Raw genomic sequence first — 144,179 nt, forward strand, 5'->3', positions numbered from 1 at the left:
CTTCTTCAGTTGGTAGAGAGCAAAATATGCATCACAAAATAGTTAAGAGTAGTTGCCACAATCATGAGTACATCATAGGTTTAGTTCTTGCTCCATTGTGCAGGAAATTTTAAAAAAGAAAATAGTAAAAAATGAAGATATCCCTAAGTGTTTTGGCCACTCAGGCTGTTGGATAGAGAAGGAGAAATATACCTCTGTTCTCCAGTATGTGAAACATGATAAATATGTTTGCAAGTGCTTTCTGTATTTAGGCCTACAGGTGAAAAAAAAAATACAGGGGAATACCCTGAGAATCCAAGTAGATCTTGGGTTATTGAACAATTGTGACGTATTATGACACAAGCAGGTTTATATATTCCTGTTCACAAAAACATAGGCCCAAGCAATGCTAGGGCAGCAGCTCAAAGGGGATTTTGGGAAGTTGGTAGCAAATAAACATCATTCAAGCTCCTAAATGGAGACCTGGTTTTACTGATTGAGCCTCAGGTGCCTCCCATAGTACTCAAGTAATGGTAGGCACAGACACACTGGGAAGCTGCTGTGCTCTGGGTGGGACAGCACAAATTCTGTCCCAGCTGTTGCCAAGGGCCTGCCGTATTACTTTATACTTGCTGGTAGTTTATTTCTCCTTCAAAAGCAGGAAAACAGGGAGATTTCTGGACCTTTATCATGTTTCCTTCTCTAATTGCTGCATAAGCAGTTTGTCACCCAAAATAAACTGCAAAAACTTGCTTGCCCCAGGGGAGAGGATTCATTTGAGCAGGCATCATCTGTGTGTGCAGCTGGTGCATTCAAATTCATCCTGTGTTCAGAATCAAATTGTGTGCTATAAGAGTTTTGCAAATAGCTTGTAACATGTTTATGAAAGGAGGTTACATAGGTTTCTTGTTTTAAAACCCATTTCTTGGTTCATCCCTGGGGGAGAACACAGCAATTCTGCCCCTGTGCTCGTGCTGTTTATCTTTTGCTAAACAGAGGAAAGCAGATTATGGCTTTTAAGAGCTAAGCTTCAGCTTTTCTGCAGGTCTGTGTGAGGGGGAACACGTTGCTTTGATGCCTTGAGTGCAAAAATGTTCAGCTTGGGAGCATGTCTAAATAAGCTTAATACACTTCCACAGTCACATAGGTAACTATTTTATTTCACTTTAAGTTTGCCAAAATAATGCATACCAAGCAGAAGCAAAAGGGGCCATGCAGCCTTTTGTAAAGTGGATTGGTTTAAATTAAGTTATTGCAGCCTTTTTTAATGCAGGCAAAGGCTGAGGTAACTGCTGTTATCAGCTGGAGAAGGGAGTTGTCAGTATCAGTGTACCTTGCCAGCAGCATGGCTGACTTTATCAAGAAGGGAAGGACTGAGGATTAGAAGAGTCAAAGAAGCTGCACTTCTTCCCACAGCTGTTCTCGTTACTTCAGGAGGGGCTAAACTCAAATCGATTTTTGTCCAGATAGACTTGGAATATTGAACTGTGAGAGGCTACACTAAGCAATTAATTGGAAGGTATTTTTAAGAATTCCCTTCTCAAATCTAGCTCTGAAGTGAGAAGTTCACAGCTTCTCATACATTCCATTCAGTCCAGGAATGAATATTACAGATCACTGCCTTGTAAAAGCACTTCTCCTGGCAGAGCAGTCAGACCATTCTCCTGATAGCTACGGTTACTCACTACCAGTTTGAAAACAAGTCAGCCTGCAATTTCTAGTGCTGATAGTTCCAGCAGGGCTCTTGTAGCCACTGAAAGGAAGCAGTGACAGACCATGCACTATTCTTGAGGCTTTCACTTGGCCTGACATAGAAGAATTCACATTTTTTCAAAGAAGTGTCCTGTGGCATTCAAAACAGCTGTGTTGCTGAGCTTTAATTGTCTCATATTCTTAAAAAATAAACTTTTACAAACTTCTGTTTCAGTTCTTATTACTTTTTTTTTAACGGATCAGTCTAACTTCTGCCTGCAAGCGCTGTTAAACTGCTAATAAAAGAGTGCAATATGTTAGCCAGCAACTTCTCTTTAGCTCACAGAAAATAATTCAACAGTTCCTTTTCTTAAGGCACTTGCTTCTACATTCCCAGAAATATTTCCATCATATATATTTTTGTATTTACATTCAGTTTAGCATAATAAATACCTCTTTAAGGTGGCTTTTCCATTTTAGAGAGAATACATAATTGGACCATACACTTGCATTATAAAATAACTAGAAAAGACAGTTTGTGTGCATGTAAGGTGTGTCTTTGCTTAATCTTATCTAGTAAACAGTTTTCCAGTACAAGATTTGGGGGTTTCATATCTTGTTTACATTCCCATAATGCATATCCCAAGATTTCCTTAGCATGTGCAAAGGATGACAAATATCAGTACTTCATACAACTATATTTAATAAGTTATTACAGAAAAAAATAAAGTTCAAACTACAAAGTTTAAGCAGTTGTAAGCAATAGCAGCATTGAGCTCCATGTTTAGTCACAGTACTGCAGTTCCATACAAGCATTAGTCCAAGCCAAAAAGGAAGAAGCCTTGTTAGAATTACTAGCAAAAAACAATCTAAGAGAACATGTAATAAAAGATACAGTACATTTAAAATTAGTTGAAAAACAAGTACAGAGATCTTAGCTGTGAATGCTCTAAAAGTTATGTCCATTAGTTTGACAGTAAAATTACAAATATCTAATACTTTATACCCCAACAGAACTACATCCAGGAAAGAAAAAAGAGCAAAAATTATCTCGTTAGCACCCTGGTTTTCTACTTACTGATGAACTTTTTGTCTTGTAAATTTGAGTTGTGTCAGACTTAGGTGACCAATGTGATTTCTGACCAGCTACCCATTTGGGGTATAGAGTAGTCACTAACATGTATATAAAATACTCCGTGGTATGATAGAACACTATAGCAGCAGAGATTAAGAAGTTTGTCTGTTTAAAAAAAAAGAAAGAAAGGAAGGAAAAGAAAAAGGGTTTAGCTGACATCATACAAACCAGCATAAAAGCAACTACATACAAGCCAGATTAAACAAAAGAGACATTTCTACAAATCTGTGACTAATCTTTCACTCATACCTTGCAAGTAGAGATGTCACAATACTGAAATATTAACATGGGAGCTTTTCCCAGTTAAGCGCCTTTTTTTTCTTTTTTTTTTTTTCTTTTTTTTTTTTTTTTTTTTTTTTTTACTACTCTAACAGATAGTGAAATCAGCAAAGTTATTTGCTAACTGCATATTTGCAATACAATTTGTTTTAGCCCATGCCTTGCTAGCAGGCTATAAAATACAAGCATGTCGGCAGAAATATAAGCATAAACTTTGTACCACTTAGCAGGAATTTTTTATTCCCTTTTCATTCCTTAATCTCCTTTGTTTGCAATTTGTGTACATTCCAACCAGTAGTACCTAATTTGAGTCTAAATTTTACTTCACTATTTGATCTAGTCTATACATTACTTACAGAACTGAACACACAGAGGATACACAATAGACCAACTCTGGGCATATTTCTTCCCACAAGTCACGGATGAGCCACTCTAACACTCGAGCAGAAGTTAAGTCTAAAAGGTCATCAGCAACTTGTGGAAGCGAGAGTTTTGTCTAGAGAAAGTCATTGTATGCCCTGTTTACGCAACACCAGTTTTAGTCTGGATTGTTTCAGGTGCCAGAACAGAGTCACTGGCTTCAGGAAGGGGTTTCTTCTGGCTGCATAGGGAAACAAAGGTGATGGAAATGGAGGTGAAAAGCGTTTGATACTGGCCCTTGGTATTGCCAATACAAAAGAAAAAAAAGGACAAAAGACACAAAAGAGGCAGAGAAGAACGTAGAAAGACAAAGAAGCTGAACGGATGTTCAGACGTGGTGGCAATATGAGTTACTGCATTGCTACCAGGGGATGGACAGAGAGTGTTTTGCATTAACTTGGCAGCTCCCACCCATGTGGGGTGGCTGGGTTAGGAAATGCTGTGGGCACCGACAGTCTGCTCCACACTGCCACTGAGAAACGCATGCAGAGAGGGACTTGTGCAGGAAAGGGGCAATTTCATCAAATAAATGACACGGTGGCAAAATACAATGAAGAATATATATTTTAGGAGGTTCACTCTAAGGCTATTGAAAAGAGAGTTTATTGAGTTCATGACAAGAAAAGTAATGAAGAGTTATGCTGAATGGGCAGGGTCAAAAACCCATTGTTCAATAGATTTAGTTCCTTATAACGGCAATAGTATTTCATCAACACTGGTGGTGTATAAATCTAGACAGCGAACTGGTACTGTGACATCCCTATTATCTCCCTAAATCATTTTGATAAAGGAAAAGGCTTTTCAAAATATCACGTTTTTTCTGCTTCATTCTGTCATTTTATTGCCCAATTCTTTGTTACAATTTTCCAATCACTTTACATAACCAACCATTTTCATCATTGCCACACTATTGTAAACCACATCAGCAAGTTAATACATAAAGCTTTGCATTTCAAAAAACTAGACACTTTAGTAACAATATTACAAAGATTTTAGCTTCAAAAATAACTGAAAATGAAAAAAATAAACTTTTAAAGAATCAGCATCATAAAATTAATTTATTCCAAGTAAAAATACAAAATAATATTAATGACATTGACCAGATATGAAAGTCTCTCCCAGAAACAACTATATTAATGGTTGAGAAAGCACTCCTTAAAGAAAATACGAAATAAAAATGAAAAATATGTAAATATGTTTAATTTTTTTCTTAGCAAAAAATCTTTCTAAAAATAACAATGAAAATTTGTCTCAGTACAAAGGCTACATTACTATTGAAAAAATACCAGCATGAAGAAAAGGTACATATTTGACAGTAGAAAAATGATTTTAGTGAATCACAATGTCTAAAGTCTGCAATGAAAATAAATCTGCAATAAAGATTTATGCCTTTTTTCTTTTCATTTTTCTTTTTTTTTATACAAACAGTACAAACAGTATTGCACATAACAACAAATAGTCGAGGTTAGGTTAGCCTTCAAAAAAATCGACTAGTTCAAGTCTCACATCAGAAAAGGCCACAATAGGACCTGTTGTACCCAGGGGCTTCTTAGTCAAGTTGCAGTTCAGAACTCCATATTTTAAAAAATAACTTTTTTTGAAGGACCCTCTTTTAATATAACATATTAACAACTCAGGGGCACATTCATTTACAAAACAAAAGGGAGCATGTCATAATTTAATAAACTAAAAAAAGTTCTCTTTAAAAAAATACAAACAGAAGAACTCTCACAATTCTGGTCAGTCGTGCATAATCACACTTGATTATAAATATACAAATTAAGGGAAAATATTTTTTCACCTTCTATTCACAACTTTCAGCACCAAATGGAGTTTGTGTTTACACCTGTTCTTTATGATGATTTTGTTTCAGATTTAATCCAACATTATGCTATATTGTACATTTTCCAGCTTCTCTCGCTCTCGCTCTCTTTCTCTCTGGGAGTATTTTTCTACATGAAAGAGGGGTATTCTTCAAAAAGGTTTACTTCTTTCACATAATTAGGTAGACTTCTGTAGGTTAGCTATGATCTTTAATATTACAGTTATAAAGCTCTAACTTCTTCATTTTCAAAAAAACTCAAATAAGCATGAAAAAAATAAAGTTACCCATCTGTTAAATCATTTTTCTTGCAGAATTAAATTAATATATATTTTTCTGAATAAACTTACTTAGAAAATATCATTTTCTTTCCTATATTTCAAAATTGAGGTATTGCAAAAGATCATGTCAGTCAGAAAGCATGCCTTTTTCTTTAAAAAAAATCATCAGCCAACTGTTGAAAACTGTCTAGATACAAAAAGTAGTGCATAACAAAATGTCTTGTACAGATGAAAAAAAACAAAAAGGACACCTGGGCTGGGAAAGCAATATCACAAAACCGCCCAGAAGTAACTTCAAAAGGGATAATTATAATAAGCATTTTAAACCAGTAAAAAACTATTTTTTCTTTTTTTTTTCTCCAAAAACAGAAAAAAATCCTTTCAAAGCCAATACTTGCAACTAAACATCGGGAAAACCAACTTACTAAATTAGACACAAAGAAGGACATCACAACAAACAAAACCCAGAACATTTAAATCTACTATGCGGTGTCATATCCAGTCAGATTGTCCCCAGAACTGCAAAAACAAAGGAGGAAAAAGAAAAAAAAATAGTGTACACATTCTCACAATCATTAGTATACCAAGTGTGTTTATATTTATATGCTATCTGCAGCCCCATAGTTCATGCTAAAAAAATGTCCACTGTGTTAGCAGGTCTTAATTGTATTCAAGCTTCACAGGATACATCCAGGGATTAGAGAGATAACGCCACATCCACAGAGCAGACATCTCATGTTACTTTAATATGCAGACATTTCTTTAGCACCACTTTGTTTCCTAACTTTCTTAAATGTGCCTAGGTTAGTAGTTTGACAGACTAGCTAATCGGTAGTGTATGTACGCCAGCATGAGCTCTTTGGTTTTCTGGACAAGGTCTGCAGCTACGTAAATGATGCAAGCATTAGGGAAGAGATTGTAACTAAGAGCTCATTTCTGTTTATGTACCTGTTATGAACTGTCAAAAATGTGTTAATGTCAGATACAGAGGCTTTAACAGTTAAGTTTGATCACAGTACTAGACATAATCACTTTACTATATAAAATAAATTGCACGATATATAACAGAGCACCGCAAAGTACTTCATCTACCATCCACAAATTTTTTTTAAGAATATCCTACAGCTAGTTTTTATATTTGTTGTAATATAGGTCATTCTGTAATGGGCTGATCCTAATTTCAGAAGCATTACATTTACTGAGGCATGCCTTCCTCCAGTCAGTAATCAAATTTTTTTTGTTACTGAGCATTTTGTAGCCTACGTAGATTCATAATTTGTGCATTGTGGGCAAGTTTTATATTAGACATATATAAAATTTATTGCATGCAGCAACCTGATTAAGTAAACATGCAGTCAAAAAATATTGACCTTCCTTGGAAGCTTTTCTGTATGCTATACTGATCTCCTTTCAGCAGCCATCACTATTTTAATCACATATTCATTTTTAATTGATACCCTAGCCTGAATAGAGTATTATGGTATTAGTAATACCATTTTAATAGCAGCAAAAGCTATTGCAGCATACATTTACATAACACTAAAAGACCTAACAGAACAAAACAAAAAACCCAACAAAACAGAACAAACAAACAAACAAACAAAAAAAAAACCCTCAGCAAAATAAAAGAAAAAAGTCTGATCCAGCTTATGAGGTATCATCCTTACAAGTCAAAATTGAGAGCAACTAAAGGCTTATTTTCTTTAAGGGTTATTACTATTCTAAATGACCCAAACTAATGATTGCTGAATATCTGTTTAAGTTTTTGCTACATCTGCCACCTACTCGTGAATATTACCTTTGGTAAGTCATCTGCTAGGGGCAAGTCTAAATTTCTGAAAATAAGTGCATGCTCCAGTTTAAAAATAAAAATAATTATAATTACAATAAAAAAATCTTCATCACATACGCATCAGCCCAGGAAGACTGATGAGAATGGCAGTCTACATAATGTCACTAGTGACAAGTCTTGTGTAGGAAATTAAGGTACCAAGCAGATGTTTGTGTGAATCAAAGTGCAAAATCAGTACAGTTACACTCTGCCGGTTTGTATTATACTGGACACTGAGTTCAGTAATGTGACTGTAAATAATAATAATAGTAATAAAAAGACCCATATCTTCATTAAAGTCGAGGACGAATGCACAGATTTCCAGAACACTAAGCCCTGAGGCAGCGCTCTCTTTTCACTCAATTTTATTTACTCCAGTACTTCTTGCTGGGTGCGGCCGGGGTTCAGCTCCAGCGGAACGGGACGTGGCGGGGCCGGTCACCTCCCTCCTTTACCAGTGGTTTGTGGAACTCCCGCCCAGCACGAGAGTGTATGCTGGCCCAGCAGTATTCACAGTAATACTGCAAGCAGGTAACATTGGCACAAAAGAATGGAGCAAATTTTCCACCGCAGCGAGTGCCCTGGCATTCGTCACACATCTGATCATCCAGCACGTATGGCTTCACTTCCACCTGCACCAGGGACAAGAAAACAACTGTAAGAATGTTTCATAGTTTCGCTAAGCAACAACACAAACCCCAATATTTTAATTCTGTCTCTTCTGTGAAGGGTTTCAGCTGATGCAGGATTAATCCAAGAGGTTGGTAGTTAAATTTTCATACCATGCGCTTTACCTGTCAGAAAACCTCAAGAAAGAAGGGTGTGCTTTCGTAACTAATCAATATTCCTTGGAAAAGCTGGGTCTGGGAAAGCACTAATATGGAAGTACAGTAAAAATCTCCAAGGATTTTCCACTAAGAAAGCTCCAGGAATCTGAATAGACTAACAACAGGGGCAGGCCATGTGAGCAGCATTTAGGAAGAAAACTTATAACGAACAAAATTATATTTCTAAACTTCAGAGGTCTAATGAGTTTCAGAAGTTTTTTCCTCAGAAGATTTTTTTTGTCTGTTTTTTTGTAATTTGCAAAATGCAGAACCAGACTAACAAGAAATTCAAATGAAACAAAATTAAATGCACTTGTATTAATACTCTCCATTTTGTTGGCAAAATCACTATCTAGAGATTTTTCGCTCTTGAGGTGGAATAAAATTTCACTGTAGTTCCAACTAGGACCTTGCCATCAATTACAAATAGTCTGGAGAGCTGCTGACTTTAGTCCTACACTCAGCTGTAAACAACTTAGGGCTGGAATGCCTTTTGTTCTTAAAGCATTTGTGCCAAACACAGCAGGACTGATGCATGATTAGGCACTTGCAATAATGCTATTACAGACATTGAATATGTTCCTGTGAATTGTGCCTACACATTTAAATTGAGTGTTCATTCATCACAGGGAAATCATGAGTTCATGCATGTCTAATTCTTATGGCTCTCTGATGCTATTTATAAAGGGGTTTAAGTACAGTCAACTGCACTAGAAAAGACAGAAAAAATTGAAGTATATATTTATTATAAATAATTTTGCTGTAACTGTGCAAGTGCTAGTCCAGCACAATTTGTATATTGCGAGGAAAACCTGAGTCTAGTAACAACACTTAAATACACAGAGATTTAAAGAAACGTAGCATGAGATGTTAAGCTGAAAGTCAAGAAACATTCTACAAAAAACTTTATGCTGAATTTACTTCTGCTTATCCCGATCACACTTCAATAAATTTTACTCCTTTGAAGTAAAGCTTCTATAGTGAGTTGTATTTCTTGCCTAAGGAACAGCTTGGGCTGCCAATCTATTTTTTAATTACACCCTGCTACTAGTATTGCATGGAACAAGTCTGAGGAACTGCCATTTTGCATATCAGATGCCATACCACTAAAATTAGAAGCATCATGTAAAATAAAACAGCACTGTCTCAAATGAAATTGGAAGAAAGCAGGTCCAATGTCCAGCACAGCTCTAGATCCCCACCTACTCAAATTTCCCAAGCATGAATTGTGAAGGTCTCAAATAGAGTCTCTTTCTGTCTCTCTCATCTTTTCTTGCATTGGTTACTAGTGAAATAATTTTAAGAAAGTTGGCTGTGCAGTTCAGGGATTTGAATAGATTAGATTAAAATTTAAGGACTCATTAAGAAACTTCATACTGCTCCAAACTCACACATAAATCTATTTTTGAAATAGACAAAAGATAACTAAATAAACTTAAATTATGAGTCCACCAAATGAAAAAAAGAACAGACTGATGAAAAAAATTACTAGCTAGTGACCTTTTGTGGGTTTAGCCTAAAGCTTAGAAGGCCCCGTATAGCAAGCATGGCTGATATATAAATCTCAAAGGGTTCAATGTGTAATTAAGACTCCAAAAGTAATCTTCTTAATCTCTCTGTAAGATTTTTCAGAATCTAATGGACAAGAAATGCTTAGGAATAGCCTTGTCTTAGTTAATGTAATATGGTGTAAAGCACCATACACAAATTGTTTGAGGACTTATAACTCCATCACCTCCTCAAAACTGACAAAAAGTATAATTCAGATTTGTAAAGACAAAGTCAAAAGTTTGAACTTTGCAGCTGTGCAGATTTATATGCATATTGCACACAATAGACACACCTAGTACCTGTTAAACTGACTTCTGAAGAAATCATTTACACCAGATTAAGGAAAAAACAAGCCATCCCTGTCAGAAAAATACATAGCAGCAGTCCATGCCATGTGTCCTTTTGAATAATTCTAAATGCAGAGCTCTCAAAACAAGGGTGTTGTTTCTATGTGTAATCAGGAGGTGAAGACAGAAGGTCTAAAGGAAAAAAATTTGGAAAGTAAGTAATGCTTTCTTTTAATGTGTTCAAGTCAAATTTCAGTGAATACTGTAACTTCACTCCATATTTGAAAAGCCCTTTAGCGATTTCATATGGACTGAAAAAAATAATCTCATTTCTCACCCTTCTGCCTATCAAGCACCTCTTGGTATTTGGTTTTAGTTAAATAATTCTGAAGACTTTTGAGGTCAGCATTACCTGTTTTAATTACCATAAACCTGTCCTTTAAGGACCTCAACTCTAGACCTACACTACTGACAGAAAATGACCTAATAATAGCAAAACTCTCAGAAACTATAAAAGTAGTCACTAAACTAAAAGCCACTGATGCACAATGAGCAAACATCTAAAGGAGGAGAAAGAAGCCAGGAAATGCTATGGAATTTGACCTATGGAATTCAAAAGAGAACCAAGGACTAACGAGCTTACAATCAGCTATTTGCTGGGTTTAGCACTAAACCCAGTATGTTTAGAGTATTTTTTCACTCTGCTTTAGAGGCTTAAAAAAAGCTTTTAAAAAATTGACAAATGTCATCTGAAGAACAGAACTTAATGTTCTCCAACACAATTCCAATAAGGATTTGTTAAATACCTGTACAGTCTGGTAACAGCCATTCTGCTCCATGCTGCTTTACTTACCCGTTTATCAATGTCATTGTGTTGGAGCTGGACAAAGCGAGCACTGATAGCAGCAATATAGCTCTGCTGATTGGAGAAAGCCACTCTGCCAGCACCTTTGGGGTACTTCAGCTCTGGGTCTGTATCAATGCCAGCATAGCAGACACCTCCATATAAACGGTCCATAATCATTGCCAATTCAACTGCAAGAAGCCAATTTTTAAATATAACAGATTTAACATAAATCATGGCGTTGCATTTGGATTGTTGCATTTAAAAAAGCACCATTTGCCTTATCAGATGTGTCTTCCAAAGTCTAAAATTCCGAAGTGAAACACAGATTCAATCAACCTTACATGAATTATAGTAAAACATAATGGCAAAAACCAGAATCTGTAAAAAGTTGATGTGGCTGAAGTGTGGAAAAAATGCAGAGTTATGCTGTTAAAGTAGGTATCAGATGAACAAGAATTTACAGTATTGCGTATTAAAGCTCTAGTACTTGGTAGGCTTTTTAATGCTAGTTTATATCTAAGATCACTTAGGGATATTCCTGGTTTTAAAATCTGATATTTTCCCCTAAGTACTAAGGTTCAAAAGATATCAAAGATGCATTTCACATTTGAAACAAAAATCTGTGAAACACCCAAAGTTCCTGCAGCTAAAGCAAGCCTATATTATAGATGCGATTTAAAATAGTATTTTGGTAGAACATTATCTTGGTTGTGGAGCTTTTGAAATGGTTTGTTGCTTTTCATGTTATTAACAGTAACTCTAAAGAAGTTATAAATATCATTCATAAAATCAGACAGGTTGAGTGCACGGCTGGGACACAAACAGAAGGAAAGTTAAGGGAAAGAACTGAAGGAAATAGTAAAGAGGCTGAAGAAAGCAGGGAAGAGCCATGTAAATTATGCAAGGTTGTATGGCCACTGAGCCAAGCTCTCTGTAAATCCCCATAGGCCAACAAATTTGTCAGATGGACAATGCAAGAACTGAGACCTGTACAGGCCCTGCCAAGTCAGCCATTTTCTAGTGCTAATATGTGAAAACACTTTCTGTAGCAAGTTACCATTTAACTACCCAAAATAAAATTTAAACTCACAAATACTGAACATTTAAATTCCCCTAGTTGTCCCAAAATTAGTAAATTGACTAGGTATATGTGTTTGTATAAATCTGTGTGCAGGGAAGACTGTATGCTAACTTGTCCATTTGCAACAAGCAAACCAATATCTGACTCATTCTACCAAACCAGGTGATACTTCTGCTCCAAAGAGTAAGGAAAACCTACCCTCATAATGTAGTGATTAATACATTCTTCTGCTTTCTAATGATTTGGAATCATCACTTGGGTAGTGATCTCAGAAGGCAACAGTACAGAATAAACATCATGAATACAATTACTACAGTAGCTCCACTAAGTTAGTCTTGCCAATAGAGAAAGAATATATAGGATTCCAGGGTAAGGAAACCAGGCAGTGTCCAAATATCTTAGGAAAAACTTCTTTACCTGATATTTAAAGCTGCAAACAAAGAAAAAAATGAAACTATTTGTCTGCTTTGGAGAAGTTACCTATTTAAAGGCATCAGTTTTCAAATGTAATCCATTTCAAATGTGATCTATGACAGGCCAAATGGCATACAGTTTTACAAAGGCATTCATTAGGAATGAGCTAAGGTTTAATTGTTACTATTTACATAATTACCACCTTACAAGTTGGGCCTTATTTTAAGACGGTGAGGAAAGTGAAGGCTGCCAAGAAACATGGAATAAGAGAAATCTTACTGTCATCAATGGCTGGGGGATGTTGGTATAGCTTCCCAAAAGATTTAGGATTAGGCAAAATCCAGTTCCAGTGTGCTGGAAAGTGGCTGCTGAAGGAAACTGAGGGCTACAAGGAAAGTCTTTCTTCCAGACAGTGATGGAGTGTAGTGTCTACTACAGTTTCCCAGGATTAGGATTAGGATTGAGAGGATGAGAAAGACAAACCGTGCAGCTGCCTTGGAGTCAGGCTGGAAAGGGAGTATAAACAGAAGTGAGGGCTGCCAAAAGATCTGGCTAGGAGAAATGTTTTAAATTGCTTCATGACTCTGTCGTTGGCTCACCAAAAATGTCAGAATTTAGAAGAAAGAAATTAGGGTTGAGCTACAATTGGGACCAGTGCTCAAATGGGGCCTTCAAAACAAAATGAGGACTGCCAGGAATCCTGGGCTGGGATAAACCTTTCCTCTGGCCAAAAGCTAAGGAGTCTTGTCCATGGCTCTGCAAATAAAAGTGAAGAAAAAGAGCTAAGGGTGAAGAAAAAAAAATTGAGAGAAGTTACATTAGGAGTAAGTCTGGAAAATGCTCTTCCACGTGAGGCCACCAAGAGACCTGGGCTGGAAGAAATTTTTTGGGACAATAGCTAAGAGGCCATGTCCATAGCTCCATGGAAGAATTAAGATAAGGGTTGAATAAAAGGGAAACAGAAGTCATAGGGCTGAGGTTGGAATTGGTTTGGAAAGGCTCTGCTCTTTGTCTTCTAGTCAAAGGAAAAGGAAACTTGTCTGCACCTCAGCAAACAAATCAGGGTTCAGATTAAGATGGTCTACATTACAAAAAATCAGCTAAGTTCTAGGATGTTATGCAAAACTGGGGAAAACTCTTTCTACTGGCAATCCTAATTAGTAATCTATTTAAAAGATAAAAAATGTTCACTGTATTTTGCAAACAGGAAGAGACTCCTTGTATTAGAAAGCAAGCTGTGATCTTTGGAAAACACAGAGTCCATTTTCTGATCTCTTACAGATGCTATTTATCTTTCCTCATTTTTTCTACTTAGTCTGCTTCATGTCCTGTATTTCCTTCTACTCACCAGCTCGGAGAGGCCGTGGAACTCCTCCAACAAAGATTGTTTTTCTTGGATCCAAAGGCTGAGACCCATCCATCACAAAGTCACTGTCACTTAGGTTCCAAGGTCGAATTTGCACCTGTATTAAGGATCATTTTTAGCACAGGAGCTTGGCTACTTAATTAAAATTAAGAAAAACTGGCCAAATCTTCCTATAATTAAAAACAAAATTTGAACATTTCAAAAGCAGTAAGTTGGTTTTATAAGAACCAAGACAATTTGAGAACATACTTATCTAAGTATCTGAAAGAAGGGGGACAACTCATTTATCACCTCTAGAGGCCAGGCTTGAGTTAAATGTCCTCATGACAAACTCCTACGCTCATTAATTCCCTGCCCCTAATCGCCATCATGGGAAGAAACCTGTGAAAGGACTTTCAGAACATTTTACCACATATGTGCATTTACAGTTGCAGTTTGGGCTTCTGGCTTTCCTGAAATGACACACAATGATCCACAAATTTAAAAGCACTGATAGGAGCTGATAAAATTAATTTCTGTGCTTGGATACAAAAGGAGTTTGTATAATATGTGAATGTCTTTTTCTGTTGAGCAGCAAGCAACACAGCTGATAAGAAATCTTTAGATTAAACAGAAAAAAAGCTGCTCAGAAGTTACTTAGATAAAGCTGTTCATCAATCCATTTTTTTGATCCTAGGAATCATACAACCTGCTCACTGTTCTGCAGTCCTGGGTTGTTCATTCATCTCTGCAAGATTTTTAATAATACTTTTAAAAGGCAGCACATTTTTTATCTTATCTTATTTGTCTGCAGTTTTCACCTCAATTGTTTATCTCTATAGGCACAAAAAAGGACCAGCATTAAAGAATGTTAGAGATGTGAACAATAAAAACAGGCTACTGTATGTCTTCTATTCTGGTACAGCTGCCTGCAGTGATTGATTTTACCCCATAGTTTCTATAAGGTAAATGAGGCCTAAATTATAAGTTGATTAGCTATTGAATGCATAAAAAATAATAATTAAAAAACCTAACAAAATACAGGGGATATTTAATGCTATCTCGATCTTAACTTGGCAGGGTTAAGTTTCTTCATTTAATCACATAAGGCTTTCTTCTCTCTCAAATCAAATAGATGAAAAATTACCATTCCATTGTTTTACAGCTAACACTGTAAAAGGATGCACACTCCTAAAGCATACCAGGAGTACCAAATATAAAATTTAATTGAACATGGCATTTATCAGAAAAAATTAAATGTTAAAACCATGTTATACTGATACAGGAAGTCAATTCAATGTAACAGCAAGGTCAGAAACAGGAAACAACAAATAATTAACTCTAAGTATTGTTTATGTATTTATTAACTGAAAACAGTAACAACAAATGGGTTAGCAACCAGCATAAGTGTCATGGCATAAGCTACTTACTGGTTTATCTTTGATTGTGGGACTTGACACACATAGGTAAAGTTTTCCATCTTCTTCCAGACAGGCATCTATGAGAGCTTGTACAGAGCTTTCTTCCTGGAACAGCAGAAAGGCGTAACCTTGGAAAGGACAAGGGCACAAGAAAGAAAAATAACAGATTAATTTATAGAGCATTTTTAAACAAACAAGCCAGAAAAGTGGGTAAAATACACAAATTACAAATAACTGTTGAGGTTGGTAGTTTGTTTTCATAAATTAAATTCACTGAACATATCCCCTCATTACAGAGCCACACAGTACTGATTTCAGAATAGAGATGAGTATTTGCTGCACATGAGGATGTTTATTTGATTAATTAATTATTCTGAGCAGTGAGAATATAGGCTGGTGAATGAGGGTTTCTATTACCCAACAACTGCATTGGAACTATTTATCAGTGGTATCTGCTGGTATCAGTGATTAATATCTTACAATGGAGGCACAAAATGTCTACTAACCATATACAATTAATAAACTCTAGAAGAAAGGACTAAGAAAGTGAACAGGTAAACAGGAAAATATTCTATGCATACATACCTAAATATGAAAAAAATTGTTCACTAAAAACAGCAAGCCCAGTGAAAAAGAACAACATGCTTTGTGCTTTATTATTAATAAAAGACCTGCTGTTGTTACTTGTATTTAAATAAAGCAGTTCAAAAGAAGAAAGTCTACTAAAATTGTTTCATATGATTCAGAATTTTAGGGCTTTACATTAGCCAGTATACCTAAGTGAGTAGCACTCAGTGCTCTGCTGAATGCAGCTGCCAAGAAAACCTTCTTGAGCTTATTTAATGTTGTTAAAGCTGAATGAAGAGTTGACCCAAGCAGCCCATGCTTCTGCTGCCTGAGAAGTGAAACTAATACAGCACTCTGCACTAAGCAAAGCCAGGTAACAACAGGCTGCTGCATCACTGGAGCACTGCTTCTCTGCTCCACGAGCACTACAGCACGGCTTTCACAATGTGAACATGCTGGGTGTGACCTTTGTAATTTCCCACTTGTGTATCTTTCTTCAGGGGATTTCTAGGTCATAGAGAGAGGTTTCATCTGTGGCAGCTGGAGCTGACCACCCTTTGGGGGTACAGTAGATGACATGATTATAATTTCTCCAAACAGTTAAAAGTAACCAAACAGATACTCATTATTTTTCTCTGGTTGCTAGATTAGAAGAGTAGTCCAAGTTGGTGAGGTTTCAGTTTTCTAACCTGGGGCTAGAGCTTGCCATGAAGTTCAGTGAGGTGAAAGCTCCTCACTGCCCTAGAACTCTGCAAATAAACCATTCTCCTGCTGTGGGCAAGGATCCACCAAAGACACGGAGGCTGTTTACAGAGCAGCCTTGTGCTAACCTATAAAAGGAGGAGGCTGGACTAGCATGACATGATGTCCAGCACTATTTCAACACTTGGTAACTGCACATCTATTCCAATCATTTAAGGACTTCTGGTACTGAAGAGTAACAAAGATTACATAAAAATTAAAAAAAAAAAAGAACAGAACTTCAAATAATATTAGGATCATAGAAGTTGACATGGTCAAGAAAGATACCTGCCAAAGTTAAAGGTATTTAACTCATTTTCTAGAAGCACATATGGATGCAGAAACATGAAATTCAGAAAGGTGCAGCTTTTCCCCATGAGCAGTTCTAGGAATTGCTACTACTGAAGACCTTCCCTCTCATCACAATGCCACTGTTTAGAGCTGCATCTGTTTGTTCATCCAGGAAAACGTGTACTTCCATGGATGCACTTCATTTGATTGGCACTCTCTAGCAGAAGATACACTTTGAATTCAGGTTCCAGTATAAAAATAATTAAATTGGAAAATACCTACACCAAAACTGGCATTGAATAAAGAATTATCACACACTAGGTGCAATTTAGCAAATGCTGAAAGTTGCTTCAAATTCCCCAGCATCACGTGCTTTAGCATGTTCTCCTATTGTGCTTCAGAAATACGATATCAATTTTAAAAGTATCCATTTTTTCCCAAGAAGTAAAAGATTTTATAAACCTCAAAATTTTAATGTCCTATGGCAGAATTCTGGTAGCACACTGTGGTAGTAGTTTGCAGTGAAACTTTGGCAGTGCTCCTTTCTTACCTGACCACACACTCGAAGGTTTGAGGGCTCAAGGGACTGCCCCTGACTCACAATCCATAAAGTGAAACAGGCAAGATATTTGAGGCCTCAAAACCCAGCAACCTGACTACAGCTGACTATTCTCTATCCACAGATATTTGGATTCTTGGCAGAGGAGAAGCAATCCAGCTCCTCCTCTGCTGTTGGTGCAACACATCACTGTAATGCTGCCAATAAACATTGGAATTCTCTGTGAAAAGGCAACAACGTATTTTGGTGTAAGAAAAGTCACGGCAACTTTTCAAAGGGTACAGCAGAGGGAGGATAAGGAGAAAATTAATTTCCCTAGTTTATGAAGCCAACCTAGGAGATCCTTGACCCTGAGCTCCAAGATTCATTATTTTATGGAAAGCAATGTAAGAACTAAGCTCCTTTGTACATGTCCTATTCTGACATCTAAACAGTGACACAATTTCCATATGAAAGGGTAATTTAGTCCAGTTGGTCTAATTTCAGTTAACCTTGCTGAGAATAAACTGAAAAAAATCTGGCATATACACTGTGTCCCACAAACTGGAAACAAGGTTGCCACTTGAAATGCAAGATACACTTGGAACTAAATAAAGTTGTTACAGTTTGGCAAAAGCATTTTTGCCAGCTTAAAAAGTCAGGAAAAAAATCTCTATTCAATTAATACAAACATTGGCATATCTCCTCTAATGATGGGAACCTTTCTGTACTACTGAAAGCACAGTTGGTAATAAGGCTTCAGTGACCTCTTTCTTCAAAACAACATGCTAGATGCAAAGCATATTAAGGTGCCTATTCTGCCTTTGTAATAAAAGAAGCTCTTGATATTCATACTTTATGTTAAATACTGGCATGTTGGTACAAATTACAGGCAGTCCTACTGGAGTTTTAGCTAACAGTGCATTATGTTTGTTATTCTGCCCATCTTTCCTCAATGTTATTAGCTGAAAAGAACTACTCATTCACCTTTATTACTGCAGAACATGCATTATATGTATTAGGCATGTGAGAGAAAATAAACTTACTGGCCCTGTGGACACCATTCAACTTAGCAAGCCACAGCTGGCAGAGTTTATGAGGAAAGGCCTAAAGCAAAGTATTTCTCAAGAGTTAAAGATTATCCAGCTTCATGCCTGCCATGGCTTACCAGAAAAAGCCTGACTGCATTTCACAGCATTCATGGAAAGACCATGTTTACAAAAATAAAAGCTTTTCTTTTAGTCTTCTAAATCTGGTAACACCTTCCTTTTACAGCTCCATGGCTGGGCACAGTTTGGTGGAGTAAAAGGAAATCACTGACTGTGTTTTGTAACCCATGGGAGAAGGCAGGAACAAAGTTTGTTATATTATAATTTTTATACTCTGTTCAGTTTAAGTGATTCATTACAAACATTATGAGAGTTAAGGTTATCTGGACAGTTTCTAGTTACTTGGTGGAACAGGAATATTTCTGAAAGGTATTAATGGAGTAAAAGTACAGATCTCTCACTTAATGAAATCCAGAGCAGATTGAGTTTAATCAAGAGTTTTTCTCCAGAATTTCAATTAATTGTGAATTAGTTCAATTTTATTATAATCACTGAAGGGTACCATTTTATGCTATGCTTGTGAATACTCAATGTAATTAATAATTTAAGTTCCTGCATTTGAGAACAACAGTAGATGAATTGTTGTTTAAATGCATCAACCATGAGCTGAATCTTCTGGTACAAAGCCAGCATTTGGCATGCAAATGTTATATAGCCAACAGGGAAGGATTAACCTATTTCTTAGAATCTGGGCTCTTTTCAAACAAAGTGAAATACTGTAATGAAGAGTTATGTATAAGGTCAAGGAGTATTTGAATCTCCATGTCGCATGTCTGCATATAATCTACTGATTTCATATGTAATTGATCTGAAATCCATACTTCCCAAAATTCAGGCCACTTGCAAAATCAGATACAGGAATCATAATCCAAGGGTCTTGTGTTTTCAGCTTTATAACACTGAGGCTGGGTGGCAGAATTAAGAGAATGAAGAGAAGAATGTCCCCTTTACATTGTGCATAGCAAGTCAGAAACATCTTTGGGTAGTCACATGCACTGATTTCATCTGCACAAGGCAAGGACCACTTATGCTTGAAACAAGCTGAGCTACCTTCAAAGCACAGCTTTCATCCACTTAGTGTCTTTCTCATGTTTTTATAAGCTTCAGGATTACAATAAAACCTATTGACCTCAGATTTCTTATAAAAGTGTTTCAATATACAAATCTACCTCATATTAAGTAAAAAAAAGAATGGCAAAAAAATTAATGTTCTAGTCTCATTTCTTTAGGGTTATTTTTAGATGGTTGAGATGGCTGCCTCAAAGAAGTAAATTTAAATAGACTTAACATTTTCATAAACTATATATTTCACTTTCTTTTTTCTTTTTTTTTTTTTTTTTTTTTTTTCACTAGATTTTAAAAAATAGTTTTGATCTGAATTATGGTAGTACTTAGTAGAACTTTTAGAATAAAGTTGTTTTAAAATCCCACAGGAAAGGAACATTTAGAAACAGTGTGAACCAAATTTCTAAATCAGTTAATGTGATGACAAGGGTCATTGCTCAAAGTCACCTTAGTAATCTTATCAGAAGATGCTTTGAACATGAATAAAATACATTTCAAAATCCAAAGATGAAACTACTATTAAAAATTAAATTCATTTTTGAAAAAAAAAAATCTGAGGTGTTAAAAAACTGCAGAGTTTCCTTTAAACACTGCAGTGACATGACTGCTTTTTCAAAAAAACTTCAAAGGCTTTAAATACTTAAGAAACCTCAAAATAGAAAAGGCTGTAATCTCACTTAGCTACTGCAGAAGAGTGAAATTATGTATTAGTCAGGGCTGCAAAGATTAATTTCTTTTAGTCAGTCTAATTTTATATGGCAGTGTTTGACCCTGTCAGCTGATTCTTTTCTCTAAAAAACAAAGGTGTATAAGAAATAGGAACAGTCTAGAATCTTACAGTGACTCCTCTATTTCTGCACATTTACATTTTTACATGTTTTTTATGAATGTCAGACAAAGCCTGGCTGGTGTGATATGTAAGAAATTCCTCATATGCCACATTACAGACAGGTACTGGGGAAGGGTTTGTTTGATTTTAATTAAAGGATTGTACTCCATATCCTCAGTTGCACTGAAAAATAATTGGAGCCTGAATCTTAATAGCAATAAAATGAAGTATACATGTTAAATGGAAGACAGGAGACGTAACAAGAGAAGTCAGCAATGGAGTGGGTCATAGAGAAGAGTTGAATGAAAACTGGGGTTCTGTGCCAGTAGCTTCTGTAAAATAAATTGGATGTCTTCATAATTCCAGTCTTAGCACTAAATAGCCCACATCATGAGATCACCAAAAGAACTGAAACTAACACTTAACCCCTACTAATAATGATCTTACCATATCACCAATAACAGAGAAAACAGAAACCTTCTATTTTGTCATAAATATTACGGAGTGTTTTTCTCCACATCTAGAATTTAAGTGGAAGGAGAAACCCAATGCCCACAGAACCTCTGCTTTCTGGACATGCATTATTTGTGGGACATGGGAGAGGTGCCCCAATGTTTCCTCAGCAGAAAGGACAGCATTTCTGTAGTGCTGTAGTAAATACGTACAGCTAATGATTTATAAAGTCTTTTCAGTTCCAAGACATGCCAAAAAGCAGAAAGATTTTCTAGCCATCATTACTTTACTTTCACCACTTATGGATAAAAAAAGCCCCAAAAGAACAGTATACATATGCCATCTCAGTTTGTCCTGTAGTAAAAATACTCCCACCCACCTGTATTAAAAAAGAAAAGACTGAAATAAATTACTTGGATTTTTTTTGGTCATTTTTTAACCAAAAGAATATTCCACAGGCACACTAAAGCCTGTCTTTATCTGGCATTTTACTTCCAAACTAGTGTAAAACATTGCAACAGCAAATTTATAGTGTTGTCTCCTCTTTCAAAGGTCACAGCCATTTTCAACATCAGACTTCAGACTGCAACATGATCTATAGCAGCTATAAATCAGAATTAAAGGATATAAAAGCATAAAAGAAAGGCTCTAATATACAATTTGGTTACTGTAGTTGTAAGAGTAGTCACATGGATTTCATGTGACAAAAACTAAATATTTGATGAAGTGGAAGCTATCTTTGTGAAATTTACTGAGTCAGCAGCATGAAAAAAAACCCCATTCAAACTAGCAAATATAAAAAACCCATCTAAATTCAGAATTGAATTTTTTAAATTTTGATTTTCAAGGGCAATTTGCAATGGTGACTGCTCTGGGCAGAGCAGCTCATGGTCATCATCTGGAGGGGGTCAGGTCTGCTGCTACTGCTTTTAGTCTGAACAGATGGCTCAAGAGAGATTTGTTTCCAAGTTTGAACAAAACCTGTTACTCTCCTTTGCAAAAAAACCCATTTTCCAGTCCTACTCCAACCAACATTAACATGGGAAAATTCTACAGAAATATAAATGCTCTGCTTGATTTCAGCTTCTATTCCAAGCACAGTATCAGCATGAGGTAAAAAAAATTTTCAGAGGAAGAAAGCACTGGTCCAAAAATCCAGGCTTGCTGAATTTCAGTTATTTTAAATTAAATTTGATATTGGGTTTTACAATAAAAATGGCTTTCACTTTAAATTATATGTTTTTCTTAACAAAGAAAGCAAGCAGCACTTGCTGCTTATCCCAAAATATTTGGGACTGTTGTCAAGAGCTTCAAAAAGTACTTCAATCAAGAAGAAAAGACACCCCATGTCATTTGCACAGTTGAAGCTAGTAACATATTTTCTGATTTTTGGATGGTTGTAACTCTCCTGTGAGCTGCAGAACATTTCTAAAGGCAGAACACAGAGCTTCAGCACTAAGCTTGGACTTCCCTAGTAGTAATCAATTTGTCATCTGCTGCTGTGGTGCTGCTAATAACCAGTTGGAATGTTCACTCACATGTGGATTGTTTTCAGGTTCTGGTTTGTTCAAATTTTGTCTTTGTTTGTTTGTCTTTGTTGATGTAAGAAAAAGATGCAGCTTGAAAAACCCTCCTTAATAACAGAAGGATTTTTTTTCCCAAAACTGGATTATGTTGAACAACAAATTCCTCTCAAAACCAAAGAAAATCCAAAACTGTTTCTCACGAATAAGAGTATGCATGCCCCTGGGAGATCAGATTAGTGTATAAAAAACAAAAATAAAAATACTGGACTTACCAAATCCTCTAAAAAATTATGTGTTTACCTTTATTAATGAAACAGCCCAGCCTCCACTGGCATACAGCTGACTACTTTCACTCTTGGTATAATCAGTGGTCAGATACATTGTAGGTTCCAGAACCAGGTAGGATTTGCAGGGTATGGAGTAGACACAATCTGCCAAGCACAGCACTGAGACAGCTGAGGGAAACAGCAGCTCTGAGCTGCTCCAAGATTTTGAGCCCAGACAGAGGCAGATGCACTGCCTTGGCAGAGGCACCCACAGCACATCCATCCCCTGAAATACTCCCACTGCCAGTCCTAACCTCTGATTTGAGAGGACAAAAGTATAATTAGGGGTATTGCCTTTGATAAATTTATGATGTGTGTATTGCAATGATCTTGCACCAATTTTAGATTACTGCATCATTATTTTAGGGGTAGAATCACTGAAGTGATCCTAGGAACCAAATACATAATTTTATAAATGCCTGTAGGACTTCACGAAAGACTTCAAGTTTTTAATGCATTAAATAATTACAACTGATTGGGGGTGGGAGTAGGGAACAATTTCCTTTTTAGATGACCATCAGAACAATGAATACGCTGCAGTGCTAGTACAGAATCTGTCTCTGCACCACCACCTGCAACAACTCCTTCAACGTATTTCAGATTTGAAAGGATAATTCAGTGCTTCATAAATTATTAGTGAAACAAGATAGCAGAAGTTACTACAAAACACAAAATAATACTAAGTCCTCAACTTAAACACTATTCAAAGGACAGCTTTTATCCTGAAGCCCGTAATACTTACAGATCAATTCATGTATCTCCATTTACAAAACAAAACAAAAGGCAACATTTAATAAAAATAGTATTGGGGAGGGGTGAGACAGATTTAACAACCCACAGTAAAATCTACTTGGGTTTTAGGAGTGGTTAATGAGAATAAGGCAAATATTTAACTCCTTCCATTTGACAACAGTGGTCTGGCTACCTCTACAGATAAACATGGAAAGCTTTTCATGTACTTAGATATGTTCAAATTATTGAAAAAGGGTTAAATACTTGCTAAAAATTGTGGTTTCTTTTATAGCAACCTAACAGCTCTGAAAGAAAGTAGGATCTGTTGAAAGCAACATGAAAGCTGGGAGAGAATAATCCTGCAATGCTACTTCAGAATCAGATTTGCTCTGCCTGGGCTTGGATGGCTCAAAAATACTTTCGTATTTTGCCTCACCAGATTCTTGTTTTCCCCTAGAAAAAGAAGTTGCAAACGGCATCGTTTTAGAGACAGAAATTCACTTACATGAAGCAAGCTCCTTGAATGCTCTTAGATACCTGGCACAGCTGTCTCAAAGACAGACATTTAAAAATCAGCATTATCAGTACACCACCTAGAATCCTCAAACATTTATGACAAGACAGGAAACAGTGTTAAGAGCTTAAAAAAGGGAGGCTCAAACAAAAGTCACCAAAAACCTTAAAGAAAATTCTCTGCAAAGCAAGCTAAAGTCACACAGATACAGAAGAATACATAAGTGTGTACTGCATTTTGCCACCACACATTTTGTGACTTGCATTGATTTGGGATGATGCTGCCCTGCTGTGGGAAGACACAGGGACTACAAATCACAGACATGGCCTCAGATGTCAGTGGGTACAGCAACTGACACTGCACACAGTCCCTGTGTTGGAACATACGTAAACAACATCTAAAAACCCTCCCAGAATCACTCTTTGCCATACAATATATTTCTGGGTAGGGAACGTCAGTTTCCGTTCTAACAAATATTGTGATCTCTGACTTCAGTTCTTTAAATACAAAAATTGGCTCAGCATTGCATGCTGGACTGTGCTGGTATCATATTTGATCAGTTAAGCCAAAGCAGGCAGTTTTCTAGAATAGACTGCTGTATTTGCATAAACCAGATACCTTCTTTGGAACATAACTAATGAAATTGGAATTACGATTCCACACTTTATCCTTGCAACTGTTCACTCTTGTTCCTCTGGCAGAAACTACAACTGCCACTGCAGTGGCAATGGAATTAACCATGGAAATGGTCATCATCCATGAAATCAAGATCAGTGAAAAGACTACAACAACAGTGTTCCCATCTAAACAGTGCTTTGGAGAGAATCAGAGAGGCTCACACTGTCCCACCAATTGTTTTTAAATTAAAGCATGAGAATAATTTCATGTTACTTTGTGCAACTTGGCTTATACTGTTTTGTTTTTCATGAGATCTCCCTCACCCTAGTGTCCCATGTGGAGCAGTAGGGACAAACGTGCTTAATTTTATCAGATAACAGCATAACAAACTGAAGAATAGGGAAAACACAAAAGGATCAGACTGCTGCATCACACATCTGAAGCGACTGTAAAGCCAAGGCATTCCTCCCATTCCAAATCCATCCTATCTTCAAGCTCTGCCATGCTTCATTTTCTAACTCTAATTCTCATTCCTATCCAAATATCAGTGTTTCTAAATGGAAAAAAGGAAAATTTTTGCATAATTTTTGGCATTTTAAAACACATGGTGTTTTAAATTCTTAGTGATTACTAGAAAAATCATAGTTATCACAAGGAAAAAACAGTGAAGAGTTTTTTAAAAGTTGTTTTAAAGCTAGCAATCTGTTAAAGAAAAAACAACTGAAAAAAGTGTTTTTGAAACAGTTGGCACCATCTGTTTAATAAAAAAAGGAAAGAAAAAAATCACTGTAGTTAGCATAAGCATTGCTTAACTCAGCACACCAGCAAATAAGTGAAAACCCCATCAATTTATATTTAAATAAAACATGAATTATCTGGATTTTGCCAGAGATAAATAGACTGTGACATAGTAATGTGCAACTACTTTTGATAGCATCCTCTTTATTTCTCAATGTCTGATAGGTACTCAAAAGATACTTAACCAAAAACCACATTTAATTCCCAAATTCTGGGGTGAAAGCCAAGTAAACACATTATGAAGTGGGCATCTGCTTACCCAAGACCAACACATGGCATTTATAATTTTGCCAGTTCAGTTAGTAACATATCCAAACAGATGCCAAAGGAAGTAATCCAAAGACTTCTCAGGCAACGGGAAGGCAAAGCATTGAAAACCACCTCATGCATGACACAAACATACAAACATGGTGCTAAGCTTACAATGCACAGGAGGGGTAAAAAGAAATGTTAAGGCAACAATGCAGATGCTCAGTACTAGAAATAGGAGCCTCTTCCACACATTGTCAGCTGTTGGCAGCTTCTCTTGTCCAAGTGCACAATATTCATTTTCAGTGACAAGAGCATCCCTGTTCTCTCAGCAATATGGAACTCACTGGCAACCAAGGTAAGTTGTGCTTGATCTACAGAATGATTCTGGGTTTGCTGTTACAATGCACATAACTCAAACACTGACAAAGGCAGACTGCTTTCACAAACACTGATCAGTGTATTCTGTGACATCAGGCAAGATTCAGTAAGGGTAACGAACCCCTAGAATATCTGAGAAAACAGGAAAACCTGGAATATACAGATAGCAATGATGTGCTTGAGGAATATATTGCAGATACATCTGTGTTGCTCTGCCATCCCCCAAGATCCAAAATGGCACCGTTATAAGCACACTGGGATAAGCCTGGAGTAACTCACCATGCTGGAGATCCCAGCTCAGCATCATTTCACACACAAACATTTATGTCCATCAGGCCCAGCACCAATGTGAGGTAATGTGCCTAAGCAGACCTGTGGTGACTCCATCCTGCTCAGGATGCCAAATCCAGGAAAACCTTTGTTCAAGCTCAGTGTTGCAGGAATGTTTTTGGACTCCAACTGGTCCCAATGACAGCTCACATGCCACTACAGCTAAGCTAATCAAGCCCACCAACGAATAAATTAGCTAATAGGGCTTGCTGGAACTGACTACACATCTATGGCCTGACTTGCTCACTAAACTAACCAGATAAAGCCCTCAGGGGGGCTGGGGGTGATGGTGGAGGTCACCAGACTGTAAGCAACATTTTAATCTTTCAGATTTCATGCTCGATCAGATTAGCCATAGTTAATGGTTTCTGCAGCCTTCTCTTCCTAGCCCTAAGAATATCAACAGAGTGCCCCTAATACAGGCCAACTACAGGGAATTCATGTGTTGCATCAGCATAGCAAACATTCCAAAATTCAATAAATTATACCAACAAGTAGATACTGGAAATCTGTATTGATTCACTCAGGACTGCAGGGGATGTTGCTTTACCTGGATGTAACTGAAGACAGAAAACAATGATGTGAAGCAGCTGCAGCATAAAACTTCACTGGCTGTGCTGACCCATGGCATCACCTACTGATGCTGTCTACCCCAAACCTCTCAGTGAACACTTACCAAAGCAAACAGACAAAAATCCTGAACCTTGCTGAAAGACCAGGCACTGCCCAATGACCTGACCCTGCAGTAATGGAAAAGGTCATCCATCAAAAGGACACTGAAGTCCATCTGGAGGTGATGACATATGCTCAGAAAAAGCAGGGCTCAATTTTACTGCCTCTAGGGCACATTCAAGATGCTGGGAGAAGCCTTGAAGGTCAGGCTTTATCAATGTGTGAATAGCCTCTGCATCATGCCCACTTCACTCCAACAATTCATTTTTCTTGTTTTCTTTCAAGATTGCTAGCACACAAACCTCAGCTCATTCTCTCCTCTAGAATTTCATTTGTCCTTTTTTTGGACATGTTTTCCATTTGAAAGACTCATATTCAAAATGTCAGAAAATACACAGACTAGCAATGCAACATGGAAGACAAGACATCTAGAAAAATTAAGGGAGAAAACATTTTCATTCATGAGTACTTGACAGCGGAGTAAGTCTCACTGAATTTTGCACCAAGCATAATTTCGAATCTCTTTTTGTATTTTTTAAGGAAATGTCCAATAATACACCAAAACAGCTTAAAATAAAAAAGTAAAACAAAAACAACCCAAAACCAAAGCCCACCAACTTAAATTTTAGGTCTAAAGGAACTTCTGATCAAAATGAGCGTTGGAGACATTTTATTGTGGTACTTCTGAAAATGATTCCATAATAACTCTGAAAAGTAAGTACTCTTTATTAAAAAAAAAAAAACCAAAAAAAAACCAACCTAAAAGCTGTGAAAAAATTAGAACAGACATTCAAATGTTACCCTCTGACTCCTGGACATAGTATTCTGCCTTCTGCGTAGGTGCTGCCTGTGTGGGATCACAGTAAATCAAGTACATTTTACCTACGCAGCTCACCACGACTGTAAGTGAATGTCAGAGCCAGGCATGCAGGATGTCTGATGCTGCAGCCCTGACTGATAACTAAGAAGTCAGATATAAATAAATCTGGAACAGTTGGGATTGACTGTTATTTAGCACTTTCAGACAGACGTTCAGGGCAACTGGCAGGGGCTTTGAAAGCTGTTTCCTATATTAGAATCATGACAAAAATAGAAGTGAGGCTGCATTCCCTTGTCTTCTGCTAAAATAGATCTTACTCAAAAACATTTGACAAGTTTGTCAAGGCATAACTAGTCCACAGTCAGATAGAGAACAAAATGAAAATTGAAAGTCCCATGTTAATTCAAGAAATAGTTACTTATTGAATTAATAAGAGGAAAAAAAATTAAAAAAGGGGAACAAGTAGAGAATACTAAGAGATAATAAGGACAAGGAGGAGAAGCTAGCTTTTCTACTTTAAAAAAAACAACTTTTAAGTGAAGGCACAAATAGAATTCACTAGCCAGAAAGACGCCAGAGATCTTTAAAAATAACAAAAAGGGAAAAGCATGTATTTTACCAACTCTCCTTAGGAATATTGCAGGGGGGTTGAGGTTTGGGGTGTTTTTTGTTTTTTTTTTTAGGGTTGTTTGATTTGTTTTTAAATTCAAGAACAGATGCTGCATAACTGCTGACAGCAAGACTGAGTGGTGAGAATGGAACAGGAAAGAGGAAGCATGTATGGGCTTCTCTTCTGATTTTAAGTGTCCCAAATACTGTTCACAGGGTAAGTATTTGTCACAGTGTTATCTCACCTCCAGCAATTAAGCTTCTGAATAAATTAAGAGCTTCCAGGGTCAATGAGAAATGGAAATCTTTGCATATAGACCCAAATAAATTAAGTTGGCTTTTATTTGTATGTTTTTACTGTCAAACTATATCTACCAAAATATTTCAGGATTAGCTAGTTCACTGACTGAACAGCCCATAGTTCTGCCAAAATAATCAGTGTCCTTAATGAGCAATTAAGAGCTTCCAGGGTCAATGAGAAATGGAAATCTTTGCATATAGACCAGAAATTTTGTGTACAACTTGCTGCTACTGTTTCAGATCACGAATGAACTCAGGAGCTACATGCAAGAGGCACACGTGAAAGAGAGCAGAATGTATTGCACAAAATCAGAGAGAGCAGCGTACAGGAAGAGCAGTTTGATTTAGCCAATAACCCTCCCAAAGAGATTTCCCACAAGCTGTTCCTTCTCACCCAAAACAGGTGTGCTAATGTTGTGCTGCCCCATCAGAGGTTGCCCCCCTGCTCACACTCTGGCCCTACCCAGGTGCCCTCTGAGCTGAGCCCACTCTGTACCCCAGTGCCTGGGGAGCCCTGATGTGGAGCAGGACCACAGCTCCTGGGTCACAACTGGAGTCACTTCCCTGCAAAACACTGGGTATCCAACCCAGTGACCCAATCCAAGGGACTTCCTCTTACTCCCATGGGTTTGGCAACATGCTAATCACAACAGAATCAGCTATGAAATTTCTGAAACTTGCATTCTACCTACTGCTGGTACAAATTAAGGCATAACTCAAGGGTTCAAGGTGTGCTGAAGAAGTACACACAGAGGAGCACATATCAATAACCAAATTGTGAATTTTTTTTCCCCGTCAGGACAATGGCTGAAAATATGCTTGATGAAAGACAGAAAATTCACCATAAAGAGTAACAATTTTGCTCTACAGTGGATTACTACATGGCAGATGTAATTTCCTTTTACCAGAACAGCCCTCTTAAGTATATTTTAAACTAATTACCTTTAGGTGGAAAATATGACTTGCTTTCAGCTTTGTGAGGCCAGTCCACCACAAGAGGTCCAAACCTACGAAAGCTGGCAGTGATCTCATCTACAAAAAAATGAATGAGGCACCTTAGAGAGAACATAAAAACTGACAAAAAAAACCTGGAAAGGCAAAAAGGTCTTGCTTAATAAGCAAAACAAAACAAGAACAGTGAAAACTGCAATGATGTCCATAGCAGATGCCTAAATATTCTTTAATCTCTGTGCTGTATATGGCTGCTTTAAAAAGTGATTTTACATTCCACTAGTGGAAGTCTGCAGCAGGATTAAATGCAAACATGATCTATCAGAAGTGAATATGCTTCAGCTGCGGTCTATTTCTAATTATAGCCACAAAGCAGGGTCAGATGCAGCCACATGGGACTGATGGAGGAGCTCCATGTCAGCACGGTTGCTCCTTGCAGCTTGCCCTAGAAAGAGGCTGCAGCAAGTGATGCCACTGTGGGCATTTCACCTTCCTCAGGCCCTTCAGGAAATCTGCCTTGAATTACCCAGTTTTTTTCTTCACTTTTAAGCATCAACTTGGAACCACCATGTAACACACATCAGGAGCTATCCTATAGGACAATTTTGTTTTATGTGCAAATCCTTCAGAAAAAAGCATTTTAAATTGTTTTTGAAAAAATCTTATTTTCTCAATACATTTTTAGACATACTTTAAAGAAAGAATTAGTTTAAAATAATGTCTAATGCGATATTAGGTAGATCAGAGTAACAAGCCATCAGGAGAAAAGGCAATGGGGTTTTACAGAGTCTGGATTGCTGTTTGAGATGTGTCCACTTTCTCTGACCCCATGAACTGCATATCAGAATTTCAGTCAGGAGACAGAACACACATATTGTGTACCTGAAGAGCTGAAGGATAAAGGGTTACTGAAGGAGACCTCTCAAGAAAGAGGCTGACAGCTCCCAGGCCACCATGTTACTTCCTCACAGGACAGACTGGGCATATAATTTGACTCTGAGTGAAGCAGAAATGTGCACATCAGTTGGGCTGGTGCTTCTTACAGCTGCAGATCCAGATTAGCCACCAGACCCCATACAACAGCCCTGCAACTCTTGGTGTGATGTGGGCACTGCGTTTGAGGTGTTTGTAAACATAGACTGGCAACTCATACTATTTCTTCATTAAAACTGTACATGGTTTAGGCTTCAGATTAGTAGATTAGAGATCTCCCTCATTTCATTATAAGACATCCTCAAATTCCCTGTGTATGCCCATTGAAGCTAGACAGTGGTGGATTCCAGCTATATTCCAGCCATGAAAAATACACCAAAAACTGTCATGATTTTAGTTTGGGAGTAAGGGTTTGTGGGGATACATGCAAGTAGAGCAGATAATGATGGAGAAAAACTCTGACCATCCTTGCTGAGTAGGTTATTGCTTTGTAACCATACTATTACCCTATATTTATCACCTGAACCCTACATATGTGCTGGGTGCACGAGCTGATTATTTAAAGCCCACAGTATTTTGGCAAGAACTGCATTAATAAAGTCTTTAAAGTCAACCACATCCAAGAATAGGAAAAGACTATGGAGGAGAGACAGTACCCACTAAGTTCCCTTTTTCAGCTTTCCCACTTGACAGTCGTGGGAAGACGTGCAGATCAGAAGACCTGCTAGGCAGCCACTTCTGTCTCCATCTCTTCTGATCTACAGCACACAAGAACATCAGGTAAACTCTTGGGTGTTGCAGGGGGTGGCAGGGTGTGTTTGTTCTAATTAACGCCATGAGCACTACAGGAGACACACCTGGGAAAATCCATTAGCCTCTATGAAAATATCACCTTTTTAATAGAAATTATATGAAAGGCAATTCCCACATCTCAGCAATGCAAGTGATTCACAGTACCTTCATCAATGTCAGGAGGAAGACCTCCAACAAACACCTTTCTAGAATAGCGTTCCACTCGTTCCCCATTTTGACAGCGTGTCGGAGAGCTGAGACCCGAGGACAATGACTGATCCCCATGGCTGTCGTCTAGGAAGCCATCCTCAAAAGGAAACAGCGAAGACCGACCTGGAACAGATTTTGTGGGATCTACAGTTAACACTATTTCCTGGAGAATTAAATATTTAAGTAAAAAACTTTCCCTTTTACTGTTTTACTTTAACAGAACTTGCATTAAAGGACCCAGCTAGGTGGTCCAGGTCTCCAATTCATGTTCATTAGTATTGCTTCTATTTTTCCAAGAGTGTATTACCCTTACAAGACCATAAACCTAATTTAGCTTTAAAACAAACCCTTGCAAAAATGGATAGAAATGAAAAGCAAGTTATCTGATGAAATTATGTGTCATAGCTACAGAAATAACCTTCGCAAGATTTACATTTCAAACCAGTTAGAGATTTGCACTTTCCGTAAGATCATTCTTTCAAGATCTGTTAAGATCCCTCAAGCCACTGCACTGCAGAGCAGGACAGTCCTCTGAGTGCTGTACAGGATCCTGACAGCAAGGGCTGCAGCAGTTTCACCTCCAGGGAACACAGGCCCACGCTGAGCATGGGGGCAAACAGCAAAATAAACATGGAAAAGCTTTGGATTGTGGATATTAAACAGGAAGTGAAGAGATTCAGTGAACAAGAAAAAAAAATCTTTTCAAATAAACAACAAACATGCACTTGAAGGAAAACATTGTTAGCTAGAACAGCCTGTCATCCTGTTTGTTACTGAGTTAAAAGTTTAACTTTCAGTCATGAATGGGCAAAATCAACATAAATGGCTGCTACTCAGTTTGTCAATGAAAAGTAAAGAACTTATTTGTAACAATCTGATGCAATAGTAACTTTTTGCTATTACTAACAAAGTATACACACATTATTCTTAAGAACAGATTTATTAACAAGGAAGATTAAAAAATATTCAAAGACTGCATATAAGCAACACTTGCCATCTTTGGAATTTAACAATTCCCTATACCTGAGTTGAAAAATACATCCTGCAATATAGAGAGATGTATAAATAAGAACCACACGTCAACTCTGAAAAAGCTACTTGTCCCCTCATACCATGGAGGATTTCTCCCAGGGATGGAATTATAATTAATTGATGCAGACAGTTTATGGGGAGGTTGATTACAAATACAAATATATTTATACCTTTGTAAATGCACATAATTAAATTAAAAGGTAATGAATCACATGAAATTGACATAGCAAGACCTACAGTTTAATACCATACTGGTATTAACAGCAGAGGAAGTGAAGGAAATAAAAACAGAGGCAAGGAGAAAAATCAAGACAGAGGGACAGCTGTCAAAAAAACATACACTGAAAATATCAGTAATTGTCTCCAGCAGCAAAGGACAGATTACAAAAAAGAAGCAGTAATCCTGCGTTGGGAAAACGAGCTAACAAAGTCAGGAAAGTCACTGACACACAACACAAGCCTGATCTTTTGTTACAAACATCAGGCACCAGAAAATTGTTAATTGAAAATAATATATTGAATGTTAAACAATGAAAGAGATTACAGATACAAAAATCCACCGAAGTAAAAATCCTACTGTGCATTTACACATCAACATAAAAAATAATGCCACAATCAGAGAAAGATGTAGAGATGCTACCTTTCAAAGACTTGTTGTCAGAAATGGTGGGTTTAGAACATAAAACAGAAGTGACTTTTGATGAATATTCTATTAATGGACAAACACATCATGCACATGTATAAACATATGCATTTCAACATAAAAGAGAACATTTGCATGAAAGAAAAAATAATTAAGAATACTACAACTGTGTAAAAATACCAAATCAGAACACTCATTGAAAAGCAGGAAATCTGAAAATATCCCAGAGATTGACATTACTGGAGAGAAAAATCATCTTTTAATTCCTGCTCATAAACCTACCTTCTTGTAAGAAAGTAAACAAACAACAAACACGAGCCATTAGTAGAAGATGACATATCAAATTAATAACAAGGTGTTCAAATAAAATACAGATCTGCAGAGGAGACTGAGTTCTGAAGGAAATAATAAAAATTCACAGCAACTTAGAAAGCAAGGTATCACATCTAAGCACCATGCCAGACACTTGGCGGTCTACAAGCACCTTAAATAAATGCAAATGATGTTCTGTAAGTTTAGAGCTAAGTCAAGTATAGAGCTAAATGTAAGAATACATTTAAAATAATGGAAAGCACCCAGACAATGGAATAGGGCATGACTGTTCATGGTCTTCTCCAGTATAGGGAAAAATGAACTGCACTGAACACAATCAGTACATGCCAAGGCTGAAAGCAAGGCAAACTTCGGAAACCCTTGCTACAGACTTTTTGGGATGTTTAAAAATTTATGTAGGCTTAGAAAAGGGAATGAGTAAGAACAGGAGAAAAATGCAACCTAAGGTAATAAATATTAAAACATCACCTCAAGACACCCCCCCTGGGCAAATTTCTGGGACAACATTACAGGAAAGCATCACTAAATGCACTTCTTTTGTAACATACTCCTGTACCCCTCCCTGGGCATCTCTGAGTTGTCAGTGTAGCAAAATAGTTTGGGCTGATTTCCGACAGCGGTGCTTACATCTGTACCTGAAAAACTGGTTGTAAAAGTTAAAAAAACAAGGCACCAAGAACATGACTCAACAGCTCTAAGCATGATACCTACAAAGAATTGCTCATCTCTTTTCTCAAAGGAAAAAGAGAATCAAGTAGGGAACTGAGAATTTATGGCAAGTCTCAAGAAGTGTCTGACAAAACTTCTTCTCAGATGCTTAGTCACAAGTGACAGAATCAAACACTAATTAAAATATCCAAGTGTAACAAACATAAAATGAGTCCTTGCACAGACTTGCCTGTGGTTACTCTGCATATTATCCCCATGCAAATGGCAAAAGCAATAATAGAGAGAGATATATGAGAATATTTGATAACCAACACATTTTTTCAACAGACTGTTGTAGAATTTCATGCTTAACGTTAAGGAAGCTCAAAACCAACATCATAAAAGTCAAGGTAATGATAAAGCATGAACATCGCAGACTTCAATATGAATGAGGCAAGTCAAAATCCCTAACATTAATGACAAGACACACACACACACACACACATAAATCTACTTGTTAGTATGGAAAAGCCTGCACTTCACAAAGGAAAAAAAGTCTTGAAAGTCTTGTGGAATGAAACATGCTTCTTGGTAGTGAGAAAAAAAAATCTGAAAAGCCAGCACATTCAGAACTTGTTTGCCCTGTTCTGTCTTCACTAATATTTGTATAAAAGAGCCTAAATTACATTCATCACAATTACTTCTGCATTATTGTATTTTGCTTCTACAAGTAAACAGGAGTTGCCAGTAATTCATAGTATCCCACTGATTCCTACCTCCTTTCCTACTTTGGTACTATTTGATCAACTTGGAAACAGCTGCCACAATCTTAAAATAAAATTAAACAGTGTTCATGTGTACAGAGAGTAAGTTTGTGAGGAAAATCGGAATCTTTTGTTTCAGACTTAGCTATCAAATGAACACTAAAATGTGTCCGCTTTGAACAAAATCAGAGCAAATTCTGTATTACAAACTGTGTTAGTATGGCCTGTACAGCCTACCACTCAACCCATAGAAATTACAAGCCCTTAGACACTATTGGTTTGTGTGATGGATATATCTGTCTCTAAGGTTCTTCACAAATGTGATGCAAATTCTACATTTGGAAAAGGGGACAATGTCACCTGCATAGCTGGCAGAGAACTTAATGGAAAGGAAGATACAATTAAGTTTAATGCTAAAGTACCCCATGCAGATGGCACTGCCTAAACATAATTGTTAAAAGTTGCTATTTTCACTGTTATTTTCTCAATAACAACCAGTCTGTGTAAGCTACAGCACAGGACATAAATGTAAGCTGCATTAGTGGCTTGCTCAGTACAGCTGTTGGACTTGCTATTGTCCTTGTTCCTTCACCTCTCAGAATAAACTGATATGTAGCACTGTACATTTATAAAATATTTTCAGTTTACTTTTATGTTTTAAGGGTTGTCTATGATGAAATACTGTTAAAATGTGCTCAAATACTGTACCTTTTAAAAATTATTATCAATATTCACTGTTGAGGACAGTTACTAGTATTGGTATTCACACATGTTCTATCTGAGGCAATTCATTGTAATGAAGTCTAATATTCAGCAAAAGATGTTTCATGTAAGAAAAAAGTCATTTTCAAATGTTCGATGCAGCAGTTAAACATTGGACTTCTACAAAGCAAACAAACACCAAACATAAACCCAAAACTGATCTTTTTTTGGAACACTATGCATTTCAAGTCACAAACAAATGTCATGAGAATCTTTACATTCAGTCATCCTCCAGTTCTCTAGTAATAGCAACACTTGAAGTTACCAGCTCAGGATCATCACTGCCTTAAGATGCTGTTAAAAGGGAGCGGTTTAGCAAGGGAAGAATGAGAGATTGATTTACACAAAGCAATTGATCAACTAAATAATGTTAAAACTGGTAACATCATCTTACCACAAGAAAACTAAATATTTATTTCTCCCACTATTCAGCAAACAAAACATTTAGTAAATACTTTTACCTCTTCTCCGCCCATAGCTCCTGGCTGCATGTAAACACAGAAGAAAATTGTCGGTACAGCTGTCATTAGATTTAGCTCCAAAAGCAATTAAAATGTAGCTTCTACCTCTTCTCTTTTTCCCCTCCCGCCATAAAGAAGGAAAAGACATTTAAAAGTGCAGGATGAAATTCAAACAACCCAAGACAAGAAATAAAGTTGAAGATGATACAGCCAGGGAAGGAAAAAAAAAAAAAAAAAAAAAAGAACATACCTGCTGTGCAAATTTTCTACATAGCAAAGGGCAAAGGTATTAAAAAAAAATCAAGCATATAGGACAGCATTATAAAACAGTAATTTAGGATTATGGTTTTAAGTGGAAATAAACATCATCAACAGTAACCCTAATTAAAAGAACCAGTTTTGCATTTTATTAAATAGTTGTGGAGAACATATTTTCCAATTATGTTTCAATTTAAATAATTAACCATATGTAAACACTAAAATCCTATTAAAACAATATGAACTCAATAGCCATTACCTTCAGATGAATAAAACTAGATTGACAAAATGCCTTCATAACTACCAGAAGTAACACAGCATTTCAATGAGACATGCATCAATGGCAAATCCATAATGTTGGACAACTTTACAACTGTATTTTGTGATGTAGTGGCAAATGCAAAAATGAGAATTTTTGATCTGAATTTTTAGAAAAACAGAAAATAATCTGGAAAACACATGTCTTCCACACAGGATCTCTATCTATCACAAAAGCCATCTATCCTTCCAAGGTAACCAAATGCAGAAGGCTGGGGATCAAGCAGGTTTTTCAACAGAAGCGAGCTTAGGTAAGAGGTAACAGAGCTTTGTTTTGTTTCCTTCTCTCTTCATTGTAACACTCTCAGTGTTCCTGCTCCTTCCCATCTCCTATTTCTGACACAGTGACTGGCAGTCCTGCCTTACACACCCAGGTGTCCCACCAGACCCCTCAGCATTCCCTGGCTACATTTCTTTTGACCGAGGGGCCCTTGGGCTACTCAGAGCAAGGCTTGCCCTCCTTCAGCACAGGAACCTCTCTTCTACCCAAGCAGCTGCTTCCTCCAGCCCTGAAGAAACACCATGCCCCTACACCTTTTTTCTCCCACTATCAATGAGGTCACAAAAAGGCAACTACATGAGTAGGTCATTGGGGGGTATTAAAATTTTCAAGGGCTATGATGAATTGCTTTGCAATTTATGTTTAACATGAACACAGCAGGGGCTGTTTGTGTGAACAGCTACTCAGCCTCAGTGAGGAGGTTGGTAAGCCCTGAGAGAGACTCTGCTTCTTGCATAGCAGGCAATACTGAGAATTAACACCAGAGCTGGCTTTGCAGCAAGAATAGAATTAGTCCTCCTGCTTTCTAGTTATTGCCCTATATAATGATGGCAAAGAATCATTGTCAGATCTCCTGTAGCAACTCGTTGTCCTGATGAATGCCCACATTCCCAAAAAAAGCATGCTTCAAGGTCTACTTATGGACACATTCTGAGAGCAATTTATCTGAAAGAGGTTTCTCAGAATGTTAATCTAAAAATTAAATAGAGAAGCATTATTTCAGTAAGAGATGAAAGAGACTCTTGTGTTTCTTCTGAAGAAAACAAAGCTTTATATGCTTAATGTTAGGCTGTGATCAAGATTTGTATATGATGGCAGAAATTGACCACAAGCTTCTTTAAATTATAGAATGCCCTACTACTACTCATATATTATAACACTTAATATGCAATAGTGCACTGCAGAATAATATTTTTATCCTATATTTGTATTCACACACAATCTTTAAGTCCATAAAAGTTACTGAAAGTCACTGAAGGTATATTTGCTGGTAAATTCAGGCACAAAATATATTGTGCAATTCACTTAAACAGTAAGACAAGCAAGTCAGTTTTTGCTGATTTAAAAACACTGCATCACATTTAAATACTCAAAGAAGGTGAAGTTTCACCATTGTTGCTTATATTTTGTGTACATATACAAACAATTTGAAAATTATCTCAGTTGTAACTAGTATTTATATTAAAATGTTCATTTTTGCCAAGAGGCTGAGTTCTTCAGCATGAATTTTCAGAATGCCAATGCACACTTTATTATGTTGTTTTCTCAGGATGTGAAGTTTCAATATGTAATTTGAAACAAGTTAAATAAAAAATACCCATCTTGCTCACAAGTCAAAATTCACAGCACAAGAGATGAAATAGCAGGAATAGTTCATCAGGTAAATTTCATAATGTCTCCAGTTTGAGTAAATACTTTAGAAAGTAAACAATTTAGAAATTGCTCTTGAATTAAGACATTTGTGAGAAAATAAGATTACTGCAGTATTACAAACAATGAAATTACCAGAGCTACGTATATGAAGTTACTTTCTCTTTTTGGCAACTCCAACAAAAGACAAAAAGCAACTGGGAGCTCCTTAAACTGCACCCCCACTAATGCATCTGCTCCCCGTGTACTGGTTTTGGTGCCACATCTAAATGTCCTTTTGCACAGAAAACCATCTCCTGAAATGTTTCTAAATTCAACAGAAATGATTCTTTCCTAGGTACCTCCTAGATCATTACATATTAAGGCAAACCCAGGTGCTTTAGGAGGGGATGAGCACATTTTCCCATGTAAAAAGTGCACGGATGGATTGTGCAGCTGGCAGCAGGATCATCTCTGTGTTGGTGTTTGTCCATCCTTAGCAACGTTCTGTAACTGTCAGGTACAAAGTTACATAACTGCAGTGTCCCAAATTGCATGGCCTCAAATGCAAAGGAACAACAGATTCTTTTTCACCTGCTGATAACTCTCCTGAAACTATTAACTCACCTCATCCCAGAAGCCAAGTATACTTTTACAGACATGAAACTGTATCATGAAGGACAGAACTTTAAGCTTTTAACAAACCAGCAGAACAAACTCCCCAAACCTCAAATCTTGCAATGCAATCAAGGAAACTCAGTGTTAATGCCTTGGAATTCCCCAAAGCCTGCAGCTAAGATTGCCCATTGTTGCAGTAAATCAAAACTCACTCAAATTTTAACTGCATCTCAAGGCTACATGAAACTGATGAAAAAGAACTTTTCTGGGATTTTTTGACTCTTTTATTATAATGTGGGACTGAAACTGCACCTTGTATTTGTATCAAATAATTAGCAGTCCTAGGAAACAATAAATTTGTGAATCCATAAAACATTAACTCAAAAGGACTAGATCTACATGCTCTCCATATCATACCTTAAAATGAATTTGGTCATGTAATTTCAAATTTAGAAATAGGCAACAACATTTATTTGTATTATCATATTTTATGGAAGACTTAATAGAAAGTATTTTGAGATTTCTAAGAACATTATTTCTTCACTTCTGGTATTTATCTTGTTCATGCAGTTAAGCGGCCACAATATCAAAGATGCACACTTCAAAGAAATCTTAAAGACAAATCTTAAATTGACATAAAATAGCATTACCTCTATGAAAAAAAAAAAAAAAAAAAAAGACTTCAGCATTTCCAGACTAGAAATTTTGGAGTTATACTGGCTAAAGGAAAGTTTATTTGACAAGACTGGGAACCTCCTTGATTTATAAGGTACCAGAATCTTACTTCTAGCTTGGAACACTCATTTGTATTCTTGAAGCAGTCAGCAGTTCAGAACAATACTTGCTTTAGGACATTATGAGTTATGCAATGATTTTCTAAGATCAGAAAGGAAAATATGTCAAGCTTTTGCTTTTGAACAGAGGGTCTCTGCAGTTCTTAGGATCTGGAAGTTTACAAGTGAATTAAAATACCAGGGAAATGCATTTATGAACTGAGGGAAGGTGACAGAATCAAGTATAATTATGCAATGTGTTTTTCTGCAACAGAGGGATCCAGAAGAATTGCAGAGAGGGTCACTCACCTAACAAGTGGTTGAAAAGGTGGTTCTCAACTTCCACTGATAGATGGGCTGGATGTGCAGATGGGCACTACAATAACTTGGTTATATGAACCTCAACAGTCCCTTGTGGTTGGTTTTTTTCCAATATTAAGAATGCGAGTGTTGTAGCAATCTCCCTTCTAACATATGCTCACATACATATACAACTGAATCCCTTCACCAGAAAAGCACAATCTACATGTAAGCTGTATGCGGCTAATTCCCACACACCGGGCCTCGAACACTTGATCAAACATATGAACTGCAGTCAATATCCAAAATCAGCTTAGGTGTCCTTTCCTGAGGCATACAAGCAGCCAAGCAACTGTGCAAGAGAGAAGGTTTATCTGTTTTCATATTTTCATTTTAGTTTAAAAAATCTGTTACCAATAAAACTCTCATTTTTAACAGCCAGGCTGCTTCATCTCCCCTAGCATCATGTGTAATGCTCTTAGAGTAGCCTGGCAAATCTTAAAATTCAGAGGAAGCAGATGGCACTAACCCACAATAGAGAGGATCACAAAGATGAAAGGAAAGCACATTGGTGAGGTGGTGAGGCAGGAAAAGCAGTGGGGAAAACAAACAAACAAACAAGAAGGTATTAAAAAGCTACCAAGCTGGATTAAAAGGAACACAATTTCAGAAAACTTCCTCTGCTAGAAAAAGCCTTTAGCAGCCACTGATAAGAGATACTGCCTTCAGTAACAGCCAAAATGGATCTCTGGAAGTGCAGATGCCAATATAAAAAACTGAAAGGAAGAAAGAAGAAAAAGCATATACTTACTATTGCTGCCCTGCTTCCCCCCTTCACCCTTTTTAAACTTCAAACAGCTATAGAAGGGACTTGGAGATATCAGTAAGCCCACCTCACAGCTTCCAAGGCAGCATCAATACCAGCTGCTTGTACAGGTGGTTCTGAAAGGCCTAACAAGGTGATGTGCAAAGTGACAGTTCCCACACTCTGGGGCTCCTCTGAACCCCGCTGCCTTTGCTATCTCACACTTCATATCAGGCATTTTTTCCCTCCACTTATAGTCACTCAGATCTCTTCACAACTAAATCAGGTCTAGTTGTGCAAACCTTGTAAGCTTTCTCAGTGTTTGTTATTCCTCTCTGTTATTCTATATATGCCATTAAGATGGTGACACATTAGTAACCCAACCTGGCAACTGGGCTCAGCAAATTCCTATAGGTAAGAACGAAACTATTAAATGAGATGGATGTCTCTTGGAATTTAGTCACACATTTGCCCAGAATATTATCACTACAAAAAGAAAGTTTTTATTAGCTACTAAACTGCCAACCCAAGATCTTGCAAGACAAAAGTAATCCAAGCTTTCAATTTGAAGCAGTTTATTTCAAGGTATAACAGAAGCATTGGCAAAACTTGAAAATATAAAATGCTACTTCAGCAACTTTTATATCTAAACACTATATGTGTTTGAAAACAACACATCAGGAAGAGCTAAGTACAATAGCTCTTAAGGAGACAAGGCAATTTAAAAAACAACACAAAGATGGAAATAAAAAATGAAATAGTTTTGTTGTCATTGCATTTCCTGTCATGGCATGACAACTTCCCCACATAAATGGGATTAATCAAATAAAACCAAAATCTCAACACAGACATCTAAAAAAGTGCCTTAAATCCCTTCCTTAATGTCTTTTCCCAATTATTCTGCTCTGAATAAATAGAACTAAATTACACTAATGAAAAGAAAAGACAGTCAGATGGAGAGCAAATAGTACCAGACCTCACAGATGACACATTTTTGTATGAGACAGGAACGAACAGTGGAAGCAGATGGAACATTTGTAGCCCAACAGGACTGCAAAGTCACTGTGCAGAGGAGCCTTAAAAAAAAAATTCCAGCATTTCACAAAGGGGTTTCATTTAACTGCCTTTAGACTACATTTATTTTACAGAAGATTGTTAGGGATCCCAGCACAACACTTCAGTGCTTCCTTATAGAGATCACGCACCTCATTTATTCCCATCTTCCTTTTCACCTGCCACACTTCTCTCCCACTGAAGTCACTGAGGCTTTCTGGAGTTTCCAAGAAGCCCTAAAGACAGCTCACCACCTGCCATGTAGGTGACTATCCATTCATGCTGATCACTCAGTCCTGGTTACTCAGCTAATTAGAAAGGAGCATATATTCAAGAGAAGCAATGGCTGCAGAAATGTATGGCTACAAATAGTATTGAATATTAGCAAGAGAAAGGATGGAGGACACCTTTGAGTTAAATTTGTGCCACAGTTCCCCTACAAATTACAGTATCAATTATTTTAAAAAGGTTCCGTAGATGAAAGTTTATAAAAATCCTTATAAAAATACCGTTTAGCTCAATATGAACTAAAAAATTACCTTATGACACTAATTGATTCAAAACACTATTTCAAGTAGAGAAATTTCATTTAGATCTAGTACAGACAAAAGCTATACCATTTCCCCTTCAAATATGCTTCCAATATAATATTTGCATCTTCTTTTGTTTAGCTGCTCTTTAGGATTATGCTTGCATGTCTCCAAATATTTCAACATTTCATTCCTCAACAGAAGCCTAATTCTGAACTTCAAGAGCATTTATAATAAAAACATGTTTAAACACATGTGCAACTCTGTATGTACACAAGCATAATACCACTAATGACACTGAGAGATTCATAACAATTATGCATTTAAAAGTAATCTCTTTTATCCTATGGATTTCATCATTTCAGAACTAGGTGTTTTAAGCTGGTGATGATTAAGCCTTGCACAATGCTGAACAGAACAGTGGTGCCACACTCCCCCTGTGCTGCCAGCTAAGCAACACCTTCCCTCAAAGCAAACAATGCCCTCCAACATCTACAGACAGCAGCTCAAGACAGGCAGGCAGGAAAAGCCCCAGATTCAAAAGGCTGTAATGAGTACACAGGGACAACAGCTGAAGTACAGTTGGAAGTTCTGCCAGAGAGGACAAGGAGCTAGAGACAAACATCCCCCAAACCTTCCCCTCTCCCTACAGCATGTGAAGTTTTGCATTGCTGTTGGCATGAGCACATGTTGTCTTCCACCTTCAAAAGACTGCCTACATTGTCAGTGTGAAATTGAGCTCTGAGTAATAAATCTTAAAGATTATTACTGTGTCTTCACAGGAAAAGAGAAAAATGCTTATGAAGCAATGACTTGAAATAGAATGTGAAGGTTGGATTTGCAGACTCAGCAGAGAGCGTTTGGTTTCACAGAAATTAAACAGATATGACAAGTATTATTATTTAAAGACATTACATAAGTTTTCAATATTATTCAAAAAATACTGTAATGAAGTATCTTTTGGGACTTTTTATTTTACTTATTTTATTTTTTTAACCCAAATCACAGCCATTCCAGCACAGAAAAGAATATTTCTTCTTGAACTAATTTTCCTTGGTATATTTCCCTACTAGAGGGAAAAGGTAATGAATGACATGGGAATTACCTAGTTCTAAATTTTTCAAGTTTAGCTACATACAAAAAAGGATTTCAATCACAGAAAATAATTTTTAATCTTGTGTACTTGAATATTTGTTTTTATTCTCAGGTCTTCAAAGATTTAAAAGCAAAACCCAAACAGTTTCACAGTACAATAATTCTAGCTAAGGGGTTTCACTGATGGCCAAAGATGATGTGGCCTTGCCTAGTACAGAAAGGAAGGGAAAAGAGTTGCAGAAGAAGAAAAATAAATGGGAACTTATTCAGACTGTGAATTTGTGCTTTATTTCAAATAAAGCAAACAAATTGCATATTTATGATTCTAGGCTTATTTAAATCTTTATACAGTTAATATTTGAATAAACCAATATTTTAAATAGTGAAAATGCATAAATATATATAGTTTTGATCCCTCAGTTAGCTATGCTGATATGTTAACCATGCAACAGGACTATAGCTATAAAATATTATTGTTTTTTATAAACTGTTAGAGTATATAGTTGTTGTAAAAAGTTCAAATAAATTGGACAGAAAAAACGGGTTTTTTCATTATTTTCATCAAAAAGAAATCAGAATAAAACACAACATTCATTTAAGATAAAAGCAAGTTATCCCAAAATAGTGTAACTTTTTGTTTCAGTTTTTCATTCCCATCTTTCAAAAATCTGTTAGACTTCGTAAGACATGCTACCATATATTTCATTCATAATTGTCAATTTTTATAGGTAACTCAAAATTCAATCATTGTATCCCATTTCACAAATATATTTCTATTGCAGTTAACTTGTTGAAACGGACACTGTAGAACAGCAAATACATTCTGAGCCCAGAATTCATGTCAAACACCTGACACCTGTACTGTGTAGACCTTGTTTACACAGAGAGGCATGAACAGCTTCGTCTTTTAATAAAGTCTTTAATTAAACAAAACATTTCTCCTAGTTAATGATTTGATTTCCTATAATATGCTAACTATGACAACAAAAACTCCCCAAAATATTACCTCACTATTAACAGTGTAAAACTAAGAAGAGGACAAGGAAAGTCTTACAGTTTTCAAAAGCTGGCCTTTAAAGCCAAATGTTAAACACCTTGCATCATATCTATTACAAATTTTTGGTTCTTCACATCTATAAATTATTCTTTGCTTGGTACTACACAAGAACCCCTGCAGTTTTCAGCCATACACAGTCTAACTTACATAGACAGTGCAAAGGCAAAAAAATTTAGAGAAGCTTGTAAGTAATCCTAAAATGTTGAACACAACACTGTAAACAAAAATGGACATTTCAAAACAGTCAGCATTTCTCAGGATTAGACAGACAAATATCTGCTTTGATTTCAACAGCTCAGTTCAGCATTCTGCTGGTGCTGCCTGACACCCAGTCCCCCACCCTCCCCACACAGGAACTGCCTTCCACATCCATTCTGCCAGCGTTTTTGAGTCTGTATGTTCATGACTGGACTTTTAATTTTACTTTTATTTCCTGACAGAAAAAAAAGCAATAATCTATCAGTGAAGTGCAGTTTTCCTCATTATTTAGACGTCTAAACATTCTCCCAATTCCTATCTACATAATGGAAACCAACAAAGCAAACGCTGTCAGTCCATGTAACTGTATGCAAAACTTGTAACAGCTCATCCCAACAGGAAGAAATATGTCTGGAGAGATAGCAGAAATCAAAGTAACAGCTTTAACACACATACACACCCACCAAGGAGGGAACAAGAGAGACTGTTCTGTAATATTTTCCATAGCAAGCATTATGAAGCTTCTAGTGAAACACATAAAGCCATTACAAAGTTAATATAAAGAATAAGAGGTGATTGGCTTATGAAAAACATTTTCAGAGAATGAACATGAACTTCTATGCAAACATTGCAAATATTTATGTCTGACTGTGCAGCTACACACACAATAGATGTAAGGAAAAATACTCAACATGGCAATATAAATCACTAGACATTAACTACTTACTGTTAAGAGCCATAATATTGTCTGTTCCTGGATGATGGAAGTTTATTCCCATACGCCCTGCAATGTAAGTAAAAGCTATTTTCAATGGTCTGATTTCACAACTGAATTAAATTCATTAATATGAAAAATTTCTAAAGGGAATGAACAGTCAGGGTAGCTGAATCTTCCACCTATTGAAGACAACTTCCCAAGAATACACATTTAAAATATTTAACACCATAGTACCTTCAGTAATATGCACTTAAAATATAAACAATGACACAATTATTTTAATACATTCCTTTAGTTTGCACTAAGAAAGCATTATGCTTACCCTTTCAAAACAAGACCTCAAGTTCAGCCTTGATGCAGTTATGCCATTTATAGTCGGCTTCCAATAATGAGTACAGCATTACAAAACTCCATTTAATTGGTAAAAATAAGTCATTATTTTTCATACTACATGCAGCACCACTAGCTTTCAAGTTAACAGATGGTTGGAGAGGGAGTTCTTACCCTGGTTTTGCATTCTTCCCTAAGAAGCTCCCATCACCTACCATTTGAGATAAGACATTGGGTTGGAAGGCATATTGTTCTCCAGCAGGACATTCATATGTACTTTGAAAAATGGATATTCTTGACCTAAAGGAGACTCAGTCCAGAGAAACCTACTTTTACTGTTAGAGCAAAAAATGAGCTAACAGCAGCAGTGCCGTTCAGATTTGTTTTGGATACTTTTTAACTGAGATGAAGTATTAAACCTCACCCTGAAGACACTTGGTCATAGGACTTTTTAAATGAAACCACCCAAGAAAATCTGCAAGCTGTAATTTCTATTTGTCCTTACTTGGAAAAATATGTAAAAGGATAATTACAGTCACGTAAAAATTATTTCAATTAAGTACTGTAAATAACTTTATGTATATAATGTAATTCCATTTCATAGGCTTTACCTATCTCTAGGTCTGTGGCTAAGTTTGGGAGCAAAGGAAGAGGTCACTTTACATTTCTTCACTACATGGACACTCAAATATGGGAGCTCAGGACTCACTCACTACACTGAAAAACTATTATAATGGTTATGTTCCTGTACTTCTGCAAACCCAAATTTTAACAAACTCTGGCAAAGCAGAACTAACGCCAATCCTCTCCAACATTTTTAGTTCCTATTGATAATTAAAACTTTCTATTTCCAGTCACAGAAACTGCTGTGCTGTAATGAATATTGTTTCTGAACAGATGCAGCATGAAGTTTCAATACACTTCTGAAACTAAGTCATAAGCAGGTTAAGAAAAGTAAATCAATCTTATCTTCACATGGAAATTTTCTCCTTCTTTTAGAAAAAAATGCGACCACAATAAGGCTATGAAGCAAAGAGCACCTCCAGAAAGAAGTGAGGAACAAGGTAAATAGAATTTCCATTTTTCCTTTCCAACTCCTTGAGCAAAGCTCCTTAGAGATCAGCTTCATTAACCACTTCACATTCCCTAATTACAGACATAATTCTCCTATACATATTTTCACATTAATCTGGCACTGCAGAAACATTAAAGCTGCTGTTATTTCATTTAGTATAACCTTTGCTAAAATACTTCAAGACATTTCCAGATGAACATTAATCCCCTTTTCCTTAACAGTGTATTAATGAGTGTGAGGTTACAGGTATTACTTGTAAAGAGAAAAGGTGTCTCTACTAATTTGTACTTTAAAATTAGTACTTGGAATAGAAGGGGGAAAAAAACCCAACTGTGAAAAAATAGAGTAAAATTTGAATGCATAACGCTTGGATGGCTCCTTCTCTTTTCCTCTGCTGAAGCTGAAATTCTGCTGTTCGACCAGCTTCAGAAATAGAATCCTATCTGTGACATCTGGGTTTGGTTTTTTCCTCCCTCCAGGCTGTTACTGGACCAGGTGCTGCTTGTGTGACATTTTGTCACCTGCCCTTGGCCTGCTATTTTTAAACAGTTCTTGTCAGCTATCTTTTAAGAGGAGCAGAAAATACAGAGCAGCACAAGCAGAAGGACATGTTCTCCCACTGAGCTAAGCCAGCGTGCAGGATAATTCTGTACATCTTCAGAGGTCCCTCGTGCAGCTCTATAGAAACAGATTAATGGAATCCCTTCAAAACACACCTGTACTAAAAGCATTCAAAAGAGACTGGCAATACACCAATCATGAGACAACAAATTATGGACAATTATACAGCCTTTCATATTGGTTATAATGTTTTAATATTTTGTTGCTTGAAGCAAATTATTTGATTGAAAAAAGAGGCCATCTGTAGATTACAAAATTGCATAATTATCGAAGGAACAAGAGAGCACAGAAAGGAAATTATAATTTTTTAATTTAAAGGTGCAATGTAGAACTGTGAAATTTAATTAAGTATATGTACTTTCAAAGACCTATTTAGGTGAAACACATAAATGAAAACTGGAAAATAACCAATTTTAGGAAAAAACATGTACCTGACCATTTACAAGATCTATATAAGCACATATTTCTAATTATAGTTATAAAACAAAATCTCCAAATAAAGGGTTTACTTTTCAAGAATATTAAGTACTCTAAACAGAAGTGTAGGGAAGTTAAGAGCACAGAAGTTATGGATTCCAGCAGTTCAGTGAAATCATAAATAGGAACCCTTCCAGTAACAGCATCCCCAGTACTTGTATTCAGTGTACATCTGCCATTTTCAGTCTGCCTGTCTTGGTTTCATAACTGTTTACTGAGTATATTTTCAATTATGTGCTTTTATAACATACACTTAGACTACTGCAGTTATGCTGCAGCAATAATCACTCTTCCATGTCTTTTCAATTCCTAGTTTAGAAAGAAAAAAATCTAGCTGTATACTTCTTGCTCTTTAAATACTTCAGAGCATAAATGAACGCTTGATGAAGGCTTCTATAGCCCAGGCTGCAGTGTTGCTTATCTTACATCATTAAATTTCTTAAATTAGTTCTCCTAACAACATTTGGAGAGACTTTTCTAGCTGGACAGCCTGGGTGCTCTGCTGCATGTGCAGTATCATACTTGTCATGGCAGAGATTCCTTTTTAGAGCACATCAAGTCTGAGCATCCTCTATTCTGTATTGTACTAGAAATGAGATGGTAAAAAAATTTAACTTTACCTTGTTCTTTGTAAAGGTGCATATTGATCTTGAATGAATTCTGAAATCTTTCTAACAACTTAAGGAAGTATACCCTTCCCACATATGAATCTTTCTTGATTCTTTTGCAAATAAGCTTTTTTAAATTGTCTAGATAATTTTGAGTTACATGATCAGTTTTGAGAAATAATGCTGTTCCAGAAATAGTAAAAATTAATATCAGACACAGTTTTACCACTATTGCATTTCTTCTTTTATTCATTTACTCTTCCTATGAGCTCTGTGGTATTTTGAATTTGTGTAACCCTAATCAGTACCTGGATATGAACACTCACATAGTGAAGGGCTTTTAAGATTACAGTTACCTATTCTAACCTCTCTTATGTTACAATCAACATTCCAAGAAACAATGTTCATCACTTATATATTGAGTAAAACTTCTTGCACTATTATACATCATGATTTGCACCAGATCAACCACTTATACCAATTCAGCAATTAGTATTTGGCATAAGATTTGCTAGAAAATAGCAAAGTTGGTCTGCTTTTGACCTGTCCTGAAGCTTCTGGGAACAAGAACTTCCTTGGAATGAGAACTTCCTTTCTGATTCTTAAGATCACTGTTGATATCAATTACAATTTATGACTATATAATTCTGTGGCAAGGTCAAATGAAACTGGCAACAGGACTGGGTCTGCTCTATTTCTTTAGTAATAATACCTCCTTTATTACTCTTATCTCTTCTATCATTTCCAAATTACTGCCAACAAAAGGCATTAAAAAACAGCAATACTTACTTGGATAGATAGGTAGCAAGTGGGGTAGGTTAAAGTCTAGACACAGAAGAGTGCAAAGACCAAAGCACAACCAGAATATTACCCCAAACATGTGAAATAAGATTATTCATCTGACTGCCATATATTTGGGAGCCCAGATAACAGCACAACCTATGACTCTCCAGAGCCTCCCTCATCTCCTCACACCCCCAGCTCAGCCATGAGTGTGTGCTCCAGGATTCACAAATGGCCACAAAGCATGAAGCATGTGTGCATATAGAAGAATTTTAATAGTTTTTACCGGAGTAGACCTTCAAGCATTCTCTCTCCTTTTCCCCGAAACTACAGGTATGTGAAACCATGCTACATTAACTCAACAGACATGCCCAAGACAATTTCAACACCTAGAATTTTGTAAGCAAGGGTCCACATAAAAAAAAAAAAAATATATATAAAAATAAGAGGTAGATCTCTGAAGAAGTTTATTGACTTTATTCTCTCCTCTCTTTTTTATGTATATTTGCCATTTGTTCACACCCATAATTTAAACACCCACACTTACAGATCTTTAAAAAAATTAAAATACTGAGCAGAACAAAAGTACTATTGTTTGCCAGAAGGGAAATATGAAGAACTATTGCTGTGTTCACATGTATATACTTTAACTGTGCAAAAACACACTGTGGCAACGTGAAGAGAAGCGTATAATTATCAGCTGTGAATATCAGTAATAAAATTTCCTATCACTGACTAAGCATATATATCCAATCAGTAGGGAAAACAAAACAGCATAAAATAAAACAGTATATACATTACAGTGAAATGCAGTTTTTATAAGTAAATTACGTTGCTCCAATAAAACACAGCAGTCTTGCATATATTTAAGTAGTGCGAACATTTTTAGCTTGAAAACAGCTATATTTTCAAGATAATAGTACTTTGAAAGCAAGACTTGAACTTAAATTTTGCATTACTTATAAGTGGTAGACAAGTATTTGTACACATATGCTCATTCTACATGAAGTTCTGGAACTGTATTCAAAAGAGCAATATTGGCATTTTTCATTGCTGTGTTTGGGGGAACTTAAATAAAGCAATATCAAAGCAGACTTTACCACTAGCAACCTATACTAAAATATACAAAACCCTCAAAACAGTAGCAAAGTGAGAAAGAAAAAAAGCAAAACAGATTTAGGTCTTTGTGAGGCCAATCTTCATAGCACAACGAAAAGAGGGAAATAAAGAGAAGGAAAATTTGCTATCTCTATAACCAATTTTTAAACTAAACAAAGCAAACAAAAAAACCCCACCACTCCTGACCAAACAGATTCAGCAGGGCAAAAACAAGGACATGCTGTTTGCCAGCAGCAAATTAGGAACTATGACCACTCTACAGGATCATTGCAAAAGGCATTTATTTAACTAAAAATATATGAACCATTTAATGACCATATTCTGTCCTGAAAAAAAAAATATTAAAGAGGATTTTTTAAAATAAGCAGAGTTTCAAATGGAAAAGCAACATAGTCTTTTCCTTCAATATATGAACCATTTAATGACCATATTCATTTAATGACCATATTGAAAAAAAAATATTAAAGAGGATTTTTAAAAATAAGCAGAGTTTCAAATGGAAAAGCAACATAGTCTCTTTCCTTCAAAAGGATTAGCATGAGGGGCCTAAGGGAGACACTTTTATGTAGGAAACAAATGTTCTGGTCAGTGATAAGTGGCATCTACCCATAGCAATTCTGATAATTTACTTTTACCCTACACTTTAGGTCAAAGCAGAATGTAAATAAAGAAGGCTATAAAATACTGCAAATAGAACCTTTCCTCATTAAAGCAACACTGTCACTTATACTTTTGTAGTGTATAATATATTTTATTGGCCATTCAAAAAAGTAAATAAGATTGTTCAGGAAAAACATCCTAGGAAATACTGCACATTTCTGTCAAAGAGGCCTCGTTATGACTGACATGGGGAACAGCCAGATACCCTGGGCTGTACACTGTAATTTGTCATTAACCAAGTCAATTATAACCAATTGTCATTAACAATTCCTTTACTCAACTTTTTTCCTCTTTTTTTTCCTCCTCTTGAAAGAAGGAAAGTATTTATGAGTATTGACTGAAAGAAAAGAAAAACATTGAAGCTGGTCTCGATGGTAGAGAAAGCAGGTAGGGAAGTCTGCCAAAGGGTCTTGGGACAAACGAAAATGAGAATTCCTTTTCAATTAATTTACATTCCTTAAATCTCAAAGTACAAAAATGGCAAATGACTTCTAAAGTTGCACAGTTCCCAGACTATGAGGACAGAAAACCCGGAACATACAGAAGGGTTCCCCTATCTGGCATGAAAAGCTGAGAAAAAGAAATCAGTTTTTGAAACAAAACAAGAGCGGACACTGAGCACCTTCTCCCAAGACTGGGCTCATGATAAAATGCAGCTTAGATGGATATGCTGGTAATTTAGGTGTAGAAACCTCAGAGCTAGATTTCAAATCTCTTTTACAGCAAGAAATACACAAAAAAAACTGAGTGATTGAGTGACCCTGGCTGTCCTCACTGGAGAGCACCAAGCCAGCCTGCCAATCAGACTGGCTCAATGTGAGTAACTCAGCACTGCAGGAGTGAGGATCAGATCATTTCTGCCGCACCAATAATCTGTCAGACTTGCTCTGCTCCACAACTGAAAGCAATAAAAAAGTCCCTCCCCAAAAAATGTCACTTAATCACATGTCCTCTCAAGGTCAAGTGGATCATGCTTTAAAAGAGGTGATCTGCTTTGGTGACCTTGAAATAAACTCAATTTCCACGGCCTACAGGACAAAGTCTGACCATATCTCTGAGAGAAGGGTACGAAGCTTCAACAACTACAAATGAGACTCTCCCTTTCTCACCTTGAGTTTCTCCATTACCTCCTCTGAACCAAGCACAGCATGAGGAACTCAGACCCCAAAACAAGAACAAAATATCCCAGAAGCATTTTAATTTGGTCTTCCCATCAGAATATTTTATGGTTAATCCTCCCACCCACATTCTAATCAAGAGCTCTCATTCCATACCCAAGAGAATTATTTTTTGTTCCAAATATCTGCTGGGACATGAAGGGCACACATGCCAAGAATGATGATATTCCAAGCAAAGTTTCAAACTTCAGATAAACTGCTTGCAATATTTTACTCATTAATACATATACAGACAGTACTTCTAAAAATAAATATTTGCTGGCAGCAGCAGGGTGAAATGATCCTGAAACATGGACCTGTTTCAGGCTCCGTAACATGCATTGGAGACCCCAAGAAATATACAGTTTTTCTAGAATCAAATCTTCCTGTATTTTCAAAATCAGAAGATTTTGGTACTCACCCTTTTCATACTTTCCACTTAAAAATTTGGATGGTAAATGTATGGCAAACTGACCTGTAGGCGCTGCTAGCTGTGATTGTTTGAGAAAAAAGGGATCATTTACCAAAAGAAGAAGAATCTTAAAAAGTAATTTGAAAGCCATCTCATTGTTTTTATTTTAAATTAGGATTTTTGTATCTACAGAAGAAATAGTGCTCAAACCTGAGATAGGACAATCAGATGCAAGAGGAAGTAAAGATTAAAAGGGAATAAACAGTTTACTATGAAAGACAGAGTTGGTAAAATGAAGAGGAACTAGCTCAGAGAGTTGGTTAAGTTAATAATACTCCAGAAATTTCACACAAGAGGCAATCACATGGGCTTGTCTACAAGGAACTGAAAAAATTAAGCTGAAGTACATAACCAATATATTAAAAAAGCTTCAAGGTGAAAATAAACAAAAATTTGGCAATGACTTAAGAGTAAGCCAAAGCAAGCAGAACTGATCACTTACTTTCTGAATGTGCTAACAGACTGAAATGTCCTGCTACCTTAAGGGGGTGAGTCAGAGGAGTGTGGAATAAATAAGAAAAAGCAAGTGAGTTTATAAGACAACAAAGTGAACTGTGAGGAAGGTGCAGAGAAGGACGGCAGCTGAAAACCTTCTTCGCCTTTGTAGAGAAAAAGTAGTGGGATGTACAGGAAAACATTCAAGACCAATTTTCAAAGAAAAAGAAACAGCAAAAATACAGTAAGAAAGTGATGTCAGGACTGAATCAATTTTTGTAGAAGAATGGTTTTCAGGAAAAGGATTCAGCTAAAATAGTAACATAGATCTGTTTAACACAGAGTAAAGCAACACCTCTTGCAAGGGAGAATGAACACGCCCTGAAAGAGCCGCTCCTACAAATATTCCCAGTCACACTGCAGTGTGAAAACAGGAGCAGGGAAAGTGCACACAAGGCCAGGGCAAGGCTGGGGGCTGGCAAAGTCAGCTCTGTATTTAAAAGGAAGAGAAAAAAGAAACACAGGGAAAGCAACGGTATTGAGGGGAAAAGCCACAGGCAGAGACACAAGGAGAAAACTGATAGAAAAGCAGACTTCTGCAACAGCTGCTGACTGGAAGTGAGCTCATTGGCAAGGGAGGAAGGCCAAAATGAGTGAGAAACACTGAATGAGAAAATGAAATAGCTAGAAAGAGCACATCCAGTCTGAGACTGAAGCCCTTGTTAGAGCAAAAGTAAACCTAATGGTCCCATTGTCAAATGGAAAATATCAATTTAAACTTTACATAATAGCCAACTTCAATAATTAATATCCAATCCAATTTCTAACCCCATCTTTTTCATTTTTTTCCACACTCAGATTCATGTAGAAATTCATTCTTAAAAAATTAGTCTCTATTTGTATATGTAAATAAATACTGAAAAACCCCATAAAAATCAGGAGGTTTAGCTAAATTGCAATGTATCTAACAAGATACAAAAAATACTTAACTGTATTTACTAGCAATTTGAATTTTATTTAGTGTTCTAATGCCAGCCACATGAAACATATATCCAATAGAAATGTCAATTTTGTTGAGCATGGTTTTTTAAAGTTCAACTTTAACCCTTATTTCAGAGATTTATGATCAGAATAGACATGAGACTGCATTCCTTGCCATTTTAGATAGATGAATAATGGTTAAAGACACATGAAGGCTACAGCATAGCAAATTTCAAGATAACAGTGGTAAAGAAGCCAGTTTGTTTGGGTTGTGAATAAAACCTGTACCCAGAAGAGATAGCAAAAAAGGCCCAATACTTTTGACCAAGAAAAAATATTTTTACAAATGGAGAGGAGAGTAAATGAGGCAGTCATGACATCAAAAAACATGTATATAAGCACTAGCATAGGAAGTGCTATACACAACTGAATTTCTTCTTTGTGTTCTGACTTAGTATTTGGGAATAATTTCTTTTCCAATATTTCCTTGGTATACGGATTACAACTATCCTCAGTCTTATAAGTCAGCAAGAAAGCATACCAGCAAGAACGTGTACTTATTTTTAAACACAAGCAATGAAAGATAAAGACAAAGAAGGGTGCAGGTTGATCAGGAATTCAATGAAATGCTGCCACACCTTTTCCTATACTATCAGGCAAGTATTACAAATGGTTTCATCCCTAATGCCAACACCTGGTAGAACAAACGGAGTTTAACAGCATAAATGATCAAAACTTTCCCAGCACTTAACAATAGCTAATATCTTTTGGTTCCCCCTAACAATTTGAAATCCAAATTAAGATAAACTAATTTAAAGGAAACCTGGAATAACTATAGAGAATAACCTTAACGCAGTGGTTGGTTAAGGACCAGTGCATCCTCGCTGATAATCCACGCTTTAGTATAACCTTTGAAAAAGATGTTGAACACAACAACTGGACTCCAGTTGCATGAAACATTTTTTGAAGTGACTGCAGCAAGAGCTCTTGCTCTACAATTTGTTGATACAAAATCCCATGTTTCAGATATGCCAGTCAGATAATACTGTGATTGTACACTTACAATAAATGGACACACATTTCACCTTATCTTCCTAGTAGAGAAGTTTATCTTAAGATGGGAAAACAGAAATTTCACAAAACTGGAAACTCATTCATTAATAAAAAGTTTATAGAAATACTGAAAAGCTGATTTTTGTTTAAACACCAAGCAAGCATGGACATATGAATATTCCTAACCTGTAAAATGATTCCTCCACATTATATCAGCGAAACTCATTGGTGGGCCACTGGGAGGGTAGTGTTTACCTTTCAGAGGCTCATGATCAGTCCTTATCATATCCATTAAGGAATTTTCCAAAGAGTGCAAGTTAAAAGTGTCATAGGGCCTATTCCGGTCCTAGAAGGAAGGAAAAAAAAGGAAGAAAAGACAAGAGTTATTGAAAATTTTAATTTTCTAATATAGGCTCATTTCTTGTTATATAAATTCCAGCATCCACTTCTATATTTATTCTTGACAGAACTTTCTATAAGACAAAAAAAAAAAAGTAAATATGTCTACAGTTGTTTAAAATTATACCCTTCATTTTGCAACTGCTGTTTTCACCAGTACAGCTATGCAAAGAGGCTTTTAAGTATTTCTAAAAATATACATACAAGCAACTGCTAATTCTAAACATTGTCATTTAAATAAGAACTTAGAAATAAAGCAGTATTAATGTTTCCACTGGAGAAATGAAATTGTTTCAGAGACACTTGGTTTACAGCTTCATCATCTGCTTTCTGTCACTGTGCTACCTTAATATCAGAGCAGAAGCAAGCAACGCTCAAGACACCAGCAGGCACCTTTGTGCCAGAAAGTACCAATTAATTCTTCAAATGTCCAACATTAACCTGATGGGTTAAGGAAAGTACACTAGGTGCAGGAAAAAACAGAGGCAAGCCAGGATAACACTTGCACTGTAGGGCACTCAAAAACCTGAGCAAGGGCTGGGCTGTATTGTTTGAGCCTCCCATTTTAAATTCACTGTAGTTCTGCTTCTGCTTTTGCAAGTAAAAGGGAAAAAGAAAAGAAAATAAAAGAAAACCCAGAATCAGTCTTTAGCAGGCCTACCAGAACAACCAGTTGCAAAGTTCAGGAACAATTCCATGGAGGAAACAATCTACCAATGCCCATGTATCCAGAGTACTGTCCACCATAAGACAGCATAACAGAATGGCCCCTTGTAGTTACCCTGTTGCTAAAAAAAATTTGTTTGCCTACTCTCATCACTATCATTAAAAAAAGGGGGGTGTTGTATACTATATTATGCTACAGTTGATAAAGAGTGGTATAACATTCTACCCTGCAAACTGAAACCTTCACTGTAATATGCTCCCACAATTCCTGGAACAACGTTTTTCACATGCTGGTTATTATAAGATATTTTTGCTTGCAAAAATAAGTAATTTGAAATAAGTATTTGAAATCCTCAGAGAAAAAGCAGTATCCATAGAAAAGGTAATAAAATTCTATCTTAATAAAGATTATTGCTCTTGAATCATCTTGTTCCTAGGTTGTCTTTAAATAAAACTAAAGGAGAGAATATTGGTATAAATTAAGTTTTTTTTTAATATTCCTGTTCTGGAATTAAAATAAATACACATCATTAAAAGCTTGCTGTTACAGAAAACTCTGAACTACAGATAGCCTTACTGTCAAAAATCTCATGTTCCCACAGTGCCTACTCTAAACTGAAGACCCAATTTCCCTTATCCAACATGCCAATGCTGTCTTTAGTATAAGTGGACTACCATTATTTTCTATACGCATTTATTTAATCTATTGAGCACTTCTGGCAGTCAAACATGATGTTCAAAGAATAATACTTGATTTCTGTTAGAAGCTATACTAAGTACTGAAGTTCAAATGAGCTCACTCGTTTTCAATTCTTTGTTGATGATTCTTGTCTTCTACAGCTGCTTAGAATTCCATCATTTGTATACTGTATTTAAAAGAATACTTGCTCCCCTATCCAAACGGAGCAATAAACTGAAACATAAAATAAAACGTATGTATGTCCAGCAAATCAAAGTAGATCCTAGGGAAAAAAAAAAAACCTCAAACCAAACAAAAACATCCAAAATGCTGAGGTTGGGGTTTTTTTCCAAAAAGAAAACTTTATTTGGTTAAAACAACTGACTTCTTAGTAATATGCACTAGTAGAGAAGAGTTTATTTCATAATCACACAAAAAAAAAGCAAGAGTAAATAAAAAAGAAAAAGCATTAACTTTGATGAAAAAAACTATTCTAGTGATGCATTAGTAAATTTATTAAATAGGATCTATATCATTCCTTCAAACCAAGAATTTTTGCTGCCTTTTTCTATCTGCATCTTTTAGATACATGTACTGCATGTAAGTGAAGAGGTCAGATGCTTCAATACCCAACTAAAACATCTTTTTGAAGAGAAAATATGAATTCAAAGATATAGCTTATATCCTAAATAGAAGTAAGGAAGTATTTTTCAGTCAGATGTGTGCCCTGACCTGGTTTACTATACAGCCATAGCAGAGCTGAGCTGGCAAAACCAGCACTGGTAGGAGAGCTAAAGGGCAGGACTGCAGCTTTTGCCACAATGGTAGTTTATTCCAGCTTCAAACATTCCTGAGATTACAGTCTTAGAGGTCAGAAGGCGTGAGTTCAGAAGAGGACACAGCCTACAAATTGAATTTAATTGCCCTTTATTAACATATGTATGTTATATTTTAACTATGCTACTATAGCAGCAAATCCCTGGGAGGTCCTGCTTTGCTCTGTAACCTGCCAAGGAGCATTGCACATGGACACAAGTGGAAAAAGGGAGAAAGAAATCATAGCATGGCACAAGGCTAGGCAGGGCAGGTTTGTCAGAATGCTGCATCTTCCTAACCTTTTAAGGGGCACACAAACCTGCAATATATTTTCAGGATTAAAAGAGACCTACATTAGACACAGGAAGATCAATTTAATCAAAATCCTTTACCAGGCAATTATAACACTTCCCATTATAGCACTTGAGCAAGATAAATCTAGTAAAAGAAATTTTAGATGCAACAGCTTTTACGAGTATGTTGTGGCAGTGCATAAGTATAACGTGTGCTGACTACAGACTTTGCAGTGTGGGTGATAAAACACAAGTAAGGGCTAACATTCTAGCTCCTAAATAAAAGGGTTATTACTATTTTTCTCAGTACCTTTCATTTCAGTAGCAACTCATTTGTACTCAGCAGATTTGAAAACTGTTTTCTAAATTCAGCAATTTCTTCCAAGACGACTGGTGCTTCTGCATACACACACAATTATGTTTCCTCATTTCTCAGCATGAACAGGTTCTCCTGGTTTTGTGAGCTGATACTGTTCCAGCTCCTGGATTTGCCTTTTGCACTGTTTCCATAGGCCACCAGTCTATTGCCAAACAATCCCAACAACATAAACAATTCATAAAGGTCCTTAGCAGCACATCAGAACTTGGCAAGAAAGTTCTGGGACTAGGACCATGAACTAAAATCAAAATATATACAAAACACAGAGTGATAAAACATAATAAATAAGTTGGAAAAGAAGTTTGAAAATCCAGCCAGTCTGGAAGATTTGCTGGGATATCTTCCTACAGAAGACAAAGCTCCTAAGACCTACTTAGATAAACTGCATTATGGATAAAAGAGAAATCTCCAGCTACCAGGCACTGCCTTTGGCTACACAACAATCATTAAGTCAGCAAAAGATTAAGTCCAGCCTGCCCATGTTGGATTGTGTTTCTGCTGTGTGCAGACAGCAGCTCCCTCTTTGTTAGCTGCTGGTGTATATGGCAGCATACTTCAGTTCTCAGAATTCTCCAGACTTGAAAGAAAGAAAAACAGTTTAGTAATCAGAGCTCTTAGAGAAGAGATGCATCCCAAAACTTTAAATCCCAGCCCTTCATGGCTGCTATCTACACATTCATCTATGCCATGGACCTCCTCAAAGTGGACATCAATATAGTGAAAAATCACAAATGCATATCAGGATCAGATTTTGAAGGATCACAAAGTGAAATGGACCTTTAGTTGGAGCTGGGTCTCAACTTTCTACCTCTAAAAATCTAACTTGTAAGTCTGATAAAAAATGTCACATAACACAGTGTCTATAGTATTTTAATTAAAAAATAATCAAAACCAAAGAGTAACTGCCAAAAATAACTGCAGAGGCAATACACTAAAATAAAATGAGAAAATACAACAATATGCATTTTATCTGAATCTTACCCTTTCGGGCATATGCATTATGCTAGTCTTTAATTACTCAGCCATGATAATTATTCAGAAGTCTCCAGTCTCCATCCAACACACATAATGAATGAAGTCTAGGAATGAATCAAAACAGTGCTTTGAAGAGGTCTGTTTTATCTCTAGGACAGATGCCTGTATCACTTACTCTAGGAGATGGCTGAGTTGTAATAAACGCATCAGCAAATTCCAGGAAGGCAAAAGTAATTTTGAAAGTTATCTTACTTATGAAACAAATATTACTTAGCAGTACTGACACATTTGTAACAATTGAAATAAAAAGAATTTTTTTTCCCATTTGTTGTACCCTGTAACATGGTAGGCTTTGCCCCCTTCCAACTCACAGCAGGGGCATGTAAGGGCAGGGCATACCCAGCACTACTCCAGGTCCCTCCCAGTAGATACACAAATCATGTCTTTACTGCTGAGAGGAAAAGATAAAGAATGAGAAAAAAATAAAAGACTACATCACAAATGACAACGTCAAGATCAAATCTATAGCTAGAACCATAACAGGTGAGAAGTGGATCTTAATACAGCCTGATTTCCTCATGAACCCTCTCAGCTTGAATAGGTAGCCCCAAGTAATTGGAACTAATGAACTAAAAAAGGAAATGACTGACCTATCCCATGGCAGAGACATGAAGAAAATGCATCTTGCTCCAAAACCTGATGCTGTATCATTTTCTTCTGACTCTGCAGAGGATTATGGCAGAAGAGACTTGACCATTAATTATTAAACTACAAAAATTAAAAAGGGACAAGTTTTACCCTAAGAATGCTTGTCAGCAACCTAACTCATGGTGCCCAAGCCCAGCTATCATCCATACTCAAAATCCTTAACCATGAAACACAAGGTTGCATGTTTTAAATCCTTGTTGGCATGGTCATCTACACCTGTAACATAAAATACACATGGAGTTGAGAGGCATCCCTCATCTGCATATCTTTTACTGTGCAACAAATCCTCAGGTATCTGGATCCTCCCAAAGACATATTTCCCTGGGCCCACATATTTCAGTTCACTGACTTCCTACTAAACTTCCTATATTCTGAGCACTATCTCAGTTTCAGTAATTTATTTCAGTGCTCTTCATTTTCATGCTGCCCTAGATTTGTCAGCTTTCTGCACCAGTATGTGGCACAACACAACCCAACTCTGCTGAGCAACAAGATGGCTTCGACTCACAGAAATATTAACTGTTTCCAGAACACCACAGCTCCAGTGAAGCTCCAAGGAGTCATCAGAGCCTGCGACATTACACGTAGTATTTTGATCAAAACAATGAGATCTAGGGAACAGCTAAAACTCTTATGGCTTAAGCAACTTTCCTATCAATGCAAACTTCTTCTCAGGGGTCACTGCTGTGTTATTTTATTTATCCATAAACCTGGATTTGGCTGGACAGAATTGCTAAGCATTGCCAACAAAAGCTGAAGTCAATGGAAGCACAGCTTTGAATAAATACAGGGTAAAGTGCCAGCACTGTTTCAAACAGGGCTCGCTCATTCTGTTCTAGCACCTGCAGCACAGGTAATTACTAAGAACACAAGGAAAACAAGTTTGTCTTGTTTCAGTATCTCAATTCAAAATAGCAAAACCAACAACTGCAAAAAAAAAAAAAAAAAAGTATTCTGAAGTTTAGCTTGGGACATGCTCAACATGCCATGATGGTGCACACGAATGATCACATCCAGCACACTCTAAATGCTCGCTGGGCAGTCCTTCACTTCTCACAGCTTCAGGTGGGATACACTTGCATTTTCAGGGAAGTTTAAAAAAAAAGTATTTCAAAATATAGGAAATCCAAGGAATATGGTCACGTGGTAAAGTAAAATTATCACTATACAAAAGAATTTAAGAAATTGTAAATAGCAAGTGTTACTTCCTTTGCAGCTTGGTGCTGGAATGCTGCCAACAACATGACCGACAACCCAGATACACAGAGAACTAGAACAACCAGAAATCTCAGTAATTCTTCCTTATATTTGATTTAATAAAAAGATGAAATAAACCAAAACAAATAAGAAGACATAAAATGTAGGTAGGATGGAACAATAGGGTGAATTTGTCTATGCCCATAATGAGGTAAAACTACTAACACCAAGTCTTAATGGAATTTTATTTGAATTCCGCTTTCTTTTTACCTTTCCAGTTAATTTTGGGTAGCAGTAAACTAAGGTGGATTTGTTGTGTTCCTTTAGTGGAACAAATTGAGGAATGTTTTCTTATGTTATTGTTGCTCTTGGAATGTGCACAGAACACATCAACTTCTTAATATTCGTCTTTTCTCAAGATTACCAACTGTAGCACATTTTATTTTCATAGGTGTTCAGAAGTTCACTGGGCAAAAGGTGAACTTTTTAAAGCCTATTTAGAAGGTTACTAAGAAAAATAAGGAAGACTAATACACACATAAAACAATATCTAACTGTATAAAGATTATGGAAATTTCCTATGTAATTTGAAAAATACTATTTCAAAACTCTAGTTAGTATTTAGTCACCTTGTCTGTGTTATATAAACTTTCATAGTTCACATGCAAGAACTCGGACTGAATCCAAAAGCCTTGAAAACTTGACCTACTCAAACAATTTTTCCATGAAGAAAGGTAAAGCTGTATTCAAACTTTAACAGCTTATAAATTCTGAGTTCTAAAATCTTTTAGTGAAATATTTGCATTTCTTATTTTCGGGTTAACTAAAAAGCACAGAAATATGAAGAGATACAATCACAATCAGCGTTATATAAAATTACAAAAACTAATACAATTATATTATTTGGTTCATATGTCCCTTTACTTCACAGCTGAGATTTCCTTTTTGCACACCCTTAATGTACATGTTCTAAATATATAGAAGAAAGTTCAGTCTTTATAGCTATGACTTAGTATCACACTTACTAAACTTGGCTATGCTGTCAAGTTCCTGAATATTCAATATTTGCTTGCAAAGTGGGGAAAGAAAGTAATTTAATTTACACTGCATTCTCCTAAAAACAGCTGATAGTTCTTCCAATACACATTTTTATAATACGCCAAGCATACTATTTACATGATCATTAGTGTTATTTCTTCATTCAATGACAGTCAAGCACCAAGAGTCAAATGCTCCAATGGGGAACACCACCTTTTACCTTGCCTCCATCTTTGCAAAGAGAAATATGATCATGTAATACAACTAATATTTCAAGCATCATCTTTTGCCATGAAAACAATTGAACAACGTATTTTAAAAACCCAAACAAAAACTCCACAACAAACAAAAAAAAAAATCAGAAGAATCATCAAAACATCTGTTCTTTTTACAGCCATTACACTACTGTAGGGAATGATCTGCAGACAGTACAACTGACTGAGCACTCAGTGACAGGATTTATGTTTAGTCATATTTTGTTCAATGTGATCCTTTAGATAAAAATCTGCTCATCAGTTCTGCTGCTGAATGCATCTCAAAAAGCTGATGTATCCACTTTCTATTATAGTGACTGATTCCAGTAACAAACAGTTCTAACACTTGTAAAATATAGGATTAAAGTAGTTACACCCAAGATGACCATCAATTCACAAAAACAAGCAAGGGAAAAAAAAAGATGTCAGCAGTAGAATTTACAAGCCCATTCATTATACCCTTGAGCTATTAAAATGACATAATTTAACTGGTTCATTGGCCTGCTGTGCAAGAGTTCAGCACTGATAAGTTACCTTTGGGTTTCTACCCCTCTGTTCAGCAGAATGTTGCCTATGTCCCACAGCAAGGAAAAAGTAACATTGACCTAAGAACTCCTTGCCAGACAAGTCATCACAAGTGCAAACCTCAAATCACAAAATGAAACCACTGCAGAGATGTGAAGGAGGAGGGAGTACTCGAGATGCTAGAGCTGAATAATCCCACTTTGCAGGCTGGACCACAGAACGTAAAAGACAGTAGAGACATGTTGTATAAGGAAGCTGTTGTCTCAAAGATTTACAGTCTGTCTGTGGTATGATAGCATAAAGAGACAAAATGGAGGTAGAAAAGAACACAAGTAATCACTGTCAAACAGATCTCGGAGCACCATTGCCCAGTAGCTTCACCATGGCCACCAAGCAAAGGAGACTCAAGGACTTCTCTGAAACAGTAGTTTTGTCTACAGTTACTGATCATCAGTGACAAGGAATATATTGGTAAGAGGGGAAAAAAAGTGTGTTACTGAAATGTTTAAGCCTGATGACAAATAAAATATTGTCTCTCACCCTAAATCATTGTGCTTTTAAGAAAAATGTGACTAAAATAACATCTAACTGTCACATTCCATGTCACACTCCTGTTCCATTTCTGTTGTGCTCAGGAAATAGTGCCTCCTGACAAAAATCTTGTAGGTGTCAGAACTCCAGTAGCTATTTCAACAAAAGAGAGATACCACGTTTCATGTCCTGCTCTCACAGGACAAGATCCTCACCTACAGGTGGTCAAACTGTCCTTAGAGGGGACAGTAATGTTTCATTTCAGAAGAGGAAATGGTACAGTGGGGATCATTGTTCCAAGGCCTAGGGGGGAACTGGGGCTATTCACCAGTATTTACTCATAGGCCTAAAGCAGGCCAGAAACACTGGCAATGAAAAACAGAGAAGACAAGGAGGTGATGCCACTTTGCATTCAGCAGGACTTAATGAAAAAATTTAACCTATTAGTTGCAACATACTTTTAATTACTAATTACTTACCAATTACTCATGTGAACTACCCAAGTCTTAACTTTATACTATTATATAGCACGATTAATATGCATGATAAATTGTGGCACACAACAACCCACTCTGCCTCCTTCTTCCTAAGGGGATTGAGAATAGTCAGGTAGCAACTCCTGTCCATCCTGGGACTTTATCAAGGACATAATCATAGAATCCCAAACTGCCTCAGACACCTTCATTTAAAGGAAACAAAACTGTAGGCATTCTCAAGCTGTGCACCTACTTCTAAACATGAGGTGAAGACTCCTGCATAGCCAGTGAGATACCAGGCAAACCTTTTCCTGAAGCGTCATTATGCTAGAAACTCTAATTTAAAAATATTTGCTATTACGTATTTGATCATCAGCAGAAATACCAAAGGCTGCACATACGCAACTGAACTGGAAACAGCAGAGAGTAGCAGTCCAAAGACCACTTGTAACGTCAAGCTCCACTTAGAAGAAGGAAGGACAGAAGCAGAGCAAAAAAAATCCCAGTCCAAAATTATGTTTTAATTAGAAGCAACTCTTCAGATCAATTATAAGCAAGCAATTCTATTTCAGATTAAATTTTATAAACAAAGGAATTCTTCCTGTGGCAAGTACTGAATCATCCCACATATGAAAAAGAAGTTCAATTTAATAACAAATTCAGAATTAATTTGTTAAATATATTACCTTCATCTGATAATATATTAAAATAGTAACTGAATCACACTATGCATACTTCTATCTTTTATTGCCTAAGGGCCTTAAAGGCATAGAGGATATGAGGAAAAGAATAACTAACTATATCGTGTATAAAATCTCTGAACACTTACATTAAAATTCTTTAAAATAACCAGAATAAAAAATTCTTTCCCTTAGATAAGAAGAGGCCATGAGCAGTTGTGTTGTCAGGTAGGTGTTATGCATTCAAATTACAGCTGTACATTTGGATTGAATTAAAATAATTCAGAAATCACAAGACACAAGTGTGAACAGCCAATTAACCAAAAGGAAACCTCCTTTTTGCAGAAATTGAAAACCATATTCATATGAGCAGGAAAAGCACTTTCCTTTTACATCATAAGATCTAAATTGATCAGCACATGGCAAATTTAGTAAAGATTGCTCCAGACAGAAAAAATGTCTTGAGATAAAAGCCTACCTAATTTGCAACAGAATTCTCTTTTTTTTTTGCACAGGGTAATAAAAACTGACAGGCACCTTAAGAAAATGTTGCTACAAGGAAAGAACCAGGATTTTCAGCCACTTACATATATTCAGGGAAACTGTAAGGTCAGCACGAATGGACAACAAATGTCTAGAAAAAGTCTAGCACGACTGAGAAGAAAAATTTAAAAACACCAGAAGTCAGGAGAAAATAACAGCCTCCATAACTGCTCTTCACATTCATAGAGGAAATCAGGTAAACAGAGAAGACCGATAAATAGTAAGAGAAAGCAATTTCATCTATCCAACTCAGTAACTGATGAGGAGCGTGGCAACATCGTAATCAAAAGGAGCCAGTCAGTGGAACCACTAAAGCTAGTCCAAGTAACAACGTCAGTATCTTGTATATCTGACCCGCAAAATAAAAATTAAAGAACTGCAATAACTGAAGCAGAATATGAAACTATACATGACAAACATTGTTTCTAGCTTTTATGACTGAAATTCAAGGATGTCGTCTCTTACGAAGCACAGTGCAGAAATAACGTGGCATTATGCATTACTGACACAATACCCTGGGAAAGATGATTCCTGCTTCTTGAAAGACTAGGATATGGCTGATCTAACAGGGTCTTCCACAGACAGCATTTCACATGCTGCTACGGGCAAAGTGACCACATAAATGGAGACAAAAAAGTAACCAGTGCAATTGAGGTAAGAAAGAAAATGGCAAAACGGGAAAGAACTGCTAGTGCCCGATTAAATCTGCTAAAGAAGTGTGAATGATGCAGTTTCTTAAGGGCAAACCTTGAGACCAGTTTCGTTGAGATCACTTGAGATACTTGAAATGAGTAATGCCGGTTATTAAAGTAGAAACATAATATTTACAAGATATCATCAACCCAGAAGAGGTAAGCTCATCATACAAAAAGAGCTGAAGAACAGCAGCAAAGTAGACTGATATTTAATAGCACTAACTACAAGGTCATGACCTCAAGAACTCAATCTTCACCATAAAGTAGGACCTCAATCAGTAAGAGTGGCACAGAAAATAGAAATACAGGAGTTTTTTAGTTGATTTCTGAACAATTATAAACCATAAATATAAATGTTATGTGTGAAAAGGTAAACAAAATTGTAGGTTGTATGAAAAACTATGCATTTCATATGGTTGCCTTTTGAATCTGTGCATGCCTGTATTCATAAAAAAAGTTCTTTCCATTGTGTTTGTCCTTTTAAATTAATTCTCCTTGCTCTACATGTCCAGTGGAGCCAAGGACTGAGCTATATTTTGAGACATTCACCAGTTCAAGTTTATATTCAAACAAAGCTACTGTGCCAGCAAAATAATTTGCAAGAAAACTTTTCAGTTCCTATACAAAAATGAAGCCTTTAAAAAAAAAAAACCTTTAAAATTTACTACACTCCATTTTCAAGTGGTTTTGGATGGCATGCACAACAGCCGATACTTCTCCCTTGCCTAGCAAGAAAAAAAAAAGTTATACAAGTAATCTACTACTTTGTAAAACCATGTCAGAAGGGTGTTTCTGTTTGGACAAGAGAGGTGAGACTGTCTGCAGAAACTTGCATCAAAACATCACCTGTAAAATCTGCTGACAATTATGGCTGATTTTTTTACTCAGAAGTCACAGGTACAGCTTCACTTATTAGCAGCCAAAAGTAAAAGGAGCCACCCACCTGAGGACCCCCACCACTAAATGTTTCATCTGGTCCAAACTTTTCAAATATCATTTGCAAAAATTCTCATCCACAGAAAGTGCATGGGTATATTGTCATGTTGCATTGCCATATTTGAAAATGCCACAGCTCCCCTTCCATTCTGTACTATGCAAGTCCTACTTTTTCTTGTTCCTGACTTTTGTTTTCTCTACTCTCTTGTTCTTTCTTAGTCTTCCTGCTACACAGTCAGCTGCTACTTCAGGCTTTGTGAGTTTTAAGAAAAACCCTTTCAGTTACTGTCAGAGGTCTCACTGTTCTCAATTTTTTTCAATTGTCACAGGAAGAAACAATATGATCCTGGAGAGAACACAGGAGCAAGAGAATTCTTTAGTGAGGTGAAATAATTAGGTCAGACTGTTGTGGGCATCATGATTTAAAACTAGAAGTTATCTTTATAAGTAGTTTAAAAAAATTTCAAACCCACAAAGTGTGCTATAAACATTTTACACACTCGGTTATTACATACCTTAACACTTGCTAAGCACATCAACAGATGACATTAGATTTGCTTATAAGCCATCTGTTAACGTGCTAACAATCAGTTAATACATTAATAATTTGTTAACCCTTTACAAATGTTAAGGTCATGCAGTAAATGGGAGTAACACTAGCTACCTCCATGTTAATTCATCAATGTTTTTAACTCATCTCTTTCACAAAGCAAGCTACTTCAGCAGAATGAAGCAGCAACCTTCAACAAGGAATTAGGAAATTTTCATTTAATCCAAAACAATATTTAACCACTCAAGTGTTTTAAAACAAAGTGTTTGCTCTGTTTATTTCAGCAATTTAGAGAAGAAGCTACAATTCCAAAGACTTTCTTTAGGAAATGAGTCTTACTTGCAAAAAAGAGCCTCACTCAGAGAATAAAACCCAGAGAGCTTTGGTGGGTGAATTTCTTTGTTGTCTGACATTTCTCATTAAACTATCAGCTTTAAGTTGCCTACAGTGTTGCCAAAAATAACTTTTTAGGATTAATCTTTTTAAGCTGAGCACCTTCACAATAATTCTACATTGGAAAGGTGAATTTCACCAGAACATCCATTTATGACTATGACATAAAACAAAATCATATATAAAAAGTCCATGATAAAGCCATAATGAACACTTTTATCCTTTATGTCAGAAGTGCGTCTGTCCATCTGTGTGAAAATCCATCCCAAGTCATATATTTTGGAAGCTCAGTTTGGGCATGGGGAAAGAAAATCAGATCTGCATTTTCAGACTAAGTTATCACTTGGTTAAAATGTCTAGATTTCTAGAATTCAGAACTTCTAGCCAGCATTCTCATTGAATTTGATTAAATGTACTTTAAAACCCTAAATGCTATTAATTTTGCAAAGGACTAAGCGAAGACAGCTACAGGGATTTATTGGGCCTTTCTCTGTAACCTGAAGCATTGACACAGAAAGTGGAAGAGCAGAGGTCAACTCAAATGAGACGTCTTGTGGAAAAAAAAAGAATCAAAATACAGGAACAGGAAGAAATAGATGTTTGAAAGCAGCTGAACAGTTCAAGGATGGATAAGACAAAGAAAATGGGCCATGCCCACTGAAATCTATTGACAATGCTCTTTACACATAACTTTCATTAACTTTGTTAAACCAAGAACAAAGAACTATGGAGTTGATCAAAAGCTTCTTAACTTTGGTGATGAATTATGTGAAATTTATAATTCTAACATGCAACAGAATCTGTGGTTTTGCTTAAGTAGTTTATTTAGACTCCAGAAATTTAAAAGAAAATTGTTTCAAATTCTTGCAAATTTTGCAAAGCCATCCAGAAAAAAAAATAATTAGGAAGAGCAGGAGTTATTCTCCAGAATCTTGAAGATGTACAGAGAACATCAACAACATACACAGTTGAAGGAAAAGTCAGTATCAAAGAAATTAAATATTTTGCTTCTTTTCTCTTCCTTGATGAAAAATTCTTAATTTCAGAGTAATTGCTATGTAGCATAAACTGAAAGTTTTCACAGGAACCAATTTGTTGTCTTCACTTTTTAATGCCTAATTGGAGATTCACACAAACAGCAAACTTAAGAGACTGCAGTGGATGTTCTGTTTTCAAAGACCTATATTCTAAATATTTCAGAAAAATCCTACAATTTTTCAGTCTTCTCAGATTGAGCATTGAGAAGAAAATGAATTTCCCAAACCCTGAGCCTCTTATTTACCTCTGTAGAATGGACTTCACATCATCCCTTCTAACACTGTTGTGACAAAGCAGATCAGTACCTATCCTGATTGGTACAGTGCTTCTCTCCTATAAGATCTTAGAAAAATTGACAACTCTGTCTCTGGAATGAGCTTGAGAAATGTGCAATAAAGGGACAAAGCCACTTTTCCACAACAAGAAGGAAAAGGAAGACATCAATTAATTGCGATTCACAAATCTACTCATAGCTTGTAGGAAAAGACAGAATCTTATAAATGAAACTTAAGGAAATAAAAATGTTGACCAAGTCTGAACAAACATAAGCAAAGTTTCTGTGACCTTTCACAACTTGCATTTTTAAAACTCTAAAATTTACACATAATAATAAAATCATTACACAAACGAAGATCTAATTCTATATACAAAAATTTTACATTCTTCTAACTACTGAGACAACTGCTTAGTACCAGCATGTGCAGCATTCTAACAACTGCTTAAAAGCAATGCTTTTGTGAAACATGGGAGAATTAGATTAAAAAAAAAATTAAAAAGAACATGGCAGTGCTACCCTATATTTAGGTACAGAACATATAAGACATCACATTAGCCTAAAAACTGTGAAGTCTAGAATAGAAGCAGAATTCAGATGTGTACTGTTTAAGGTAAGACCACTTTCAAACTTTAAACTAAACAGTGCTATATTTCTAGCTTCCCCTTAGTATAGGTCTGCTAGAAATTACTTTTGAGTGACCTTCATGAAAGGAGAGCTATTTTACCAACGGCTAGCAAATAGAAATATTCATCATTCATTCAGCAAACTCTTTTTTTTCCTTGAAGAACCACCACAACCTGAAAACACTACTTTTCCAGGTCCCCCTTCCTCTTACATTCCATTCACAAAAGCAGTCTAGGCAAATAGATGAAACCTGGGAGACGTGATCCAAGAAGGGAAATAGCAAAATGAACTCCATGCTCTTCCCCTTCCCTTCTACTGTTCCTCCCAAAGACAGATAAACCCTCTACCAAATTTTTAAGACAGAATTATTGATTCCCTGTTTGATATTAATACCTTTAATTTTTTTAAGGAAGTGCTGTCTATGTACAGAGCTGATCATAACATCAGCTGCCTACCAAACTCAGACCTTTGCTCTACCTGCACTAACTCTGACAGATTAACTGATTGATTACTTAAAATCAAAACTCTGACCAATAAGCAATTAGTGCTCAATTATCATACTTTGAATATAAAACAGCTGTGTGCTTTTTTCTTGTGCCATTCCTATGTTTTAGTTAATTTGAACATGCAGACATTTACAATTCAATCAAATTTAAAATCTAACAAAAAATTGTAAAATACTTCACAACTACTTCAATAGAATATCATGTGTCACTTGTATCTGTTACACTGGAAGACTACTGAGATACTACAATATGTGTTCCCACATTTAAGTATTCAGAATCCAGCTACAGTTAGTAGCTGGTTCTAGTTAGTAGTACCAACAGAAGCGTGTAAGAAAGCGGGAGGGGGGGAAGCAGACCTAGGTACTTTCCTCTTTTTTTTTTCTTTCTGACCATAAAGTTGCAGGCTGCCAGTGCTTGTGCATCATCACACAAGAAAAATAAAGACTGAATTACATGTTAAGAAACAGTTTTTAAGGTAACAGTAACACTACTAAGTGTGGTTACCTACTAAACTTCCAAGAAGCTAGAGCCCAGAACAACAAATTTAGACTAAAGAAATATACTGGTTTAAAAATTAATCTTTAAATAGACTTATTACATAGTTGCGTACAACTATTTCTGACTGAAAAAGAACCCTCTAGATTTAAAAAAGGTTTTTAAAATTAGTAACCAGAGTGTACTAACCAGTAAAAGTCCTTTACTCATAAACACACAACTTCAATTGTTACACTCATGAATGTTCCAATACTTGAACTCTACATTTATACATATATACACACTTATATTTAAACACAAACTCATTGCATGTTAGAATTGGCATTTTGTTTAAGTATGAAATATTGAAGTTATAAAAAATTCCTAAATTTCACTTATACTTTTATCTGGTCCAGACTAAGTCCAGTTAAAAACAATGAAGAAAAAAACACCACACCAAAACACTTCCCCAAAAATCCTTTCTCAGTCTCCCTGCAAAAGATAGCATGTTAAAACTATCTTTATACACAATAAACACCACCTTTTTTATTTCTGCCAGAGAAATATTTATCAGTAAAGCTGCCAAGAATGGTTTGATGCATGCCAGAATCTTCAGAGCACAAACTGCAAAGCATATTTTGTTTCTAAAGAACATTACTTGGAAAACAGCAAAACTCAGCACAGTTTCTGGAAAATTGTTACAGTGTTGCTATAATTAAAAATCCACAAGGTAGACATACTTAATTAGAATACTGGTCTGCAAACATTTAATTCCTTCTCTATCTTCCCTGCAAAGAGAATTTCTTATCCTTGCCTCCAAGGGTCTATTTCAGGCACTATCAATCCTCCTAACCCCACAAGCTGTGTCCCAGTATCTTCACATGGCCAAAAGCCGAAAGAAATACACCATTTACCTGAGACAAGTGAAGGGAAAGAGAAGCTCAGAAGCAGGAAATGACAACAGTTCTGTACAAGCCCCACCACTCTGCTGGAAAATGGAACTGAGCCACTGCCAGGAGAACGGCGTCCCAGGGACAATCAGTTAATGCCAGCCCCAAATGCCAGAGCTGAGGATCACCTAACAATAGCGTAAAAGGACTGCTTGCCACACAACAGTCAGAGACCCTGCACCTGAACCACTCAGAAGCCAAAAAAATACTCAGAAGAACAAACTGGCCATGTTTTTGTATTTCCTCTCTGGCCTAGTTCCACACCTGTTCCCATGATCTCATCTCCAGCTCTCACCTGCTACATTACATTTCATTCCAGACTGATCACTTCTCTTTTCCTTTCAACTATCAGCTTTGGATCTCCATTTTTTTAATATATACAGTGCAATTGATTTTTTCCAGTAAGTGTATGAATGTAGTCTCCCTCAAAGCATTTTTAGTGGCCTTTCCACACCAATAACAAGGCAAACACCAGCAGAGTTCCTACCAAGTTGTAATTTAAATCTTCTAATATGTTTGCAGCACAACTCCTTGGGACAGCCACCAATTGGTTTTGACATATAAGATGCACTAAAGAATTACTCAAATTAAGGGACGAAAATATGTAGCATATTGCTTTATTTACATGTTTTAAGAGAAATATTTTAAAATTGAACATTTTTTCCTAGAGCAAGATACATCAATAGCCAAGTATCAACTATCTTCAAATATTATAGACTCAGAACACAAATCTCAGTTACAGATCTTTTCTGATCAAAATGATCACTGCAAAGACCTGAACTACAAAACAGCTCTCCCTGATGTTATTTCAAACAGTGAAGATATTAATAGTATTCTTCTTTCTTAGAAAGCCTAATAATCCTAACATAAAATAACAGGTTAACACAAAGAACTTGCTAATGTGCATAAGTGTTGCTAGGAAGTTTACTGGAAGGTATTTCTAAAGTTGCTCAAAACCACACAGTTATGGAGGGTGGCAGATGTAAACGGATAAACCTGCCAGAACTACTTGATAGTGCTGACAAGCAGAACTTACTGTGTCAACATATTGCCCAATTTAGGGGTGGGGGGAAGAAGAAAAAAGACAACCAGAACCTTGGCAGCAAATATTAAACTCTTAGACTAATTTGAATTTCATTTTTATCAGTGCCACTAAACAGTTGTCTCCTACCAATGGTATGGTTTCAAGATGTCTTTGGCATTTCGTAAAGTATAGCAGTAATCAACAGTAACCCAGATAACAATTTTTAATAAGCAAAATTCAGCAGCTTGTATTTTAAAAAAAGAAGCCTAATAGGAAAAAAAAATACAAGTGTTCTGAGTCTTTGAAATCAGACTGTTATACCAGCTGGTGCTGAGAATAGCCTACGCATTTGCTACATGAAAATACCAGGTTAAATCCACAGAGAAGAAAACAAGTTTCCAATTTACATATTGGCTAATACTTTAGTTTTTTTGAAACCTTAATTTCAAAATCAAAAGAACTTTTCTTTAAAAGCAGTTAGCTATTTTTTTCCTTGTGATGAGTAAATATCTGCCAGTTTAATTTGTGACAATTTACAGTCACAATAATAAAGTTCTGTATTCATTAAAGATGTATCTCACTAACCAAACCACAGAAATAAGACCATTTACTGTTGTTTTCACTACTAATTGAAATATACCAAGATTTGTAATGTCTTACATGTAGACAATTCAGAATACTTGTAAATTGAAACACACTTCCCATTCCTAAAAAATGACTGGGAGCTATTAGCTTTTATGGTGCTGTGCTCTGTGCAACATAGTATTTACAGCATGCAAATTGTGTCTAAAGTGTAATCTTCCTCCAGCCTTCAGTGCTTCAGAGACATTAACCAGCAGCTCACCAGAAGCCACTCCACCTTCATTTAGGGCAGCCAATAAAAAAATTGCAACTCTCCCTTTAAACAGAATGAAGCAGCAAAATGAAATTTCAGGGCTGACTATAAGATGTCCTCTTTGAATAGGACTAGAAAGTGCATATATTTTACTTCCACAGTCTCCTAAAATAATGGGGGTGGGGATGCATTTATTTGATTTCTTTTTTTACTCTGTTTCTAAAACTAAGTGTCAATCTAAATGCTATTCTTACCAAACTGCTAAGTTAAAAATGTTTGAGAGGTCATACTTTCTTGAGGAAACAACTACCTAAAGAGCAAGCATATATGAATGATTTAACTGAATTTCACAGCAGAAAATTTTGACCTGTCTGACACCAAAACAGCTAACCTAGAAAAGGTCTGAGATTCATTTCACCTAGTATAGATATAACTGCAAGTGCAAGCTCTGATTTTTTTCAACTTAAAATGGATTTCACAGCATGACAGGTTTCATTCTGCATTAAAATTGCAAATCTTCCATTTGGCCCAGTTTCAGCTGCAATTGATCTGCTTTGTCGTCATAGATTTAAAAAAAAAAACAGTGAAGGGCACTGCAGCTTTAAATATTTCAGAGCTGTGTAGCTAGTAAATAGACTCCATTGCAATATGGCTCTGAAGGTCGTGTCCTATTGTCTCTTTTCTCTGCAAATATTCTGAGCAGCATAAAATGGTTTATTTAATACAATACTTTCCTGTCATTTCTAAATCCTGTCAATTGTATTAGGCATTTCCTTACTGGAAAGGACACATACGCCAGTCTTTCCATACACACCCACGCTGCTTCAAGATGTATTCAAAACGTCCACTGTGAATATAACAGCAGGGTGTACGTATTAGATGTACACAGCTTTTCATATGGATGCCTTATGTGAGCAGACTCCCTGTTAAATCCCACCACAACATAAGGACAATTAGTTATTGCAATGGTGATAAAATAATTAACTGAATTTCAGGTCAAGAAGCATCTTTGGTTAAAATTAACAGCCCAGTTAGAAAACTGAACCAGCAATTTCAACATCTCAGCTTTCTCACATATAGGAGAATAGGAAAAAAAATTCTAACACAGCACCACGGGAATGTAGTCTGCCAAACCTGTTTTTCATGAAGGCTACTATCTTTCCGATGCTAAAAAAAGAGCAAAAAACAACAACAAAAAAACCCCATATACGACATTTAACAATAAGTTACAAGAAAAATAAGATTTTAAACCTTAAGCTAGAATTGGAAATCTTTGTGTATGCACTCCCTAGGTTCAACCCCACTTCTTTCATGTAAGGTGACTATTTGATGAAAACATGAGTTATGGAGATGTCACTCAGACAGAACAGTAACACGAAACATAGCCTTACAAAAAATAGAAATTTGTGATAGCTGTCATCATGCAGAAGGTGCGTGTAGTCACTTACCTGAAAAGGCAACAGATTGTTGCCATTGTCCGTCCTGAACGCGTTGTCTTCCATCCAGGATTTGGGGGTTAAGGGTGCAGCCCGTGGGAACTTCGGAGGGGCAATGACATTGCTGGAGAAGGGTTTTTTAAGGGGTGAAATGGGATTGAGGGGGGAGGGCACGCCGACTCCCACTCCCACGCCAACCCCCACTCCAACTGCCCTTCGAGGGTCCCTACCAGCCTGCAGCCCACCCCAAGGGTTGGAAGGTGTACTCCAAGCCGCATTTTGGTGGTTATTCCAGCTGGAGGAGGAAGAAGAAGAGGCAGAGGAGGAAGACGGTTTGCTGGTCATGATGGGCTGATGGCTGTAAGCAGCATTTCTCTGGGCGAAAGGTGCCTGGTTAGGACTCACAGGTGACCTCCGCTGCTGCTGCTGCTGCTGAGCTTGCTGCTGCTGCTGCTGATGTTGGTGGTGCTGAGTCTGAGCTAGGCCAATCTGAGGTGAGAAAGTGCCACCAAATACAGGGTTGACATGGTGTGGAAAATTCTGGAAAAGCATTGTCCCATTGACTGGAGTAATCCCTTGGAAAAAGCTATCATCCACCGTGTTTGTGGTCCCTGTAGACCAGGTGCTGCCAAACGAGGGAGACAAGGAGGTGCCGGCTGCAGGTTCTTGTTGAGGCTGGTGAAAGCTCAAGCCAGGCAAAATGGGAGACTCCATCTGCATCTTCTCCTTGCTATTTTGGGAAGGAGCCGATGTGCCGATACTAGTCACTGAACTGTTGTCTTCTGGTTTGGGTGTTTCCGACGAGATGGGTGTAGAGGGGGCTTCTGCTGAGTTTGGATCTTGCTGCTGCTGCTGCTGCCGCTGCTGCTGGGGCTGGGCTTTGCTTTTGTCCATCAGTAAATCATCCTGCATGGTTTGCGCAGCTGAAACAGTAGGGGAAAAAACCACAAAGACAGATTATTAACATTGTCATTCATACCGCAAGCCAGTCTGTTTTAATCATTTGCCAGCCAAAAATCTCGTCCTATTGCTAGTACTATGCTACAGCATATTGCAAGGCAAACCCGTAATCTTCCCCCTCCCCCATTTAGGAATATGTAACCTTTGATCGTGCTAGATTGCCCTTAAAATATTTTTTAAGATGCTTCACCCTTTTTGATGCCTTGTTTCCCTTCAGTCTAAATGAGAGATGTGCTTATAGGGCAGAGATATACAGCAATTTCGCCACGTCTCTTTTCTCTTACACCGGAACTCAGAGCTCTCACCCTGCAATGAGAAACTGATTCTGGTTCCTGTTTTTCCAAGCACCCTCCTCCTCCACCTCCTCCCCCTGGTTATTTGCATACGTCAATAAATACTGCTGCGTCCTTCAGCAAGGTTAAAAAGACACCAGTCTTCGCTCTTCTCCACCCCCTTTTCTATTAGGGGACCTTTAAAGGAGCCGGGTACCGATTTTCCTTAATTAACAAGCGAGCTTGCAGTGATTGAGGTTTATCAGAGGCAAAGCGCACAGGGACGCTGGCTGATACGGGAGCGGCTCCTCGCTGCACAATCGCTTCCTGCCCGCTCCCTGCGCCCAGCCCGCGCCGGCTCCGGGCAGCCGAGGCGATGGCACAGCCGGGAAGGGGGGCCGGGGGGCGGAGACACTTCGCGTACAAAGCCACCGATGGGTGTCAGATTTGCCTTCGGTGACCTTACGATCTCTCCGCGTAAAACGCTATTTTACATCAAAGCAGTCCTTCACTTGAAGGTATAGCTATCTACTCGCTCTATTTTTATACATACCCGCTCTATTTATACACATACATATGAAATCGTCGGTGATTTCTCCACTAGAAAACCGTAAGGTCAAAATCAGCAGACCGGGGTGGTATTATTAGACTATGATCTTTCTAATGCTTTCAAATGAAATATAAAACCAGGGAAAATCGAAATAGTTACAATATAGACATGCTGCATGTTGAAAATCATCTTTATATACACAAGACAAAGACTAGTGATGCAAATTATTTGCTAAATCAATACGTAAGTTTAAACTTCAGAAAGGAAATGTATGTGAAATGGTTGAGACTTCTATCTGCTAGAAAACGTGTTCCATATGAAACAGGGCAGATCATATAATTTTATAATGATTTTGAGACCCAGTAGTACTAATACAATACAGACATCAATGAACAGCCATTGCATGAAATCACAACAGGAGCCTTCACATTTTGCAGGCTTTTCGTCAATTGAGAAGATAACTCTAAATCTCAGAAGTATTTTTAATGAGCTCCAAATCACTTAGTTTAATTGACTATGCCAAAGATGGCCATCACATCACCTAAATGCATTGCTATTGAGTTAATCATATGACATTTACATGCCTAAGACTGCAATTTTTTTGATTGTTTTTGTAATGTAACAACGTAAAGCCAAATCAATTAACTGTTTAAGAAAGGTGGTAGAGTGTGAAACTGTCCTTTCTGACTTCAAATGGTCCAGGTGTATCTTACATTTTTTTTCTTTCCTTTAAATATCTTCTGAAGCATGCACACACATTTTAATTAAAATGACTTCCAGGAGAGGTTTCTGGTATCTGGTAAGTTACTGCTTATGCTCTCCCTGATTTACCAGTTCAATATGTAAAGCGAGCAGCAAGGCTGCCTGAGCAGACCATGCTGTGAGACAACATTAAGCTCCTAAGGACGGGGTAAACCACTGCATCTGTTCCAGGCAGCACTGCTGCTGCTGCTGGGAGTGCAGAAAACCTTGCATGGCATTTTAAAGCAATACTGCAGTAAACCAGAACATACCAAGCTCTGTCTGTGTAACTTTCCATTAGCTTCACTTCTACCCACATCACTATTACTCCTAAGGCTACATAAAACTGATGACTCCACATCAGAGGGAGAAAAGGATTATGTGTATCTCGCTCCCCTGGGTCTGACCTATCAGTATAAAAATACATTTAGAGAGAAAAACATAGCAGCTGAAATGTTAAAATTCTGTCGTCAATAAAGTTATTTTTAAATTAGTTAGTCACCAGGTTATCTATAGTGGCTAGTACAGCGGTTGCTTCAAATATGTACCTTGACTTAGCTAGCTGGTTTTGAACTTTATCCTAAGGACTGTGAGTCATATTCCCTTCCATATTGCTTCTTAAAGGCAAAAATCACTGCACTGTTTAACCCTCTTGTCAAGGTCAAGACCTTCCTTTAATGAATGAAGCCAGTCCAAATGAAAAAATACTTGTTAATAAATGACTTTGAAAGACAGGCCAGCCAGTGCCTAATGTGGGACTAGTATGCAGTGCTCTTGATTATTTGGTGTAAGTATTTGTACAAATTTACAATCCAGTACAGGAAATCTATATCCCCATAGCAATACCAGATCCAGTTGCATGCAGAAACCCACACAGCCAACACAGAAATGTTTAAGGAACAGTTACCTTTGGATTTTCTGTATTTAAAGATCAACAAAAGGACAGTATATTTATTTTCTTCTTTCAGGTTTGGTATATGTCAAATAGTCGACCAGCCTGGCAAGAGCACTTTGACAACTGGAAGCTTTCAGCGCATGCTCTCCCAAGGAATCATGGGGTTTGAAGTCTTACCGAAAGACAGCATTTCATTGCTGCTTCCTGAAAGGAAGAGAGCTCGAAAGGGGAAAAAAAAATGTGCACACTCCCTCTTCCCAGGGAAAACTGCTGCAATCTGAATCATCAGCTCTGAGGAAATATCTGTCAGACTGAGCTGAAAGTGACTAACTAAATATGAGCTCTTAAATAGTTTGATTTAGAAGCCCAGATGAAATAGCCATCTATTTAGAACAACTGCTAGACAAAGAAATAGTTCCAGTATTTCCACAGTTCCCTTACAAACTCCTAGCATAAGAAATTAATTATAAGCTCATACCAGCTATAAAGTTTACAGCTATTACAAAGGAAATCGTGCCACGTTGCTTAGCTGAGGAATATATTAAATAATCATGTGTCATAACATAATTTCTAAATATATTCTGAAACTCAAACACAAATAGGTCAAGTATGAAAATTTAAAAAGAAATCAAAATCAGTACATAGGTGAAAAGTTGTACTATTTGAATAGTTTCCAATTTTCAAATTACAACTGTTTTATTACTGAGTTGTTACTACACTCACAAAAAAAAAAAAAAAAAAAAAAAAAAAAAAAAAAAAAAAGGGGGTGAAAGAAAAAAAAAGGGAAGAAAATCAAGGTGTGAATGTTACTATTTAACATGTACATGGTGGTGCCACACTTTACCTCCCTCCCTTTCACTACCCACCACCTACATATCTCCAGCCTCCACATCAATACACAGCCTGACAGGAGTTCCTCTCATAAGATATTAATACAGTGATCATTAATGTAGGTCAGGTAAAATTTTCAGAATTTCATTCACTGGCACTTGGTGCTCTGTTTTGCACCAGTCGATGAATTATTCTGCATATTTATTCTGGGTAATTCATAATACTAATTATTCACACCAAATAGTAATGCTCATAAGGAAATACATCGTTGAAATCAGAAGTGTGAAAATAACAGTGTTCAATAAAAGTGCAAGCTGATTTTCCAAGGATGAAATATGCATAGCTTTGTGCATGAAAGAGAGACGACTAAAGCTGAGAAAGATAAATTAGGGCAGTTGAAAGTGAGTTGTTCTAACACTTACGTCTGTGCTTTCTGCACTCTGTTTATGTTGGACTGTATGGTCTGCCTGCCCTACATCAACTCTGTAATTAAGAGTTTCTCAACACTTGCTCTAACCTGTTTGTGCTGCTCTGAATCATTAAAGGCAGCAAAACTGTTTTCCTACAGCAATAGTAAAATACTTAATTTTATTAACTATCCACCTCTCACAGGGCTGGCTCTAGGCATTCTGTGCCCCTCCTTTCTGTCTCTATTTACTTGTGGGTTACTGCTTTTCAGATGATTTGAGGATTCACATGCCAGGGACTGCACTGTTTCTGTCAGTTCTTCCCAGGAGACAGTTTCACTTGCTAGATCTATCTTTAGGATAAGGAAAAGCACTCTAGAACCAAAGAAAATCAAGATATAAAGACATTTTTTGATCAACTAGCCACCAGAAGAAAACAATTTTATTTTTTTTTGTTTCTAGCAACCAACTCCCTCATAACTGGAAGTTAAAAGATAGTAACCACAGCTGAATCAGAACTCAAGAGCTTAATTCAATCTGGTATATGAATTACTTGACCTGGGCCAGTTCCAAAGAAACAAACGTAAGAAAGGCCCAAAATAAGCCAAGCTAATACAATTAACATTGTATAAGGTGTATTTTTATTTTAAGCAATTCATTATGAAGCAATTTAAGCCTCTTTAAGCCTCCTGTGACTAACAAACCATGCTAGTCTTTTTGACAGAAAGCGACTATTCCAACTAGCTTGAAGGTTAAAATGAAGTGTTACAGTACTGAAAAAAACCCAAGTTTTATTGTAGAAACATGTTTTTCAACTTAGATTAGTCTCACTTTAGACTAATTGAGGGCTACTTATATATTACAAAATGGAACCAAGTAGATGAAAAACGCTTAACTGATCTTCTAATTCAATTTTTCACGTTGCTGTCATAGCAGTTAATATTGAGATTTGCCAAAATAGAATATTCCTATATTGCCAGACTAGTTAGCTTTGTTGTAAACAGTGAATAATTTCCACAGTTTTAATACTGCCACATAAGAAGAACCATATTAAGGTACAGCTCCTTCTGTATTTGTCCTCTTTTCCAGGTCTCACTGAAACAGTCATATATTCATATATATTTAACCTACCTCCATGTCATTCTTTCAGTAGTTGCTTGTCAACTTCTTTATTAAGCTTAAATCTGTATTAATTTTTTATCAAACCATTTCTTATTTTTAAAAGTTGATATTTTGTAGTAAATCAAATAGCCAATTATAGGGCTCCATTTCAAGCCCTAAATAGCTTGTATTTGGTAATTTTCATTAAGTTCTGTACTTGTCTTCAACTGCACAGTTTTACTTAATTTACTTAAAATGGCTGCTACCTCCAGTCAGTGTCTGGGAGCTGAGCTCTGGCAAAGCTCCAGGAAGAGCAGCCACTTTCCCTCACTCTGCACTGGCCAAACAGAGCCTGCTCCCAGGAGAGTTCTCGCGGCTCAAATGCAGCCACTCACTGCCAGGTGCAGGTAAGAGATGACAGAGTGAGGCAGAGTGCAGCGAACATCAGAGAAATGGAAGGCAGAAACAAAGAAGGATCTATTAAGGGATGATATAGGAAGCAATAGTTTAAAAATGAAAACAAAATGCAAGAGGCAATCTGAGATTTACAGTGGAAATTGCCAATACAAAGAAGGAAGCATAAAGAACAAAAAGCGGAAAGAAAATTAAGAGAAAAGGGGGATGAGGGAGAGTGAAGGAGGAGATTGTAGGGAGAATAAAGCAAGCGTTTGAATAGAGCAGCTGCAAATCCAGTCTTGTTTAAGGAGAATAGAAAAGGATAAAATGACAATTCTTGCTCTGTCTAGAGTAAGGATGTGGTTTTTGACAAATTTAAAACCAGTTGGTTATATATGTATTTTAGGATCACACTTTGATTCTGGAAAGAGCAGAAAAAGAACATACACCCCAAGCTGTCCAACAGTTTCCACAAATCAGTTTTTGGATTTCAGAATCTTTAAGCTATTTATGGGATGTCAAGGGGTCTGCCATTATAGAATGCTTTGGGTTGTAAGGGACCTTTAAAGCTCCTGTAGTCCAACCTCCCTGCAATGAGGGATGTCTTCAGCCAGATCAGGTTGCTTAACCTGACCTTAAATGTTTCCTCCCTCTGGACAACCTGTGCCAGCGCTTTACTACCCTCACAGTAAAAGATGTGTTCCTTATGGTCAATATAAATCTACAGTCTTTTAGTTTGAAACCACTAAAGCTTGTCCAATTATGCTTTTATGTGTCCTATTACGTTTTTATTTTTCATGTTTGGGAAAAAATTCAATTAAAAAAAAAAGTCCAAACCTACCAAGTGTTCACTATTTGACCTGATATTCAAGTTTTGTCCATTCCAGTCTTGTCATACCTTCCTCCTTCCTTTGCCAGTGGTACAGCAAATTAGCCACCGTTGCTACAGATAGTTCTATAGCCTCAAATGGTAGCCAAGTGATCCTGGGTTCTAGTTCCATTTCACCAGGTAAATATTCTTCACAGCTATTATTAGTCACTATGACCTTTATCATAAATGGCAGACAACCAGCATATCCTTTCAACACCAAAGCAAAAATACAGAAACTGCACAAACCACATACTCCTAGAAATAAAACCAGCTTCCCTCTTTCCATTTGTAACACTTGAGAATAAATATAAAAAACCTAAGCTAGGCTAGCGTAGCTGCTCAATGCTCTGGCCAATAGGCAATGAGCTTAGTCCAGACCAAGAACAGGAACCAGAAACTCTTGATACCCAATAGTGTTCTTACATGCCACAGACAGCTGTAATTGGGACAGTGTGTATTAGGATCTCTTCCAGGAGGTCATGCCCATGTGGTTTACTCAGGCCACTGTACATGCAACACTCCTCAGCAGTGGTAGCAACACTGAATTTTATGGTCCCAAGAATAAGAACAAAATAAATTTTCTGGGAGTGTATGTCCATGCCTTCTTGCTATCTGTTTCCATACCTCCTGTAAGGAACATTTACATCTCGGTAAATAATTCAGCATTCCTCTTTATGATATTTGTAGCAATTAGAAAATAAACAACACCTTTACTATAAGGCACATAATACTGCTTACAAGTCCAAGTTCGGGTGTTTCTGAACATTTTGACACACATTTGACAACACTTTTCTCTCCCCAAGGACTCTCAAAACCAGACTGATTTGTCCCTAGCTAAGGCAGCACAGTCAAAGAATCCAGTATATTCCCTAAACTCACCTTCCTATTCCACCTGATGTCTGTCACCATGTACATGCAAAAGCTTGATCTCAGCCAAGAACAGCTCTAGGCTGATGCAGCTGCACAGCTGCACCCCGGGCTTGGCCCTGTAAATTGCAACCTTGAACAGCAACTGCAGTGTAATTTACACAAGGTACAGGAACTAGTTTCATATAGCAAATAAGCACTATTCTTTAAAAATAAAACCTGAAAAGGAAAATTAAAAGTTGATTTTTACTAACTAATTTTTCCAAGGATCTGTCATGTCACAACAGCCTCTGAAAAACAGGCTATTGCCTTTGCTTCAGGAGCATGACATGAAGGCAGGAGACAAACACCCATGGTGGAGATAATTGGAAAGGCAACTTCATTCCAGATACTATCCACCTCTTTGCTCTATAAAGGCTCTTCAGCTTCTAAATTTCCAGTTTTTCAGATTGTGATGCTCTAAGTTGACTTCTGAATATACAACAAATTCTAAAAGCACCTTACAAGAGTTGGGGGGTTTTTTTCCCGTTTGGAAGCACACCAACAAAAGAGAGCTTTGCCATTACCACCGGCCGTGCCACCCCTCACCCCGCTTGCACAGAGAAGCCAATGGTCACCGGGGCCTCCATCGAGCACCAAGTGCCACTTACAAGGGCGCTTGTCCTTATCATCGACAACACCACCACTGAAACGGATTAATGTCCCTTCCGCCGTTCCAGCCACCGCCCTTCTGGGCAGCCCGCTCGGGGCTGGCGCCCGGCAGGGTCCCTCCGCCCTGAGGGCAGCTCAGGGCCCGGCGGCCGAGCAGAGGCGGGGGCGCCTGCACCTGTTCGCCAGAGGAGGGAACGGGAGATGCTCCTGCCCGAGGGGCCCCTGCGGGAGCGGAGAGTGGGCAGAGCAGGCGGCCCAGCCTCTCCCTCCTTCCTTCCCTCCCTCCCTCCCTCCACCCGTCAGCGGTCCCGGCCGGCGGCGGGGGGCGGCAGGAGGGGCGGCAGCCGCCGGACGCGGACCTTCCCCCCGCAGACCCCGCTCGGCCACCCCGCCGCGCTCCCGTACCTGCCCCGCGCGCGGAGCCGGGCAGCGACTGCGCGACGGCGGCGGCGAGGAGAGACATGGGCAGGGCAGGGGGAGCGCCCCGCCGGACCTTTAAACCCGCGCCGGCGGCGGGACTACAGCTCCCAGCGGCGGCAGGACTGCGGTGGAATCACAGCAGGACTACAGCTCCCAGCGCTCCCGGTGCCGTGGGCACGGGCTCGCGCTCCGCCCTTGGCGCAGGCGCAGTGCGGGGCCAGGCGGCGGTGCGGTGACGGCGGCGCGGTTGCGCTCAGCGCTCGCCGCGTCTCCCCGCGGCCGCCCGGGCGCTCCGTCCTGCTCCGGCCACCGGCCCTGCGCCGCGTCCCGCCTGCCGAAGGAGGAGCCGCCCCGGCCGTCCCGCGGAAGGGAGGATTTGCCGCTTTCCCGTTCGCTCCCCTTTCTCCGCCGCCGCACGCGTGACGCCTTTGTCAGGCTCCGGGCCCTCGGCTGGGCCCGCTCCTCCGCCCGGGGCCATGGCCGAGCAGACGGGCTTGACGCTGCCGCAGACCATGGACAGGTACGCGGAGGGAATGTTCGGGCTGGGCCTGTGAGCCCCCTGCGGCGGGTTTGGGGCCAGTGTCGCGGGTCCGGTTTCGGTTTTTGCCTTCTAAAAGCCTTGGTGGCCTGACAGAAGTTGTGCGAGCGCCGTCGTAAAGCAGCGCAGGGTACCGCGGGCAGCTGAGGGGCGAGGAGGGATCGCTCCCGCAGCCTCGGCCACAGGAGCTGGGTGCGCCTGAGCTGGGACGGGCTCTGGGGGCTGCAGGAGCCTGTCCCTGGGTCTGGCAGAGCCCCTGGGTAGGGAACGCACTGACGTGCACGTAAAGCGAGGCACCAAAAGATGATCTAAGCTTCGCCGGCCTCGTGTGTTTTGTTGCTGGTTTTATGATCTGAAGAAAGCCTGCAATTGCTTTCTGGAGCGTTCTTTAAAATTACAGCCTTAGAAGTATTGTGACTTAAGCATCTTTCCTCATCTATAATTACTAACTTGTAAATTCTATTTACTGTATTTGTTTTCTCTGTATGCTTTCATTTGGATATGTAGCACTATCACCCTGTTTCACTGAGCTCTTCAGATTCCTTAAGTGTAATTTCGACTCATCCAGGAAGACCTTGCAACCTATTTCTACAAACAATAAACCACGTTCACCACCTGTTTTTGCAGGAGTTGTAATAGCCTGGTATCTCAGAAGGTGGGGATCCAGGAGCAGTCAACAGAAGCTTCTGTTGATGAACCCATCAAGTTTTCATCTTAAGGAATCAAAAAGAACACTGACGGTTTTGTCCTTTCCAGGTCGCCTCTAAGGAAAGAGTATTTAATGAAATACAGGCTGTCATCAGGCAGATGATGGAAATACAAACTATGAGAGGCAGGGGTAGAATTTGTGCAGCCTGGAAGGTGGGAATGAGAAGTTCCAGTTAGATACACCAAGAGGATAAAAGTGATTTGGGGAGGGAAAGTTTGTGTTCTAGAAAAACTGAAAAAGTAAGAGATGGCAAAGGGATGATTTATAAGAGTATTGCTGAATCAACTCCTCTTAAACTAAAAAGAAAAAGCCAACAAAACAAAAAACTTTCATCTACATCCTGAATTTTGTAGTCCAGTAATATATATTTAGAGTTCTAGGAAACCATAATACTCTGAGTGGCTGCCCTGATGCCCATGGCTATTGTATCACACTCTGAAGTCCTAGTTCACCCTGTTGGGAAATGGCTGTGAGGTTGTGTTTATCATCTTTGTTGTGACCAACTGTTAAGTTAAATTAGTTACCTGGTTGCCAAACCAGTTTACTATTCTTCAGTTGTTACCTGTAATAGAGATGTGGGTTTTGATGTACCTTTAATATTCTTGTACCCTTTCAAGTTTGTGAAATTATAATTTGTGTCTCTGGCTCTTTTTAAAGACTTTTTCTAGTATACTTGGAATAGCTTGATGTGTGTCCAAAACAATTGGACAGCGTGTCTGATTTCCTTAATATCAAGGACAGCAGGGAAAGAATTTGAAGTACCTAAGTATCATAAAAGAAGGTGTGAAGGGAGGCTGGAGCATTCATATAAGCATTCCTTGGGCTTATTACAGGAAACTTTGAAACAGGAGTGTCACAAGGGATGAATGTAGTAGTAAGAAGGAACCAAGTATTTAGGATTTTAATTTAATTCAGAGTGTAGCACAAGATCAATAGAAGGATTTTGGACTAACCAAGACCTCAGAGTTCAGTCGGTGTAAATAATTTTTCTGCTTTATATTGGGTTTATGGAGCAGGATTGCATTTGAATAAAGAGGTTTTTGTGCATGTGATGTTTCTGAATGTTGTACATAACTGTGTTGTTATTTGTAGTGGTGATCAAGATAAACCTTCAGTATTTCGTCTTAAGGGACATACGCCATGGTTAAATTATCTGTGGGGATTCTGAGGAATGGAAATACTTCTTCTATCCTGTTATCTTTTTTGCTCATGACAGGTATTTGTTTTCCCCAGTGAGAAAAAAGATACTCAAAATCTTGAGAGTAAATGCAAATGACTATAGCTTAACACAAAGTGCATACTTTAAGTAAAATACAGATCTTTTAGTGAAGGGTGCAGAAAACAGCTTTCCAGTGAAGATGACTTTCATTTGGATCTAATAGTTAAGGAGGGGGAAAAAGAAGGGTTTTCTTCTGTTCCCAGTACCTAGATCACCACTGAGAGTGGTGCCATGCTGTTGCATCAGGAATTAGGTGTTGCTGTAGATCTGAGTGCATGCACTGCTTTGTATACAAGGGTCAGAGCTCTCAGAGCAAGTTCTTAAATTCTCTGCTTGTGAGAAGGAACAGCTGGATTCTCCTCTTGACTCTTAGATTCTATACGTGTATGATTACAGGTTTATTTCCTTAATAAAGTTGGATTTCTCCAGTGCAAGGACTGATTTGATAGCATCACCACATTGTTGCCTGGGATTCATCTTTCTGTGATGTATTTTGTGCTCCATCCTTTATTTGCCTGCATAATTTTAGTCAAGGAAGCAATCCGTGGATTTGTAACAAAGAAGGTAAATAGCTGTTAAGATGTAAGGAGTCATTTACTCAAAATTTCTACCAAAGGATTTTATACTTACCTGAAGGATTGACTGTAGCATAAATAAAAGAAGCATGACTGTGAAGTGACACTACATTGTGGATTGTCTCATCTGCAGCATTTAGGAAACTAATCCATATGATCAGCATCATCTTTTCTAGCCTGAAAATTTGAATTTCCATCCCTCTTGTAATTTTTTTCCTTTCTTTCTTGTTCAGATAACAGTTCCAGATAATAATTCTTGAAATACTGCCCTTTTCTACAAGCAGAAATCTTTTCAATCTATGATAAAACCCCATATTTCTGGACTAATGCATACACTTTTGAGGCAGGTATTAGTAATCTGGCTAAATGGTGAGATTTTATTATTATTTCATTATTTTTAATGGCTTTGTTCATGTTAGTTTAATGCATAAATTACAGAATTATAGTAGTCATCAATAAAACTTGAAATTCTGTGGCAATGTTTTTTTTATGTGCTGCTAATGTGAGCTGTAATGCTAAAATATACTCATATTTTTAAGCTTTATTCTCTTGACTCCAGTTGAATTACGTGTGGATTGCTCTTCCAGTTGGTTATGCCAAGGCTTCAGAATGCTGGGGTTCTGTTGTTCAAAGCATATCCTGTGGTAGTGATTTGAGGTATTTCATATACTATCTAAATTAAAGACAACTGCTCCCTTCTTTCCATGTATGTGCCACCGTGGTCAGAACATGGTCACCATTGCTTTCTGTTACGTCAGTCTTTAGAGGTGGTAGTCAACATTTGATGGATAATGTGTTGAAGGCTTGTGCAGGTACATGCTGAAGAATCAACATAGTAATTTTAGCATGGTTTAGTTTTTGAATTAGCATTCTTACTTTACTGACTGGGTGATAGTTGCTCAGTTGTGGTCAATATCCTTGATAAAAACTAGAGCAAGATGATGTGACTTTAAGTCTCTACCCTTGCCATTCCCTATTGAAAGAAGACAAGAGCTGAAATTGCAGGTAGACTTCAAAAGCAATTAAACAATAAATTGTAGTTTGCGTAAGAAATTATTCTTACTGTCAAGAGAGGAGTACTGTTGCAATTAAATTTTCTCTTTTCCGGATCATTGATTTATTGGGAAAATGCTAGCAATTGTAGTTCAAAAATTGCAAAATAGTGTAAATAGTGTTGGATTTTCTGCTGTTCATTTTGAACTGTCATCTGATTCCATAGTAATTGTCTTTCTTTTTTTTTTTCCCCCAAGGGAAAAAAAAAAAATATGTGTGGTATTGTACATGACTTTCAGTTTCTCTTTCCATTCCAGTCACCATTTGTGGTGGTGTTTGTGTAGAGATCAGTCATTTCTTCCTTCTTTGAAAGTGCAGGCACTGTTTCAGTTTTATTTGCACAATTAACTGTTGTTACTTTAATAAGTTAATACACGGTTTTGGATTAAGACCCTAATGCTGCAGCCTCAAGAGTGTAATTAGTGCAGTGTGGTCCTTGATTGAAGATGTTTATTCTGAACATCTTAGACTTGTACTGTATGTTGTGCTCTGATTTCTCTTGCTGACTGAAGTTGACATACAAGTAACTCTTTGTAGGAGTGGAGTTCAACCAGATTAGATATGCAGGGTAATAAGCAACATAAAACACAGTACAGGATTTATGTATTATCTTTATTTTTCACAGAATGCTGTCTCTGCAGTTACTCAGTCTGTTTGTTTTACTGATTAAGCATGTCTCTCTTCCTTGTCCTACCTCAAGTAATTATTTTCTTTCTTCACAACAGAGTTAAACTCTTTTGAGAGAGGTCTTCCTAACTTCTGGTTGAAGTATCTAGAAGTACCTGGCTTTCTTTTCTTTCTTGAGAGTAGGTTATTCATGCTTAGAAGGAAAGGGTGTGTAAGAGTAGAGAAAGGACTGTGCTGAGTTAATCTCTGCCAAGGAAACAAGGGGTTTGGTTTTCCCTGTCCTTAGCCCAACTCTTTAGAAGTTGATGTTGATACAGGATGGAAAAAGCAAAGTCCCACATATCTTGGAGGGTTTCAAGAAAGAAAGTTTGAAACAATAATAGCTTTATAATAGATTGGCTTTCTCATTATGGCTTCATCCCAGATACATCCCTTAGCATTTTGCTTCACTTTATCGTGAAGGTTGTATGTAGATTGACTTCTTCCTGTGTCTTACCAGTAAAGATGATTAGTGGAGACTTAATGCAGACCTGTACATTGCCTTTTGCCCATGTGAAATATACAGGTGTCAGCATGTTGTTTATAAACTATCTTAACCTTTTGACTGTTGTCTAATGTATGTTATTTTTCTATCTCTGCTTTCTGCTTTGATATGCTTAGGAACAAATGTACGTGTTTTAGTCACTGCTTAACAATTAACTTCTACCTGCAGACAACAGGTAATTATTCTTCCTATTTAAGTGTGAAAAAACTTGGTCTATGCTGTATGTAGGTCGCTCCTGATATTTGTAGCATCTGTCATCTACTCTGTACCACGAATACCAGTATTGGTATTTTTCTGATGCAACTCCTTTTGCCTTTCCCCCAGTTCCCCAGTGCATTGTTGGTTATAGAAACTACATATTTTTGTCTTCATTTGGAGTCTGGTCATCTTAGAGGTAGTTAATAAGTAATTAAGATGTTTGAAGTCACATTCAAGGAGATAACTTTAAATCGCTTCTAATACGTAATTTCCTAATTGCTTCACATATCTCCTCTGTTTGTGATTATTGACAGATTTGTCAAACAAGGCATGAGAAGATGTTTTCCCTATTTCATACAGTATGCTATCTGCATTATTAAAAAATCCATTAAATTTTTAAAGCATTAACTTAATGCTATTCGAATTCTTCACTGTTTGCTATGTATGTACTTAACTATGTGTCAACTTCTGTTCAAATCATGTTCTTCAAAGCTTGTTTCCATTTTGGAAGTAAATTGTTTTGTATATGTGGTTCTTTGTTTAGATTTCATTTGCTCGGTTTTTCTTTTTCCACTTAGTTTTAGTCACTTTTGTTTTTCTTCCTGGGATGGTAAGAATCAGTGTTACCCACCCCCAGCAGGCGCTCAGTAGCTTTAATTGTTAGTTGTAGTCCAAGTTGCAAATATTCGTTAGTAAGAGTTCAGTTAGCAAAATGTATAATGCTTTATTACTAAAGTGCTTATTGTACGAGTAGTAGTTTTTCCTGATTTATCCTTTGTACATGTCTAGAAGGGCCCCGTTCTCCCTCCCTCACTTAGGAAATAAAATAAATGTTTCTAACATCAAAATTCATTGCATATTTAAAGCCTGATAGCAAGGCCACCAAGCTTTGGTGATTTCTGAGCTTTTCCTTTTGCAAAAGTAAGAGTATGGTAATACTAAAGCCTTTACGATAACTGAATTTTGAAGACTTTGTAAAAGGAACATGTCTGCATAACTGGTTGCAAATGTTTAATTTATCCAGAAAGCTACTTTTTTTACTGACAGTCTAGATTTTTGCAAACTACAGACCAAAACCCAACAAGATAACTAGATCTGAGGAAGGATTCCTTATTCTAAGCTGGCTAGAAGCAAAGACCATAAAAAAATAAGGCCAAATTTAAGTACAACAGGTGATGGCTGGCAGTCAAAGGTTTGATTTTATCCACAAGCTAGAAAGCAGCCAGCAAGATTCGGTGAACTGTCATTTACTCGTATCTCTGCCTTTATATAGTGCAGTGTGCTCAATGTAAAATATTTCCCCTTGATTTAAGCTGTAATTAAGAATAGAATAAAGCTTGAATTGAACTTCTATAATCAGTAGATCTTTCTAGTGCACTTTCTAGTTAATTATTCTGTGGGGTTTTAATGTGTTTGTTTACTGAGTTTGTTATCCACATGCTTTCATTAAAAGCTTTTTAAAATCTAGTTTATACAATGTCATCCTGAGATTAGACGAAGTCAGAACCTATATATGAATACCACTTGCGTGACCGTATGTTCACATCACCATTAGCTTGATTTTCTGTACTTGAGCTGTTTCTATTGAAAGCATTGCTTTTGTAGTAAAGCGTCTTTACTGTTATGTCTAGATTCTTAACAATGTCTCCTTTACTCAGCTATCCTTGATGACTAGGCACAGCAGAATTTGGTATAAGGTCAGATGACTTTCAGGACTTCCTTTGAGAATTTTAGACCTTGTTTCGAAGTGACAGCCTGTTTTCTTAGCTGAGTGATACAGGCTGGCATATGGCTGCTATGCCGTGCTGCCTTAAAAGCATCCACTGATGTCCCCAGGAAACATCTAAGACCACTATTTTTGCACAGATGTCTGTTCTTCACTCAGTGTACTTCCCTTTTCCTTTGTGTGTTTTTTCCTTTTAGGATAGTGTAAGGGTGTTTTGAGTTTGATAGCTGGGTTTTGGATTGAAGATTGAAGTATTTTCCACTGTGTTTGAGGGCCAGGAAAATATTGGGGAAAGAGCAGTGTTCCATCCTGCAAGTGGGTTCATCTCTTCTGGCACTTCATCTCCTCTGTGAAGCATGACATAAGCTAACATTTCTTAGGTTCAGGTATTCCTTTGTAGCCTTTATCTGGGGTTTGTAGTCTAGGCTTGTATTCTCTTGTGACCAGGCAGTGTCCCTCTAGCACAAGATCTTATTGCTGCTGGTTCTTCACACTCTGGAAAAGGAAATGCTTAGTGGTAGCATTTTCAATGAGGTGTTTCTCTTGCTTTTTGAGAGAACAGTTTGCTGTCCCCCTGTTAAAATTCCAGCCAGCTCCAAAGCAGCCTAATGATACTAGGTAACTCCATTTTTCTGACATCCTAGTCTTCCAACTTAAATATGATCTTGTAGTACTTAGAGTGTAGCTGGCAAATTTAGTGTAAAGCTTATCACTATTCATCATCAAATATATTTTATCTGTCAACTGTGTAGACAGTAGTCTATAGACTATGCATAAAAAGTTGTTATAGAAGCTCATGAAAAATTGCCTCTTCCAAACAGCAGATTTCTGGGTCATCCTTTAGAACACTGCCTTTTTATGGCTATGATTGGAATGCTTTCAGTCATTTCTTTCAACGTACCTTTTCACCCCTCACTGACTTGGCATTCTGTGCTGTTGTTGCTGTCAGTTATGTTTCAGCCTTTTCACTTTCCTCTTTTTGGATGTGAAATTCAATTGCAATAAGCTGCTCAGACATCTTGTGTTTAGCAGGACAAGGATGCTTTACTCTTGCAGCAAGATACTAGCAAATTCCTGCCACTGTAAGGAAAAGAGCTTTATGATGTGAGAGAAATGCAGAAAATTTCTTTTTTTATGAAGGAACTGTAATGAGAGGGAAAATGTGCTTCTAGCTCATGATTCTAGAGCACGTCATGCATGTTCAAATTTGCATTTCCCACTGTAAGAGTTAAGTCTAAAAGTTAAGTAGAACTTTCTTTTCTGAGAAGATTTCTGGTTTTGCTGACCATTCATATTTGTATGCCACTGTACATAAGGGGGGAAATTCCAAGTTGTTTCCATTCCTACTTTAGTACTGAATATTTGAAACCAGATCATAAAACAGCTGTACTGTCCCAGTCTAGCAAGTCATCTTCCGTTAAGTGTTGCAGATACAAGGATATCTGCTGGGCTTTTGGGGCTTTAGAAATTTCTACAAACCTTTTACTAGTGTGTACAGAGAATCAACATACTGCTTTTAAATTACTTTTTTGTATTGCTTTAGACAGTCACGCCTGCTTGAAAACAAAACTGTTTCATGGTGGATTCAGCTTTCACAAATTGAGTCAGATATGATTTAAATAACGTGAATTAGATACTGTCATCCCTCCCATCTAAGACTGGTTTTGGAAAAAAGTAACCTTTAGAAGGAGTGTAACTTAATAAAAAGGAGAGCAGTCTAGGTATGTCTGATCCTGGAGGTCTTAGGGGTGTGTTGGAGCTGTAGCTCCAACCATGTGCCAGAGAGAGCAGGCTCCTTACTGGTAGGAAACTTGTGGTTTGGAGGAACCTGGTTTTAGGCAGGCCCTGGTTTCTTAGCATTTGGAGTACAGGATCTCTAATCTTCAATACAGCTTTCTCCCCATCTGCTTTGCTCTTAACACAAGCAGTGCCTTGAAGAGAGTTTGTCTTTGCTAGAGAAAAAAAAACAGATGCAAAAATTACTTTATTCTTAGAGTCAGAATAGAATTTTTGAGACCAGAGAGCTTCATCTGCTGGGGAGCTGAATCTAAAAGGCATTGGTAACCTTATATTCAGAGCTGCAATAGTGATATTGGTCTGGAGTTTTGTATGTTTTGTTTTGATTTTTTTTTTTTTTTGAGCCAAGGAAGTGTGGAAAAGTACATTAGTGTTATTGATTTGGCCATGTAGAAAGTCATCAAGGAAAAAGGTTCGAGTTTCTATCAGAAACAATGCTTTGTTCCACCTTTTCAGCCCTTTCTATTTCAGGTTATCTGAGTAGCAGCCTGATTCAGTGGTAAGAATCAAGGTCATATTTTATTCAGTACAAGAAAATGGAAAATCTGGCAAGAGCCTAGGTACCTGTTTTGAAATGGTTTTATTTAGTCCTTTCTGCTACAGCTGCTGTCAACGGAAAGAGATAAAGCTGATGACAGTATACAGGGAATTTACTATTCATTATTCATGACTTGCTGAAGGTTCAAGTCTGTGAAGGATTTTGTTATTCATTTCATAGGTCTTTCAGGTTTTCAAGCATGATTGGCTGGCAAGAAGCAATTAAAGAAAATATGCATATTTTTCTTGACTTACTAACCTTGACAGAGAACTTGAGAATAGAATTTAATCTATAACCATTATCATGGACAAATTCAGTTAAAATTGCAGTGTAGCAAGATTATGTTCATGCTTAAATCTGTTATTATTTGAATAAACTCTAGACTTTGCATTTTGTGATGGTATCCTTAGACCTAACTAGCTCTGTTGTGAAGCCTTTAATTTATAAATAAAAATCTGAATTACAAATTTAGAGCAGTTGTAGACTTAAATAGGCTGTGGAATGAGTGAGTAAATGTTTACCTGTAATGCAGAAAAAAACTTCTGAAGAGGAACAATTATTAGTAGTGTTGTATGGTATTATTTGTTCTTAAAGTAAATTTGGGGATTCTTAATGTAAATAAAAATCAGTGAACAATGTAAGAGCTTGTATTCCATAAGAAATTGATATTGAGTGCAATGAACCAAAATATCAGCCATGCTTTGTAATCCTTACAGATCTTAGTTGTGGTCTCAGCATTTTCATCTAGATCCTTACTAACTTGTGGCTTGTCTGTCTTTCCTTCTCCTGCTTAGGAAGGTTAGGTGTCCTTTCATTTGGGACTGCAGTAGGTGCACATTGGGAGCACCAAGGCAAAAAGAAGGGTGTTACAGGAGTGAATAGCATGACAGTTTTGATACAAACAGGTGTGGGAAAGGACAGAAAAAAGCCAAGTCAGACTTCGATTTTACCTTCCCATTAAGATGAATGGAAGAAACTACAGTTCTGATTCAGATATCAGTCATCAACTGAAAGCTCTAGTTTTAAACCACCACGGTTTAAATTTACATCTGTACCTACTGTAATGTGTTCTGTACTTACAACTGGACACGTGGACATTGCAGGTTCATTTTATGGATTGTTCAGTATTGAATTGCTTTCTCCCCTGGTCTTCCCTGGAATCTGAATCTCAGATTGTGTTCCCTTTTACAAGTATGCCAATTGTATGTATGCCTTTTACAGTGTGCTCAATTGTATTCCCTTTTTACAAGTAATAAATTGCTCCACGTTGCCTTCTGCTCTTACACACTTGCAACTTTCTCAACATACTTCTACTACCGTAGAGGTAAAAAGATTTAGTGTTTTAAAGAATGTCTTGCAAGTACCTTATAGGCACAGTCATTTCTATTAAAAAAACATGGCTATTCTTCTGTAAAGGAACACTTTCAATTTACAAACAGAATACTACCCAAAATAGTGAGGTCTTAAAAGCAAAGCTGTTAGACAACAATATTTTTAATTTCTTGAAGTTGGAGCCTGACAGAATTAAATTTCCCATTGCAGATTCCCCCTTCATTTTCCTCAAAGAGGAGTTAAACAAAAGCAAAAGTGAGAGAAAAAGCTTTATGAACCACTGTAACATCCTAGCATAGACTCCACAATCATTCTCAAATAATAAAGTTTTGTTTATGAATGTCAGAACATTTCTCAGTTTCTTCTTCCTCAGTTACTGTCTGTTACTCATTACACATAAGAAATCTTTTAGTGTTTTGTCTTAATGATGTTACTCAAGTTGTTAAGAGAACAAAACTTCATCATCAAAATTGTGATGTTAAACTTCAGTCACAGTGTCTAATTAGATTTGATAGACTCTGGTTTATTATGTAAATTTCAGTATCTTCAGTATAGGAATTAGCAAATTGTTTCACAGTAAAAATTACTGGCTGAACATACCTGATATTTTCCTAGTTTAAATCTATATTTTGCTTTCTCTTATAAGTTGGCCAAAGGTCTGGCCTGATCATCAGACCAGATATCTGGGAGTTCCTGGTTCTATGCTCACTTCAGAGAAGGTTGTATAGACTGTCAGTCTTGTGTTTTCTCCTTACAGTATTAATATATTTGAATTTTCATATCCACATAGTTGTCCAAAGCAGAAATTTCCTCCTCTAGTGGTCCAGTAGTATTCTTGAAATACCTTGTAACCTAATTTGTATTATACAAAGTCAGCTTGTTTGAACTAAACACTTCATGGTTTCAAAGACAGCAAATGAATTTGATATAATTGTTTAGAGTTTTTTATGATATATTTTATCATTTGTGTTGTTTTATCATTTAAGTGGATTGGACTTAGTTTCCCAGACAACAGACTGCATATTGATCTTATATTTTTTAAATTAAAAAAACTTACCAAAATGTTGTAGAAGGAGATGATAATGCATTAAAAAATATGGATTTTCCATATGTTGAATTATTCAAAGGTTGGACTATAGTCTCAATGCTTTTTAATCATAAATTATCTAAAAGTTTAATTAATAATTCAGAATTTATAAAGCAGTTGTTTAGCTATCTGAAAAATTATGTTTATTATGTTGATTTTATAGCAAAACTGTGTTACGAAATACGTTTCTAGTGATTTAAGAGTGAGGTAATAGCCATCATCTCCTCTAGATGCACATTTTCTTAAGCTGTATGCTTTCACATGTGAATGTTTATTTTAAGCACGTAAAAGTAGCAGAAAATACCTTTTTTTTTTTTCCTTCCTGTGATTACCGAAGCTGCTGGGTTTGTTTTGCTACCGATGAGGACGATCGGACAGCAGAGTGGGTGAGGCCCTGCAGGTGCAGGGGCTCCACCAAATGGGTGCATCAGACTTGTCTGCAGCGCTGGGTGGATGAAAAGCAAAGAGGAAACAGTACTGCTAGAGTTGCTTGTCCTCAGTGCAATGCAGAATATTTAATAGTATTTCCAAAGCTAGGTAAGAGATGGATAATTTAAATTGTTGCTTATTTATTTGTTCTTGCTTTCTTATTGTTTTTCCTTTCTTGTGCACGGAGCACCACTTCTATTGGAAACTTGTCTATTCCCTTTTCCAGATAGAAAGAAATAACTTTATATTCTGCTTGCATCCTGTTTGGTGGCTTAGTTAAATACCTTCTAAAAATTTTGGATGTATTCCACTTAGGTATATAGATAAATCTTGTGATCAACCTGTAATTATTTCCTGGCTAATGGGATTATTTTTCTTTTTGAGCAGAAGGTGACTTCTTTCCGCAATTGCCACACAGCACATAAACACATCTTTTTTTTGACTCAGCTTGCAGAGACACTTATCAGAGGAAATTCAGAGGAGAATTTCCTAAGCAGCATGTGGTATTACTGGAAAAACACAGTTTCACTTTGGTCAGGAGGTTTTTCTGAGGCAATATTGCCCTGTAATCAAGAGGCAGAATATTTATGATTGCTGGGTACTGCTCTAGCTCTGTTTGTTAGAGTGAAAAAAAAAGGTTGGACATGATCTTCCAGAATGTCTTACTCGAGTAGTCAAATAGGATAATGCACAGTGTGTTGCATGTATTTAAATTAGCAGTGCTTGCTGTTATTTCAGCCCTCGTTTGCCCATGTGGTCTATGGGATATATTAAGCAAATCAAGAAAATGAAATGTTGCCATGGAAACTTAAATTTTGTTTAAAAGTAAAACTGCTTGTTAGAGAAATGGTGATGTAGCAATTGAGTGCAGGCATTTAGAGGATTTTAAAGAAGACTTTTTTTTAAGTATCTTATTTCTGCAATGAAAGAGCTGAAAATAACTCACTGCCAGTTCTTTGGGATAGGACCTCTTTCTTATTTAGCTTAAGGGCTGAAAAAATAAGGTGTCAAGGGAATTTTGAGTGGTGACATTTACTTCCATGATAGAACACTGAGTAATGGGAAAGAAAATATACACAACAATATTGCATTGTTAATATAAAAAAAGACATAAACCAGTATGAAACTTACAGATAGCAGCCACAATTCAGCTTTGCTGAATAGGGTAACTCTCCATCATAAAGAAGGCATCAAACAATAACATTTAAAGCATTGGCTTTGGGAAGAAAACTGTGTTTCCATCTGGACACAGAATGCACCACAAAACTTGACACTGTTTGAAATTCTTGTTTGTGTCTTGACTGATGAAATTGTAATGTGAGATGTGCTTGCATTTTATTTTGACAATGGCGAAAAGGGGTAGTAACCATAATTTGGACAGGATACATTAACATAACAGGCATTTTAATTTGTTCCTGCAATTCGTGGCATACTGTATTTGAAAGCTTAGATTCCAACATTCCTGGATTCTGAAGCTGGCCTAAAATTCTTGCATGAGGTTGTTCAGCTCTTGCATGTAGGTATGTGAGACTCCCTTCATGTATTTTGGTATATTTTTCCTCATAATACCATCTTTTTCCATTTTTAAAGATAAGGGCATAAAAATTCAGACTTTTGTAAGCGTACACAAGACATCAATAGTAGAGCAGGGAAATTAATCTGGGTCCATGGAACATGAATCATGACCTTGAAGTGCCTTAAACAAGTGTCCTAGTCTTGCCCTTCTGTAACTCTTTCTAGTACAGAAAGCTGTTCTAGCTAAACTGTTTCTAGCTAAAGCTGTTCTAGCACAATTCAACTACAAGTCAATCAAGGTCATACCAGGCAGAGTAAGGACAGTAAGAATTTTCCAAGAAGCCTTGCTAGTGTCCCTATTTCTTCTGCAGCAGGTGTCTTTTGAAGGCAGTATTAGTCATACCCTTCCTTGAGGCATCACAGTTCAGAAACTTATTTAAGACTTTCCTAACCTACTGCTTGAAACTTTTTTCTAAAAATTCTGTGAAAGGATACCCCCAACACAAATTTTAATGTATGATTATAGTTTAGAAGTAATAGCAACTTGAGGATACATCATTGAACATAAGTAACAGTGGGTATTTTTTATATATTTACTAGCTTAAAACAACCTCTCATTAAATATCTCAAAATCATAATTTCATTTTAGATTTGATACTTCCTATCAGTTCTGGTGATTGGTGGTAATTATGTTTCTGTGAGATGTTCTCTGCTCTTTCAAGAACTTTTGCTAAATAGAAAAATATTGTTACCACTTTTAAAGTAACCAAAAAGTATCTCTCAGATAATTACATCAGTTTAATAAAAAGAAAACAGTTTGGTAGAAAAAAACTCTTTAAAGCATGATATATTTTTCAAAATTAAAAATATTTTTGTTTCATATTTCCTTCTTTAATTTGGGTATCAGTGATATTTATTTTCTTGTTTCTTCCTCAATACCACCTTAAAAAGCAAAAACAGTTTTGTCCTCCTTTCTCACTACTTCCTTCCTAAGGCCTAATTAAAAGATTGTTTCAATAATTTTTTTCTAGTATTTTCTCAAGATTCAATACCCCATTCTCTAGCCAGGTTTCTCTTAATGATTAGTATCAGTAGGTGTAATTTGTTAGTACTTGTGTTATAAGGCAACCTTCAGTGTCATTTGAGTCTCCTGTCTTCAAACATGAGTTTTCAAAATGGTACAACCAAACAACTTTTTCAGTGACTCTGGGAAACAGTCAAGATGTGTATTTTGTACTTGCAGCTATGACCTTGTTGCTACTTCCAGTATACTGATACACAACCCAGCACCTTCTTAAGTGTGTTCTGGAAAGTCAAACACAACTGTTAAGAGTTGAACTGGATGTTCCTGTTGCTTTTTTTCCACCAGCTGACTTGAGCTGAGTAGAACTGGGGTTTTTGAAATCATTCACAATAGAGCTGTTCTCTAGAAAAAGAACTAAGTTGTGAAATGGGAGTCACAATTTCGTCACTGTGGGTAAACTTTGAGAGACATGGAGGATCAGTTACTTGAGGAATGCCTGTAGGTTGATTTTGAGAATTGTCACTGATTTTGGTAGGAAAAAGTAGGAGGGAGCTCACAGGAACTGTTCATGCATATGAGCTGTGGGAGGACAGTCTGTATGTAGAAATTGTTGACAAATACAAAAGTAATGCGGATTATGGTGATGATGGTTTTCACTTCCATATATACATTTCAGTGTTCTGGCTTTTGCCTCACTCATGCTCTTGCATTCCCTCAAAGAAAAGATGCAGGCATTGCCCTTGTTTACCTCACCAAAGGTAGTCAGGGTATTTATTGTCTTGCCCTGTGTAAGTCTGGAAAGTGCAGTTGTGCATAGACAGAACAATGAACCTATTCATGTGTTGTTGTCAAAAGCACTGAATAACCTGAATAAGAGTATTTTTTTCCTGCAGTGTTTTGAGAGGCAATCCTTTAAACATACTGAATGCAGCCTCTTCCAGTGCAAGGAATCTTTTGTTTTAACTGTGAGACTTTTTACTACATAGCGCAATAGTTTAGTGACAGAATTTTCAGGTGAAGCTGTCAAAGATAAGGGCATGAAGTACATTAAAACAAATAGGTATTTTTTCCTTTAGAAAACTAAAATACCTAATAGATAAAAAAGGCACTAAGCCCAAAGTGGTTTCTACAAAAGAACAATTCTTACTCAACACAAAGGAAGCTAAAAGCTACTCGGTAGGTAAATTAGTGCTTTAAGCAGTGTATCAATCTCCTGGAAAGATTATGTGATAAATGAAATTGTAGGTAGGCAGAAGTTACAAGTTTAGTTTAATAGCTTTTTAATTATATATTCTCACTTAAGCAGCACGTGTGGTATGTCAGACTTGTACTTTGCCTCGTTTGTTCTTTCTTATTGGTGATAGATGCTGACTTCTCTACAGTGTGCTTTTATGTGTGTGTATCTATATATATCTCTCTTGAAACCTTGCTTTTCCTTTATCATAGGTCCAGTTGTTTACGTTTTGGATCTTGCAGATCGCCTGATCTCAAAGGCATGTCCCTTTGCTGCAGCTGGAATAATGGTGGGCTCTATATACTGGACAGCCGTTACGTACGGAGCGGTGACGGTCATGCAGGTACACACGTCTTCCCTCTTCTCACCAGCTCTGAAAGCAGAAGTCAATTCAGACTCCTCTTTCCTTGGCTTAAAACATGCTTAGCTGCTTTCAGTGTAGTTACCAGTGAATTCAAGATGGTTTTTCGCTTTTAACTGGTCATAGTTTATAACTTCAAGTATGCCTGTTCAGGCATGGTTCAGTCTACAGCTAACAAAATCCACTACTGCTCTAGCTGGCTGCCCTGTGTATGCCAGATTGGTGAACCCAATTCTGTTCTCATGGGAAAGGTGCCATTACCACCTAGGTACCACTAAGGGAGATTTAATGTTTTCTTTTATCTGGAGAAAAGCTTTGCTAGTAACATTCAGAGGGTTGAAATTGAAACATTGTAAATTATTTTCTGGATAATGTAATTTTTTTAAAATTGTATTAAGGGAAACACATGCTCTGAATGATGCAATTAATTAAGACATGCAAAACACTGCAAATTAATGTTTTAATTACTTTAGACTTTATGATTAGTTGAAAGGGGGAAAATAGTTTTCCTGCTTCTGTTCTTGTGAACTTGCTATTTAAATAGAAAAGTAATGTTGATAGGTGGTACACTATTAACTAACTATGGAAAGACTTGTTCATGGCAATTCTAGTTCAACCACAAGACCAGAGTTTTCAGAGATTGTACAATCAGAAGCACTTTCCTTACCCTTTTTTGTTGTTGATTCTTATATCAAGTCTATAACCTGTGTTTTGCCTGAAAGCATAAAAGTATTTCTGATGCTAAATCAGCTGTAGATGAATTAACCTGTATGTTAACAAATACTCCTCTCCACAGTTCTAATTTTAAATATACAAGATGGTTCTTCTCTCATAAGTCATTTGGCTCTAGTTCTTGGGATGTGTGGTACTGCCCTGCAGTTCTGCAGGTCACTCCCTGTCACAGATTGTGTGCTGTTTTGGTTCAGTTTCTATGTGGTCTGTGTGATCTGAAAGCAGAAATGGAGCCCAAATGAGTGGTTGCAATTTCCCTGTAGCAGTGTGGCCAAGGGTTGGGCAGCTGCATAGGTGATGTGTAATGGCTTTCTGTAACACCACCTTCATTCCAGTGGATGAGTCTGTGCTTTACAGAGTGGTGCACTTAAGTGTTTTTTCATTGGATGTTTCGTTCTTGTGGCTCCAACAGGAGCATTACAACCATCTGTAACACTACAAGACTTTGGAAATGCACCAGTCCTTTTCTCCTTGCTCACTGCTACACTGAGCTCTTTTTCTGTAGGAAATTGTGACCTTTTTAGCTGCCCTAGAACTCTGCAGCCAGATGGAAAAATAAATGCTTTGTTCTGAAGTTGTTTTGCTTTTGAAGTGAGGATCTGTCTAAACATTAGTTTAGGCAGCTGGTCAAATCCCAGGTATGAAGAATTAGCTATTTTCATGATTTAATGTTTTGATTGTATGGATGGCATGCTGGGCAAGACAATAGAGCTTTGCTTGTAGAGGAGATTGAGTGGGTAGTAGAGGGAAACTGTTCCACCCCTTTTGCCACCCCAACCTTGCTAGGTTTAATACAGCTTTTCTCCTGATGCATTTCAGACTCCTTTCCTTTAGTCAAAGGGCCAGAGAGAAGCACAGAAGCTATTTTTAGACTTCAGGTGCAGAAAAATAAATACAGAATTGACATGGTGGTAGCTAAGTCAATAACAAGTCAGATGGAGTTACTGAAAGCAGAGAAATACAGTAAAATAAAGCAGAAAGAGACAAGACACTGAGGCATTTTTTTGATGGATAATGACTATAAGGAGAAAAAGGATAGTGTCAGACTTCACAGCTTGAGTAGAAGATACTGAAGAAGCTGGAAGACAAATGCTGAATGTTTTTTCAGGAATAATCTTTTGGCAGCAACAATATTGGTTATGCCTATTTTTAGAGGCTGTGGTATATAACATAACTTCCTGTTCTAGAGGTGTAACATGGAACGCTTTTCAGAGCAAGGCAGAAATGTACAGTTTGAAGGTACTGTGGTACATTACTGTAGCTTCTTCCCTGTGTCCTACCTATTCCAGAAGTACTGGGTTTGTTATTTTCCTTTTTAAAAATTTTGCTGTTGTTTCAGGTTCTTACCTCCTAATTCTAATTTCTGTGCAATTGAAGACTTGATAAGTTATTGTACTTGTGGGGAAAACAAGAAGTCAGTGAAAACACATCAGAAAATCCAGTGCCTGACAAACATAATTATTATTTTAGTGGTTTTAGTCCTCCGAGATTCTTAGAGAAAAAATAAAAGACCCTGTTCTTCCTGGAAGCAATTCAAGGACTGTATTAGCATTTATACTGCTTAAATTGAGACAAATCTAGAGGATATCTACCACTGTAATGTAATTTTTTATCCTCAGTCCTATTAGATTTATTTAAAATTAAAACAGTGTACTTTTTAGAAGACATAAGGCACCATTCTGTTGCTGTTTTAACATGTGCATTTTATAAATGGAAAAGTCTGATTAATTTTCTTATACGTTAGTAGAAAAGTGTAGACACAGCAGTAATAATGATACTTTAAAATCCTTGAACTAACTACATTTGAAAATAAGGTACATGAGAAGATATGCTGCTATCTCCACTACAGTTGAAAATAATGTTAATCTTCCTGCATTGTCCAGAGAAACAATAGTTAAATACTGTGATCTCTGTTATGTAAGATATTCCTAAAAACCATAAAATTTTGATAAAACATCCTGGGGTACCTACTATCAATTTATTCTTTGAACAGTAGTACCTAATCAGTTTCTGAGTGTAGAATTAATTGTTATTAAACTGTGAATTCTTAAATGCATTTTGGAAAGTCTGCTGTATTATCAGTGGTTTAGATGTTTAGGCTTTTACTTACACAGAAACACATGAAACCTTTCTTGAGGTGGTAGGAAATTCTGTTACAGCTCTCTGCAAGATTAATGATTTGCAAAATAGGGCTGGTAGCTCACCTGCATTATGCTCCGTATGCAACCAAGGATACAAAGAGAAAACAGTAAATTAGGTAAAACAGTGTTCTTTTTTTCTTTAATTTAAAACATGTGGGCAGCTTCAAACAAACTCAACTTTAAGTTACATTTTTGTTCATTTGTACATTGTAATATTGTGGCCTTTGGTACGTTTGTCAACTATATGCGTATTTTCTAGGTTGTGGGTCACAAAGAAGGTCTTGATGTGATGGAGAGAGCTGATCCTTTATTCCTTTTGATTGGCCTTCCCACTATCCCAGTCATGCTAATACTGGGCAAGATGATCCGTTGGGAGGACTATGTGCTCAGACTGTGGCGCAAATACTCTAATAAGCTACAAATTTTGAACAGCATATTTCCAGGTAATGTGATTCAATTTAAAAGGAAATGCCAAGATTGAACTTCTGCCTTTAGGAGATGGGGATAAGCAAGTAGTTTTTGCTATTTTTAAGTGGAGGTGATGAATGCTATTCCTCTATTTCATGTTCATTCTGTGTAGATTGTGTTTGTGTAGTATGTCTTGAGAAGGGTGCAGCAGGAGTAGCAGGAACATGGTTTCAGTTCAGGCTTTGGTAACAAAACAAGCTACTAAAATTCATGGGTCTTACTTGAAAGTAAAACTGCAGTCATTTAATAGAAACAGAATATTCACTGAGAAGAGGGACAATTCTCAAAAAGTAGTTGGGCTATAGATTTGTAGTGGAGTGGGGAGTGGGCAGTTATGTACTTTCTGTTCTTTTTTGAGGCAGTGGCTATGTAACCTTTTCTTCCCCCGTTCTTATCCCTTTAGGCATTGGATGTCCTGTTCCTCGTATCCCAGCAGAGGCCAACCCTTTGGCAGATCACGTCTCTGCCACACGTATTCTGTGTGGAGCTCTAGTTTTCCCTACTATTGCCACGATAGTTGGCAAGCTGATGTTCAGCAGTGTTAACTCAAATTTACAAAGGACAATCTTGGTAAGATTCAATACTCTGTTTCATAAATTATTATAATAGAGGAATATGCAGTTGTGAAGGAGGGAGGCAAAGGAAAAAGGAACATAAATTGATCCGGAATTTTAAGAGCAGCATTTGATTAAAGGAAGGGGTTTTTTTAAGGTTGCCTGTATTAGCAATGGACAAGCATCATGCATGTGAAAGACTGTCTTTATGACTGAAACTAATCTCAGTTCATGACAAGGATGAAAGTTTTATCGGGCACTGTAGTAGGCAGGCCTCAGCAGTAATTAAGGCTGACAATGATGATGAGGAGCCAGCATCTTCTAAGAACAGTCTCTCTAAGGGAAGACTGGTGTTTATATTATAAACCTTTCCATATTAGCTTTTGTTTACTGATTTTGAGAAAAACGCTTTGTTTCTTATTTTAATAAGGAGAGGAAAATTAACTCTTCATAGAATTCAAATGGAGAGGGAATGACAATCTGTTCTTTGTGAACAACCTCTTTGGTTGCAGCCTTTCAAGGACAAGTGTGCTGAGTTTGGTAATATGGAATCCCTGCTCATCTGACTGTCACCACAGCCCTTTTTCAATACCTGCATATTTATGTATCCCTCTCTTTTATGCAGACCAGTGATACTGAAAATGTTCATGCAGACTAAAAGCTTCTCGATGTGTCTCATTTTGAAGACTTGAGATAAACATATTGTAATGCTTTCTAGAGGGAAAAAAGTTTGTTTTACAAAAATAGATTTTATTTTACTCCAATTTTGGCAAGTGCCATTTTTCACAGTCTAGTTATAGAATGATTATCACTACTATTCCTTGTGCCTTGTATTAGTATGCATTCAGAGAAGGGAGGAAAGCAGATACATATCTGCATTTTCTTTGTTCTTGAAATAAGATTTTGATTTTTAAAATTTAGAATATTGGTGAGACTTCCAAGGAAATAAAAGCTTCTGTAGATTCAGTCTGTAATCCCTTTAAGTATTGTTAACCTCTGTAATAGTGCATTGTGACAGAAAACTTTGAGATACTCATTTGGAACTGTATGAATTAGTTTATCTTTAGAAGAAAATACCATATGTTTAGAAAACAAATCTCTGACTGGAAATTTTTAAGAACATTTGCAGTGATATGACACTGAACTGTGCAGGTTTTCAAAATATCTTTTTATTTCAGGGTGGAATTGCTTTTGTTGCTATAAAAGGAGCTTTTAAGGTTTACTTCAAGCAGCAGCAATATTTGCGCCAAGCTCACCGCAAAATTTTAAATTATCCTGAACAAGAAGGAGCATAAGGCTGTAACCTCCAGATGTCACAGAGTCTCACCTAACAGGTTTCCATGTTGTATTGGTTCCATTGTTATTGCACACTAGTGGAAAATTGTGATAAGTTGCTGCTCCTCTTTTTTTTTTTTCTTTAAATACAATAAAGCACTATCTTGTGGCAGGGTGAAGCCTTTCAGCAACCACTGAACCTAAGAATTTGGCTTTCATTATTTTTGGGTATTTCTGTTGGGCAATAGGCTTTTGAATTATTTTCTTTGAGCCAATATACTGAATGGAAAAAAAAAAAAAAAAGAATCACCTACAGAACATTTTAAGTGTAGTTAGGTAGGCTATATCCAAATGCCTTTTCTATAGGTGATTTTGTACCCACGCTGTCATTCAGTTTAGCATTTCACACAATGAAGGGAGACTGCTTTAGAAGGGGACTGTGAGTCATTAGCAAGGAGAAATAATTTTCCTTGAGTTTTGCTGGTATCAAACAGGGAGTGTGAAATACCCAAATGATAGAGAAAGCAGAAGATGATCACTCTCTACAGGACTTACATGTCAGTTTCAACCACCTAACTCTTAGGTGTTAAAATTAGCATGGCTTTCAGGTGACTATTTTATTATTGGTAATTTTCAGTGTCCAGTTGTATCTTCTGCAGTGCCCAGTGTCATTTTCTCATGGCTTTACTGGTTTGTAACTGGTGCTGGACTGCATTTTTTCCTCCACAGTAAAATAATTACAAGGGGGAAATAAATTTCAGTTGCTTATTTTGTAGCTAAGTATTAGAGCACGTGTTTAGTTTCCATATTCCTTTATGTTGTGTAAATACCCATAGAAAACCTGTGAGAAAGCAGCATTGAACACTAAAGCTCTGACTGACAGAGCAGGGCATCCCCTGAAGCATCCAGACCTGAGTGTGTAACTCAGCTCTGCTCAGGACTAAGCTCTCCTGCCCTAGTGGAAGTGCTGGCTGCAAGGGGCTGACACTGCATTTTGGCTGCCTGAGCTGAGCATCCTGCCAGCAGGGCACTTGGCTTAAGGTAACTTGGCTCCATTTTGTAAAGGACTACAGGATAAATTTTAAATGTGTAATAAAGTTTATTTATACAGTAAGCTTTACTGTTCCCATATATTTAAAGTAGTCAACTGAGTGAGACACTAGCACTTCCGTTATTTGATGTATTTCTAAACCTAATTTCAACAGAAATTGACTGTTTTGTGAAGTTAAATTCTGACAAACATAATACGGCCATTGCATATTCATACCAAACCTAATCTGGATTTCGTATTTGATGTTCTTTCTGAACAACAATTTCTTTGTTTTTCTCCGAGTTTTTTCTTGTTCCTATTAGTATGTCAAACGCATGAAAATAGCTTAAAAATCTTTGAGTGGAATTATTCATAAGTAAATATTTCTTTTCACCAGAAATGAAGTAAATGCAGAATGGACTTCCTATTTGACTGCAATAATGTGTGTTAGGAGAAATTCAAAGTAAGGTACCTTTTCTATAGTATGTTTACCTTAATTACCAAGATGTAATATTTTAAAACTGTACAAAAGTGTATATAAAGGCCAATTAGTATTAAAAACCTATACAGATGTTAAAAATTATACACTCAATATCAAATACCTTTGAGGCTCTTGCTGTAATGGAAGAATTACTATAACCTTGTAAGTCTGCCGATTATATTTGTCTTAGTAGGCTCACTTTTATATAAAACCTAAATTGAATAGCAACCTCTGAAAGTTGCTACACTCTGTAAGATAGTCTTGAAACAATATAATATGTATTTCTTACAGAATTCCTCGTTTCAAGAAAACAGCTTTTCAGTGGTCTTCACTGTGTATATTTCCAAGCAATTTATTACTGTTTTTTAAAGTCTCATGGAGAGAATTGAATGATGCAAATTAGTGGGTTCGAAACTTGTTTCATTGTCTCCTCTGGAAGTTAAAGCTATTGTAAAAATACAATTATAAAATACTGTATGGACTGTAAGATGATTTCACATGAGTGGTTAAAGGTCATTACTCTGTAAATCTTGTTTTTAAGTATTGAAAATTATAGTTATGTTGACTTAGGTTGAATAAATATTTTTTACACTCCTTAGTGTACTTTGTCAGTTGAACAAAAAGCCTGTAGCAAAACTTCTGAATGGAAAGTGTTTTGTTTTAATGCATACTTAAATATTTTATATAATTAATTTTAAGTTGATGGACTGAAGAAATATCTTTGTGATGAAAAAAGAATTACTTTAAGATTTAAGTCTGACATCAATTTTTTTTTCTTTCTCTCTAGTGATGAATAAACGATATAGGGGAATGTGTTTCTTAAACATTTAAAGCAAAAGAACTGTTGCAATATGGGCAACTTCCAGTAACACAGAACTGTGCTTGGAAGTGACTACATATCTTTAGGCTGGCTGATGTGCAGCATTGATTTGGGCAATACATTTGTCCCTCTTCATCAAGAAAGATAATACTGGCTGAAGATATTTTTCACTGCTAGCCAATTTTTGTTCCATTACTTGCAGGAGAGGGACCATGAAGTGTGGTCTGGCATTTTTCAGTATACTCTTACATGTAACATGGTTTCTCTTAGACTGCCATTACATGGACATAAGGACACAAATTACCTGAACTGTGATTATGTAAATACATAGAAGATGCTTCTTCCCTTCTCTCTTTTCTTCTGCCTTAAACTCCCAGATTTAGATGGACCCCTACTTCACTTTTTTTTTTTTTTTTGTTTGTTTGTTTGCTTGGGTGGTTCTTTCCTGTAAAAGTTAGAAGTATGTGTACCAAAATTTGCCAAACATTCTTTCTGCTTTACTAAGATAGAGAAATCCAGATAGCCTTTATCAATTAATTTCAAGGTTTACTCAAGAGCTTGAGTGATACAACTCACTCTCCAAAAGAGCAACTCCCAGTACACGTGCACGAAGAAGTATTGCTGTGAGTGAAAAGTGTGCTCTGAAAACAGGGATGAGCTACCCATTGGACCTTGGCTCCTAGGTCTTCAGAAGGTTTGAAGACCTGTGGCCATTTTTCCATTCCCAGTTAGTAATTCACATGCTCTGGATATTTTATTGCTTTTGCTCCTCTGAATATTGTAGCATAAAGCAGTTATTTCTGGTGTACTGTACTAAGTTGTTGAGTAGAAAAATTCCATTCCAGAACCACTAAAAGCAAACAGGAGACATGACTTGAAACTGCCTCAACCAAACAACTCAGCAGCACCTGTCAAAACATATCGTGCAGGCATCTCATTTAATGCTGGATGACTAAGCCATGGAAAAGCAATTGCCTAAGCAGTGGTTCTCCATAGGAAGTACTGTGCTTTTAAAATAAAAAATAAAAGCAATTCCTGGCTTCAGACCACTCTGTGGTAGAGCATGCACAGCTTGATGTTTGGGGTGTTTAGTGTTTTTCAATTGCTCTTCTGCTCTTACTATAACTCAGTAACACTTGGCTGCAGTTTAATGGGAGCTGATAAAGGAACACACTGCTCTGATTATTTACTGCATGTTTAAGGACTGTTTTGTCAGCAGTTCTCATTTCTCTGACATGACTCATTACAAGAAGCTACCTCTGAAAGAGCCTCCCCTTCCTAATTTTCTAGCTACTTCTCATGCACAGAAGATAGAATATATAAGAATAGAATTAAAAACATTTTTAGTTTGATGAAAAGGAAGAATGATTTTTGGGCTTTTTTTCTGCAGCAAAACGGTGGCTGGTTCAGAACTGTTTGACTAACTTGATGGAAGAAAGTCTCTACCACATTACCTCTCTTGCACAGTTCTAGGTTAACCTAGATCATTCCCTTGGGTAGTTCAGAGTTTGTTACTAATCATAGTTTCTTGCATTTCTGTTGCTTTATTCTGTTTCAAACAAGATGACAGTGCAGGAGGAAGGTCCTGCTAATCCAGTATATTTGTGCTTCAGGTTCAGGGGCTTTATATGTTTTATTTTATTAATCCAAGACAGATGTTGGCTAAGTATAGATAAAATATTACATTAACTGCCTGTGAATCAAAAGCATGGTAGTAGCTCTATGGAACACAAGGAACCTGATGAAAGGCATTTGGGGTAGGGTGGATGTGTGTAGGAATTAAAACAGAGATAGAACAGAATGCCATTTTGACATACAGAATATGAGACTTAGACCAAATTCCCTTAGCATGAAGTGATGAAAGGCTAGTGGGACTTCTTGTAACCAAGACAAGAGCAATTCTTTTGGAATTGCTGAGAGGAGCATAGAAAATTGGTGGTAACCTATAAAAATATTTCACTTTGAATTTCATTAAACAAAGGTTTCAGGTTTTACAATTTACTTGGTACCTTTTAAATGCAAAACAATTGTTATCGTGTTCTTGTGTTGGTTTCTTTTGAAAAAGCAAATGGCATCTTTTAACAGCAGGATTCTCTACCCCAGCATGTTTTTAAATTTCAAGGTAGTATGAAAAAGAAGGTGCTTTCCACTTAGCATAAATTCTGTACTGGGAATATAACTGACCTTCCCCCATTACCAAGCCCCAAGTGTCTACTACTGCAGACACAGAATTGTGCTATGGATTTATGCTACAAAGCACCTTACTTACAATTAGGCTGCTTTTCCCGTCTCATTTCAAAGATTAATTAAAATGCAGATAAAGTTGAAGAGTAAATTCACAAGTGATTTCCAAAGTATGGGTGCTTCCATTTCTTTTTTCAGCTTTAGATCCTTTTTTAACACAGATTTTTTATTTTCTTTTCTAAAGGGGCACAAAAGTGCTAAGACTTGTTACATCCATTTATTTTATTTTTTGAAGTACAGGTACAACATTTACATAGGGGTACTGTATGCCAAATAACAGAAAACCTGTGTGTATTTCCTGAGCCTGGAGGCCAGAAGCTCTTTGGGTACAGTCAGAGTGGTCACAGATAGTTTGTAACATTCCTCCAGCATTTCAGTTCTCACTGAACTAAATGACACACACTGTGTGTTGAAATCTCTTTATGTAACACTGAAGAGTAGAATTATTAGCAACCCACAGAAATATTTTGTCCTAATCTACAGATTAGGACCAAGAAGAACTAAACCAGCTTTACTAGTAGCATCTGGGGAAACATTTTAGTGCTGATTCCAGTAACAGATGATGGAAGTTGCCCCACATGTCAGGGAAATGATCTTGTCTCTTCAAAAATCTGAGCAGCATGGGGCGTGAGTCTTGAGCACATCCCCTGCAAAGGGCAGCATCATGTGGCTTGTTGCACTGAGTTCTCTGTACCTTGGTCTTTTCAACCAAGTAGCAAGATGGAGATAAACCTCTGCCTTGCAGATAGTGGAATTACAGAATATTCTTAGAAAAGGAAACGAGTGCCAACGCCTCCCGAAGCTCTATGAGGTGTGTATAGTAACTCATGTTACTGGCTTCTTATTTCAAAATGATGGCCCAGTTCTTTTTTATTGCATTTGGCATTCAGATGGTACATAAGGAACTATTTGCAAACCTCCACCTGACAAGCAGAAGGTGTCTTTCATGTTTATCTTATTTTTCCTTGTTACCAGATTAATCAACTCCCATAAACATGCCTTAGACTGTCTCATTATTGAGGAGTACATCCATTTATGGCATCCACATATGAAGAGCTTTAAAAAAGTAATAAAAAAATCATTCTGTATAATGAGCTGGACACCTTCAAAAGCCTGTTAGACTGTCAGCTTTAGGAGCCTCATTACAGGGTAATCAGCTGCATCTGGATATTTGTCACGAGCAAACTAACAAAGCATTTTAAAAAGTAGTGCTTAGCATGAATTCATCTCTTTTGGCAGCTGCATAATCATCATCTGGGAAGTCATGTAATCCTTTCCTTGCACCTTACGAATGGCGTCCACTGAGCCAATGTTAAAGCACATTGGCAGACCTATGAACAGACCTAAAACACATTGGCAGACCTATGAACATGACCAGGAGAAATGCAGTATTTCTGCATCAGCCATGATGTGCAGCTTGGAGGGTGATTTTTAGTTTTGGTTTGGTGCTATTCTGTTTTTAAAAGAACAAGGCTTTTCATATTGCACACCCCAGGAGAGGCACAAAAGGCATAAGCAAGCTGAATTGATCAGCATGTGGCAGTTCTGCTCCAGTCAAAAAGCAAATAAATATGCTGGAACATAACAAGGGTAAGTCAAATATACACCACAATTACATGGCTCATGGTAGGCAGACTCCAGAAGTGTATTTTTGCGTTGTAACATGTTCTGTATTTTAAAAGCAAATTCTTTTCTTATGATTGCATTTTTGAGATGTAATTAAATGGCTTCAAAATATGCTTTTTTTTTTCTGTAACAACGCTTTTTTGGAAGTTGAGCATCTTTTTTTACTAATTGACTTATGGAGGAACAGAACAGTATTACCGTCAAAATACAGTAACAACACTTCTTATTCCCTGTCCAGTAGGTAATGAAGCAGAAGGAGAGACTGTACAGTGAAATTAAATTATAATACTTACTAACAGGTGAATTTGGTGCTGTCTTGAGTAGTGCACATAGTTAATTTTGTTTTTTAAAATCTATTTGCATTTTAAAAAATTAACGTTTAATCAGTATTAGATAAACCACGACACCCATGCTCACACACACATACACAAACCCTGCCTTTTTGTTTAAAACTGATGCCAAACCAAAAGTGAGACCCAGAGTGGGAGTCAAGTGCCTTGGCCATGCTGCCCTTGCAATTCTGCTCTCTTCACCTTTTTGGGTCCCACTGGCTGGAGGAAGCAGCAATGCTGCACAGCAGGAGCTTGGGAAGAACCACTTGAGAAAATCTGCAGGTGACACAAGTATACAAGGTGCTACAGGCAGTGACTGCAGGGTCACTTCTAGCTGCACAATCTGGTTTTTCAGTCCCAGAAGTCCTACAAATGCCCTCTTCCATCTATAGAAACAAAGCAACCACCTGTCAACACAAGTTCTCAATCACAGAGGACTGGGATTCCTCCAGCATCTCTGACAAATCTGTCACAGCTGGATGTTGTTGCAGATTAAATTTCAGCTGGTTTAAGGTGCAGTTACACAGCTCAGGAATGATGTCTCCTGGACAAGCAGATGCACAAACAGTAATTGTGACTGGATGAGCCAAGGATGGATATGCCACCTGATGTTTCAAATTCTACTGCACCTCGCCCATTGCTACTTTCCACATGATTGCTGGATGCTGAATCTTTTGGGTGAGACCCTGATGCTCCAGCCTTTGAGCTCAGTTGCCTCGCCAGGAAGCACCTGCAGTGCCCAGCAGTGCCCCTGTCCTGCAGCCAGACTGCCCAGGAGTCAGAGGCATAAAGGGCACAGGGTGCCATAGCAGAACCAAAATGCAAACAGCTGAGCTGGCTGTTACTTGCTTTGGATGGGGCTAAGAGTGATCTGACCTATGGCCTCTTCCCAGAAGGTACTATGTTTAAAAAAAATCCTCTAGTGGTGCATTATTAGGCTCTGACACCAATGCAAACAGACCACAGTACAACTTTACAGAAACCAGGTTGGCCTCAGAGTGTGCAGAGTAACAAAAGATGGAAATGAGCGTTGTGACAGAATTCTGGAACTGTACCAACTGCTTGGAAAAAAGAGATTCGGATTTCATCTAATGTCTAGAACAAGATTATCCCTTCTTATCACAGCAATGTAAGCCTAGAGCAGATGCTGGAATTCAGAATTCTGCACCAGCTGAAAGCAGATCTAGGTCCCCAGCAGATAAAATGCTGGACTTGCCAGCACTGTTTTCTTTTTCTGGCTTCTGCTGTTCCTGCCAGTAGCTGCAGTAGTGCTGAAAAGTTATTTTAAAAGGTCAGAGATAAAGATAGTTGGATATGGATTTGCAATCCTGAACACATGCGGTATCTGAGAAGATGATCTGATCTCATATTCTGGTTCAGTCCTTTTATAGTTAATCTCCCCATTTTCCAACTGTGTAGGAATTATACATTTTGGCTAATCCTCATATGCCTCTGGTGGTTGGAGTTTTTTCCATTGACAGCAGTTCATCAGTACAGCTAAACAAAATCACTGTAAGCTGTCAAACAGAAGACAAATGAGAGCTTAGAAAATAGAATACTCACTGAACTGAGACAACACTTCGGCACCGACAATGATGATGGCAGGGGAGCATAGACTATCTAGTTATAATTGCCAATTTAGCAACAGCTGAGCCTGTACTTCTCTGAATGAGTACTTCTGCTAAATTCATGATGTTTTTGTCCTGTGCTAAGCCTTGACGTTAGCAGACACAATGCAAATGCAGTGTTCCAGGGATAACTCCTCTCTCAAAAGCAGCAGGATGTTAGTCTGAGGACTAAGTCCTAAGGGAAGGTCTCTTTTTTCCCTTATGTGGGCACCTGCTGTTGAGCTGAGATTTTTTGAATCTGCTTGCAAGCCTCAAGGTGATGAGCATGCACAATTTTCTTCAGTAGATGTTTGTTCTAGCCTTCACCTTTCTCTGTAAGCCCAAAATATGAATTCATTTTGGTTTAAACTTGCATTTCAGGTTTGTGGAGTCTTGATAACAGCTATCTTTGGATTGTACCTCATAAATTCAGCATTCTGTTTCATCATGAAGGGGTTGCCACCAAACACTGGTGGCTTATTCTGCCAAGGATAGGTGATTTGTGGGAGGTAATTACTGTTTAGCCTCTTGATATGCTCTCTCACTAAAAGATGCTTCAAATTAATGAAGTGTTAAAAGGATATATAAAAATATGCAAAGCCCATTTCTCAGAAATAAATTTTGCTCCAGTGCACCAAAGTGCAGAGAATGGAGCAGCAAAACATCTGCCTGCCCTTTTAAATGAAGAATGGCATCTCAGGAAAATTTATATGGCAGCAATCATTCTCATAATTAAAAATAGTCATCAGCTGTAATATTTGGTGCATTGATGATGTGAGTATACAACATGGCATACCTAAATCAGAAAGAGACTACAAAATCCTGAAATTAAAATTTGACTGTTCCAGAATAGGAGACAGCAAGAAACCAGATTAATAAACAAATCTTTCCACCTTTCCTGTACAGGCTTCCATATCCCGCTGACCATTGTGGGACAGGAACCTTCTAAAAGTCTTCTAACCCCCATTACATACAAGAGAAAATGTGTCCCTTCTCCAAGCTGGCAGTTATTTTAGTCCCATAAATAGCTTGCTGTAAATTATGCCACAGAACAATAAAATTGCAGGGATGACACAAAAATTAGCTATATGATACAGAAAAACAGAGAAATTTGTCTTCAGCTGAAATTTGAAATGTTGCAAACCTATGTAGCACATCCTAAGAGGCTTTGACAGGCCTCTCACCAGCACAGCAGTAATTTCCTTTCCTACCATGTATTCTCTAAGTCATGGCTGCAGGCTTTCTTGTTTCAGTATGGGAAGCACGTTTGGTTTGCAGTGTGGCTATGAGGCAGATCATGTGAAAGGGTCAGTGTGGTCTGAACAATGCCTGTGGTCTGAAGCATTAATATTTGATGCAGCTTTGACCAAATTTGCTGCACTGGAGCTCACATGGTGGGTGGGAGGGGCTGGGGCTGGCAGCACAGTCTGTCAAAGGCCTGACTCAGGCAGCTGCCTAGTCCCGCTTTAAAAGCAGCTGTTTGTGTACAGATTTCACTCATATTGCAAAGTCATAGAAATATGTGCCACTGTCGTAACCAGGATTGCAAATAGGGCTGAGCATTCATGGCTAATGCTGTTACTTATGTAACTGCTACTTAAAAATTTAAGAAGACTCAGATTTACACAGTTGAATTTAAAAGTGAATGAAGAAAGATGCTGAAACAAAAGATTCATCTACTCTTTTCATACTGTGTGTAACATCATATTAGACTTCCCATAAATCTGCATGGGCAGGGGCATGGTTTAAGCTGAGCCAGGGTGCTAGTGGTTTGTACTGTCCTTCCTAGCAGGAGTTGTTTGAGTTGCCCATTTCCAACTCCTGACTGAGGCCCAGTAATGTGAGGTGGGTGGCTGGAAAGGAGGATGCAGAGACACACCTGATCCTCCTGATACAGCCATGAGACTGATGCAGTCACTCATGAAACCACCCTCCAGACTCACCCCTTCTCACTTTTTCCCTTGCTGCCAGATTTAGATTATTTATTACAGCTCTGTGAGTGTGAATCTGACCTGTTTGCCATGACAGGCTGTAGCAGAGAAGGTCAGGACAAAGCTGAGCAAGGAAGCTTGAGTTTTCTCAGTCTTGCTCTTTAAGATGCAAGTAACATCACTTCAGACTTGCATCTGGGTAGTCAGCAGGGATAAGTGCAGGTCTAAGGCCATTCAAGCTGACAAATCTCTGACTCATCTCTCATCTCTACTGGGGTGATACACTTTGCCTATTACTGAGGCCTTCGAAATAAAAAACGGATAAAGGAAAGACAAAAGGGAATTTAACAAAATGTCATAATTAATTTAACAACATTTTAAATCACCAACTGCAGTGTTATTCAATTTTGGTGAATGGGAAATTAAATAAGTCAGTTTTTTTTTTTCAAATCTCAAAGAGCTGAAAGCTCAAAAGTTTAGATCAATCTTCAGAGAGGTATGTTTCTAATGGACAGGATTTCTGTCAAGCCAAGAACATTCATTATCTCTGCAATGTTCTTTTCAAGCTTACAGCTCTGGAGAGTGCAATTTATTCATCTGTCAGGTTTTATGCACTTCTTGCCAGGGTATCATTTATATATTATTTCTCCAAACCAGAAAAAATATTTTTAGAAAGGGAGAGCTAGCAGAATAAAGCCTTTAAATACAAATGAGCTGATTCAGAGTCCCTTCTCCATTTTCTATCTCCTTCAACCACATTGCCTTGTATTTACCCTTAAGTTAAACCAGTCAGATGAGTTTTTGCTCTCTGTGACAGAATTACAGAAAACAGGATAAGCAGTTTATCCTTTCAATGTGCAAACAAGGCATCTCTTCCAAGCAGATGTATTAGCGAGTCACCACAGCAGGTGCAGCCCAGGGATGCTCACACCCAGCATCAGAAAAGTCTGACCCGGGGGAAAAGGAAGGTCCTGCTGCCTGGCAGAGCACAGAGGAAGGCCTGTGGCTCTGTAATTCTGTTCTTCACTCACTGTGCAGTGTGCAGTTAATGAGATACTGCTGCCAGTTTCTCTTCTTGTGCTGTCCTAAGGCTGCTTCTGCTGCTCTTCCCTCAGCACCCACGTGCTGCACGCGCCTGTGCATTCCCACAGCTCTCCCTTGGTAAGTCTGGAGCCAGCAGGAGGCTGTTCCTACAGACTTTGGGAAGGCAGAGGTGCAGGATCTGCTATCTGCACATCTGCAATCATACCCTTCATTCCATTCAAGGGTATGTCAGCCTTAAGTTACAGAGCTCTGCAAGATGTTTCCTTGTCCTCCTCTACTTCCACCTGACACAGGAATGCTGCTATCACCACCTGGTTGCCTGGTAATTCCTTTAATAAGACCGTGTTTCCAATTGCTAAGATTCTTACTGAGCTTCAAGCACCAGGCTCTGTGGCCCCAGTGAGCAACTAGGGAAGATTTCTTCTGTCACAGTTTGGACACGTAATGGGAAATGGTAGCAGATCTCTGACAGTCTTACAGTTTGAAGCAGGGAATTGAAAATTAGGTGGTAGGGAGGACTTCAAATTTATTGAAGTGGTGTGCTTTATGAATTGTATGAGGAATCTTCCAAACGCCCTGAAAATTTGAACGTTGAAGCTACCTAGGTGAGATTGGATGAAACTGAACTGCAATTTCCCAAGAATTTGAGGTTTTTAAGGGCCACATTAAGAGAAGAGATAGATTTTAGCACCTTATCACCACCTTCAGTGCTGTATGGCTGGACCTGAAAGCAAAAAGGCTGTCCTCCTCATCTCTCGGAGACTTCCCTGCTTATCCTATCCTACTCCAAGGCAAAAGATAAAACCTGGCTTCAGCAACACCTGCAATGAAGGAAGGACAAAGAGGCTGAGGACCGAGCCGTCACTGAGACAAGAGCATGAGAGCTGGCGGGCAAAAATCTGTGACAGCGAGCCCAGGAGCTGCAGGGTGTGGGCTGGGGGGTTGTTGATCACACATGGGCTGAAGGAGGCAGGTGGCAAATGGCTGAGGAGACGAGGACTGAATCTGGCCGGAGGAGAAGGACGTTGATCGGTGGTCGGGAAGAAAAGACAGTGCGAGGCTGGAGCGAGTGCGTGCCTCAGCCCTTCGCTGCTCTGCGCCGGGCCGGGCAGCGCCGGGCGCTTATCGCTCGGCCACACGCGTCCTGCACGTGACGGGCCCGTGTCCCCCGCCAGATAACGCGCGTGGTGACACCAGGTACCACGGAATGAAAGCTGTCCCGCATTGACCCTTTTCTCTCGCTTGAACACCTGGCAATTGCACCTCCCAGCCTGCGCTACGTGCACGTTACCATCAAGGCCTCATTATACCAAACACCGGGACAGACCAGAGGCATTCTCTGTTTCCCTCAGCCGCCTGTGCGCCACTCTCCCTCAAACCCGTCCCGCAGGCAAACTGCTGCTGTTTCCATGCGTGTCCCTGCAGTGGCAGCTGTCGCTGTGCCGAGCAGTGCCCCAGCACAGCCTCCTGGGCAGGTTCTGTTCAGCCCTCAGAGAAGGGCGCGTCGCGCCCGCCAGGCGGGGCAGAGCGGCGGCCGCGCTCGGTGCTGCCTCACGCGGCCCCGGCCACGCAGGGGCAGCCCGCTCCCCTCAAGGGCAGGTGCGGCTGACAAACGGAGCCCGCGGCGCCGCCGCTGCCCACCCGCCGTGCCCCTCGGCCTGAGGGGAAGGCAGAGCCGGGGCCAGCCCCGCGGGCCCGGCCTGGAAAACCTTTGGAAAGGCCGGGAGTGAAGGGCACGGGCAGCGCGAGGCCGGAGCTGGGGCAGGTAAGGACGTCACACCGTCCTGCTCCTTAGAAAACACACACCGGGACTAGTTCTGCTATTTAAAAGTGATTTATTTTCTCTGATTAAGCATTCTAAGATCCGTTTGGGTTTTTATCTGTAGAATCGTACAAACACGATTTTCATCTGCGGAACGAAGGAAATAATTTTCATGCATAACGGTGGGATGCACAACTCTTCACATTGTTACAGGGAAGAACAGCAAACCTTGTATCGTATAGCACCAAGAAGAATTTTAATTACAATGTGAAAGAAAGGTACCACAAAAGCTTCTTGTTTCATGGTATATCATTTAGGTTGACATTTTTACTCCAAAGTATATGCTGTTTTCCAAGCAACGAAAATTAAGCTTCTCATTAAAAAATTAAAATATACCTGTTTAAAAACTTTACACCTTCTAAAAATTAAGATAGTAAATTTTTATTTTCTTGCATAGCATATTTTGAACTTCGAAACAGATAAGAAAATCTAACAAAAGAAAAAACCCAACCCCAAAAAATTCTTTCTTTCCTAGTCTTCGCTTACCCTAGCCTGGTCAAACAGCAGGAACTAATTATTGAATATGTACATCATCAACTTGCACATTCCTCTGAAAATTTAAGCCTACAGTCCTGCTCCTTTATTTATTACTATAAAAATGGCACTAAAGAGTTCAAATTTTTCTGTCCAATAAGTCACTTCTACTTGACTTTCAAAAATAGTTTGGGAAATGCCAGCTCTAAACACTCAACAAGTGAACCAAAAATTCATACTTCAGGTCTTTCACTGTCTTGCATCACCATAACTATAACACCCAGTTCTGTTGTTCATTTCAAAGATGAACTAGATGTGACAAGCAATTTCAAATACTTATGCATGTCTGTTACCTGCAGGCACAGGTAACTGGTTGGAAATAGCACTACTTAATGCACTATAAACACTGCAAAAGAGGAGATATATTAAATTTCCTTTTTGACAAGAAAAAGGTAGTAACATGTGCCATTAAATCGAACCAAAGGAAAGACCTGTTGAGTAAGGAGATGTGATTTGATGTAGTTGCTGCTCAAGAACAGAACCTTACACTTGCCCAAAGCATCCGAGATTGCCAGGGGCCAGTAAAGGCAGGATTGCTCTCCTCTCCTGATAGCTTTGGCCATTCTCACTTTCAGGACAGGAAGAAACATCACAAATAGTGCTGAGATGCTGTGGCTCTGTGGGTACTGCAGTTCTCTCCACTCTCATTACAGCTCCCCGAACTGGGCACTCTCTCCTGCCATGCCAGAGCACCAGGACATTTCTGGTACGGCTGCTGGGGGCACCTCAGCATGTTCAGTGTACCAGAAAATACCACCAGCCTAAGGAGAATAATTTATTGACTGTGCTATCCCTTGCAGTCTTATCTGTTATACACATAAATGGACACTTGGCTTTATTTTGAGCTGCAGCCCATTTTCTGAACAATTGCTTCTGCTGAGCTGCTGGTCAACCAGATCTATTAAATCTTTCCACACAGTTTTGAGAAGATATATTATTTACTTCAGCTTAAGAAAAAGTGCCAGATTCATTACACTACAAATGCATACTTCACAAAAGTAGACAGACATTATTGTTTTGCTTGCATGGTGGCTCCAGGGGATAGCAAGGCAGCTCATCTGGCATCTTTGTAACACATCTCTGTCACAGATCTCTGTGACACCATGGCCAAATTAAAGCTCAGTCCAACAATCTATGAAACTATGGGACTCTGATTATTACTGTCCAAGAGAGAATGTATCTACACAGATACTTATGTAATATTTCTATCCTGTAAGTGGATCTCAGATCAAAACAAAAACATGAATGTTACAAGACTTCCAGGACTATTAGCTATTCCAAAAGTATTTAAGATTATTTTAAATGACTAGCCAAGAGTTTATGCCAAAACCATTGTTAGGATATACATATTCTGTAATCTAGGGCTACCAATACACTACAAGGCAACATATTTACTCCAGCTGTCAGGCCAGCTTAAGGATTTCATTATCAATTATCTCAACTGCCTATATTTTTTTTTTTTTTTTGTGTCTGCTGGGTCTAGTCAATGAGAAATTCTGATAATTTTATTCTGTTGCTTTCAAAAAACTTAAGACTGTTTAGACACTACAAGCTGTCCTGAAATTATCTTCACTCTAAATTACTCAATTCAACATTTAAAAAAAGCCTATCACACATTATTAGCTGTACAGCGCCACAGTTGTGCATTGGTAGTTCACACAGTAACATGACCCCCTTTCCCAGGAATTTATAATTTTTACACAATGACATGACAGACAGACGTGGTTATCAGACAAGAAGTGCAAAATGGCATGCAACTCATATGCATTATCGTCCATTTCAACATTATTTTTATGAAGTGGCTCACAGTGTGGGCCAGCACCCCAGCTCACACTTACACTTTGTATACATTGAGCTTAATACAATCTTTTGCATTTTCACATTCATAGCATCTTTAAACTAACAATTACTGACATTTAAACTCAAGTGGACAATCCAAGCTACAAGCATTCTTTATATATGCATTCTTCAACTTAAACAGACCCTACAAGCTATTCCACTCTTAAATGTTCTACTCTTCCTACTTCCAGGAAAAGGCTGCATAAGGTACATTTTTCTGAGCTTATTCACAGCAATAGAATCATGTTGTGCATGTATCAGCAGGTGTCTCCTGCTGCAGTTGAGTAGCACCTGCTTTCAAATTATTTCTGCAATCATTTTACTTGCTGAAATCTCCCACTTTGCTGAGCTCCAGCAGCAGCCCAGGGCGGCTCTCCAGGCTCGGACATACTGTAGGTGCCATCTTTGTTTAACTTCATGGGTAAAGCTCCCCAGGATTAGAAGACAAACTCTAATCACAGAAAAAATATCCTAGGGCACATGCATGGTGCCTGCACACGGTGTGTGCCAGTGCTAAAGGGACACCAGTGACACTATGGGCTGGTGTGACAATGGCAGTGTCTGCTCACCTCACCTTGGCCAGGGAGATGTCACACAAGGGGAGGTGAGCAGCAGCCATTTCTGCCTTTGAAGGTGACACACAGAGTAGCAGAACTAAACAATCAGCTTGTGGAGATGACAGACCCAGTTATACATACAGATTCCTGTGTTCCTAAAATACATTTAATGCTGCAGATTTGTCACTATTACGTTCTTTTCCTACAATCTTATCTGGAAATAATCTGTGAACAGAATTATTTGCATAGATTTTTTCAGACTCTTGAAACTTCCCCCCTGAACTGATATGTGCCAGTGAATGATAGAGGTATCTCGCAGTCAAAACAAGTAACTGCACTTGGACTAATGGGTTTTAAGAAATTGGTTGTTAAAAACACTTCTAGGCCCTGCAGAATTGTTAGCAGGCTGAAAGGTACTGTAATGCCAATGGGATAAAGTGAGGAAGTGTTGAATCTTTGACAGCTGACAGACTCCAGAGCACTGATGGGCACTAAGCTGGTGAACTTCCCTGGCTTTCACATGCATGTACAAATAATCATTTGGGTTGAAATCTGTCCTGCTACACTTACTTCATTCCAAAGCCAGCTGGAAAGTTTAAAAAAGACTAAGTGAACCATTTTTGAGCACTATTACTGTGAAATGTTTATGTATTTCTGGTGTTTTAAACTAGTTCCAACATTGCCCTGTCAAGTGCACAACTTCTAGTACTATTCGGGGAATTTCTAAGCTCTCTATACACTAAAAGGCATCACATCTAAAATTTACATCTTCAAAGGGCTGCCTCAGTTTTCACTGACATTTGCACACCCAGATTTTCTACATTCAATACCCCACAATACCATTTTTGCACATGCTCTGAAATGACTCAGCCTTAACCATGTAAAATGCACTAGTATTGGTCTCCTACATCTGCCTGGAATTCCCAAATAGCTCTTCTTCCTCCTCTGCCATCACAGGAGTCCATCCTTTACAACAGACTTCATATTAAATATATGCTCTTCTATACACAACACAGTGGTTAGCTGAAGTTACCAAAACATCAACCTTATTTCCATTTTCTATTAGATTCTTCCCTAGCCTGCTCTTCCCACTTTCCAGGTTACTAACACAGGCTGAGGACCTCTTCCCTCCCCTCTGCGGAACCTGTGCTGATTCTGTAAGTGTTCCCCACCAGAGCAGACGTGTGTTTGAGCCCACACGTACCACAGGACACCCAGTTGTGTGTACAGGTCGGGGGGAGGGCTGGAAAAGGTCCTGAGTTGCAGCTGCTGCTCCAGTGAAATTTTACCTGTCTCTGGTAGTCACTGGACAAGTACCATAATTCCTGGCTTCCCTTTTTGAAAAGGAAGCTGAGCAGACCATGAAAATCTGTACTAGAAATCCAATGCAGAAGGAAGCACACCTAACCTAACACCCAGTAAAGTGGTGGCAAATCCTCAGAATGATGTAGGATTTAAACTTGGATGCCTCTCTCTGGAGTTTCCCAAAGGCTAAGCCTGGTCACTTTCTTGCACTAGGAGCAATCCCATCCACTGTATCTTCCCCCACCCATTGCACAGTCAAGGAATTTAACCAGGAATTTTGCACTGCACCACTAAAGACAGTCTTAAAAATTAACAGTGGCAAATGCTCATGAATGCAATGTCTACATCCTTTAATGCTGCACTTGGGCTTAGAAATGTTCATTTAGTAAAGCCATAAATATTTTTCTTAAATTCTGTTTAGATGGCAGTTCGAACAAGTTGATTTAATTGTGACAATCTCCTGGGCCTTAGGCCTTATACACTTTGCTCCTTTGAACTGCAATTCAAATTTCACCCACTATTACCATTATATTCCACCCCCAACACATACTGTAACTTATGTTCTTTGAATGGTAAATAGAAATGTTTCAAATAAAAGGCTTTCAGCAGAATCTATATAGGCTGGGCTTCTTTTAAAATTCCAAGGTACAAAAGGGGCCTTTCTGATCTCTTCTGGCTTTAAAATACCCAGAGGTGCCTTGTACTAGCAACAATATTAAAAACTGACTTGCAAACCAAGTATTTCAGAGCTGGATTTGAATATCACATTAGGTATGAGCTCAAGCAAAGGTCCCAGTGTCACTGTGGATGACTATGTCAGCTCAATGGTCACCTACTAAAAAAACATGGGAAAAATGCACAAAAATGTAAAAGGTAATTGTTTTTTCACTTTACAGCAGACCTACAGTAAAAGCATACTAACCAGTTAAGTAGGAGAGAAAAGGTAAAATTCTGCTGAGCATGTTTTAAAACAAGAGCTAGATAATAATAAATGAAGTTAAAAAGGTGTGTAGCACTTTTCCAGATGCTATGATTACACTGTGGAACACGTTATCAATAAGGGCTGCTCACATCCAAGCACTTAAACAATCTGAACAAGCTCAAGCATTCTTTTATAGCTAATAGTATTAGTTAAAGTAATTTGGATAACTCGATTTTTTGCAAGACAGTAAAACCAAGAAGTCAAGATTTACACCAACCCCTAACAACTGGAAGTGGACAAAACCCTAGTGTTGGGGACAAGTAATTTTCCAGGTGGGCTGTTGGAATTTCTTTCTCCCCTGAGAGTACCAGCCACTCTTCCCAGTGCCAAGGACAAAACCTGTCTCTCTTAATGCTGCTCACTGTCATGCATTACTTCAAGGAGTCCCCTCGGAAGAGCAGGAGGGCCTGCTGACTTGTATCTTTATGCTGTCAGAGTTGACATTATTTACTATTTTAACAGTCACACACTCCTAACCTTTTGAAATGTAGTCTTTTGGTGTGCATAGAACAAAGAAAATGACCAGGAAAAGTAATTTTTCCAAAGCAACACTGTAAAGCTGCACTAGGCAAGATTCAGTCTTGTCCTAAATTTACAGTTTCAGATTTGATAATTAAAATTCTGTCTTGTGCAAATATTTCTGCCTTTACATTACTAAGTTTTTCATACACTTAGAGGGCAACAGACATGGATCTACCTAAGAGGTGTGGGATGCCACATGGGGAAGTCCTCTGAAAATCCCCGAGAAGTGCCTGGGAGCACTTCTGCAGCAATGCTATTTGGCCTAAACTAGTCCAGCTGGATAGCAGAAAATCCCAGTTAATGTCTAATAAAAAACATGCACAGACTGATAGATGTAACATTACCAGTATGCAAAAATTAAAATGAAACAAATTAAGAACTCCAAACATTAAATTCAGATTGTTTATTGTAAACAGAATAACTCTAGCACTCTGTCATACTGGCTGTGTCACATGCACCCAATTCCACATCAACTGCTTAAAATAGCACTTGCAAAAATTACAGTTATGTAATAATAATTTATGGTTTCTTACATAAACTAATTAACAAGCACTAAAATTGAATTACAGTGTATTCTAGGTAGTTCTTTATTGCTTGTAGACACTGCAGCTTTGGATCCATTAAAATGGACCCATTAGTATGCCTGAGTTTATCAAAATTTACTGCTATATCAAACTCAGAAACTGTAAAATGCTGGAGAACACTTAAAAGCAATTAAGAGTTGTTGGAAAACTACATGGGTTTCCACATCCAGTCACAGAACTTTAAGGGTATACATTTTTTCCTCTGGAAAACATGATTTGTGAGCTTGTGTTAGTTGTGTTACATTACTATTCCAATTTATTTATATAATCTGTTAAGAGTTGATAGTACTTCCATGAATATATATATATTTATTTTTACACACAATAGGAGCCATTTCATTATATTCACCATAAGAGTGGTATGTTTAAATACTAAATCCCAAAATATATATTTTTATAATATGTTGTCAAAACTTTTAATATATATAATACAAATACTTTTACTAAAGGAAAACTATAAACAAAAGTGAAATGCAAGAGGGCAAAAAGCCTCGTGAGAGGGATCCATGAAAAATGTGAGCGGAGACATCTTTACTGGTTTTGTTTAGACTGTATTTATTTTTTTTTTTCTCTTCATCATGCTAAAAAAGATGCTAGTGGCCTTCCTTGGCAACAGGTTACATCACAAACTCTCACCCAATTTATTAAAAAGATACTGAAACATGTACCATTAACCTTTGAAACAACTTTTAAATGCACCATATTTATTCAGTTAGGAGACACTCAAACCCAGCTTAAGGCCCTTTCCCTGTCAAGCATTCATTTAATTTGGCCTCAGAGCCAATGTAAGAACCAACATTGATTCAATCACAGAACAGCTCTATTGACTACACCAGGATTCTGATGTTTGACACACATGCCTGTCACATCAGGCTCTTTTAGTAAGAAGCAAATTCTCACTAACCCCTCTAATGAGCACATTTTACACCTTCAGTGTACATACTCTCTCTCCTGTCTGAGTAAGTGCCATCTCTTTTATGTATTACAGAGGTAGGAGATCTTCATGCTCCTTGCCCTTTCCTTTTAGTGCTGTCCCAAGCACAAGACCACTCTGCAGAAGTCAGTAAAGTTGGTGAGACACCTTATATTGTTTTATCATTTTACTATATTATGGAATATATATATATATCTATATATAAACATTATTTCAGATAGTTCTTGATCCTTCTGAGTTCTGCCCTCTTCCCAGAAGCAGGAGCAAACCCTTTGTGATGTAACCTGAAGCACAGGCTGTCCTGTAGCACTGCTACCCCAGCACTGCACTGTCCCAAACACCTTCCTGAAGGACAAGAAGGACCCACATACATATCAAAATAAGGATGTATCTGACTCATGAGAGAGCCCCTATTTGACGTGCACCTGTTCTTGAGTGATGAATTCATGTGTGTTTGAAGTTATTTGCACTAATGAGTGCTTTGCTGGACTGAGATCCAATGTAACAGGCGAGGCAAAACAGACTGAGTTCTCCATCGGCACATATGCAACTGAAAACAAAAAATGACACCAAAGAAAGTATTTGATATACCAAATGGACAGTTCACAGTAATGCTGTAAAACTGAACAGGATGTTGACAGTATCAAGAGACTGGGACAACACTTTTGGTAACAAAAATAAGATGCACTAATAAAGTGTTTCCAGCATTTTACTAGTTTTAATAGAAAATGTCCCCAAATTTGTATAGAAAGATTAAAATCATGCCCTTATCTTCAATTATTCTCATTAAGACAATTCTCTCACCTATTACTGTGCTGTCAAATTTCCTTTTTTTCAGCCTCACTGGTCTTCATAAAACTTAAATAGAAAAGATGTTGGTTGCCTTAAGGATCAATTAAAAAAGTATCATTCAACATATCACTTCAAAAAAATGTGAAAGTCTCCATTTTTAAGAAAAATTATTGACCCCTTCCCAAAAAGGACTTACGTATCTCACCCCCTCCAAATCCCAATAAGATAATTATTGGGATACTAAACAATGTTTTTCAGGAGTAACAAGCACATTTCAAGCAACTTTGTTTGCTCTGGAGGGTTATTTCATCAAAATGAAATTCTGAAGGGATATGTTATTTTAAAAATATACTGCATCTACAAGATTTTCATTATTATTGTTGTTTCAGTTGATTTTGGTTTTTAACAGGTTGTCTGTAATATAAATGACACATGACCACAACTGATTTTTATATACCCTCTATCCCTAACACACAGTTAATGTCAAATGAACCAAGAAGGAATTTGGGACTTTCATAATGAACAGAACCATTTATCCCAATGATTTTTAATAATTTTGTTCATCACGAAGTCCCCTGAAACCATGTCAGTACTGATCATTTGCATTTCTTCATCCATTGGGGTTCTTCACAGTTTTGCAGCCATGAAATTGATATGTGGTTTCACCAGTGGGAACAGCGGCAGACTGCGCTTGAATTCTGTCATATTTTCAATCACACTTGGCTGCAAAGAAGTGCATGCAAGAAAAAGTCTGCTCAGTATCTTCAATCAGAAAAGTGGCAAATTCCTTTGTGGCTTTTCATTTTAACTGTTCCTACAGCTACATATAAATATACCTGTCTTGCTCTTTTCTACAATATTATTGGTTCATACTTCATTATTACATTACAGGAACCTCCAAAATACAATGTTATTTCTTACTGAACAACCAGTTTGATATTTATATCATTCAATATATTTGATATTTATATCATTCAAACAGCTATAATGCAGTAACTGCATTGGTAATAACATCAGACTCTCCACCAAATGCAATCTTTTCATTTTCATTCCACTACAGAACACACCACCTGTCCTTTGAACATCAGACTAAGATCATAACCACAATAGCTATTCTATGCACTATTATTTTTAGATGTGCTAACAAAGTAAGCTTCTAATATTTCAGTCATAATGGCTAATACATCCTCATACTAGTCATACAGAAATTTCTGCTCATGGCAGTTATTTCACCTTACAGGTGAAATAACGTTCTTCTGATGAAGAATACGGACCTACCACACTGTGAAAAGTTAATCACCTGTCGGGACAAACACTGCCTTCCTTTGAGAAAAGTCACCGAAGGTCCAATAAGGGCCCAGTGCTGTCCTGTCCAACCACAGTGAAATCTGTAATACTTGTCTGAATAGAATTTGCCAAGCTGTTTCCTCCACAATTAAACATATTGACAGGAATGTGCATTAATATTTTAGGCTTTAAGAAAATGACCAAGTATTTGGTTTTGCTGTTGCTTTGGGTTGGTGGGTTGTTTGGGTTGTTTTAAACAAAGATGATAAATTTGTTGATGCATATGCATCTTGACACCTGATTTATCTGATCATACACAATCAGTATTTTCAGACAATAATCATCTGTATTTTATCCATAGTGCAGATACCCAGTGCAGTCTACTACTGCTGTTAGCTTTCGTTTCAGAGGACTACAAAGAATCGAGGAAAACGACAAATTGATAAAAAGAAAAATCAGCAAAATCCCTGTTGTTAGTGAGGGCAAAAATGCAAATAGAAAATAGCTAAAACATCAGCCCCATGACAGCAGCAATTTCCAGAGGTCTGTTTCTCCCTATAAACTTGTATTTAATGATACAAAATCTCTAGATTGATAATGTAGGCTAGGACTTTTTTTGTGAGTTGTTTCTTTTTACCTGTGGTAGTGGTGGTGCTGGTGCCAGGTTCACATCATTTTGGCATGGAAATTCTCCAACAACAGGGCCTATTTAACACCAGAAAAATTAATTTGGGACCATAATTTAATTACTGTAATTTACATAACTGATTAACTGCTTTCTCTTATAAGACAGGTGTCTAAATAAAACACCTCTATTTAAATATTCAAAATAAAATATTTTAAATATTTAAATTTTGAAGTATCACTAAATAAGGTTTTATAAACATTTTGCTTTTATATTACAAGTCTGTCTTTAGAAATACAGATATTAATCCATTATTTTATCTAAAAACATGAGCTGAGTTCGTGGCTTTTATTAATTTTATTACACATAAAGAAAACGTAGAAATAAAAATTGCTAATCTGTTGATCAATCAATACTTAAAACTGCTTCTCAGTACAAATTATGAGAACAGTAGCAATGCCAATGGTACACACAAGAGCAGTGCAAGAACAGCACATCATTTGATAAGGACATGCCTGTAGAAGTGTACAGGTTTCTCCAGGCACCAAAAATCTGGACAGCAACCCCAAGTATTCCCTGCCTATAACCACACATGTCCTACTCCAATTATCCCAAAACTTATTTTTGCATTTCTAATATTTATTTTTTGGCATAAGAGAGGCCAAATGCCAGATTAAAAGATTTAGGACTGGAGAGCCGTTTTAGTACTTGTAATTTCTCTAAGCAACCACTTGTCAGGTTGTCTTGCAAGCTCACCCTTCTCTTGGGAAGATACCACTCCAAGCAAGTAACACCCAATCTGGCAATGCAATTACTGCTCTTGAAGAAGTCTTCTCTAGATAGGAAAAGTTTCAGAACTATTTCTATTTAGCAATTACCAGCCATGAAAACTGGAAAGGTGCTTTGAAGCAAGTCTTCCTTACTCAGCTGCAAAGCTACAATTTCTACACTACCATAAAAATCAATCCTGAGGCAGAAGGGAGTTTTCATGACATGCATGCAGTATCTAAAAAAAAAAATCAACAAAAAATCTGAAGCACCCATACGAAGTACACCTAGGATAAACCCCACCTTTTTCTTCTGAAAGGTGTATCATCTACAAAGCTGATTTTTTCTCTACAGTGGGTTTGTATGATATAACATGGCTATCTGTAACTATGACTTGCTGGAACAGGAATTGATTCAATATTATATTCAGCACAATACTTACAGGAATCCATTTCCCTTGCAAGGACATGTACTGATACCTTGTGTCTTCTGGGAGCATCTATTGCCAACAGCACCTACAGTAAAAAATATCAAGTCCTTCAGGTGTAGGAAGCATTCCTTACACATTATAAAATAGTAAAAACAACAAAAGCATTTAAATTTTAATTTAATCCTTAAAATGGGGAATGAATTTTGGGATGTGCCTTCAAATATTATTAAAAGTCACCAATACAGTACTCCTGAATTATTTTACAATCAAGTTAAGCAATTCATGTACTGCTTGGAATTCAGAAAAACTGTAAGTAACAGAAATTCAGCCATTAACTATCATAGTATCAAGAATGCAACCTAAAATCTCTGCAGAACTTTCAATCCCTAGCAGCCTTCTGGAAGCACATCACCCTGAGCACAATCATTAAATTCAGCTGGACTAGCTCACCAATCTAGCCTGTTATTTCAGCTCTGGAATGTTGAATAATTGTGTATTGAGCACTGGTGTAAGCAGATTAGTACAGATTCCTACAAACCCAGAATATGCATACTCATTCAAAAATTCTCATTTATTAAACAACAGGTACTGAAATTCCATTTACTAACTTTGCATTTGCTGCATAACTTCACGTATACTATCGTACTATTAAAAAAATTAAAAGCAAACAACCCCCTCTGCCCAACAGAGGCAAAAAAAAAGACAGACACATGACAGACAGACAGACACAGCCCATGCTTCTTCATGAGCAGAAATTTTTCCATCCAATAATAAATTTTGAAGACATTAAGTTGATCTTATTTTCCAAAGAACTCCCCGAGCTACCAGCTTCTCCATGAGTAATAAAACTCCATGTGCACTTTGCAATATAGTGAAATACCATCGTCTATTACATATTAAAAAACAGAATGAATGATGCCCAAATTTTTTTTATACTGGTGTGGGGGAACATGGACAGGACAGGAACACATTTGAATCACTTATACTGGATATCCATCTGAGTTGAAATGTACAATTACTGCATCGTTATGCTGTTCTTTTGCTCTGCTTAACCATTAGAGGAACAAAAACCCCTAACGATTTACAGTGAACAAAGCTTTAAAAATATCTGTTTCATTCACAATTCATGCCCATAAAATAAGCTGCATCACTGACTGGTTGAAGAAGAAGATAAAAGAACAAATGTGCAATTTGGGCCAGGCTTGGTCATAGAGCAGCACATTTTATATCCATAAAGAACAGATAAATGAAACAAGAATAAGAGCCAGCAAGGAAAAAAACACAACAAAACCCTATAATTCTGTGCAATTTTTACAGTTGCTATTAAACTAAGTAATGTTCAGGAAATAAAAGATACCTGCATTCATTTTATCACCTACCTCAAACAGATGTCAGTATATCCCTTCAGAACATGCACAAATAAGATTCAGTTGTACCTCCATCTCATTCTAAGCAACATTTTAGCTGCATCACTAACTTACCTTGTAGAACTGTATAATGTCATCCTTGGTCAGGGTCTTTAGATAAGCCACTTCAATGTTATCTGCACAACAATAGTACAAATTAGAGTAAGTCTGCAGATCACAGCTGGTTATTAGCACACTGCTTATACAAAGTATACTTCTTTCAAATTCAGAGGCTGTAACTGACTGCAAATGAAAAGCTTTTCATTGTTATCTTTCAAGTTAATACTTGCTTCACTAAAAGTGTCAGTAGAACCTTGGCAGAAAATTATACTTCAATAAGTCTGTTTGATTAGACTTACTAAAAAATGCACGTTTGAAGAATACTGATTGCACTGTGGGATATTCAATAAAATAGATATGCCTACTCTTGTATATTATCTTCAAATCAGTTACACATTTCTAATGCAGACTGGTTATAGATGGCTTTTCCTCACAGTTAGGAAACACGATGGTAGGACATACTTTACAGAAACGTTAAGGAATGGTGCCTACATACCCCTTAAGAAGTAGTCACACCTTTAAGATATCTGGGGACAATGTGTTTCAGTTGCTGCATTCCTTCACATTAATTAAACTGTCATGGACTAATCACCTAATATCACTGCTGCTTTAGCAGGAAGGTCTTCTGTAGGCGTGCTTGCTTTTCTTAGGATTAGCAAGAAGATCAAGGAAGAAACACGTGCAAGAGAACAGAGAGCCAACAAGCCTGTAATGCAGGCTGTAAGCAATATGAAGTTCTATATGGAGGAAATAAAAAAATCAACAATACAGTTTTGAAAACTAGGTAAAATTTGGGAGAAAACAGTAAAAGTAGTAACATTAAAAATGTACAAACAAAAAAAATCCTTCCACTTCTTAAGGCTGAAATACGAATTTCTGATTTTGACTATTCTAGTCATTAAATCTAAAATCTAGTAATTAAAGATATAAAAGTCAAGGGAAATAATAAGAGAGATTTAGGTATTAAAAATATGGCTACACTTAGCCATATTTTACACTTAATAAACCATTCTTACACTTAGTAAGAAATTCCAGAGTGATACTATTGATCCAATTATGGTATAAACAGAAACACTTAAGGCTGAGAAAAACCACACTATTTCATCAGACACAAAAAAAAGTACTTGAAGTGGTAAGTTTCCATTCCACTTCTTATGCTCAGGCATGAAACTTTTCAGTAGCTCTCATTCTCTCTACACCAAGCTAGATGACAAGTCAAAACTCTTCATTATTAATCAGCTCAGTGAGTCACCGTGAAGCAAAAAGACTGTATTTGCTATCATGGAAAGCCAATATGGTACACATAAAGCAGAAGAGAAGTCACAGAATACAGAATGAGTTTTATGGAGGAAGCATATTATGCATGAAGACAGAAAATTAGAGCTGTGAATAAGAGTCGAGACATGAAACTGTCAGGAAAAACTGATGTGTACCTAAAATGATTTTTTTTTTTAATGTTAGAAACTGTATTACTAATGTGTCTAACTGTATTAGTAATCTCAGATTGGTTTTTTTTAAAATTTGAAATACATTTGGTTTTTTTTTAAATTTGAAATACAAAAGTATTTAAACAAATACAACTTAAATATTATGCAGGACCACACAGTAAATAAATGTCAATCCATTTTCAGTAATAATACTAGAAGCTGGATCTGATTTGGTCTCCTACAAACCTATAACATTCAAAGCACCATAGATGAAAACAAACAAACAAACAAAAAAAAGTGTTTCTTCAAATCCACCCTAAGCTGAGACAGACTGCATGTTAGTTAAGATACCTGCTGTTGCCTCTGTCAGCACTCCCTCAAAACATCTGCACAACGCCAACAGAAGTAGGGTTCATATAAATGTGTGTACTGTCAGGAATGTCAGTGTGTATCTGACTGCACCACAGGGAAACAGACAGTAAATTATGTATAGGCTGTGTAAAGGTTTAAGTTGTTCCCAAATGAATATGACACTCAACAGTCACAAATGCAGCCAAACTAGAGCATTCAGTTTTGAAGGAGTTACCATTTGTCTTACCTCTATCAAAGTTATACTGCTGGGAAATGATTTCTCCCCAGTATTTAGCACATTCTGCAGACAGCTTCTTTGGTTTGTCTAGACGACGAATTGCTAAAGCTTGGATGTGTTTCTGGAAGGCCTCTTCTGTCATGTCTTCTATGCATTTCTCCATAGTTTTTAAGAATGCTTCCACTCTGCTCTCTAAATAGTGTGGTGGCTTTTCAGATTGGATAATAAATCGCAGTCCTTGGATGCCATTTGCCCGACGTGGGCCACTGAACACAATGTAACCTTGGCAAAACAAGACCCACAAATTAAAAGAAATCCTTTGTCACAGCACTGCATTTGCCAAATTCAGCATGTTTGGCAAGAAGGCAATGCTATGCTAACTTAATTCTGTGCTATAAATAAAATAATGTAGGTTTTCAAAATGTGACACTGTATTTTTTTACAACATCTTTATTTCACTGAGGTCAATATCAATTTAGGGGAGGGGCAAGGGGGAGATGAGGCACACTAAGACAAAACAAAAGCAATTCTGTCATTGGGATCGGGTTACCAGAAAATGAAGCTGTACTCTGGTGCTTCATTAGACTCAGTATTAGAAACTTACTATTTCTTCATAACATCCAATCTGAATTCTCTTTGCTGTAATGTAAGACCACTACTACCCATATTATCAGTTAGATAAAAAGTATTATTCCCTTCCTTTTTGTTGCATGATTGTCTAATTTGAACAAGGAATCCTTTCTTCAGTCTTCCTCTACCCTTTTAATAACAAATCTATCACATTTCAGTCTTTTAAATGCTTAGATGCTTTTAAATGTTTTAGAGTTTTCTTATGGTTTCCTGATGCTCATGGCAAAACTGGTTACAGTATTTCAGAGTTTTTATCTGAACAATTTAAGAGTATTACTGTGAGCACATCTTGAATACTTCCATTTATATATCCCAGTATTTTACACAGCAGCATGACACTGCTGATTTATTTCCTACTTCTGATCCACTGTACCCTACAGAGTTGTCTACAAAACTGCTACCTAGCCAGTTGCTTCCTGGCTTGTATCTGTGCCATTGGTTGTTCCTGCCAAACTGTTCCTAACAAATTGCATCTTGTCTTCATTCAAGTCATGTTTCCAAAATGTCAAACTAATTTTAAATTCTAACTCTATCTTCCCACACACTTGCAGCCTCTCCCAAATTAGTATTATCTGAAGATTCAGTGAATACCCTCACTCTTCTATCATCCAGAATTCTAATGAATATAGCATGGACTATACTACAGAACTCTGTAGAACACCATTTTCCAAATGAACTACTCTCTATTCTCCAGTCATGACCTTCCAAACTCCAGTACCAAAATGTGTAGCTCTTCCACCTAGGTACTTCAGTAACAGCCTCTCAGTTACCTTCAATGAATATAGAACTAGCTTGAAAATTTATTCCATTTTTTCCTGGAATTTGAATTAAACTGACTGATCTATAATTTCCCTGCTTGTTTTCTTCCCTTTTTTAAAAAGAAACATGTAGCATTTAGCTGTGTCTATCTTTCCAATACCTTATCATCCACAAATTTTCCATCATAAGACTCTTAATTCCAGGATTTCCTAATTTAATTCTTTGGAATAGAATACAGAGTTCATCACACTTTGAACTTTTTTAAAGCTTCTAATTTAATCTGATTAATCTGTTATTTTTCTATTGAAAAGTAAGACATGAACCTTTATCCCCAGTATTTATTAAGTGAAAACTAAGTAAGCCATCCTGAATTTCCTGATGATTTGAACATTTTGATTTTAATGATTTGAACACTTTGATTTTTTTTTCCATCATTGCCAACTTTTCTTCCCCACTTTCTCATACTGCTTAACCATTTACTGAAAGAATTCTTGTTAATACTTCTACTTTAGCAAACTTTCAACTCTTTAACTTCTTTTTCCCTAAGCCCTCCCAGAAATGTTACTAACAATCCAATGAAATTTACTGGATTTTGATGGTATTTCTACTGTCTCCCCTCATCAGTGTCATGAGCTCTATTATTTGGCAATTATGAAGTGCTGGACTAAACTGGTTCTTCCTCCCCTCTCTCTTTAGCTGTTACTTCCAACTTCTATACAAAACCTGCCACCAGCACATTTCAAAAACCTGTTAAATAACCTGGGTTCTATCCTATTTTCAGCAAGTATATAGGCAGTTGAAACTCCTGTGATGAATATTGTATGGCTGGTTCTGCCAGTTGCTCACAAAAAGCCTAATCTTGCCTGACATCCCTGGCAGACATCACACTGAAATATTTGTCTGCTTCTCACCTTTGGAAAACCTGTACTCCTCCTCACCAGTATTACAGTCATGTGAGCCGTCATGCAAAGTCTCTGTCTGTCTTCTTACTCTGTTTGGAATAACCTCACCAGTTTGCAGCCTTACTGGCTCACATAACAATTATTTGTACTTATTGGTGAACAGCTCTAGTCTTAAAAAGCCTGAAATGTATTTAGGTTTTCACCAATACAGTAGCTTACCATTACCCACACAGCAGTATTTCTAAGACAGGGCTTACAATTTAAGAGTTGGACTCAGTGATCTTAGACATCTTTTCCAACTATATGGTTCTGTGATTCTATGATCATGAAGTGCAACTAGAAGGAGGGTCACAAGAAGGAAACATCAAACTACTGTTGATTCTTTAAGAAGATCTAGAAATTGAGGGGACTGATCCAATCTCCTTTTGATAAATTCTAACATGAAGTTTTCTGTACAGTGATCTCACTTTTTTGAGTTGGAGCTGATTTCAGATATTTCAAACATCTTAAAAATCATGCCTGCTTGTTCTTATTTTAGACTCTGTGCACAGTAGAATTTCTTTGAGTCATCAGCAGTTAAGATGATTTGCATTTACCACGTGTCCTTTAAATGGCATTCACTAAGCAGGGAGAGAACACCTCCTCAGGTCTGGTGTGAGCACGTGACTGTGACAGCTCGTGTGTACACACACAGCCACTCCTGAGAACTCACCCAACTGCTCCTGGGTGCGCAGCGTGTTGAAGCACGGCTCTGAGATAATCTGGCAGAAGAGCTCCAAAAACATATTCTCAGAAGTACTCTGCATGTCTGTCTGGTAATATATTTCAATGCCACAGTTGTTATGAACCTCATTTCTCTGTTGATATACAAACCAACCTCCTAGAAGACAAAGTTAAAACATTGACGTTCATGAAAGTGTACATTCTGACTGTTCACAATTAAAAACATAATGGTCTAAGGTTTGTGGAATGGATTTATATAGTGGTTTAGTACTGTTAAAGCAGAATTTCCACTAAGAGCATACTTTTCATAAGACAAGAAAAGAATGTATCATTTTACCATCAAAATGTTGCTGCTTGGAAATATTAGCAAGTAAATTGAAACTGGCTGCTTCTCTTCAAGCAAGTATTTTTGGAACTGCAGTGAAATTCTGCATTGGCTCTACTGTGTAAACAGTTTCTAAAGACAGTCTGCCAGAAATTATTATGAACATTAAAAATAATTCAGCATTTAATACCAACAACTTCTTTTGTATATGGCAGCTTCCACAGACGATCAGCTAGGGGTAATTTATCTTGTCTGTACAGCTACGTATGTCACCACTCCCAGCAATACCTTCAACCTCCTTTTTATAAAAAACACTTTTTTCACCATGCAAGTAAAAACATACAAACACCACAAGACCAAAAGAATTTGTGTAAGGAAAAATAAAAAAGTTATTTGTGTAAGAGCTTTTTGTTTTTGCAGAGAGTCATTACATGCAATTCTTAATGGTCAATTAATACCCAGAAATGCTCAAAGAATGGTGTTTACTCAAATGTATATACTCTGTGTAGCAGAGATTGGGACAGGGCTCTTATTTCCATAAATTATAACAAGTGACTTGGAACTGAAGTGCAGAATCCTTTGATCATAGAAGGGCTTTGGGTTGGCAGTCACCAAAAGATCATCCACATCATCCCAAGAAGTCCAATTTACATACACAAATTAAAAATGAAATCAAAGTAATTGTCAAGTATGCTAGAAAGGTCATGTATTAGTACATAAATTTACCAGTAAAGCCACACCCTATTTCTGAATTTTAAGTTTAGAATAACTTGAAGTAAGTTTGGCTTCAAAACACACTCCTAGCAACACAGTAATATGCCTTTTAAAATGTTGTGAGCAAGGAGAATCTCAATTTAATGTGCCTTAAATATTGTAAATCTATCATTTAACTTACTGTCAGGAAGCTGCACTTCTCTGTACCTCACTAGCTGACTGGGAAGGAGTGGCTTTGTATGAGCATGCTCAATGAGAGTGTCCTCAACCATCTGCATAATTCCTAATGCAGCCTGGAAAAGAAAACATAAGAGGACTTTTAATGATCATTAGTTATTCTGCATTTCACAGCAGCATCAGACTTTCCAATTACTGATGGTGCTGTGAGAGAAAAGAAAAAAAATCAGAAATAGAAAGTAGGGATACTGTAATTCAATACAAATACAGTAGAAGTAGATGAGAGGAAGTGGGAGTGTGGAGGGTGAGAGGTTTTTTTGTGTCTTCTTTATGTTTAAATTGTCTACATGTTTAACTACTCCTATTTCTCCCCAGTGCTTCTGAAATTAAAGCTCAGTGGGGTGGGTTTTTTTCATTTTCCCTCCACCACTTGATGTGCTCATCATTCAAAGTGAAAATGAGGTATCTCAAACGTATGTCTGAGAGCAAATGGCATTTCAGTAGATGAAAATTTTAAGAAAACAAATGGTTAAGGTCCAGGATGCATTTCCTTGATTTGTTGGTGGTGTTAAGACTCATTGCCCAAATACTTTATTTGATGGATTACAGTAAGAATTTAAAAGAAATATATAAAGAGTGAAAAAAATCCAAAGTCATTACTTTCATTCAAGGATTCAACCTCAATAGCTTAATTTCTTAAGGGTTATGTGTTTTTGTAGCCTGCACTCTGGAAATCACAGGAACTTGCTAAAGTAGTTTTGGCTGAAAGCTAAAATCTCTCGTTCTGCATTGCCATAAACTCACAACACAAGTGATTTCATAAAAAACATGAGAAAGGTTTGAAAACTTAATAAACATACACCCTTACCAACACTTCCAAAACCCCCATGCAGTACCAAAGACAAAAAGGTTGAGGTATAAAAACAAGAGTTTAAAAAGTTAGATAAAAAGACTATTTATTCTTTCAGTCAAGTGATCATATTAAAATATTGACAAAAGGACTGCTCAGAGTTCTGAACTTTTCATCCACTTACAGCAAATAAATAAAAGAAATTTTCAATAAACCCAAGTATCAGAATGAAAGTAAAGAAAAAAATAGGAATTTCAAGCAGCTAGATAAATCTAATTTTTCAAGTCCAGATTCACTGAAAAATTTTTTCAAGATTGAAAGGTGTCACACGATAATGTAAATTTTGATTTATTTTAGTTGGAAAAAATTCTTAGGTCCAGGTTAAAATTGCAGAGTTTTATCAGTGATTATCACATCATGGGTAGCGAAGGACAGACAACTTATTCTGGTTTCTATTCAGGGAGGTTTGCAGAAAAATTCTAAACATTTCATGGCTATGGGTATAGCAGGACATCCTTCCCAGTTTTTTAGCTGTAGGACTTTTGATAGCCACCCATTATGCCAAGGAAAGAATACACTTCTCTGACATCACTGCATCATCATGGAAATCTAAAAAATTCTGGGCATTCAGTTCTATTTCCAGAGGCAATTGACTTTCATATACAAATATGTAAGAAACAAGGAAGGAAAACCAGACTATTTTTGAATTTCTTTGCAAGAAGAGTACTCTATAAAAATTTTTTAACAAGTACTTCAGAGACATTCTTGACAAAGAAAAGTTTGTCTCTCCAAGCGATTAGCTCCTTCCTTATTTTTTCCCTCTTTACAAATTAACTTTCTCCTCCATACTTTCAGCAGTCACAAGCAGTGTCTATAACAGCTCTTGCTAGTAAACTATCCCAGAGCTGTTCTAAAACAAAATATTGTAAACAAGCCTTATGAAAAAAGAATGCAAAAACACACAAAAAAAGTACTCACATTTGTATTGGTACATATATTAAAGTATTTCTTATGACTTTATATGCAAATACAAAGTGTTACTATTTTAAAGGAAGACAAAACAAATGTTTTTTGAGTTTTACTCCCCTGAGAGCTGACTCTTGGCTTTTTCATGCTCCGCCATTCCTGTTTAGCTATGTGCAAACTGCTTAATTTGGAAGGATAGTGGATTCTTAAAACTTTGATAGTTATTCTGAAGGCTTCCAGTGGAAAAAAGCAAGATCTGTAGCACATTGTTTTTCTACAGCTTGATCACAGTAACGACATGCAACATAGACTTTCAAATACACAGATGCTAAGTTGTTTTCATTAAATTTCCAAGAGCAATATAGAGGCAGCACTTAGCCTAAAAACCTGAAGTGGAAAAAATTACACTCTGATACTCCTATAAATATAAAAAAGTACAAAGTTGAATTATGAAATGACATTTGGCATAACTGCTTCAAGATCTGCAAAGATTAAACTAGTGCTCCATTTTTATGCTGCTTTTAAATAAAAAATGTTTTATTAAGAAAGTATCAAACCAACCTGTTTTGTTATATTGCCATGGAGAAGAGCTTCAATGTGTAACCGTGACAACAGCTGTGCTATGAAGGCCTTGAGACGGGGAAGGGTGACATCTACAATAGATATTTAGACAGTTAAATCACTCAAATGCATTTTTAAATTATGAAGGACCTAGGCCTAAATCATCATTAGATACAGTGCATTTCTCAGAGGAGGAGAAATCTGTCATTACAAAGAAGTGAAATCTCTCCTTAAAAATGCAACATTGGAATGCTTCCAGGTCTAAATAGCAGCACTCATCATATAGTTTATTTCACTTAGAATTCACATGCTGTCTTGACCCAGATTCAAAAAAAAAAAAAAGAGTAAAAAAAAGCTGTCTTTCCAATCATGCTGAACAAACACTCATTCTCCAGAGAACACACTTGCAATCATTCAGGTGGTGTTCCAAGGAAAAGCCTTAGTTATTTACTAAACAAGCAGCATGTAGTTTATAATGCTCAAGAAAGACTCTATGCATTAACCATCCAGACTAAAAAAAGAGCCTCAACTCAAATATAGTATTTTGATATTAATTTTGGAACAAAGGGCATACAAGAAAAATACTTCGGCAATATATCCTAAAGGACACATGCACAACACATACACACACATTCTATCCAGCCTGCCCTTGCCAAGCAGTTTTCATATACAGTGCAAAATACAGTTTAGCATATAGAATCAATGGAGTAAGAGGAAGGATGGTTGGATGAGGTATTCATGGCAATGTGTTCTGAATCAAACTCCTCAAATAAATACAAAAGCCTGGTATTCTTCTTGAAAAGAATGTCGGTGTATTCCAAGAAGATATTACAGGACATCTTACAAACTGTCCCAGGAACAGCCTTTTAATACAACACAGTAAAATACAGGTTGGGAGTTCTTCAGCTATTACTACAAACATAGAATTACCACAGAATGGCGTGGGTTGAAAGGGACCTTAAAGATCATCTAGCTCTGACACCCCTGCCTGCAGGGACACCGTCCACTAGGCTCATTGCTCAAGATCCCACTCCATCTGGACTAGAAAAATCACTTAAATCTCTTAATTAAAAATTTCTTCTTCCTTCAAATATACTGGAACACCTACCTTGTGTTAAGAGCCACAATGTTCTTTATTATAGTTGTCATTATCTACAGAAAGTACTTTTTTTTTTCTTTATTAGCTACAGAAACATAAGCTAGGATTCCCTGATCATGGAAAAAACAAAACAGTTTGCACATTGGGAGGTACAATGCAGATACAGTCCTGTGTGCCTGTAAGATGTCAACTAGAGCCAAATGACTTTACCAATGTTGATTAAGTACTGGATTCACCATATCCAGGTTCATGTACCCCCGAAGTTAGTAAAGTTTTGCCTGAACTTTTATCTGCAGGTTTTGCCATTTGAGGCCTTTTCCATGAGCTACTCTACTTTCTTGAAACTGGAGGGCAAGAGCAGCATGGCCAGCATCAGCTCAGGCCTGGCACTGCAGGGACTTCGCTTGAATAGTGAACAGAGCACAAAACAGGTATCCCCAATAGTTAAATAACATAAGGAAAAAATAATAAAGTGGCAGAGCATTACCATCTAGAGCTTCTTTTAATTCATCTTTGGTCCAAGCAACTTCAGTCATCAGGAGTCGAAGATAATACATTGCATGCTGGTGAGGCTGTTCAGCCCTGAAGTTGTTGAGTGATCTCATGTACTAAACCAAAAAATCAGGTTCAAGTTAGAAATTCAGAAATAGAATTCTAAACATATTAACACTGTACTCTCAACTTTGTATCAAAAAGATACAGTTCAGATATTGAGAACATTCCCTTGCTTGTTACAACTCTTAAAAAAATCGTGTTACATCACTTTAGTAATAATGCAGGTTTCTGAGCTTTTGGATTAAGCAGAAACCATTAAAATGGCTGAAATGTGCATGAAATCAAACTTGTCCATAAAATTAATGCCTAGAAATTAATTTATTGCAGTAAACAAGAATTTAGATCAAATTTCCCAGGAAATTTGCCTTCTGTGATGACTGACCAGGGGTGGGGGAACACTGCTAATAGAAAATGTATTTTTCTTCCTGTCACCTACTTTGGCTGACTTGTTTAGACAAAATCTGGAGCATCTGGAAAATTCTCTGCATGTTTTGCATGGATAAAGGGTGTATGAGAGAAGAACCAGAGAGCTTCTGCAAAAAAAGTCCTTTCTAGTCCAGCTGCACTTTTACAAAATAAGCAAAACCTTCTTCTTCTGCCAGACAAACTGGAAAGTGCAAACTAATAGTTTTGACAAGCTGCAAGCATTTCCAGTGCAGGAAAAAAGTAACTCATTTCAGGGCACGAGTGACCAATAGCATGCCTCAGGTTGCTGAGGACGTATCCTTCTGTCTGCTGCAAGCAGAAGCCAGAAGTTGGTATCTCCTTTATCTGTTTGGCATAAACATGGGAGAAAACTGCGATCTCTCCAGCTGATGTAATTTCTAGAAATCAGCATGTACTAAACCAGGTGGTTATCTTTGCACCAAAGGATCAAGGCCCAGAAGCCAAGAAAAATCTAGAGAAAAGAAATGTTGCAAACTTTTTCAACACTTCCTTTCTTCCCTTCACCTATTTACCACTTCTTTTATGCCTAGGTCCTACTGCAGCCTTTCCAAACTGCAAAACAGGATTTAAAGCTAAGATTTTCCCCTCCATCCCCCTACTTAGATTTCTACTCCTACCAGAGCAAGCTGTGCTTCCTTGATACATCTGACTAAGAAAGACTGACTAAAAAAAGATTCCAGGACCAGTTATTTTTAACCAAAGAATGTTACATACACAACTCCAAGAAGCTCACAGGCACCAAAAAATAAAAGTCATTTGAAGTCCCACTAATGCAGAATTTCACTCTCTATTTCCAAAGACTGTCAGCCCTCGGATCTCCTATCAGGTCAATGCATTCAATTTTCAATTACTCCAAAATGTGAATTTCTCATGCAGCTTACCGCTTCCTTGATAATTTCAAATCGCTTTTCATCAATCTCAAAAGTAGCCATTTTCTCAATGATCTTCTTGAGCAAGATATGTTGCTTGTCGTTATAACCTTTTACAGAGAGCTACGGAAAAAGTGCATAAGTTGCTTTAAATGTGGAAGATAAAAGAAGAAAACCATTACCAAGTCTTGTACAATGCCACGAGCAATGCACTTTTCAATACTTACGCTAAATTCACCGTTACGGAACATTGGATCATTCTTAAGTTAAATCCCTTTATCCATTAAGAGGTAACTAACTGACAAATACAATATTGTGTATTTGCACAGGAGCTCTAAATGCACAGAATTAATGTAATTTCCTGTTGGTGTAAGTAAACTGTACTCAGAATACAGATTTTTAATGATTACAGTGTTGAGTCTTGGAGTACTGAAATGGTTTTAATCTAGGTTTCTCACTTTAGTAATGAAGTCTGGATTCACAATTTTCTAAAATATTCTCTCCAATTTACTTTAACCCTTGGTTCACATCTACGTTGTCGATCAAAGAATATTTAAGGGGAAGTAAGCAATACTACAAAAAAGAGGTGCTATAAACAGCAGCACATTTTATAACCAGGATGCTGCTGAGCTGAAACGTCATCCTGGAATTGTAATGACACATTGATCTGATCATACATATTTTTGAAAGTATAAATGAAATAGACTTGCTCATTTAAAAAATAAAACTTAAAAATTACTGTTATGATTTCATCAAGCTACAGAAAATTTCTCTAGCAAAAAGGCATTAAAAGGCATTTTTTGCAAGGAAAAACTTCAAAATTTGGTGTCTTGAACCAGGAATTTGATTGGATTTGTGCAGTTTAATTAGGATTAAAACTAAACTTTAGAACACAAACCAGCATATAGAATATAGCATATAGCATATAGAATTCCTGCTTTTCAGCAGGAAGAATTTTTTTGTTCTGTAGTTGCTGAAGCACAGCTGAACAATAAATTTGAAGAAAAAGTTATCATAAATAGATTCATGACAAAGGCTGGTATCCTAAATTAGCACAGGAACCCAAAGAGTTCAACAATCACCACGGGTCGCTCAAAGCATCAGTATAGTCATTAGTAAATTACACTTATTAATTATGAAACTTCTTACAATATGG

The 144,179-nt window shown here is 37.4% G+C and overlaps 3 protein-coding genes and 1 long non-coding RNA gene across 16 annotated transcripts in view; 2 read left to right on the plus strand and 2 right to left on the minus strand.

Moving 5' to 3' along the window:
- Nucleotides 1-4,319: 4,319 nt before the first annotated feature.
- CPEB3 (cytoplasmic polyadenylation element binding protein 3) lies at nucleotides 4,320-84,305 on the minus strand. Of its 7 annotated transcripts, none has more exons than XM_041461422.1 (10): nucleotides 84,178-84,305; nucleotides 75,243-76,153; nucleotides 55,520-55,679; nucleotides 45,572-45,628; nucleotides 31,522-31,689; nucleotides 29,623-29,712; nucleotides 15,222-15,340; nucleotides 13,795-13,909; nucleotides 10,958-11,139; nucleotides 4,320-8,071 (listed from the first exon to the last, which is right to left on the minus strand). In XM_041461422.1, the coding sequence occupies exons 1-10, from the start codon at nucleotides 84,233-84,235 to the stop codon at nucleotides 7,844-7,846; spliced, it is 2,088 nt and encodes a 695-aa protein (XP_041317356.1). In that variant the 5' UTR covers nucleotides 84,236-84,305; the 3' UTR covers nucleotides 4,320-7,843. The 7 variants fall into 7 exon arrangements, with proteins under 7 accessions (XP_041317356.1, XP_041317359.1, XP_041317361.1 ...); XM_041461425.1 differs by lacking the exon at nucleotides 84,178-84,305 and adding an exon at nucleotides 83,772-84,146; XM_041461427.1 differs by lacking the exon at nucleotides 84,178-84,305 and adding an exon at nucleotides 78,661-79,231.
- Nucleotides 84,306-84,404: 99 nt separating this feature from the next.
- On the plus strand, nucleotides 84,405-107,973 carry MARCHF5 (membrane associated ring-CH-type finger 5). The gene is made up of 6 exons (XM_041461429.1): nucleotides 84,405-84,712; nucleotides 96,470-96,672; nucleotides 100,550-100,680; nucleotides 103,831-104,014; nucleotides 104,443-104,609; nucleotides 105,772-107,973. The coding sequence occupies exons 1-6, from the start codon at nucleotides 84,669-84,671 to the stop codon at nucleotides 105,886-105,888; spliced, it is 846 nt and encodes a 281-aa protein (XP_041317363.1). The 5' UTR covers nucleotides 84,405-84,668; the 3' UTR covers nucleotides 105,889-107,973.
- An 8,801-nt stretch (nucleotides 107,974-116,774) lies between these two features.
- LOC121350291 overlaps nucleotides 116,775-144,179 on the plus strand; it is a 57,263-nt gene continuing 29,858 nt past the window's right edge. For 2 of the 3 annotated variants that reach the window (XR_005954647.1, XR_005954649.1), the window contains exon 1: nucleotides 116,775-118,748. This is a non-coding gene — a long non-coding RNA (uncharacterized LOC121350291). Of the gene's footprint in view, nucleotides 118,749-141,448; nucleotides 141,584-144,179 lie in introns of all 3 variants that reach the window. The other variant, XR_005954648.1, reaches the window with a different exon arrangement.
- Nucleotides 124,933-144,179, minus strand: part of IDE (insulin degrading enzyme) — a 54,028-nt gene continuing 34,781 nt past the window's right edge. For all 5 annotated transcript variants that reach the window (XM_041461502.1, XM_041461501.1, XM_041461500.1 and 2 more), the window contains exons 16-25: nucleotides 143,036-143,146; nucleotides 141,640-141,760; nucleotides 140,054-140,145; nucleotides 137,681-137,792; nucleotides 136,450-136,617; nucleotides 133,456-133,728; nucleotides 131,446-131,507; nucleotides 129,977-130,049; nucleotides 128,779-128,846; nucleotides 124,933-127,577 (exon numbers count right to left, since the gene is read on the minus strand). In XM_041461502.1, coding sequence (XP_041317436.1) covers nucleotides 127,482-127,577; nucleotides 128,779-128,846; nucleotides 129,977-130,049; nucleotides 131,446-131,507; nucleotides 133,456-133,728; nucleotides 136,450-136,617; nucleotides 137,681-137,792; nucleotides 140,054-140,145; nucleotides 141,640-141,760; nucleotides 143,036-143,146 — 1,176 coding nt within the window. In that variant the 3' untranslated portion in view covers nucleotides 124,933-127,481. The remainder of the gene's footprint in view (nucleotides 127,578-128,778; nucleotides 128,847-129,976; nucleotides 130,050-131,445; nucleotides 131,508-133,455; nucleotides 133,729-136,449; nucleotides 136,618-137,680; nucleotides 137,793-140,053; nucleotides 140,146-141,639; nucleotides 141,761-143,035; nucleotides 143,147-144,179) is intronic.

This window comes from Pyrgilauda ruficollis, unplaced genomic scaffold (genome assembly GCF_017590135.1).
Source record: "Pyrgilauda ruficollis isolate IOZ18807 unplaced genomic scaffold, ASM1759013v1 scaffold15, whole genome shotgun sequence".
Classification (NCBI taxonomy): domain Eukaryota; kingdom Metazoa; phylum Chordata; class Aves; order Passeriformes; family Passeridae; genus Pyrgilauda; species Pyrgilauda ruficollis.

Excerpts from the sequence above, each read along its gene's own strand:
- CPEB3 (XM_041461421.1), bottom strand. The coding sequence starts at position 76,574 with ATGCAAATAACCAGGGGGAGGAGGTGGAGGAGGAGGGTGCTTGGAAAA. Across the intron at positions 29,713-31,521 it reads TCCTCCTGACATTGATGAAG|ATGAGATCACTGCCAGCTTT; the intron begins GTACTGTGAATC and ends ATTTTTTTGTAG. Across the intron at positions 8,072-10,957 it reads ACAATGACATTGATAAACGG|GTGGAAGTGAAGCCATACGT; the intron begins GTAAGTAAAGCA and ends TCCCTGGTGCAG.
- MARCHF5 (XM_041461429.1), top strand. The coding sequence starts at position 84,669 with ATGGCCGAGCAGACGGGCTTGACGCTGCCGCAGACCATGGACAG. Across the intron at positions 104,015-104,442 it reads TTTGAACAGCATATTTCCAG|GCATTGGATGTCCTGTTCCT; the intron begins GTAATGTGATTC and ends TTATCCCTTTAG. Across the intron at positions 104,610-105,771 it reads ATTTACAAAGGACAATCTTG|GGTGGAATTGCTTTTGTTGC; the intron begins GTAAGATTCAAT and ends TTTTTATTTCAG.